At 51.3% G+C, this 118,540-nt stretch overlaps 2 protein-coding genes across 3 annotated transcripts; both read right to left on the reverse strand.

Moving 5' to 3' along the window:
* Nucleotides 1-44,479: 44,479 nt before the first annotated feature.
* SRL (sarcalumenin) lies at nucleotides 44,480-81,640 on the reverse strand. 2 transcript variants are annotated; one of them, XM_040255723.1, is made up of 7 exons: nucleotides 81,543-81,632; nucleotides 57,949-58,914; nucleotides 56,086-56,187; nucleotides 54,865-54,960; nucleotides 51,051-51,167; nucleotides 49,220-49,453; nucleotides 44,480-47,698 (listed from the first exon to the last, which is right to left on the reverse strand). In XM_040255723.1, the coding sequence occupies exons 1-7, from the start codon at nucleotides 81,601-81,603 to the stop codon at nucleotides 46,887-46,889; spliced, it is 2,388 nt and encodes a 795-aa protein (XP_040111657.1). In that variant the 5' UTR covers nucleotides 81,604-81,632; the 3' UTR covers nucleotides 44,480-46,886. The 2 variants fall into 2 exon arrangements, with proteins under 2 accessions (XP_040111657.1, XP_040111665.1); XM_040255731.1 differs by lacking the exon at nucleotides 57,949-58,914 and having other exon boundaries at nucleotides 81,543-81,640.
* An 11,451-nt stretch (nucleotides 81,641-93,091) lies between these two features.
* Nucleotides 93,092-105,315, reverse strand: TFAP4 (transcription factor AP-4). The gene is made up of 7 exons (XM_040255741.1): nucleotides 104,844-105,315; nucleotides 97,124-97,289; nucleotides 96,918-97,016; nucleotides 96,346-96,516; nucleotides 95,696-95,836; nucleotides 94,896-95,051; nucleotides 93,092-94,081 (listed from the first exon to the last, which is right to left on the reverse strand). The coding sequence occupies exons 1-7, from the start codon at nucleotides 104,930-104,932 to the stop codon at nucleotides 93,896-93,898; spliced, it is 1,008 nt and encodes a 335-aa protein (XP_040111675.1). The 5' UTR covers nucleotides 104,933-105,315; the 3' UTR covers nucleotides 93,092-93,895.
* Nucleotides 105,316-118,540: the final 13,225 nt, after the last annotated feature.

The following is a 118,540-nucleotide window of genomic DNA, read 5'->3' on the forward strand; positions in this document are numbered from 1 at the left end:
CGCGGCGGGCGCGGGCCCCTCAGCCGGCGGCCCGTGCGCGGCGCTGCCGCAGAGCCCGCTCCCGCGACGCCGACCCGGGACGCCCGCCCGCCGCCTGGGGCCGCCTCCTGAGCTAGAGATGCCGCCCCGGCCGCGGCCGCCGCCAAGCCGCGCGCTGCCGCTGCCTCATGTCGGAAGAGCCGCCGCCGCCGCCGCCGCCGCCGCCGCCACCATCTCCGGCCCCCTCCCCCTCCCGCTGTCACTGACAGACTCGCGCCCGCACCGCCCCTCGCCCTGCCGCAGCGCGCACGCGCGGCCCGCGCACGCCGCCGCCAGGTCCGGGGCAGGCGCTCGGTGCGCGCGCCGGGATGGCAGGGCTGCGGGACAGGGGCGGGCCGTGTGCTGAGGCTCCGCCCTCCGCCCTGCGCCCGGGGCCGCGCCGCGCCCTGGCCGCGGGCTGCGCGCGATGCGGGAACTGTGGACGCGGCTCAGAGACCGCCTTTCCTCGCAGGTCGGCTCCCAGACCCGCTCGGGGAAACCTGAGGGCATCTACTAGTTAAGGAGCTGCTGAGGTGCGACGTTTGGGACGTGGAAATGTTTGCCCTCCCGCTCAGCACACCTTGTTTATAAATGGAAGTTTGCAACTCTTGCCTGTGCCTAAAAGGAGGCTTCCCTTTCTTCATAAGCAATGAGCAAGTGTCACCCGGGACTCGAGACCCTCTCTGAGCGTGTTTGTGGCGACCATCGCGGTGCAGTCCGAGTCCCAGCCTCTGCTGGCCAGACAGACCCTCAGGAGGCCGTGGTTGACCCTGGAAAGCTGGTGCCACTGAGACGCAACTTCTGTGGCCCCAGGGAGGGTTTCCCTTCCCGTCCTTGGGTTGTCTCTCCCTCCTCCTGGACAACTGTTTTTCCGTTTCCACAGAGGAAGTTTTCAAAGCAACAGTGACCTGGTGAGCGCTGTCTGCAAGGTGAAATACAGCCCTCTGTTCCCCAGGGCACCAGTCCTGACTCTGTCCTCTACACACCTCACAGTACCTCCTGCCAGTCACCAGGGTCTGCGACCACCTTGCCTCACCAAGTTTCACTGCTAAATTAGAAAATAAAGTAAAATGCCGTTTGTCTGCATGGTGGAATATTATTTGGCCATGAAAAGGGAGTGGTGGGCTGATTCACTGCTGTAACCTGGGTAAATCTTGAAAACATGATGCTAAGTGAAAAAAGCCCATCAGGAAAGACTTCATATTGTACAATTCCAGTGTATGAGATGTTCAGAATAGGCAAATCCAAAGAGATAGAAAGCAGATTAGTGATTGCTGGAGACTGGTGGTGATGAGAATGTTCCGCAACTACATGGAGGTGGCAGTCACACAATACTGTGAAAGTACTCAGTGCCACTGAACTGTACACTTTGAAATGGTTCAAATGGTAGATTTTATCTTATGTGTATTTTATCACAATAAAGGAAAAATAAAAACAAAAAGTAACACAGTAACTTTGCTGTGGTATTTCTGCAAAGAGTGAGTAACCATCTAATCACGAGAAAAAATCAGACAAACCCCAACTGAGAAGTTTTTCTCCCAAGTTATTGACCAGTACACATAGAAAGAGTCAACATCATGAAACACCAAAATACACTGTCACAATTCACAGAAAACTAGGGGATACAACAACTCAATGGAATGTAGGATCCTGATTTGGAACCCAGAATAGAAAATGCTGTCTTAGGGAAACTTGAATAAGGTCTGTAGTTTGGTTAATGGCATTGAGTTGTGAGATGTTGATTTCCTGGTTTGGATCATTGTACTAATATGATTGCATGTGTGCGTGCTCAGTAGCTTCCAACTCTTTGCAATCCTAGACTGTAGCCCACCAGGCTCATCTGTCCATGGAACTCTCTGGGCAAGAATACTGGAGTGTGTTGCCACGCCCTCCTCCAGGGGATCTTCCCAACCCAGGGATTGAACCTGCGTCTCCTGAGTCTCCTGCATTGCAGGAGGATTCTTAACTGCTAAGCCACCAGGGAAGCCACTAATTTGATTAGGTACCATGGTAACATTAGGGGAAGCTTGGGTGTAGGGTATAGGAGAACTCTACTTTTTGCAACTTTAAAATTGTTTCAAAAATAAAAGTCATAAAAAGTTAAAAATAAAACCTTTATTGAGCTTCAATGATGTGCCAGGCACTCTCACATATTCCATTTTTTGCAGATAAAAAAATTGAAGTTCAGAAGAGCAGTCAGTGAAATAAGCGTAGGAAACTTACATTGAGCAAATGTGGCGTAAGTACCAGAAACCACTGGATGCTTTCACTTGTGACCTTTTTGGTCCTCACCACAACCCTCTGAGGTAGATATTATTGTCCCTATTTTAGAGATGTGAAAGTGGGAGCTGGAGAGTGACACTCTCAAAGTCAGACAATGGGCTAGGGACAGAGTTCAGATTGAAAACCAGATCAGAGTCTGGCGGCCAAGAAGCTCTGAGCAGCCAGGCACCACTCTCTGTGACCTTCCAGGTAGCCCTTTAACCACCCCGCTGCCTCCTCTGTTGACCGACCTAGCCAGACAGGAAGCCCTGGGAGACAGTGCTGTGTACTACCGCCCCCCGTTCAGTGCTATCCCATGCTCCTCATTTCTGATTTCCTTCAATAATCTGAAAGTTGGCCTGTCTGCACTTTTCCTCCTCTCTGCAAATCATTTCAGTCCACCCACTATTGCTGGTGACTTTGAAATTGTAAATCAGTTATGTCAGGTTTTTAGACATGGGAAATGGTCATATTCACCTTGTCTTTTGTTTGTCTTCTGGAAGCAGTTAGGCAACATTCCCTGCTGTTGAAACCTATAAACTGCTAGAGTATCCTCAATCTCCAGGTTAGGGCTTAAGTTATTCCATAAACCCTTGAGATTGGGAACAATGTGCCTGGCATTATGTGTTAGGTCCTGGGTGTATAATGATACCCATCTTCCCCCATGGCTGAGCTGGTAAAGAATCCACCTGCAGTGCAGGAAACAAAGGAGACGTGGGTTCGATCCCTGGGTTGGGAAGATCCCCTGGAGAAGGAAAAGGCAATCCACTCCAGTATTCTTGCCTGGACAATCCCATGGACAAAGGAGCCTGGCAAATTTCAATTCACGGGGTCACAAAAGAGTTGGACACAACTTAGTGACTAAAGAACAACAAGCAAGTTTCTTTAAGTACATTTTAAATACTGGAAACATTAAAAGCTTAGAAACCATCTTTTCCTCCTTACTTGAGTTACACGAAGGCATAAGGACATGAGGTATAAATGCATCAAGACACAGATAAACACCATGTGAATCATAATACAAACATCTTGGGTTCATGAAATGACTCTATGGTTAGCAAGAGGCTGGTGCCCAGGGCAGCAAGCGAACCCAGTATAGGGCTACACGGAGCAGAGATCACAGCTTCCTGAGATTCAGGGAGGTCAGGGACAGAATGCTAGTTCCCAAGGCCCAGGCAGCCTTGCCAGGACAGAATAAAACCTCATTCCTGGGCTGCTCAAGTATTCTGAGAAGGCGGAAGTCCTGTTATCGCCTGTGCTCCGGCTACAGGGCCCTGCAGGGAAGAGGGGCCAACCTCACTCGACTCAGCGGCTCAGAGCTGGTCTTCCTTCTGACACTTTATCAGCTCAGCCTGTGGTCACAGTGCCATTTGCAGGACTGTGGTCTGGCCTCTGCCCCACCAGGGACGGTGGCCATGCAGAAGTGCCCTGGCTGCTAAGACAGAGAGCCAGTAGGTCTCCTTCCTCCCTGGCTAAAAGTGGAGTCAGAGAGGCCTGGCCGCAGGCAGTTCTGAACTTTAGTACTTCAGAAACCTACTGCCTGCTCCCAACAAGTAGGGGAGTGGGGGAAGGCATGGGGGAGAAAGGGATATTCCTCAAGGACCAGCAAGTCCCAGTGGGGCTGAAGGAAGAGGCCGGAGTCTCTTGAGTATCCTGGGAGAGGCAGCAGGACGGTGTGAGGCCAAAGCAGTGGGCTCTGCAGTGGGACTGCCTGACTTCAAACCCCAGCTCCACAGTTTGCTGTGCAACCTTGGGCTAGTTACTTAACCTCTAGGAACCTAAGGGCCCTGCTCTATAAACTGAGGCTCAAAATAGAACATACTTCATACAGTTACTATGAGGATTAAATCATACGAGCCAAAGAAAGTGCTTTATGTAGCAACTGGTATGTCAGCCAGTTCGCACCAGCACCATCAGAGATGAGCCTTGCGGGAGGGTGTGAGGGTTAATTTCATGTGTCAACCTGTCTAGGTCATAGTGCTCAGTTATTGGTCAAACATCACTCTAGATGTTGCTGTGCAGGCATTTCTCAAACATGCTTAGTAACATTTAAATTCATAGCCTCTGAGCCAGACAGACCACCTCCCCTAATGTGGGTGGGCCTCACCCAATCAGTTGCCAGCCTTCAGAGAAGACACCAAGGTCCCGTGAGGGGGAGAGAATTCTGCCTTCAAACTGCAACGTCCGCCTATCTGATTTTCCAGTTGCTGCCTCCCCCATGGATTTCCAACTTTCCAGTCCCCACCACCTCCCTCTGTAAACACACATTCCACTGGCTGTTTCTCACAAGACCCCGACTGACACACCAACACTGAGTCTTCCAACCCGTATGCATGCCCATGGGACTGGGAAGCCTCCTTGTGCGGGAGGAGCCCTCACTCCATCACAGGAGAGAAAAGGACATCCTAGCCAAGGAGGTGCCCGCTCCACCGAGGGCTTCGAAGGATGGGAGGCGAATGTCACCACCTCACAGAGGAACCCGAAGCTCTGGGCTGAGGGACTTATTCAGGGTCATCAGCTAGGAACAGAGCTGCTGGGCTTGAGCCCGGATCTGCCCATCTCACAAACTGCGGGGCTTCTCCCATCAACCAAATGAATGGTATCCATTGGGGGAGGAGAGGAGTTAGCACGTCAGGGAAGGGGGTGGAGGGCAGGGTGGCGATGTGGGGAACAGACAGAGGGTCAGAGAAACCATAGGAACTCAAGCCAGGAAGACAGGGAGGGTGAGCCCAGTTCTGCTTAGAGGGCTGACTGCATTTGATTTAAAGATGCCTGTTTGGACTCAGTGTCCACTCTCCCCTGGGTCTCCAGCCTGCTGCCTGCCCTGCAGACTTCAGGTTTGCCAGCCCTTGCAATCATGTGAGCCAATTCCTTAGAATAAATCTCTGTGGATGGATGGACAGGTGGAGAAATAGTTAGATGGACTGAAGGGTGGACAGACCTAGATACACAGATATATGACTGAGCATAAGCACAGGAAGGATAGATAGATCTGGATCCGTCCATTTACCCTACCTATCTACATACCCATCTATTCATCCATCTGCTATATGCATGGTTCTGTTGGTTCTGTTTCTCTGGGGAACTCTGCCAGTGGGGTCAGCAGAACCAGGGCCCAGGAACCTTAAGGACAAATGTCCCAGAGAAAGGCCTGAGCAGGTGGTCTGCGCCCAGGAGGTTAAGCAGGCCCTCTGGGCAGGGCAGAGGGGGCGTGAGGCAATTAAGCAGGACAGCCAGGGTGGGGCCATGCTGAGGGGAGGCATGTGGGTGTGGGAGCAGTCCTGGCTGAAGCAGCCACACACAGAACCCATCAGCAGACACCCCCCCCTACCATATAGATCTGCTTTCACGGGTGGAGCCAGGGCGGCTGCAGAAAAGTGCTTGGGAAGAGAAAGGAGCCTACCTTTCCCATCCAATGATGTCACCATATAGATGATGGGACCAATGATGTCACCTATAGATGCAGACGCATCCCTGCCTGAGGGCATCAGGGCTCAAAGTCAGGAAGAGGCAGAACGGCTTGGGAGGCAAGTCTGGGAGGCTTTCTTTGGAATCAGGGCGCAGCTGCCAGGCATGGGATCGGCATCCAAGAAGGGACCGTCTGCACATTGTTGAAGCTCAGGCGATTCCGAAGGTAGGGGCTGGCATGAGAGAACAGCCTCCTGTAGACAGAGGCTCCAAAGGCCAGCAGTGGGAGCTGGTTTCACCCAGAGCCATGCTCACAGCCTGGGGCAGAGACACTATCCCCGCCAGATGCACTAAAAGCCGACCTTGGTTACACAGGGCAACTGGACAGACCTCACGGCCCGTTAATGAGAGAAAATGGTATGGTGGCAAAGTGGAGTCCGTCAGTGCCAGAAGCTCCTCTGATCTTTATTAAAAGGGTTCCTGTGGCTGGCTGCACTTCCCTGGTGGTCCAGCGGTTAAGAGTCCACCTGCCAATGCAGGGGACACAGGTTCGATCCCTGGTCCTGGAAGATCCCACATGCCTTGGAGCAACTAAGCCCATGTGCCACTATTGAGCCTTAGCTCTAGAGCCTGGGAGCTGCAATTACTGAGCCCTTGTGCAGCAACCAGTGAAGCCCAAGCACTCTAGAGTCTGTGCTCCACAGCAAGAGAAACCACCCCAATGAGAAGCCTGTGCACCGCCACTAGAGAGAACACCCCACTTTCTGAAACTAGGGAAAGCCCTCGCAGCCAAGACCCAGTGCAGCCAAAAATAAATGTTCAAAGGCATTCTGCTGGGAATGGATGCTCTGCCTGCCCTTTCCAATAACTGCTGTAATATCATATGCTTGCACCCAGTCTTTCTCCCAACAATATAAACGCCGAGAGAGGACAAGCACAGAGCAGCTCACCAAGCACAATGGTTTAGAATGTCAGGGCTCGCGTTTTGTTTCTACATGGAGGCCCAGCGACACTGCAAAAAATGCTCCTGCTCCAAACACCTAACAAGAAATATTTTTTTATTCCAGAAAGAAAAAACACACAAAACTTAACCATTTTAACCACTTTTCAGAGTACAATTCAGTGACATTAAGCACATCATATTATTGTGCAACCATGACCACCCTCCAGCTCCAGAATTTGCTCCTTTTCCCAGACTGAAACTCTGTCCCCATTAAACACTAAGCCCCAATTTCCTTCCTGTTCCCAGTCCCTGGTAACCTCTATCCTACTTTCTGTCTCAATGAATGTGACTGTTCTAGGTGCCCCATCTAAGAAGAATCATACAATAGTTTTTTTTTTTCATTTTGTGTCTGGCTTATTTCACTTGGTATAATGTCTTCAAGGTATACCTATGCTGTAGCACCTGTCAGAATTTCATTCCTTTTTAGGGCTGAATAACATTGCATTGTTTGTATGTACCACGTTAATTCAATGTACTGTACTTTGGAAATTAATTGCTTATTGTTTGCAAATATTTTCTCCCATTCCTTAGATTGTCTTTTCATTTTGCTTCCAGTTCTGTTTGCTGTGCTAAAGCTTTTTAAATGTCAATGTATTTTTCAAACTTTCAGCAAACTGGGAATGGAAAGAAACTTCCTTAACCCAATAAAAAGTACCTACAAAAAAAAAATCTATAGCAAACCTAATATATAACAGTAAAATGTTAAAAGTAGACCCTTTAAAAATCAGGAAGGACAAAAATCTTTCTCTGCTTCTTTTCAACTTTATTCAGTGTATTCCAGCCTGTGTAATAAAGCAGTTAGAAAAACAAAAGGTATAAGATTGAAAAGGAAGAAACAAGCCTGTCAATCAGTCATTCACAAATCTGTAGTCAGCACCTACTCTGTGCCACACACTGTTGTAGATGCTGGCAACTTAACAGTGGGGAAAAACAGACAAAATTCCTAACGTTGTGGAATGTATATTTAAGTCACAGGTGGGAAAAAGCCAGACAATGAGCAAGACAAAGAAAATTTTGTAGTCTTCTAAAAGGTGGTGAGTGTGCTGTGGAGAAAAATAAAAGTGGAAGTGGGCTGGCTGGGCTGTGAGTTGGACTAGCTCAGAGAACACAACTCACTTCCTCATCTGTGGGGAAGGCAACCCTGAGATTACACAGAAGGCGTGCTGGTAAAGGGATTATGGGATTGCTGCAATTTTTTAACAGGGTGACCAGGGTAGGTCTCACTGAGAGAGGCATGTTTGGGTAAAGATTTGAAGAATGTAAGGAGTGAATTGTGGGGCTTTCTGGGAAGCAGTGTCCTAGACAGAAGGACGAATTGGCGGTAGGAATTGCTGGAGATGGGAGCCCGTCTGGTGGGTTCTAGGGACAGAAAGGAGGCCCAAGGGAGTTAGCCAGGGAGACAGTCCCAGGAGGTGAACTCAGAAAGGTCACGGGCATTACAAGCCACAATAAGGACTTGAGGTTGTTCTCTGAGCAGGATGGAGATCTGGAGAATTTTGAAGAGAATTGAGAGGAGTTATGTAATTCGTCTTACATTTTTACAAAAGGATCCCTCTACTCATGTGTTGCGTGTGGATTATAAGAAAGGGCAGAGGCAGGAAACCCAACTAAGAGTCCCAGGTGTGAAATGACAGTCGTTCAGCCCAGTATAGTAGCGGTGGACAGAGTTAAAAGTGGTAAGGTTCAGGACTTCCCTGGTGGTCCAGTGGTTAAAACTTCGCCTTCCAATGCTGGGGGTTCAGATTCTATCCCTGGTCAGGGAGCTAAGATTCTACACGCCTGGTGCCCAAAAAACCAAAACATAAAAAAAATATTGTAACAAATTCAATAAAGACTTTAAGAAAAAAATGGTCCACATCAAAAAATCTTCAGAGAAAAAAAAAAAGTGGTGAGATTCTATATACATTCTTAAAGTATAGCCACCAGGACATGCTCATGGATCTGATAAGGAGTATGAAAGAAAAAGACATCAACCTAACTTCAAGGTTATCAGCCTGAGCAACTGATGGAAGGAGCTAACATTGTAACTCTGCAACCCTGTGGACTGTAGCCCACCAGGCTCCTCTGTCCATGGGATTCTCCCATGGAGTGGTTTGCCATTCCCTTCTCCAGGAGATCTTCCTGGGAATCGAACTCCAATATCCTGCACTGCAGGCAGATTCTTTACCATCTGAACCACAAGAGAAGCTCTGGTGATAGAGAAGACATTTCTGGAAAAGGGGGACTGGACCCTGGCTGCTTCCACTGTTCCCATGAAAGTGAGGAGCTGCAAACACTTAAAAACTATCTCAATATTTACACCCAGCGGTGATCTGCCGGCCACATGGCATTAAGTGCAGGTATAATGGACTCCCCAGGCAGCCCCTTGATTTGTGTTGATCAGAAGTTAACTGGCACCCAGCAGGGAGCCTGCTTGCTCAAGTCAGGAGCAAATCCCACTAGTAAGAGTGGAAAGAAGTGATTATCATGTGAGGTTTCCTTGGTGAAAGCAGATGTAATTTTGGGCTTTCTTCTCATTGGCAATTCTGCTTTGACAATGGTTTATTCTGAAAGATTATTGTGAGTCTTGGAATAACCACGGAATATGCAGGACACTTTTAAATTCTTGGTCTGATCGTCGTGTCAAAAAGCCCAGCGAGCAATTCCTCAGGTCAGCTTGACCCCCAGGGTTATTCAGGGAAAGTTTTACTGAGTCCCTACCATGTGCGTCCATATTTTGAACTGAGCTACAGCAGGTGGTGGAGAATTCATCACGATACCAATCCACTCACTTCCTTAACCTAACACAACATCAAAATATCACACTTTTACATTTAAATGATTCTATTTATAACCAAATGCTGCTGTCCACTGTGCTCATCTATTGGCTGTGGCCAGAGCCTTTCATGTCTACTGTGCTATATACATCAATGGGCACTTTTCTCAAAAACTCATAATCCAGGAACCGAGGTAGCAGCTTAGAGCCATGTTCATCATTACAGACACAGACTGTTAGAAGGTGAGTGAGCTACAAGACTTCCCTGATGGTCAGGTGGCTGAAACTCCGCACTCCCAATGCAAGAGGCTGGGGTTTGATCCTTGGTGAGGGAACTAGATCCCATGCCTCAACGAAGAGTGCGCATGACACAACTAAACATCCCACATGTGGCAATGAAGAGCCCGCGTGTGGCAGCTTAAGACAGAGCACAGCCAAATAAATATATTTGTTTAAGAAAATGAACCAGCTAGGGTTTTTTATTTTTTTGGCTAGTTTTTTAAAAAAACTATATTTGTCAATGCCAACAGAAAACTCACTTGGACCTTGATTCTCTCCCCTTTCTTTACCAGGTGATCAGTTTGGGTTGTCAAAAAGTGTCCACCCCTCTATTAGCTGTGTTCAAGGAGAGGAAGTCTCACCTTTCAGTCTAGAAAACTCCCATTCAGGCAGCTGGTCCCTGGCCGGAAGCAGGGCTAGAAAACGCACACACAGAAGGAGGGAAACTAATTGGTAGAGAAAACCAGGCAGCCCACCTCTGTGTGTGCAGTTTATTCCAAGACAAGGGGTTGGTTCAACACCTCAGAGTCCGGAACACACCTTCCCACTCCTGGGACGGGGATATCAGGACAGCCCCCCAAAGCTGGGCCTATGGAAAGCCGAAGCACATGAAGTCAGGCTGTCCCTTTTCTTTCTGTGTGCCTGTCTCCCTCAGTGAATGGACCCCACTTTGGCTAGACCCAGCCAGCAGACTCCACCAGAGTTGAGATGAAATCCCAGCTCTGAAAACTGCCACATGAGCCCTTGGGCAAGTCATTATTTATCTCTCTGAATCTCAAATTCCTCTTCTGTAAAATGAGGATAAGCTCTGCCTTGTCTTGCTCACAGAGTTTTATGTGACCCAAGAGGAAAAAGTAAATGAGAAAATGCTGTGTATACACTAATGAAAATAGACTGGGAAAAATGCAATGTTATTCTTGTTAGTCTCAGCTCTGCTCCTGACAGTGGACACTTGTCACTCTTGGACAAGTGACCTAAGATCTTTAAGTTTAAGTCTCACCTTTTTTTAAAAAAATATTTATTTATTTGTTTTATTGTTTGTTTGGCTGCTCCCTGTCTTCCTTGTGGCACAAAGGATCTTCTATCTCCACTGCGGCAAGTGGGATCTTTGGTTGAGACACGTGGGATCTAGTTCACCCACCAGGCATCGAACCCAGGCCCCCTGCATTGGGAGCACAGAGTCGCAGCCACTGGGCCACCAGGGAAGTTCCTAAGTCTCCTCATCTTTAAGGCGGGGAAAAGGTTACCTGCCTCAGACAGTTAAAATAGGGTATCAGATACATATATTCATAGGTGAGGAAAAACTATAATGTTACTGTTATAAAACAATAAAAGTTATCAAATTGTTTCTCACTGGAAAAGATCCTTTGGAGAATACTTCTGTTAAAAGTAAATGAAAGGGACTTCCCTGGTGGTCCAGTGGTTGAGACTCTGTTCCCAGTACAGTGGGTCCAGTTTCGATCCCTGATCAAGGAACTAGATCCCCCATGCTGCAACTAAGATCCAGAGCAGCCAAATAAATAAATAATTTTTTTTTAAAAGTAAATGAAGGACTTCCCCGGTGATGGAGTGGATAAGAATCCGCCTGCCAATGCAGGAGACGTGGGTTTGGTCCCTGGTCCAGGAAGATTTCACGTGCCATGGAGCAACTAAGCCTATGAGTCACAGCTACTAAGCCTGTGCTCTAGAGCCTGGGAGCTGCAACTACGGAGTCCACACACCACCGCTACTGAAGGCCGTGCACCCTAGAGCCTGTGCTCCACAAGAGAAACCGTCACAGTGAGAAGCCCGCGCACCACAGCAAGGAGTGGCCCCTGCTCGCCAAAACTAGAGAAAGCCCTCTCAAAGCAACAAAGACCCAGCATACCAAAAATAAAAAATAAATAAATAAAAGCCTTTAAAAAAAAAAAAAGGTAAATGAACATGACAGAAGCAGCACAGGCTTATAACGTAAAACTTAAAAAATATTACAAACCAAAAAGTAAACTGATAATACTGTGGCCCGCCGTCTATACTCATAATTAAAGGAAATGCTGAACATCCATTAGGAGTTAATAAAAATAGAGATGTAATTTTTTTCCATCCGAACAAAGCCCATAAAGATAGGTATAAAATGTGTGGTTCCTGGCATACAGTAGATGCTCAATAAGAGTTAGTTATTATAATTATTAATGGACTGCCCGGGAATGGGCTTCCCTGGTGGCTCAGATGGTCAAGAATCCACCTAGAATGCGGGAGACTTGGGTTGGGAAGATCCCCTGGAGGAGGGCATGGCAACCCAGTCCAGTTTTCTTGCCTGGAGAATCCCATGGACAGAGGAGCCTGGAGGGCTACAGTCCATGGGGTTGCCTAGAGTCTGACACAACTGAGTGTCTGAGCGCTGAGCACTCAGCCTTCCGACAGCCACAACTGATGACTACGCAAGATCTGAGAAACGGACTCAAGCAGAGTTATCAGCGGCTGATGAAGCCTCGTCCCTTCCCTTCCCTTCCCTTTCTGTCCTTGGGCTCTATCACACCTAAGTCATCCACACTTGCCAGCCATGAATGTGTGTGATACAACATGGACGAAATGTAATCTGATCTCTCAAACTCTCTCTCCAGGAAGTGGGAGGGATGGGTCTGAGCCAAGACAGTGCCGTCTCCATGGCAACAAAGCAAACTGGTTCATCCCAAGGGACTGGACTTCTGACCTGGACCCCAACACAGGAAGCAACAAAAAAGTCAGCTTTGGGCTCTCACAGCCTCGGCACCCACCCTCGCTGACACCCCAGGCTCCACCCAGATCCTCCGCCCTGGGTCCCACACTCCCAGCCACACTCAACAAAGAGGCTAGGCTGGGGAGACCTAGGGCGCCAGCCACACCCAGATGTTCTCACCACTCCCCGGAGCCAAGACACCCTGGCTGAGAAACAGAGAAGTGAAACCTATAAATAATCAGGGCTTGTTTCCAGGCCTCCAAGTTCTCCCACCTTGACCCATCCAGTGTGCATGTGTGTTTAGATAGAGGTCTGTAGATGACAGACACATGGACGACACAGGGAGAGCTCAATTAAATGCTTGACACACACTTTTTCATTAAATCCTGTTGAACTGGGCAGAAGTGTTTTACTGATGAGAAAACTGAGCTTTTACAGAGGCTTAGTTAACTCAGCTGAGGTCGCCAGCTGACAGGAGACTGAGGTGAAGCTGGCACCGGATTTGAAAACTCACCGGGCACTGAACACCCTACCTGAGCTCCATTGGGCTCCCCCACTGTTTCCCAGACTCACCAGACAACGTCAGGACCCCATGCCTGTGCCCAGCGCTGGCCCCCAGTGGCACAGCATCCCTGCCTTCCCGAGACCCTCCTTACACAACAGGCTAAAGCCAGATCACTGTTTCAAACACCAGGAGGAACTGGTCAGTTCTTCTTTGGTCTCCACCAGAGCGCAAGCTTTGCTCATGGCATCAGGGGTTCATGAGCCAAGTGTTCACCCTCAGAATGCAGGTCTGGAAGAGTAAGCCTGGATTGGGTCTCTGAATCCTCAAGCTTTGGTTAAGAGGCTCAGGTAGAGCTGCAGCTGAGGAAATATTGGTTGAATAATCGAGCAAAAGCAGCAGTGTGTTCATCTGCCAAATGTTAGCTCACAGTATTATGATCATGTGCTGTGCTTAGTTGCTCTGTTGTATCTGACTTTTTGCCACTCCATGGACTGCAGCCAGCTAGGCTCCTCCACAGTTTGAAAACTTAGGACACTGATCAGATTACATGCACACATAAATTTTTTACTCTGCTAAAATATATACAGTAAAATGTACCATTTCGATCATTTTTAAGTGCACAGCTCAGTGGTGTTAAGTGCACTCACATCATTGTGTACCCATCACCACCGTCCATCTCCAGAACAATTTCATTTTCCCCAACTGATACTGTATTCATTCAACAACCCCTCGTACCATATTCCCCCAGCCCTTGGCAACCACCATTCTACAGTCTATCTCTATGAATTGACTATTCTAGGTACCTTATATAGGTAGAATCATACTATTGTCTTTTGGTGTCTAGTTTATTTCACTTAGCATTCGTGACCTCAAGGTTCATCCATGTTGTAGCATGTGTCAGAATTATATAATTTTTAAAGGCCACTCAAATGTTGATGACCTCTTGCTGCAATCAGGGCCCATTCTCAATGCTCCTGATCAAGTCAGCCAATGAAATCAGGTTTAAAGGGTCCAGTGTGCTACTGAAGGAGAGACAGCCAACCTCCACCCTTGAAGATGGCCTTCCTCTCCACCCTTGACAATGGCTTTCTACACTTCAGCCTGTAGACTGTGGACTGAGTAACAAGTAACAGAGGGAGTCCACTACCTCCTCGGGTCATACTCTGGAGCAGCATAAAGTGGCCACTTTGTCTGCCCGTGGATCTTTCTGTAAGTTCCAAAGGGTGCCAAGCCTTCCCATGCAGTAAGATGACTCCTTCAGCACCACAACCGTCGGTATGCCTGCTGGGTGGCTGCAAGAAGGCCTTGGAATGAAGACAGAATGGGGATCAAATTCCAGGCAGCAGTAGGAAGAGCGAGGGAGGCAACATTCACTGAGCCTCTGCTCAGAGCAAGTACCACGCCAGATGTGTCCACACACAGCACCCCACTCAACAATCCCATCACCAGTCCAAGAGACACCATCACCTTCTGTTCATAGCTGCAGAAACTGAGCCTCAGATGAGTGGATAAACTACCAAAGGTCACAGAGCCAATTAGCCTTGGAATGCGAAAGCAAATTCAGGCTTGTTCAGACTCAAAGCTCCTTTCTTAAGCCTGTGATGCCTCACATCCCATGATGGGGAGTGGTGTGTTCCTCACCTCTCGCCCCCATGCTCTCCCCCACTTAAGACCCTGGGCCTGAGACACTTTAAAGGTGGGACCTGTGGAAATTGCAAGGAAAGGGTGTTATCTTCTCTCCCACACAGAGACCATGAAAGGGGTTCAGAGTCCCTCTAAAAAGGACATCTGGAAAGGACAAGTCTCCTACAAGACCTTACACGAGAAAGAGGCCAATGCCTACAGCATCGACAGCTTAAGCATGGGCAGGGCTGTTGGCTGAAGTGAAGGAGGCTCAGGCAGTCTAATTAATGATGGTTGCGTCATAAGAAGAAAGAAAAGTTGGCTCTGAGCTGATGCTGAAAGAAGGGTACCCTCTGTGAAGTGCTTGAGTAGACAATATTGCTGAGATGTCAATTCTCCCCAAATTGATCAATAGATTCTATATAAATCCAATCAAAATTCCAAAAGGCTTTTTTTTTAGAAGTTGACAAACAGATTCTAAAATTTAAGTGGAAACAGAAAGGACCTAGAATAGCCAAAATAACCTTAACAAAGTTGGAGGACTTACAGTAGCCGATTTTAAGACTTACTATAAACAACAGTAATCAAGACAGTATTAGAATTAGGATATACAAACAGATCGATGGACCAGGAAACAGAGTCCAGATATAGACCTACATATATATGACCAATTGACTTTCAGCAAAAGTACCAAGATAATTCAATGGAGAAAAAAAAATCTTTTTAACAAGTGGGCTAGAATAACTGTCTACCCAAAAGGAAAAAAAAAAAAGAAACAACTCATTATATTACACCAAAAAATTAGGCTTAGGGCTTCCCTGATGGTTCAGTGGTAAAGAATCCACCTGCCAATGCAAGAGACACCAGTTCAATCTCTGATCCAGGAAAATCCCACATGCTGTAAAGCAACTAACCCTGTGCCTCACAACTATTGACCTTGGGCTCTAGAGCCCATGCTCTGCAACAAGAAAAGCCAACACAATGAGCAGTCCATTAACCAAAACAAAGAGCACCCCCTGCTCACTGAAGCTAGAGAAAGCCCACGCCTAATAATGAAGACCCAGCATAACCATAAATAAAACAATTTTTAAAAATAAATAAATCCTAGACCTAAATGAAAAACTGAAACCATACAGCATCTAAAAGAAAACAAGAAAATATCTTTATGACCTTGGAATAGGCAAATATTTCTTAGGCAAAACACACACAAAAATTAGCCACCAAAAATATTAGTAAACTGGAATTAATAAAAATGTTAAATTTCCAACACACCAACCCAAAGTACTACAGTTAAACAGACTGACAGCACCAAATATCAGTGAGGATAAGTGAAAGTGAAAGTCACTCAGTTGTGTCTGACTCTTTGCAACCCCGTGGACTATACAGTCCATGGAATTCTCCAGACCAGAATACTGGAGTGGGTAGCCTTTCCCTTCTCCAGGGGATCTTCCCAACCCAGGGATCAAACCCAGGTCTCCCTCATTGCAGGCAGATTCTTTATCAGCTGAGCCACCAGAGAAGCCTGTCAGCAGGATATGGAGCAACCAAAACTCTTAAGTGTTGTTGATAGGAGTGTAAGTGGTAAAATCGCTTTGGAAAAAAGTCTTTCAGTTTCTTATAAAATGAAAAATAAAACCATAGACTTAGCAATTCCATTTCTAGGTATTTCCCTAAGAAAGAGGTAAACGTGTCCACGAGAAGACTTCTACAAGAATATCCATAGCAGTTTCATCTGTACTGTCCAAACTTGGAAATGTCCCAGATGTTCATCTATAAAAAAAACACAGCAAAGTCATACTACTCAGGAAAAAAAAAACAAAAAGCCACAATCTATAGTCACAACATGAACAAATCTCAAAAACATGATGGTGAAAGAGAGGATATACGAACTCAGTTATATGAAGTTCTAGAACAGACAACACTGTCATATCAATATGCAGAAAACAGCCACGTCCATACCATATATTAGTGCATATATGTGGAATCTAGAAAAAATGGTACAGATAAACTTATTTCCAAGGCAGGAATAGAGGTGCGGCTGCAGAGAATAGATACATGTGGACACAGGTACAGAAGAGGAGATTGGGATGAACTGGCAGATTAGTAATGCAGATAGCTAGGAGGAACCTGTTATAAAGCACAGGGAACTCAGCTCCACGCTCTGTGACAACCTAGATGGATTGGGATAGAGGGAAGAAGGGTCAAGAGAGAGGGCTTATATGAATGCATGTGATTGATTCACTTCTCTGTACAGCAGAAACCAACACAACATTGTAAAGCAATTATATTCCAATAAAAACTTTTTTTCTTAAAAAAAAGGCGACATCATTGAGACAGCATTGCGCTCGGGTGATGCTTGTCACAAGGATGAGAAAGTCTGGAGGTGAAAAGAAGACAAAGAAGAGAAGAAGGGAAAGAGAGAGCAGGAGGGAGGAGAAAAGAAAAGGAATCCCTTGGAGGGTTGTGGTTAGGACTCTGCAGCTTGGATTATAGACGGCACAGGTTCAATCTCTGGTTAGGGAACAAAGATCCCACAAGCAGGCAGAAACGGAGAGGAAAACGGGGAAGGAAAGAGAGAGAGAGCTGGAACCATGCAGGTCAGACTCCAGAGAACACGACCTGGGCCACTGCAGCTCAGAAGCCTGTGAGGCCAAGGGGATAGAATAGCCCTTGGTGGCCTGGGCATCTGACCCCTTGAAGCCACAGACCTTGTCCTGGATGCAAATCAAAAGAGGAGCACATGAGGGGGAGCTATAATAAACACCAAGGGGCAGATTTTGAAAATAATTGTTTTTACTGTCACTCCTTAAAGGGCCAAGATGCTGAAGTCTGAGAAGTAACATTTTATTCCCCCTAAGCCATCAGAAACAAGTACAAGGAGAACTCTCTGTACTTGGTAAATCCGCGTTGGTGTGGGCCCGCGGGCGGGTGGCAGAACACCGCGGAGGGGGTGGACACAAAGGTGCTGGGATCCTAGGCAGCGGAGCGGCACTTCCAGATGGCCCAGGCGTGGGGCTGAGGGGGCTGCCGCAGAGAAGGCAGAAGGCAAACCGGGAGTGGAGCTCGCTCCAAAGAAAGTGCGGGGAGGGGCGCACGTGCGCCTCCCGGGGCGGAGGCGGGTGGACAGGCTTCTGGAGAAGCTCTTCCTTAGCAGTGAACACCCGGGACACCAGAGGCTGTTGGGTGGGCTAGATCAGCAGTGTCGGGTCTGAGGGGAACCCGGAGCTGGGGGCCCTGGCTTAGCTGGGAACTGACCACCCTGGGCCAGGCATTTCCTCTCACAGGACCGCTTCCTCATTCTGAACTGCATGGTGGGAGGAGACGTGACAGGCTTCCCTGCTGATGTCCAAGACCAACAGGAGCATCACTGTTGCAAGATAGAGGCTCAGCGACCCTCTCCCTACCCCAGACTCCATCAGAATATATTTCTAGCACCTGCCTCCCTTCAGCTCTTTGTCATTTTCCTCCAGCTAGTTCTTAGTTCCTTCCCTTTCTTTCTGAGTCAGGAAGGCAGTTTGCAAAGGGGGCACCCTCCACATTTACCAAGGAACACCTGGGCAGAGTTGGATACATGCAGAGATGAGCTTGCAAAGCTCTTGGTACGCCTGCAGCTCTGTGACTTACACCCAAAGGCGCTCAGCCTGAGAAAGCCAACGTCTTGGTGGGCCTGGGGGCCGGCCTCAAGCCACGGTGACACACCCAGGGCTGCACTTCAGGTGACTTCTCCAATCACCCAGACTGTGACTCCTCCCCTCAAACCCTTGCTCCAGTTAGACTTGCAGGACAAATAAGACAAACCAGCAGTATGCATTCAGGACCCTGAAGATGTGGAGATTGCAAGAGTCCTTTTCCCCCAACCATGACATTTTCAGGGGCGGGGGTGAGACCCAGAGATACCTCAGGATGGCTGACTCCTCCCTAGTTCAGTCACTCAGTCGTGTCCAACTCTTTGCGACCCCATGAATCGCAGCACGCCAGGCCTCCCTGACCATCACCAGCTCCCGGAGTTCAATTAAACTCACGTCCATCGAGTCAGTGATGCCATCCAGTCATCTCATCCTCTGTTGTCCCCGTCTGTCTCCTCCTGCCCCCAATCCCTCCCAGCATCAGGGTCTTTTCCAATGAGTCAACTCTTCCCATGAGGTGGCCAAAGTATTGGAGTTTCAGCTTCAACATCAGTCCTTCCAATGAACACCCAGGACTGATCTCCTTTAGACTGGACTGGTTGGATCTCCTTGCAGTCCAAGGGACTCTCAGGAGTCTTCTCCAACACCACAGTTCAAAAGCATCAATTCTTCAGCGCTTAGCTTTCTTCACAGTCCAACTCTCACATCCATACATGACCACTGGAAAAACCATAGCCTTGACTAGACAGACCTTTGTTGGCAAAGTAACACCTCTGCTTTTTAATATGCTATCTAGGTTGGTCATAACTTTCCTTCCAAGGAGTAAGCATCTTTTAATTTCATGGCTGCAATCACCATCTGCAGTGATTTTGGAGCCCCCCAAAATAAAGTCTGACACTGTTTCCACTGTTTCCCCATCTATTTCCCATGAAGTGAAGGGACCAGATGCCATAGTCTTAGTTTTCTGAATGTTGAGCTTTAAGGCAACTTTTTCACTCTCCTCTTTCACTTTCATCAAGACTCCTCCCTAACTTTCTGCCAAATATGCAGACCTGCCTCTGCTGAAGAAATGAAGACATTTCCTGGATTATCGGGACTTCCCTGGTGGTCCAGTGATTAAGACTCCATGCTTCCAATTCAGGGGCCATGGGTTCAATCCCTGGTTGGGGAACTAAGATTCCACATGCTGTACAGCATGGCCTTTAAAAAAAAGAAATTTTCTTGGTTAGAAAAACCTAAGGAAGACAGAATCCAACCTAAGGAAGAGGAATTGATTTGGGACAATGGAGGAAGGGAGAGGGTGCCTGAAATTCTGGGTGGGAATGTAAATTCACCCAAAATGTGTAACATTCTCCTCTACTCAATAAAGTTGACTAATGAAGTAGTGACATTTGTTATTATCACTTTTACTTCTTTTTTTTTCCTTTAAATTGAAGTATAGTTGATTTTCAACGTTGTGTTAAATTCTGCTGAAAAGCAAAGTGATTCAATACACATACACATACATTCTTTTTTATATTCATTTCCATTGTGGTTTATCATAGGGAATTGAATATAGTTCCCTGTGCTATACAATAGGACCTTGTTGTTGATCCATACTAGTTTGTGTCTGCTAACCCCAAACTCACACTCCAACCTTCTCACATCCTCCCCCCTCACTGTTACTGTTTTGAAGTGAAGTAAGCTCAGTCGTGTCCGACTCCTTGCAACCCTGTGGACTGTAGCCTACCAGGCTCCTCCCTCCATGGGATTCTCCAGGCAAGAATACTGGAGTGGGTTCCCATTTCCTTCTCCAGGGGATCTTCCCGACCCAGGAATTGAACTCGGGTCTCCTGCATTGCAGGCAGATGCTTTAACCTCTGAGCCACCAGGGAAGTTACTGTTTTAGTTCTACTTTTACAAGGCAGCATTTTAAAAACAGCTTTATTGAGATATGCTATGTATGCACAAGATTCATCCATTAAATTGCATAATTCCATGGTTTTTAGTAAGTTCACAGAGTTGTGAAACCATCACCACTAATTTTAGAATATTTCATCACCCCAAAAAGAAACCCCATACTCATTGCTAATCACTCCCCATTCTGCCTCTCCCTATTTCCTAGCCACAGGAAACTACTAATACACTTTCTATCTCTGTAGATTTAAAAGACTGAATTTTGCTCCATAAGGTACTTTTCCTACAGTTAGGAGATGGCATACAACAGATGGCAGTGATGTCTTCAGGTCTTATGACTCATAAAAATGGCCAACAAAGAAAAGATGCTTAAAAATCACTGATCATGGGGAAATGCAAATCAAAACCATGATGAGATATTACCTCACACCCTTTAGAATCAGTCAGTTCAGTTCAGTCACTCAGTCATGTCTGACTCTTTGAGACCCCATGAACCACAGCACGCCAGGCCTCCCTGTCCATCACCAACTCCTGGAGTCTACCCAAACTCATGTCCATTGAGTTGGTGATGCCATCCAACCATCTCATCCTCTGTCATCCCCTTCTTCACCTGCCCTCAATCTTTCCCAGCATCAGGATCCTTTCAATGAGTCAGCTCTTTGAATCAGGTGGCCAAAGTATTAGAGTTTCAGCTTCAACATCAGTCCTTCCAATGAATATTCAGGACTGATCTCCTTTAGGATGGATTGGTAGAGTCCTTGTGGTCCAAGGGACTCTCAAGAGTCTTCTCCAACACCACAGTTCAAAAGCATCAATTCTTCAGCGCTCAGCTTTCTTTATAGTCCAACTCTCACATCCATACATGACCATTGGAAAAACCATAGCCTTGACTAGATGGACCTTTGTTGACAAAGTAATGTCTCTGCTTTTGAATATGCTGTCTAGGTTGGTCATAACTTTCCTGCCAAGCAGTAAGCATCTTTTAATTTCATAGCTGCAGTCACCATCTTCAGTGATTTTGGAGCCCCCCAAAATAAAATCTGATACTGTTTCTACTGTTTCCCCATCTATTTCCCATGAAGTGATGGGACTAGATGCCATGATCTTAGTTTTCTGAATGTTGAGCTTTAAGGCAATTCTTTCACTCTCCTCTTTCACTTTCATCAAGAGGCTTTTTAGCTCCTCTTCCCTTTCTGCCATAGGGTGGTGTCATCTGCATACCTGAGGTTATTGATATTTCTCCCAGCAATCTTGATTCCAGCTTGTGCTTCTTCCAGCCCAGCATTTCTCATGATGTACTCTGCATAGAAGTTAAATAAGCAGGGTGACAATATACAGCCTTGATGTACTCCTTTCCTTATTTGGAGCCAGTCTGTTGTTCCACATCCAGTTCTGACTGTTGCTCTCTGACCTGCATACAGGCTTCTCAAGAGGCAGGTCAGGTGGTCTGGTATTCCCATCTCTTTCAGAATTTTCCACAGTTTATTGTGATTCAGACAGTCAAAGGCTTTGGCATAGTCAATAAAGCAGAAATAGATGTTTTTCTGGAACTCTCTTGCTTTTTCAATGATCCAGCAGATGTTGGCAATTTGATCTCTGGTTCAGGTATGACCTAAATCAAATCCCTTATGATTATACAGTGGAAGTGAGAAATAGATTTAAGGGACTAGATCTGATAGGCAGAGTGCCTGATGAACTATGGACAGAGGTTCGTGACATTGTACAAGAGACAGGGAGCAAGATCATCCCCAAGAAAAAGAAATGCAAAAAAGCAAAATGGCTGTCTGAGAAGGCCTTACAAATAGCTGTGAAAAGAAGAGAAGCCAAAAGCAAAGGAGAAAAAGAAAGATATACCCATTTGAATGCAGAGTGCCAAAGAATAGCAAGAAGAGATAAGAAAGCCTTCCTCAGTGATCAGTGCAAAGAAATAGAGGAAAGCAATAGAATGGGAAACACTAGAGATCTCTTCAAGAAAATCAGAGATACCAAGGGAACATTTCATGCAAAGATGGGCTCAATAAAGGACAGAAATGGTATGGACCTAACAGAAGCAGAAGATATTAAGAAGAGGTGGCAAGAATACACAGAAGAACTGTATTAAAAAGATCTTCATGACCCAGATAATCACGATGGTGTGATCACTCACCTAGAGCCAGACATGCTAGAATGTGAAGTCAAGTGGGCCTTAGGAAGCATCACTATGAACAAAGCTAGTGGAGGTTATGGAATTCCAGTGGAACTATTTCAAATCCTAAAAGATGATGCTGTGAAAGTGCTGCACTCAATATGGCAGCAAATTTGGAAAACTCAGCAGTGGCCACAGGACTGGAAAAGGTCAGTTTTCACTCCAATCCCTAAGAAAGGCAATGTCAAAGAATGCTCAAACTGCTGCACAATTGCACTCATCTCGCATGCTAGTAAAGTAATGCTCAAAATTCTCCAAGCCAGGCTTCAGCAATACGTGAACCGTGAACTTCCAGATGTTCAAGCTGGTTTTAGAAAAGGCAGAGGAACCAGAGATCAAACTGCCAATATCCGCTGAATCATCAAAAAAGCAAGAGAGTTCCACAGTTTTGAACCATGGTGCTGGAGAAGACTCTTGAGAGTCCCTTGGACCACAAGGAGGTCCAACCAGTCCATCCTAAAGGATATCAGTCCTGAATATTCATTGGAAGGACTGATGTTGAAGCTGAAACTCCAATACTTTGGCCATCTGATTCGAAGAGCTGACTCATTTGAAAGGACCCTGATGCTGGGAAAGATTGAAGACAGGAAGAGAAGGGGACGACAGAGGATGAGATGGTTGGATGGCATCACCAACTCAATGGACATGAGTTTGGGTAAACTCCAGGAGTTGGTGATGGACAGGGAGGCCTGGTGTGCCGTGGTTCATGGGGTTGCAAAGAGTCGGACACGACTGAGCGACTGAACTGAACTGAACTGAATGGTCTAGTGGTTTTCCCCACTTTCTTCAATTTAAGTCTGAATTTGGCAATAAGGAGTTCATGATCTGAGCCACAGTCAGTTCTCAGTCTTGTTTTTGCTGACTATATAGAGTTTCTCCATCTTTGGCTACAAAGAATATAATCAATCTGATTTCGGTATTGACCATCTGGTGATGTCCAAGTGTAGAGTCTTCTCCTGTGTTATTGGAAGAGGGTGTTTGCTATGACCAGTGCATTCTCTTGGCAGAACTCTATTAGCCTTTGCCCTGCTTCATTCCGTACTCCAAGGCCAAATTTGCCTGTTATTCTAGGTGTTTCTTGACTTCCTAGTTTTGCATTCCAGTCCCCTATAATGAAAAGGACATCTTTTTGGGGTGTTAGTTCTAGAAGGTCTTATAAATCTTCATAGAACCATTCAACTTCAGCTTCTTCAGCATTACTGGTCTGGGCACAGACCATTCAATATCACAGTAATCCAAATCTATGCCCCGACCCTTTAGGATGGCTACTATCAAAAAAAAAAAAAAGGGAAAAGAAAATAGGGTCTTCCCTGGGGGTCAGTGGCTAAGACTCTGAGCTCCCAAAGCAGGGACCCCAGGTGTGATCGCTGGTCAGGGAACTAGATTCTACATGCTGAAACAAAGAGTTCATATGCAGCAACAAAGATCGAAGATCCTGTGTGCTGCAGCTAAGACCTGGTACAACCAAGTAAATAAATAAATAAAAATTACTATGAAAACAAAAAACAGAAAATAAGTGTTGATGAGGATGTAGAGAAATTGGAACTTCTGTGCATTGTTGGTGGGAATGTAAAATGGCACAGTCACTATGGAAAAACCATATGGCAGCTCCTCAGACATTTAAAAATAGAATTATCAATCACCACACTATCCAGAAATTTCACTTCTGGATATACCCTCAAAAAATTCAAAGTAGGGTCTTGGAGAGATATCTGCACACCCACGTCCATAGGAGCACTGTTCACAACAGCCAAGAGGTGGAGGCCACACAAGTGTCCATTGACAGATGAGTGAATAAGCAAAGTGTGGCACAGACATGCAATGGAATACTATTCACCTTGAAAAGAAAGGAAATTCTGACACACAGTACAACATGGATAAACCTTGAGGACATTATCTCAGTAAAACAAGCCACTCACAGAAAGACAAGTACATGGTGTGATTCCACTTATATGAGGTCCCCATGTATACCTTTGCTGCACTGGATCTCCCCTGTGGCGTGCGGGCTTCTCTAGTTGTGGCACTTGGACTTAGCTGCCCTGCGGATGTTGGGATCTTAGTTCCCCAACCAGGGATGGAACCCCTGCCCCCTGCATTGGAAGGTGGATTCTTAACCACTGGATCACCAGGGAAGCCCCTTTAGGCGCTGTTTTAAGTTGCTACATTTGTGGCTATTTGTTAGGCAGAAACAGAAAACCATACAGTCTCCTAATTGGGGACAAAAAAAGAGAGAAGATATTTGGTGGGGGAGAAATGAATCTCAGTGACTGACTTTGGCTTCTTCACATATTTCCACCTCCCCGAGTTTTTGAGTAACTGCCACTCTGCCCACCGGCCCACCATGCCCCTGGCCCTGGGCACACACTGCCCACCGGTGGGGAGCCTCCCCTCAAGCCACCACATCTTCTCAACTTTAGGCTGAATGCTTCCAGCAGAGAAGCCACAACCGGACCTTTTCCATATTTCCCAAAGCACCCGGGACAGGGCCAAGCACACAATAAACACTCAGAAATATTTTTGGCTTAAGACATTTTCTTTCAGCTCCAGTGACCAGCGAGGCCAATGAAGGAACCCGAAACCCAGCCGGCCACAGGAACTCAGAGAGCCCCTCCCAGGAGACTCTGGTCTCACAGCGTCCTGGGGTTAACGAAACGCCAGGAGACACAGGAGATGCGAGTTGATCCCTAGGTCGGGAAGATCCTTGGAGGAGGAAATGGCAACCTGCTCCAGGATGCTTGCCTGGGAAATCCCATGAACAGAGGATCCTGGCAGGCTGCAGTCCATGGGGTTGCAAAGATTCAGACATAACCAAATGCGCATGCACCACATGCAAGATGGGGATACCCATTTCTGCAGCCTGACCTTTCATTAACACTGGCCAGTCACATTTTCAAGCACAAGTGGGCTACCACTGCTCTCAATCACCACCAGTTGTGTTTTTTTATTTGAATGTTTACTTACACTTGGAATGTGCAAACAAAGGAAGTGAGACTAAAGAGGATGAGAGAGCTCACACAACATACTACCTGTATTTCATTCAACAACAGATTTATTCCGGATACCCACCATGTCCAGACACTGATCAAAGACCCTGGAGACAGGGAATCAGATCAGAGTGGCTCCAACCCTTGAACTTGAATCCAGGCCTCCCCTGAGCACAGAGGCTGTGGCAGTCTTTGACAGTTTAGAGACCAGGAGACTGAATTTTCTCAGGTTGTTAAAATGAGTGGGGGCAAACCCAAGCCTGCTCTGGGGAGGCAGTAGGTGGGGTCCCTTCTGAACCCACCCCTGGGATTCTGGCCTGCCTTCTGTGCCCCACCCTCGACTCCCATCACAGGCAGTGATGTCACTGTCTAAATAACTGTGCGACAGTCTTGGCAAATTTCATCCAGAGCCCTCAAGCACAGATTAAAAAGTAAGTCCATGGCATCTGAACAGACCTTTGGGATTCCCTGGTGGCTTGGATGGTAAAGAGTCTGCCTGCAGTGTGGGAGACCTGAGTTCGATCCCTGGGTCAGGAAGATCCCCTGGAGAAGAAAATGGCAACCCACTCCAGTATTCTTGCCTGGAAAATCCCGTGGACGGAGGAGGAGCCTGGTGGGCTACAGTCCATAGTATCACAAAGAGTCAGACACAACTGAGCGACTTCACTTTCACTTACAATTTACAAGGCACTGTCATGTTCATTGTCTCATCTGATCCTCCCAGGAGCCCTAGGAAGTGGGTAGGGTAAAGATTATTATCTCTACATTTTTTTTTTCTTTTTTACTCACTAAGTCCTTTTTCTCTTACCTTGGATGTGGGGTATCTCTTCATGGCTGCTCCAGCAAAGTGCAGCCACTGCTCCTTACCTTGGACGAGGGGTATCTCCTCACGGCCACCCCTCCTGACCTTGAATGTGGAGTAGCTCCTCTCGGCCCTCCTGCACCCACGTAACCACTGCTCCTTGGAGGTGAGGTTGCTCCTCTCTGCCGCCGTCCAAGGTAAGAGAAACCCAAATAAGATGGTAGGTGTTGCGAGAGGCATCAAAGGGCAGACACACTGAAACCATAATCACAGAAAACTAGTCAATCTAATCACACTAGGACCACAGCTTTGTGTAACTCAATGAAACTAAGCCATGCCGTGTGGGGCCACCCAAGATGGGCGGGTCATGGTGGAGAGGTCTGACAGAATGTGGTCCACTGGAGAAGGGAATGGCAAACCACTTCAGTATTCTTGCCTTGAGAACCCCATGAACAGTATGAAAAGGCAAAATGATAGGATACTGAAAGAGGAACTCCCCAGGTCGGTAGGTGCCCAATATGCTACTGGAGATTAGTAGAGAAATAACTCCAGAAAGAATAAAGGGATGGAGCCAAAGCAAAAACAATACCAAGTTGTGGATGTGATTGGTGATAGAAGCAAGGTCCGATGCTGTAAAGAGATATACTGCATAGGAACCTGGAATGTCAGGTCTGTGAATCAAGGCAAATTGGAAGTGGTCAAACAGGAGATGGCAAGAATGAACATCAACATTCTAGGAATCAGCGAACTAAAATGGACTGGAATGGGTGAATTTAACTCAGATGACCATTATATCTACTACTGCGGGCAGGAATCCCTTAGAAGAAATGGAGTAGCCATCATGGTCAACAAAAGAGTCCGAAATGCAGTACTTGGATGCAATCTCAAAAATGACAGAATGATCTCTGTTCGTTTCCAAGGCAAACCATTCAATATCACAGTGATCCAAGTCTATGCCCCAACCAGTAACGCTGAAGAAGCTGAACAGTTCTATGAAGAGCTACAAGACCTCTTAGAACTAACACCCCAAAAAGATGTCCTTTTCATTATAGGGACTGGAATGAAAAAGTAGGAAGTCAAGAAACACCTGGGGTAACAGGCAAATTTGGCCTTGGAGTATGGAATGAAGCAAGGCAAAGGCTAATAGAGTTGTGCCAAGAGAATGCACTGGTCATAGCAAACACCCTCTTCCAACAACACAAGAGAAGACTCTACACATGGACATCACCAGATGGTCAATACTGAAATCAGATTGATTATATTCTTTGCAGCCAAAGATGGAGAAGCTCTATACAGTTAGCAAAAACAAGACTGGGAGCTGACTGTGGCTCAGATCATGAACTCCTTATTGCCAAATTCAGACTTAAATTGAAGAAAGTGGGGAAAACCACTAGACCATTCAGGTATGACCTAAATCAAATCCCTTATGATTATACAGTGGAAGTGAGAAATAGATTTAAGGGACTAGATTTGATAGATAGAGTGCCTGATGAACTATGGACAGAGGTTAGTGACACTGTACAGGAGACAGGGATCAAGACCATCCCCATGGAAAAGAAATGCAAAAAAGCAAAATGGCTGTCTGGGAAGGCCTTACAAATAGCTGTGAAAAGAAGAGAAGCCAAAAGCAAAGGAGAAAAAGAAAGATATACCCATTTGAATGCAGAGTTCCAAAGAATAGCAAGGAGAGATAAGAAAGCCTTCCTCAGCGATCAATGCAAAGAAACAGAGAAAAAACAACAGAATGGGAAAGACTAGAGATCTCTTTAAGAAAACTAGAGATACCAAGGGAACATTTCATGCAAAGATGGGCTCAATAAAGGACAGAAATGGTATGGACCTAACAGAAGCAGAAGATATTAAGAAGAGGTGGCAAGAATACACAGAAGTAAAGTGAAAGTTGCTCAGTCATGTCCAACTCACTGTGATCCCATGGACTATACAGTCCATGGAATTCTCTAGGCCAGAATCCTAGAGTGGGTAGCCATTCCCCAATACACAGAAGAACTGTACAAAAAAGATGTTCACGACCAAGATAATCACGATGGTGTGATCACTCACCTAGAGCCAGACATCCTGGAATGTGAAGTCAAGTGAGCCTTAGGAAGCATCACTATGAACAAAACTAGTGGAGGTGATGGAATTCTAGTTGAGCTATTTCAAATCCTGGAAGATGATGCTGTGAAACTGCTGTGCTCAATATGCCAGCAAATTTGGAAAACTCAGCAGTGGCCACAGGACTGGAAAAGGTCAGTTTTCATTCCAATCCCAAAGAAAGGCAATGCCAAGGAATGCTCAAACTACCACACAATTGCACTCATCTCACATGCTAGGAAAGTAATGTTCAAAATTCTCCAAGCCAGGCTTCAGCAATACGTGAACCATGAACTTCCAGATGTTCAAGCTGGTTTTAGAAAAGGCAGAGGAACCAGAGATCAAATTGCCAACATCCGCTGGATCATCGAAAAAGCAAGAGAGTTCCAGAAAAATATCTATTTCTGCTTTATTGACTATGCCAAAGCCTTTGACTGTGTGGATCACAATAAACTGGAAAATTCTGAAAGAGATGGGAATACCAGTCCACCTGACCTGCCTCTTGAGAAACCTATATGCAGGTCAGGGAGCAACAGTTAGAACTGGACATGGAACAACAGACTGGTTTGAAACAGGAAAAGGAATACATCAAGGCTGCATATTGTCACCCTGCTTATTTAACTTCTATGCAGAGTACATCATGAGAAACACTGGGCTGGATGAAGCACAAGCTGGAATCAAGATTGCCGGGAGAAATATCAATAACCTCAGATATGCAGATGACACCACCATTATGGCAGAAAGTGAAGAGGAGCTAAAAAGCCTCTTGATGAAAGTGAAAGAGGAGAGTGAAAAAGTAGGCTTAAAGCTCAACATTCAGAAAACTAAGATCATGGCATCCAGTCCCATCACTTCATGGGAAATAGATGGGGAAACAGTGGAAACAGTGTCAGACTTTATTTTGGGGGGCTCCAAAATCACTGCAGATGGTGATTGCAGCCATGAAATTAAAAGATGCTTACTGATTGGCAGGAAAGTTATGACCAACCTAGATAGCATATTCAAAAGCAGAGACATTACTTTGCCAACAAAGGTCTGTTTAGTCAAGGCTATGGTTTTTCCAATGGTCATGTATGGATGTGAGAGCTGGACTGTGAAGAAAGCTGAGTGCCAAAGAATTGATGCTTTTGAACTGTGGTGCTGGAGAAGACCCTTGAGAGTCCCTTGAACTGCAAGGAGATCCAACCAGTCCATTCTAAAGGAGATCAGCCCTGGGTGTTCTTTGGAAGGACTGATGTTGAAGCTGAAACTCCAATACTTTGGCCACCTCATGGGAAGAGTTGACTCATTGGAAAAGACTCTGATGCTGGGAGGGATTAGGGGCAGGAAGAGAAGGGGAAGACAGAGGATGAGATGGCTGGATGGCATCACCGACTCGATGGACATGAGTTTGAGTGAACTCTGGGAGCTGGTGATGGACAGGGAGGCCTGGCGTGCTGCAATTCATGGGATCGCAAAGAGTCGGACACAACTGAGAGACTGAACTGAACTGAAGTCCTTTTTCAATCCCTTTAACTGTAGCCCACCAGACTCCTTTGTTCATGGGGTTTTTCAGGCACGAATACTGCACTGGGTTGCCGTTTCTTTCTCCAGGGGATCTTCCTGACCCAGGGATTAAACCTGGGTCTCCTGCATTGCAGGTGGATTCTTTACCAATGAACCACCATCTCCACTTCACAGATGAGGAAACCGAGGCTCCAAGAGTTGAGATGATTCACCCAGGGTCACCTAGTTTAGAAGCCAAAAATCCATGTTTCTTCCCTTTTTACCATCTTGTCTCTAGTCTTTGGGACTAAATGGGAACTCAAAGGGAGACTAGCTGAGCTCTTCTTAGCTGGCCTTAGTGGCTGCTCTTTTCAGAATTTTGTTATTGAAAGAATGAAAGAAAAGTAAGGATCAAGAGTAAGAGGAAGATACAAGGATGCCTGATAATCCAGTAACTATCAAAACTGTCCAAAACTTGAGAGCTTTCAAGGAACTCATATATTTATCTCATTTGGTTCAAAGAACAATCCCATAAGGTTAATAAAGCAAGTACAATGGTGGCTCAGACGGTAAAGAATCCTCAGACACGACTGAGAAACGAACACACTGATTGATTGTAAGAAGGCTGGCTCAGAATCAACCCCTAACTCTTCTGATTCACAAACTCTTTCCATAACCTAAGTGAGGGCATTCTTTGCACACATACCCTACTTCTGTCCCTTTGGTCCTGAGGGTCAGGAACAAGAGACAATTGGACACCCTTCTCTTGTGTGTCCATACAAGTCGAACTTATAGTGACCTTTCTTTTTTATTTGTATTTTTGGCTATGCCACATGGTTGCAGGATCTTAGTTCCAAATCGAGGACTAAGTGGAAGCATCGCATCCTAACCACTGTGACACCTTTCATTTCACTGTTCCTCTGCCAGAAGTTGCCCCAGAAGCAGGGATCTCCCCCTTCTGGTTTTAGGATTGTTGCTATTCTTCAGCCGCTAAGACAGGCCCAACACTGCGGCCCCATGGACTGCAGCATGCTAGGCTTCCCTGTCCTTCACTTATCTCCTTTGGTTTTAGGATTACTTTTACACAACTGATTTTATATAACTGATAAACCAGGGAGAATGTTATCTGTCAAGCTGCTGTTTGTCCATTTAACAGCTGTTTCTGAGCAGGGCTTCACTCTAGACTAGGCCCTGATGTTAGAGAAATGAACCAGACATATTCCCTGCTAACGAGATGCTCACAGTCTAGCGGAACTGAAGAAAACACAAATACCTGACAAGATACATGACATTCATGAATGCATAACGAGATGGAATAAATGTCACAACAGAGTTATAAGCAAAGGGCTGTGGAGAATCAGGGACAATTCCGACTGGTGGAAGAAAAGTGTATTCCTAAAAAGAAAGCAGCCTTTGGGCTGGACCTGATGGGTGAGTGGAGAATCTGGACTCACAGTGGAGATGCAGGCAGGTGGGTCACTGACTGGTGACGGAGTGCCACTCCACTGTGTTTATCGATAGACATCCCAACCAGCAGCGTGTTGTAGCCACTAGTGACCAAAGTGGGATGTTGAGTATCTCGGATGTTAGACAAGTGCAATGCCTGTGTCTCTACTGAAGGCTCAGGAAGCTGAGATGTGGGAAGTCCATCTTCACCCATCCAACTCAGATCATCTATTTACTTGGCCTGAAGATGGATCCCTCTAACACTGGAATGACTCCACAGATGTATTTGAGAAATCAAGTCTTTCACTGCAGAAGAAATAGCACTTTCCTGCTTGCAGCATTAGTAACGAAGCTAATGTTCACCAATCTCTTGTAAGTTCCTGGCTCAGCTCTGATCCTGCCAAAGATGGCACTTCAATCACAAGCTTGCTTTCCAACAAGGCTTTGTCTGTGAACAGTTTGGATGTTTAGGTCCTTGTTTTGTTTGTGGAACTGATGCAGAAGCAATTTATGTTACAACTTTTAAGACTTTTTTTTTTTTTTGGCTGCGTTGGGTCTTTGTTGCTGCACTCGAGCTTTCTTTAGTTTGGCGAGTGGGGGTTACTCTTCATTGTGGTGCTCAGGCTCTAGGCATGTGGGCTTCAGTAGTTGTGGCGCAGGTGGCTTAATTGCTCTGCAGCATGTGCAATCGGGATCGAACTGGTGTCCTTTGCATTGCAAGACAGATTCGTAACCACTGGACCACGAGGAAAAGCCCACTAGGCAACTTTTTTCAATGAAGATACTAAAAGATTTCAGGTAAGACATACAGTTATAGCAGAAAGAGTGTGAACATTTGGGAAACAGGGACGGAGCCCCAGATGAGAACAGCGTGAAGTCTGCTCAGCCCCCATGTCACCCTGAGCCTAGGGGCCGTCCAGCTCAGTCAGACCTCCAGCTAGATCTGGGCTGGATCTTGCCCCCAGCTTGAGGGAAGCCAAGAGACCCAGACCACCTGCTCCTCCTCTTCTCAGGTCCTAAGGTTTCTGTGTCATGTCCCACCTGATCTTAACTGCCCTCTTAACCACTCAACTTTTCTGTTCTCTATGTCTGGTTTGCTTTTCCAACTAGATTAAAACACCAGTCTCCTGATTCCTTGTGAACATGGCCACGGGGTGTCTGTATCCTATCCCTGCCATTGTGAAGCCGGGCACAGAGCAAGTAGGTACTGAAAACCTCTGTGTGGAAATCTTGTTGTTTAGTCGCTCAGTCATGTCCTCTTTTGTGACCACATAGACTGTAGCCCACCAGGCTCCTCTGTCCATGGGATTTCCCAGGCAAGAATATTGGAGTGGGTTCCCATTTCCTTCTCCAGGGGCTCTTCCTGACCCAGGGATCAAATCTGTTTTTCCTGCATTGGCAGGTGACTTCTTTACCATCTGAGCCACCAGGGAAGCCCCTGCTGAAGTCTACAGGCCCAAGAATCACAGGATGACAGTTTCAAAGATGAGGAGAGCATCCCTCATCTGGGACAACAGTGAAGGGATTAAGAGTAGACATGTACTTCTGGTTTTAGGTTTGCCTTTTATAGAACTGAACTATATTTAAATCAAGGGGTTTGGATCCTTCTGTGGGACAGACCTGCATTTCCAGTATTTCACCTTCTGCTCTCTCAGACCAAGGTCCCAAGGTTCCCCTAATCTGTTTTTCAAGTTCCTGCTTGTCAACATCTTCCAAGGAGACATGGGGTCTTCTCCTTCCTCTTGGGAAGAGTAATAGGAAGGATGGTAAGGTTGCCACTGCCAGTCTAGGGGCCCCAGGGTTCGAGGCCAGAGGGGAGAGCTGAATCGGGGCCCAATGGGGGTAGGGGTGGAAAGGACCTCAAAGCAGAATACAGCTTTCTATAAGGTGGTCTCATCTGAAGTGCTGGGTGGACAAGAATGACAGACAGGGACATCAGATAGGGTCAAAATTCAAACAAGTCCCCCTGGCAGGGAGATGGATCATGAGCTACTCCATCCCCCCAGGGAGATAAGTCATCAAGGGGACCAAATAGGAACAGGGTGGGGCACAAAAGGGGCAAAAGAGACCAAAGTCCTAGGTGGTTTAGGGATTATCTAGTCTGACCCCCTTCTCTGATTCCACAGTTGAGGTCCTCAAACATTCCTTCCTGTCAGAGTAGTAGCCACTTCCACTCAGCATCAATCTTCATCTTTGATGTTTCCAATCCATCCTCCAAGTTGTGGTCTTTCTGCAACAGTCCATTCAAGTTGCTCCTCAACCTTCAGGTTAGAGTCCAAAGTCCATATGGCCTAAAACAGTCCCTCTCTGTTAAACACAGGTAGTGCTAAGTTGCTTCAGTTGTTTCGACTCTTTGCGACCCCATGAACTGTAGCCCACCAGGCTCCTCTATCCATGGGATTTTCCAGGCAAGAATACTGGAGTGGGTTGCCATGCCCTCCTCCAAGGGATCTTCCCAATCCAGGTAGACCTTCACATACAATATTCTGTCTTTACCCTATGCCTTTCCACATCCCACTGACCTCATTCCACTGACAAAACACTGCACAGCATTCTCCAAAGATGCAATAAATTTACTCCCATCTGCCAGGAGAATTGAAATGTCAAGGTCCAGCCCAGGTGCTACCTCCTCAGTTAAATCCCCCCTCACTTTTCCAAGGAAGGATGAGTTAGTTGATCTTCTATGTTCCAAAAATACCTCTGCAGACTTCCCTGGTTGCCCAGTGGTTAAGAATCCATTTGCCAATGCAGGGGACACAGATTCAATCCCTGGTCTGGGGAGATCCCACATGCAGCAGGGCAACTAAGCCTGTGTACCACAGCTGAGCCTGAGTTTTAGGGCCCTGGAACCACAGCTACTGAAGCCCACGTACCCTCTAATCCATGCCCCACAATAAGAGAAGACACCACAGTAAGAGGCTCTCATACCACAACTAGAGAAAGCCTGCATGCAGCAATGAAGACCCAGTGCAGCCATAATTAATTAATTTTAAAAAATAAAATTGGGAAAAACATATATGTATGCATCTGCATAGCCTTTCTGACCCTGATTTGTACTGATTTACAGAGACTCAGACCATAGGGGTGGGGATGGGTTTTGACTTCTCACATCCCTGCTTGCTAGCTCACCAGTTGCTAGCCAGCGTCCTACTAACACTCCTGTTTTCTCCCCTAGTTCCGTCATCCTACCGAGTTTTGCATGGTTCTATATATTCTTTTCCGCTGAACAGGTACTCCTGTCTGGTCTCAGCTGGTGTTCTGCATGCACTTTTGTGTCTAAAGGTGTATTCCTGATGTATCTGTAGTAAGTGGTCAAAAAAAGTGTTCATTTATAAAGAATGAACCCCTTTCCTTTATAAACACAGAGTGAGCTCCTGGCAGAGCCCAGTTAAAAATCTAGATTGTCTGATGTCCAGATCAGGGGTCTTTTCCTAGGCTGCCTCTTCCATTTTCCGTGTCCATCCAGTTGGATGCTCCTCACTGATCTGGACTTAGAAACCCTGGGGCAGCAACCGACATTGGCAGAAGCAGGAGCCCAAGCTGCCATCTGTAAGGAGAGTCTCCATGCCCATCCTGAGGAACTGTCGTGCTGCCGAGGGGCTCTGAATCGAGCTGGAGGCGGTGGCAGAGCAGGCAAGTCATCACAGCCCACGCTCGTTCTCTGCTCAAAGGATCCAGCATCTGCCTGTCTTTGGTGATACAGGAAATGGGTGCTCTGAGCTGACTCTGAACCAAGGAGGGACGGCTGCCATCGTGGCCAAGGTTCCCCTACCCCTGATGATGAAAGCAGGAGTGATGGCCTCTACCCAAAGGAGCCGACCTAGAGGGACTCAGGGATGCAGGGGATGGGCTCAGAAAAGCTGCAGCCCCTGATAAAGGTCAAGGGACACAGGTCACGATCCATCGGGAGAGACAGATGTGGATGGCCTTTCACCTAAGCAGCCTGTCCTCCACTGCCTGCCCTCATTGGTGTGTCTTCATTTCCCCAAATTAATCCAAAGCTTCCCTAAGGGACTTCCCTGGCAGTCCAATGGTTAAGAATCTGCACTTATACCACTTCCCTTGTGGCTCAGCTGGTAAAGAATCCGCCTGCAAAGTGGGAGACCTGGGTTCGATCCCTGGGTTGGGCACATCCCCTGGAGAAGGGAAAGGCTACCCACTCCAGTATTCTGGCCTGAAGAATTCTATGGAATGTATAGTCCATGAGGTCGCAAAGAGTCAGACATGACTGAGCGACTTTCACTTTGCGTAACCTACAGGGCACAGGGCACGGGTTCGATCCCTGGTTGGAGAATTAAGATCCTTGAGAAAAACATCCTCCACCACCCGGCCCTCAAACGCAACCAGGATGTTTGTTTTACAGCTGAATCTTGTTTCGAGCAAAGTGAGCATGTAAAGTTGAGAGATGACGCTTCACTTAACTCTTTTCACCACAAAAAGCTCCCCAGAGGTGGACTTCCCCGGCAGTCCAGTGGTTAAGACTCTGTACTTCCAATGCAGGGGGTTCAGGTGGAAGAACTAAGATTTCACATGCCCCTCATGGTAAAGGAGGAAGAAGAGCTCCCCAGATGCACTCGTTCACTGCTGGCTTACTGCGTATAAGGTCCTCCATTAGGAACTGAAAATTCAAATCCTACTGCAATATAATCCCTGTCCCCAGCAAAGAAAGTAAGTTGCATCTTCACATTCATGCACAGACAGGAAAAATGTGATGTCTTCCAGGGGAGGCTCACCAAGGTGAGTTTGGGAATCTGGAGGTGAGTTTGAAGGGAGTGGTGCCTGAGCTGGGCTCTAGAGAACAGGGAACTTGCCACTCAGAAGTTGGAGTGCCCGCCACATGGAGCAGACATCAGCAGCACAGGACCAGGGGAAGATCCATGGACCATGCATACATGTGTGCTAAGTCGCTTCAGTCGTGTCCGACTCTTTGCAAGCCTATGGACTGTAGCTACCAAGTTCCTCTGCCTTAACAGCTGTATGGTCCTATGTATGTGTGCGTAATCGGCCACTTCAGCTGTGTCTTTCTGTGACCCCCACAGACTGTAGCCTGCCAGGCTCCTGTCCATGGGGATTCTCCAAGCAAGGATACTGGAGCGGGTTGCTGTGTCCTCCTTCAGGGCATCCTCCCCACTTAAAGATCGAACCAGCAACTATGTTCCTGCATTGGCAGGTGAGTTCTTAACCACTAGCGCCACCTGGGAAACCCCCTCCTATGTATTGTTGTTCTGTCCCTAAATTGTGTCTGACTCTTTGCAACCTCAGGGACTGCAGCACGCCAGGCTTCCCTGTCCTTCACTCTCCTGGAGTTTGTTCAAATTCATGTCCTTTGAGTCAGTGATGCCATCCAATCATCTCATCCTGTGTCACCCACTTCTCCTTTTGTCCTCAATCTTTCCCAGCATCAGGGTCTTTTGTATAACTAATGAGAACCTATTGTATAGCATACAGAGTAAAAAAAAAAAAATGGTATAACATGCTTGTAGAACATACTAAGTTAACCTTTAAAATGTATTCCAATATACAGCAGACAACTACCGCTTATTTCACTTGTACGAGATACATAGAATAGTCAAATTCAGAGTCAGAAAGTACACCAGTAGATGCCATGCCCAGGAGCGACAGTAGGGGATGGAGAGTTAGTGTTTAATGGGGACAGAGTTTCAGTTTAGGAAGGTGAAAACTTCGGGAGAGGGCTGATGGTAAGAGCTGCACAACAATGTGAATATAGTTATGTCATTGAACTGTACAGTTAAATATGGTTAAAAGTGTTTTATGTGACTTTTACCACAATAAAAAAACCTTAAAAAAAAAGAGCTGTGTGATCTTGAACACATTACCTAACCAGAATCTTGCTTTTCTGCAAAGTCCCTCCCTGATACTTTCTACTAAGTGGATCACTAAGAAATGAAATGAGATTGTGGCTAGGAGCATCTGGCAGCATCAGGCACATGGCATGTGATCACTGAATGTCAGGTTCCATCTCCACGTCTGAGGTGCTAGGACAATGAACAACAACTTTGGGGGACCCTTGAGGAAGGAAGAGGCCAATAAAAGAGGATTCTGAAGTGGGGGGGGGGGGATGGTGAAGGAAGAGGTTCCCAGAGGAAAGAACCCAAAGCTTCTGAGTTGAGGTTCTGCTCCATGGCAGGCCACTTTAGGGATGCTGGAAAAATACTCCCCATCACACTGGTCTTTGGTTTGTCCCCCAACAACACTGTGTTCCAGGAGTGGCACAGCGATGCAATTAGCAGAATCGAGCTTGTGGGTGGAGTGTAGGAGTTGAGCAGGGATGAGAGGCAGCACCTGGGCTCCTGCCCAGACTGTGGGGGGAACCAGAAATCAGGGGACAGGGAACGATGGCTGCAGAACGAGAAATGCTTTTAACTCCAACACTATCCTCTACAGGAAAGGCAAAATGTCCAAGGTTTTTTTGTTTTTTCAGATCTATATACCTACTCTTTAAACATGAATAACCTGGCTTATCACAAAGCGGCAGGAGAGACACTGACACCAATCCCCCTGTCCTGCAGAGAAGAGGCACAGCTATGGATCCTCAGGGCAATTCTTCAAAGAATCTGGCCTCTTATGTGCTCCTCTTTCCTTCTTTCACCCCACAAACATCCACAGATGTGGAAGATCCCAGAGAGGCAAATGTCAGCTCAGTTGTCCATACCTCCATTCCTCTTGCTGATTCATTAGTCAGTTTCCTTATCTGTCAAATGGAGAAAATGGGCTCACAGGATGATGCAATGGGATAGTGAACATACTTGGCATAGAATAAGTGCTCCAGAAATGCAAACTATTGTTATACTGGTAGAAGCAAGACTGCATGTTATGCTGGCTATCTTTCTTTCGCCCCTCCCACCTCCCAGATATACTCCACACCCTTTTCCACCCTGTGCAGTGCCCTAGAATGGACTAGTCAAGACTCTTGCCCCTTGACTTCTCACTGGGTTTGGTCCATGGGGAGCAAGATTAAGGGAGGGAGAAATTGAAGACAAGGCTTTTATTTCCCCAGCTCCCTTCCTGAATCCCTTGACACAAAGTCTCAGCTCTAGGAAAATGACCTTACAGCCTCCTTACCTCTGGGCGCAGAGGTGGTTACAATCCCACTGTGACTAGCCTCAGAATATTTCACACTCCACAGCTGTTTCCCTATACCTTGTGTGAAATTACCCAGCTGATATGTGCCATCTGTTTTCGGGGACCCCTGACATCCAAGGTGCAGGAGAACACAGGAAAAGGCCTGGGGATCAAGAGACCTGGGTTTGAGTCTCATGTCTCCTCCTCGCTGGCTCTGTGACCCTGAGCCAGGCTCTCCTTTCCAAGGCCTTAGCTTCCACATCTGTAAAAAGAACAGCTCTTTTGTCCTACAACCCCACCCCCCCCCACACACATACAAACACACACAGGGGGTTCTATAACTTAAGCCCAGGACAGGGATGCATACAAAGGAGAGCTGCCTCAGTCAGAGGGCAGGTGAGGTTGCCAGGCCTACACCATCGCATCCTTCCCCAGGAATTGCCTCACTCCTTTTTATTTTATTATTATTACTTTTTTTTTTTTTTGGCCTCACTCCTTTTAAGGACGTTCTGTGTCCTTGTTCTCTCAGGCCACCAGATTACCAGATGCCCAGAGGATCTCCCCCACCCCCAAAGCAATTGCCAAGAAAACTCAGGGAATTAAAATAAATTCCTTTATCTTTCAATAGCCAGCCGCCAACCCTGCTTTAGCCACCAAGGCCCCTTCCCAAGTTCTAATGGCCCAGGGGTCCAAGCAGGAAAGCCTGGTCAGTTGATGCCCCACTCCCTGGAGCTGCAGCAGGGTAGGGGGGCATCTCACAGTTGGCATCTAAGACAGAGGAATCTAAACCATCACCCTATTGGGAGACGCCTGTGGTGGGACATGTTTCAAGTAGAAGCTAAAGACCCCTTAGGTGCTTATTACAGAATCTCTGAAGTCCTTTTAGCTCCTAAAATTAGTGACCCAGAGGAATCCAGGAGCCACAAGAAATATGTTCTAATAATATCACTCCCCATGCCCACACCCTCGCCACCCCCTCCCCCTCCGCCCGCCGCAACCGAATCTGAAGTTTCATTTGTTCTAAGAGCTTTCCCGCCCTCGGTCATCCGGAAGCGGGGTAAAGTGAGCCAGATAAGGCTGGTTTCTGTCCTAAAGACAAGAGGAGAGGGCAGCGTGGACTCCAGCTTTTCTGAATTTCTGGAGGGGTGAGGGAGGTGCGATAAACTCCTAAAATTATCAGTTCCTGCTTTACCTGAGGGCTGACCGCAGGTGAAAAACCACAACACAGTAACTGCCAGCACCAATTTGTCTCTGACGTTCTTCACGTTCCCCAAATGCCTCCAGAAAGCTGTGGCTTCACCCCACAACTCTGAGCAAGTTCAAGACCTTTCCCCGCCCCAAATGAAAAACTTCCGAGCTCCCTCAGGGCTTCCAACGGACAGACAGCGCACGGGGTCGGCTGAGGCGGCAAGCCTGCACCGTAGCCAGGCCCCGGGGCGGCCTTAACTTTGGGGGCGGCAAGGGCCGAGAAGGTGAAGCTCTTCGACCTCGCGGGGAGGGGACCCGCCGCCCTCCTCTCCTCAGGCGCTGAGTCACCGCCGCCCGGGATCCGCCGAGCCCGCGTTCCCAGGAAGCGCCGCCGCGCGCCTGCGCATGCGCGGTCCCGGGCGCGTGTCTCGGGAGCGCGCGGCCCCGGGGGAGGCGGGGCAGGGCCGCGGGCACGAGCGGAGGCGCATGCGCGGGGCGGGATCGCACAGGCGAGGCTCCGACGGGTCCCGGTGCCGCGGCCTCCCGCCATACCTCTCAGAGTCGGGGTGACGAGCCTCTCGGGGATAGCTATTTACGCGTTAAGAGCCGACCTTGAGGGACCAGGCCAAGTTCCACCAGGCACCCGTTCCCGTACCCTCATGACCCCGGTCCAGAATTGCTCTGCCCGGGCGCTGGTTTCCCCTGAAAGGTGGCGGGGAGCGGGGGAGGCTGAGGGAAGGGAATGGGGAATGAACCAACCAAAGCTGACGCTGACCTCGGACCGCACCTGACCGGTATGAGGATTCGGGCCGCAGACCCTGAGGTCCCCAGACGCGGAGGTCGCTGGTCCGGGAGACCCGTCTCCGCACCAGAAGTGGCCCCCGACCCCACCAGGAGCCCACCTCACTGAATGATCTGAGACCCCGGGGCCAGGAGCACCCTATGTCCTCGTCCTGCCCCGTCATGCAGGCCTTCCTGTCCTCTTGTCCGCTGGCCCTGGTCAACTGGGCTGGAGTGACCAAAACGTCACAGGGGGGCCAGAGAAGGGACACAGATTTGGGTGTAGGCACTAGTAGGGGTCCAGGGGCCCACGGGCGTTCCTGAGTAGGGCAGGACTGATGAGGTGGGCCTCTTCCTGACGCCTCCTTACCAGACTCCAGCACCTGGTTCTGAGCTCCTAGGGGTGGGGCAGGGACAGGGAGGACAGAGACCCAGTATCCCCCACCCATCAGGCTATGAATCACTGGGGGAAGAGGGCATTACCCAAGGGATACTGGGTAGCCAAAGCAGGCTCCTGGATGCTAAGTGCTCACCTCTCCAGGCAGTGCCCGTTTGCTGCCTGCAGGAACTTCCTTCTTCTTCATGGCCTTCAATATTCAGAAATGGAGTGACCTCAAACCCTGGTTCCTTGGGCTTCCGTTTAATTGCCTTGTTGTTGTTGATAAGTGAAGTCCAACTCGGGGACCCCGTGGACGGCAGCACACCAGGTTCCTCTGTCCTTCACTATCTCCCAGAGTTTGCTCAAACTCATGTCCATAGAGTCAGTGATGCTATCTAGCCATGTCATCCTCTGTTGCCCCCGTTCTTGTCCTGCCCTTCATCTTTCCCAGCATCGTGGTCTTTTCCAATGAGTCAGCTCTTCGTATCAGGTGGCCAAAGTATTGGAGCTTCAGCTTCCACATCGGTCCTTCCAATGAATATTCAGGGTTGATTTCCTTTAGCATTGACTGTTTTGATCTCCTTGCTTGTCCAAGGGACTCTCAAGAATCTTCTCCAGCACCACAGTTTGAAAGTATCAGTTCTTCAGTGCTCAGCCAACTCTCATATCTGCACATGAGTACTGAAAAACCGTAACTTTGACTATATGGACCTTTGTCAGCAAAGTGCTGGTTTCCCCTAAATCACCTCATCTCACCTTGATTCCTCGCTGGACACACAGATGTCTTCCTTTCTGAGTCTGGGCCTTTGATCTCCCGGCAGGATCCATCCCCTTGGTCTTTGACCTTCCAATCCTACCCATCCCTCAACGTGTACCTAGAATTCCCTTCCCAAGCTCGATAACCCCCTGGCTGTCTCAGTATTCTCAGGAGAGTCCTGATATGATGTAAACAGATTCTCAACAAAGGGAATCTATTAAATGCTGAAATAAATTTCACAGTCAATTTGCATTGGTCAGACTTTTCAAATAATTACATTTTCAAATGAAAAAAAAAAATCCTCTGCCAGACCACGTGTCCTCATGGTTTAGAAAATGTGGTCACTTCATCCCAGAGGACTTCTGTGGTCACTCGGGTCCCATGACTCTTTCCCTAATTGGCCTGTTGGCTCCCCCAGGGCAGAGAATATGCCTGAATCAATATGTGAGAATTCCAAGGGTTTTGAAGTTGTGGTGGGAGAAAAATCCAGAAGTTTGGAGAAAATGAAAATAGAACCAACAAATTTTTTTTGCAGTCTTCAGTGTATCAGAAAAATGTACTATCACAATTTGGCCTAGGCTCCAGATTAGCACAAGTCAGTATGATAGAATATAGTTGAAAGAATAGTGGGATGGATAGAAAATTGCCTTTTAGTTTGGTTTGTCAGGTTTTAATGGGGTGAATTTGGACCTAACTTCTCTGGATATGCAGTTTCCTCAGCCTGGATTTGAATTTAAGGTTAGTAAATATACCTGCCCAGTCTATTAATACTTTACGAGATGATCATGGTAGAGATCAAACTGAAATGGAATTAAGGGTGTGATTTGTTTTCTTATAATATTTTTGTTGTTGTTCAGGAAATAATCCTCAATAATCTTTCTAATGATAGGTTTTATTACTTACAAGCTTCAAGGTACTGACCAAACATTTTAGACAGTTTATGAAGAGGAGGGAAAGGGATCAGAAAGAACAGTGTCACCAAATGTGACCCCTGGGCAAGTAACCGAGCATGACCTGTAGGGTGAATCAGACTTCAGAAGAATTCCGACCTCCCAAATACACATGCCATCATCCCAATCACTCTGACCATCAGTTTCCTCCTCAGTAAAGTATGATTAATAATAGTAATAACATGTACTGAATACTTTCTCTGGGCTCTGTATTATTTCAAGCATGTTGCATTAAGTCATTTAATCCTCTCAACAACCCCATGAGAGAAGAACAATTAACATCTCCATTTTATGGGTAAGGAAACTGAAGCACAAAGTTAAGACATTTGCCTACGGGTGCTCAGTTAGTACGCAGCGGAGCCCAGGATGGATCCCAAGTGCTGACTCCAGAGCCTGTGCTCTTGTCCATGCCGGATGGCTCCTTCCCCGTGGGGTTATTTTGAAGATTACATGAAATGAAGCAGGGATTTCCCTGGCGATCCAGTGCTTAGGACTCAGTGCTTTCACTGCCATGGCTTGGGTTGGGAACCAAGATCCCTCAAGCCACACAATGCAGGCCCCCCCCCCGCCCAGAAAAAAAAGAAAAGGGAAAAAAAGGAAAATAAATAAAGCACATAAAGCACTCACTGTGGCTTGGCACACAGCCGTTAAAATTAAGGCATTAAGAGTGGTAATGTCTGTAGGTCTATAGCCCGGTTCCAGGCACAACGAGTGCTCTAGAAGTTGTTTCCCTTCCCCAGTGACATTACGGTAAACCAGAGAAAGGTTCTGCAGTGTTGGCAGACACAGAATATGCTCATTTATGTGTGTCATTTTTGTATGCTTCAGATAAGAAGTTGGCGCAAGGGATTCCTTCAGAACCTGTTCAATCCCCCTTTGCTGCATTGCTCTACTCTCATTTTTCTGTTTCTCTTAAGCTTCTTTTTTATTGTTTTTATGATCTTCTAAATAAAAATTCAAGTTTCTCTGGGCTAGGAAAGCTTGAGCTTATGTCACAGAAAGAGGAATTGGCTTTTTAAAAAAAGAGAGAGAGAGAGAAAAAGAAGTTGGCTTGAAATGTTGTCTCAAGGCTCAGACTTTGGGATACACATGTAAAGCTTGAGGACAGTTGCGATGTCCTCCTTGGGCCAGATCTCCCTGGTTCTCCATCCTGGGTTGGGCACCCAGTTCACCCCCACCCCCACCCAACACATCTGCCTGCACACATGCTCCCATGATCTGAAATCCTCACACTGTTCATACAATTACTACTTCACCACCCCAGACCCACATGTGCATCTGCTGAGCCGCTACACCCACACAAAGACTACACACAAGTGTTTGCGTGTCCCTTATACATACAGCTACCTGTAACCCCCAAATATTCAGGGGAGGCATACACACCGCTGTAGACACCCCCTCCATTCACGGTGTCCCTCATGTCATCAGGCTGTGTTTAGAATGATCCTTGATTTTGCTTTCTGTATTTCACCCTTCTGATTTTCCTATCATCCTGACTGCAGACTTAAAGATGGTCTTAGCTCCACCTTGGATATCAGTACAGTCCCATGGTTATCCCAAATTTATTCAGTACTTTTTCCTAAACATGACCATGAAGTTGCTCTGGCTAATCCTTATAAAAGGGACTTCAGTGTCCATTTGCTTGCCCCATAAGCAGATTCAGAGCTGGGTGACTATGATGTGTCAATGAGAATCATCAGTTTTAACAAATGTACTGTTGAGGGGGGCGTAGATAATGGGCAAGCCTTGTCGGGGGGCATGTGGGAAACCTCTGCCTTCTTCTCAGTTTTGCTATGAACCGGAAAATGCTCTTAAAAAAGATTTGTCTTCCTTAAAATCAGTATGTGCATGCATGCTTGCTAAGTTGCTTCCATTGTGTCCCACTCTGCAACCCCATGGACTGTAGCCCACCAGCCTCCTCCATCCATGGGGATTCTCCAGGCAAGACTACTGGAGTGGATTGCCATGCCCTTCTCCAAGGGATCTTCCTGACCCTGAGATCCAACCTAGTTCTCTTATGTCTCCTGCTTTGGCAGGCAGGTTCTTTACCACTAGACCACCTGGGAATCCCTTCTACTGGATAAAAGGAAGAAAGAGTTTACACTGGGGATGGACCAGTGGTTAAGAGCCTGCCTTCCAATGCAGAGGGTGTGTGTTTGATCCCTGATCAGGGAACTAATAACTCACATGCCACAGGGTACAGCCAAAAGTCTTTAAAAATTGTAAAAAAGAGAGAGAGAAATTACACAGGTTGGAGGCACCGAGGCAGTACGAGGTGTTAAAGAGAGATGGGAACTTTATTGAGAGTTTCTCCCTGGTGAACTCAACGGAAAGAGCATTGGAAAGATTCCGCTTTGGAGAGAAACAGCAACTGTTCAGGCACAAACATTCACAGATACTCCTCCTAGGGGATTCCTGACTCCCCACCCAGTTCCCCACGATCCCCCACCCCCACCCAAAGAGTCAGAATTCTGCTCGAAATCAGCCTCCACAGAGCAGGGCACCAAATAGTGCTCAAAGCCCCGGCTGGCAGACAAGCCTGCGGGAAGTTAGAGAGAAGGGAAGTCAAGGGGTGAACAGCAGAACAGAAGGAGTAAGAAAAGGAAGCTGAATGGAGAAAAGAAAAGGGGGGGAAAGATCACTGATGATGTCATACACACCCCCAGAAATATAAATACCGTATGAATGTGTTCATCTCATTCCAGCTGCTGCTCCCAAAGCAGTGCTGACCTCGGCAGCTACGACGATGCCCAGTTCTGCACTTTTTCTTCCCCTTCTGCACTGGGAAAACAGAAATGCCCAAAGTAGCCGAGGGGGCGAAGGGGCATTAAGGAGCAAGGTGGGAGGGCAGCCCCTTGAGAGCGTAAAGGATGGAGAGATGAAGCCAGGGCTGGTTTTGAACGAGAAGGAAGCAGCTCCCCGGGTGCTGGTCACCAGGGTCCCTGCAGACTTGTCTTCTCTGGTTGACTGTCCTTAGAAACATCTCCTGGAGGTGGTGGGGCCTCTGCTCTTCTTGTGGGAGGTTCTAGATCCTCCAAAGGAGCCAGAAGAAGCAGCCTCTGAGGCAGCACGTGCCAGACTGCTGATCATTCCAAGAAACCCAAGGAATTCCCGACTGCAGATCTCTGTGTGAGCCTAACGTGGCCACCACTGTGCCCATTTGCTTCCTCTGCCTGACCCTCAGGCCACTTCTCCCTCTGCCTTTGTCTTGGCTTTTCCTTGGGTCTGGGGGACTCTCTGGTGCCGGTGGGGCCTCTTGGGGAAGTCCCCCAAGACAGCTCACTCCCAGGACAGGCAGAAGGAGGCCCCAGGTTAGGGGGGAAGGGGCAGCCAGGCCAGGTCCCCTAGACTTAGACTCATCACCAACCCGTCTTCCATCAAAAGGCTTGTCCCCTCCATGCCCCGTCCCTCTGTCCGCTCCTGCCCTCTGAGGGGGCGCGCCAGGCAGGCAAGACTCTCACCGCTTGCTCCCCCTCTGTGCCCTCAGGCATCTGTCATCTCCCTAATCTCTCTTGGACAATGTAACACACACACATTCACACTCATTGGTACTGGAAGGCCAGGCACCCCTGCTATGCACTCGGTGGGCATCAGCATCAAGTTCAGGTGGGAAACTGACAGTCAGGCCTGGGTTGCCAGCGGCACCGAGTGGCTGGTGCTGCTTCTGACTCCCCAGAAATTACTCCGAGTCTCGAGTGTTGACGCATCAGGGAATGGAGAAGCGAAAGGAAAAGGCGTGTGATGAAAACCAGGAAGGAACGACTCCTGTGCCGAGTGTCTCCACGGAGAAGCTGTGGCAACAGCAGGAGCAAGCTCTCCACTGTCCCCTCTGAAACCCAAAGCCTTTGGGGTCTGAGTTTTCCAAGACATGCAATAGACAAAGACACACTGCAAACCGATTAACCCTCTGAGCCCTGCCGGGACTCTCACTGAAGTCACTTCCAACAAGGAAATGACTGGAACACATGGAACAGTCACCCTCCTCCTGGGGCCGAGAAAGGGACCGGGCTTCCGGCTGGCTTAGAAGGTGCCAGAGAACTGGCCTGGGGAGCGCTTGTTCTCTCTCAGCGTCCTGGTATTCCAAACCGTTCCCTGCCCCTTGCAGAAACAGGGGAGAGGACCCAGGGGTAGGCTCAACACCCAGGTTGATTCAGACCCAAGAGATTGTCTCCTGTGAAGCCAACCCAAGCTCAGGAGGCAGATGAGGGCTGGGGACAGACAGAAGACTGTGTAGGAGGTAGCTGCGTGCACGGAGCAGACAGCCCTGCAGAACTCAAGTCTTCTCTAGCCTCTCAGCTGATCGGGGGAAAAAGGAACTTCAGCTGCTTTTAGCCTGTGTGACGCTCATTAATTCAGTTTACACTAGAGTTTAGCTGCTCTCTGTCCCCCCCGCCGCCCCACTGCAGAGAGAGGACCCAGGAAAAGCAGGTGTGGCCTGACATGCCTCAGTCAGGCCCCTACTTGAAGCAACAAGACAAGCAGGCCCTAATTCACAGTTTCCACTCCCCCCCTCGGCCCACCCCTTCCCCCACCACTGGCCTCAATTAACTCCCGTCCCCAATAAACAATGGTTCCTGCCAGTGTGGCTCAAAGGGTTACTAAACCAGGACTTCTCGGACAGTCAGGACACAAGCTCATTCACCAGCGACGACGGGAGCCCGAGAATGGCAACGCGGCCACCTAGGGTTTCTTATAACGGTTCTTTGGGGTCTCGCCACACCCTGTCTTGTCACAGTTGAGAGCACCTGGGTTCTTCCCCAGCCCGAGGCTGCCCAGCAGGCTGGGGAGCTCCTGGGTGATGGCCCGCTCGATTTTATCCAGAAAACAGCCTCCCATATAGGAGCACTGCTGGGACAGGAGCTTGAAGCTGGAGATGGGGTTGATCCCAAAGAAGTCCTTGTAGGCCTCGCGGTGGGGAAGGTCAAACTTGCTGACATTGGTCTTGGCCAGGATGGTCTTGAAGATGTAGAATTTATCAGGGTCTTCCACGATGTCTTTAAAGACCAGCTCCCCGTCACTGAAGAAGGTCATCTTCTCCTTGTATGTCTGCAGGTAGCGGTCCACCAGGAGGGCGTGAATGCGGACCCGGATGGCGTGCTGGCGGATGAAGGCGATCTTGTTCTCCAGCCTGTTCTCGATCACCTGGTTCAGGTCCTCCAGGAGGGAGATCTCTTCCCTGAGAAACAGGTCCCGGTGGGTGTCAGGCTTGTAGTCGTAGGGCCAGAAGGAGCTGACGTACACCCGCGGAGGCTCTGTGACGTTGATGAGCGGGGCCAGGCTCCAGAAGAGGGCCCCATAGACCCTCATGAGCATCTGCGTGGCCAGGTTGTCAGCCTTGTTCAGGATGATCCTTATCTGGGACTCGCGCCCCTTCAGCTGGCGAAAGAGCATCTCCAGCTCCAGACCCACGTCCAGCTTGGTGGGGTCAAAGACGACGAAGATGAGGTCTGCTCTGTCGATGAACCACTGGCACACGTCATTGAAGGGGTAGCCTTGGGAAGAGGGAGCGAGAAGTCAGGCTGGGCAGACCCCACACACCCCCAGACCCCCTGCCCCTCCTTTCGGAACCAGACCATTCTGTGGCTTTGAAGGGACTAAGAACGTCAGGGATTTTCTGGGTTTCTGAAGACTTTTAAAGAATTCATTACACATCTCCTGCTCCTTGTCAACTCTCAATCAAGAATGGCCTGGGGAAAAGTCCTGGCGGTCCAGTGGTTAGGACTCCACACTTTCACTGCTGAGGCCTCAGGTTCAATCCCTGGTTGGGGAACTAAGATCCTGCAAGCTGCGTGGTACAGCCAAAAAACAAAAAAAAAAAAAAAAAAAACGGCCTGATTCTTGTTTTAATCCACAGTGGAATTCAAGGCTCCAGGAAAACAAAACATTTCTGCCAAATGGAGATTTTCCCACTGCTTGAAAAGATCTGGGGCAGTGGCAAAGATGTTAAAGGAAATAAGTCAGGGAATTAGAAGGAATAAAAGAGAGGGGGCATCACTCAGGGGAAATAAATGTGGACCTACCATCGAGACCTGGACTAGAATTTGGGTTCCGTCACTGACCAACTGAAAATTATATGCTTCTAAGCCTTACCATTTTAGTTGAAAAATGACAAGAAGAACAATACCACCTAAGGTGATATAAAGATTACAATGTTGCTAGAAACACAGGAAAGCACTGAACTAAAACTGCCATCCAGTCACAGGGTAGGTGCTCAATACATCCTAACTCCTTTAATTTATTTCCAAAATAGGAAGAGTAGGGATACTTCTCTTGAAAATGTTTCTACAATGATCAACCAATAACACATGGAAATTATCCAGTGTGTTAGAAGAGTGCAATAAAGGTTAGTTTATTACTATAATTATTAGCAACAATATTATTATTAGCTATAAAACAGGATCTGGTTATAACAAAATGAGAGTTATAACCATAAACTGAGATCCACCATCTGTTCATATATTCTGACAAATGCCCTATCATGACTCATCTCTGCAGATGGTGCTGCGTCACAGTGACATTCAATGGAACTCCCCTGCCACCTGAAGGCAAGCGGGGCTTTGGAAAGTCTGAGACAGGATTGTGTTGAAGCAGGTCTGGCAAAGCAGATATTGGGACCAGGACGAGTTGAAGGTCAAGTTTAACCCAGACTCAGGTTAGCCAGAGGTCAAGTGCACCTGGACAGGGATTCAATCAGTCCAGGCCCTTGATCACCTGGACAGCATGTAAATCTCAAAGACACAGCAGGGACCCGGAGGAGCTCCTGGCAAGAAAGCCAGCCCTCCCCCTGGGAAGATGCTGACGGCCTCCAAACCAGACCATTTCTCAGGGAAGTAAAAGGATGAGGTACTCACACCTAGGAGGCACCACAGTGATGACAAAGAAAGGGCTGGAAGCAAAGAATGCATCCCAGAGTCTTGGACAATATTGGTCTCCTCTGGTCTGCCTACCATCCTCTGCCTCAAACAGTTTCCTAAGACAAAGCTCATGCTGTTCAGAAATGAGTGTTGAATTACCTCTTTCTTGCTGCTTGCGGTTCTCAATGATGCCTGGTGTATCCACAAATGTGACCCGCTCCAGAAGTTTGTGGGGAACCTCAATGCCGATCAGCTTCTCCAGGAAATTCTGGCCAAACTTCTCCAGGGGTGAGAAGGACCGGGCGCTGTCAGCAGCCATGACAATACCCTCGATGGTCTTCAGCTTGGGCCCGTGCATGAGGACCGTGAACTCCGAGGTGGTGGGCTCGGCACCTGCACACATGGGTTAGAAAGAACACAGTCACCTCACATCACAATACAAAAGGAGGCACAGGACAGATTACTGGGAGTGGAGGAATGGAAGTTAGTGTTTATTTATTTTTATTTTTTGGCCATGGTGCCTGGCTTTCAGGATCTTAGTTCCCCAGCAGGAAAAGTGCCGAGTCTTAACCACTTGACCACCAGGGAATTCCCTCTCCTGCACTTTCTGTCTCTATGAATCTGATGACTCTAGGGACCTCATATAAGTGAAATCATATGATATTTGTCATTTTATGTCTAGCTTATTTCACTTAGCATAATGTCTTCAAGATTCAGCCATGTTGTGGCATGTATCAGAAACTAATTCCTTTTCAAGGCTGAATAATATTCCCTTGTGTAGATGGAATGAACACATGTCTTTTATCCATCATCAATTGATGGACATGTGGGTTGTTTCTACCTCTCAGCCATAGCAAATAATGCTGCTGTGAATACGGGTATAACTGCTGGTTTCTTGCACATAATTTTCATTACTATATTGAAGATGTGTATGAATATTTTCATTTTTCTTTTTTAATCTGTCAGATCCTATTTTTTAAATTGAAGTATAAATGATTTACGATATCATGTTAGATTCGGGTATACAACAGTGTGGTTCAATATTTTCATACATTAAGAAATGATCTCTACAGTAAGTCCAGTTACCATCTGTCACCATCCAAAGTTACTAGTGTTGTTTTCTATATTGCCTGTGCCATACACTGGGCTTCTCTGATAGCTCAGTTGGTAAGGAATCTGCCTGCAATGCAGGAGACCCTGGTTCAATTCCTGGGTTGGGAAGATCTGCTGAAGAGGGAATAGGTTTCCCACTCCAGTACTCTTGGGCTTCCCTGGGTCAGCTGGTAAATAATTTTCCTGCAATGCGGGAGACTTGGGTTCAATTCCTGGGGTGGGAAAATCCCCTGGAGAAGGGAGGGGCTACTCAGTGCATTATTCTGGCCTGGAGAATTCCATGGACTGTTTAGTGCTCGGACACAACTGAGTGACTTTCACTTTCATTTATGCCGTGCACTTGTTGCTGTTCAGTCACTAAGTCATGTCCAACTCTGCAACGCCACGGACTGTAGCTGACCAGGATCCTCTGTCCATGGGGTTCTCCAGGCAAGAAAACTGGAGTGGCTTGTGGTTTTTTTTCTCCAAAGGCTTTTTCTAGACCAGGGATTGAACCTGAATCTCCTGCATTGGCAAGCAGATTCTTTACCACTGAGCCACCAGGGAAACCCTATATTAATGCTATACCATAATTTAAAAAAATAAAATTTCCTGTGTAGTCAAATATCCTTTTAACTTACTTCTGATTTTACATATATATATATATCTTTTTAAACAAATGTAACCCCTTTAAATCTTTGCATATTGAATCACAGATCTCTCATTGATCTCCAAGTTTTTCCCCATGGCATTACAGCTTAAGTTTAGTGGGTACAGGATCTCTTTGCTGGTACTTTGTGCCATATACTATAGCCCATAAGTGTTTAATTTTTTTCACAATGCTTTTTACATGTGACGTTGAAATGCCAACAGGCACACAAGAAAGTCACACTGTTACCTGTATAGAGCTGGTAGCGAGTGTTTTCCAAGCCAAGCAGGTAGTTGATCATGGTGGATTTGCCAACGCTCCACGGTCCCAGGAACAAGACCATCGGCTTGGACGTGATCTCCCCATCTGTGGGCAGCAGGGACAAGACATGGAGATGAACTCAAACCTCCTCACTGTGGAGGGACAGGGTTCTTCACGTTGTGCCCAGAGAGTCGATCAGGAGCTGTGGGTTTCTACCCTGGACCACAGAGCTTGGTATGGTCTGGAGCACGTCTTGTTCTGTGTTAGTGTGATGACCCAGTTAGCACCCACGAGAAGATAGCATTTGGACTGTGGCACACCAGAATTTGGACCATGCACAGACGCACAGCACATTGGCCCCCAAGAGGGAAGGATCCACTGAGGTCAACAAACAATGACTCAGAGCTCACACTGGGGGAGACCTCCAGGCTCAGATCTGGGAGCGCAGCATTCATAAGAGGGGGCAGGAGAAAGCAGCCACTGAGGAGAGGCTAAAACACTGCTACCTGGATTGGTTACAGAAAAACAGTCATGGAAGAGGTTTATATACTCTGGGATGGTCTGGACCCGGGCGCTGCCTGCTCCCTGCCTCCCTCTGCTTAGCTGCACCTCCCAACACCCCTCCTCAGGCTCAGCCTAAGCCGGCCAACAGAGCTAGTCTCAAATGTCAGCCTCCAAAGTCCAAGACACGTTTGCCAGTGTTCAAGACCAAGCACTGACTTGGCAATTCTCGGGTTCTCGTCTCATGTTGGGGTGAACACCCTGCCTGGGGCTCTCCAGTGCAGGTCCCTGAGTAGAAAAAACAGAATTTTCCAGTGCTTTCAAAAACCAGGGATGGGGAGGGGACAGTGAGAGGCTTTCCACATGGGAGATTCACAATCTCCTGTTGCAGACTTCCAGCCCTTAGGGCACATAGGGTCGGCCAAGCAGTTTTTTTTTTGTTTTTTGTTTTTTTGTCCCTGCAGCAAGGCATGTGGGATCTTAGTCTCCAGATGAGGGCTCAAACTTGCACCTGCTGCATTGGAATCATGGAGTCTTAACCACTGGACCACCAGGCAAGTCCCCAGCCCTGTACAGCTTAGTACCTAAAGTTCGCCAGACATCTTAGCCCCACGGAGCCTGGCAGGCAAGGCCTCAACACAGGATGCATTGTGGTGGTTTTTTTTTTTTTTTTCTTTCTCTCTTTCAGTTATTTTTTAAATTTTTAATTGATTTCATTTCTTGATTCAAAAATCAGAAGTATAAAAAGGAATACAGAGGAAAGTCTCCCCTCCATGTCCTCAAGCTGCTTAGGCTATGTGTCCTTTCAGATATTTGAATGAGTGTGTGAGACCACGTCTAGTATTCCCATCTCTTTAAGAATTTCCCAAAGTTCGTTGTGAGATCAAACCAGTCAATCCTAAAGGAAATCAATGATGAATATTCATTGGAAGAACTGATGTTGAAGCTGAAACTCCCTCCAGTACTCTGGCCACCTGATGCAAAGAGCTGACTCATTGGAAAAGACCTTGATGCTGGGAAAGATTGAGGGCAGGAGGAGAAGGGATGGGTGAGGATGAGATGGTTGGGTGGCATCACCAACTCAATGGACATGAGTTTGAGCAAACTCTGGGAGATGGTGAAGGACAAGGAAGCCTGGCGTGCAGCAGTCCATGGAGTCAAAAAGAGTCAGACATGATTCAATGACTGAAGAACAACCCCTGGCTGGGGAGCAGGAAGGAACAGGAGGGTTGGGGGTGGGGTGGCAGGAATCCCCAGTCACAGCCACAGAGATCCTACAAGGAGCGTCTTTTTCCCCAGCCCAGGCCCCAAGGGGAACCTGGCCTTCCGGCTCCCCTGCGAGACCACCTCTCCAGTTTTCCCAGCTGCTGTTCCTGCTCCCTGCAGTAGGGGGCGGCACTGGAACACGTAAGAGGCTACAGGTGTGGCACCCAGGAGGGAGGTCACAGGAGGATGACCCTGGGCTCAGAGGAGCCCAGACACTGGCAAGAGAAGAGGGGAGGGGAGGGGCGCCTGGATGAATAGATCAGGCCCCGGGGACACCCTCTCTGCAGAGTGCCATGCCCACAGGCCACCTGCCTGCCGTCTCTGGCCTACACATTCTGAGAAGCCTGCAAGGGAATGGTGACACAAGGAGGAGACAAAAAGTTACCCTTCCTAATTCCAGCCATGTGGCCTGGGCAGCCCAGCATCTCTCTGAGCCTCTGGTCTGCCTTCTGTAAAGCAGGAATGAGGGAGGCCATACAACACCCCCTCCCGGCCCAGCCCTCAGAGCATCACAGGAGACATGCAGGAACAGCCAAGTAACATAGGGAGGGACGTGCAATTTCACTCCCCATTCAAACGCTAATTAGACGAATTAGATTCTCGTCTCAGGCTGGGTCGTATCAATTAGATTCTCGTCTCAGGCTGGGTCGTATCAGGAGACTGAGATTGGCAGATATACACTACTGAAGTGTGCGTGTGTGCATGTAGGCACAGTTCCTCAGTCCTGTCCAACTCTTTGTGACCCCATGGACTGTAGCCCACCAGGCTCCTCTGTCCATGGTATTCTCCAAGCAAGAATACTGGAATGGGCTACCATTTTCTCCTCTAGGGGATCTTTCTGACCCAAGAATCAAACCCATGTCTCCTGCATCCCCGACATAGCCAGGCGGATTCTTTACCACTGCGCCACCTGGGAAGCCTATTAACTATGTTAAAATAGATAACTAATGAGAACCTACTGTATAGTATAGAGACCTCTACTCAGTGCTCTGTGGTGACCTAAATGGGAACGAAATCCAAAAAAGAGGGAATCTATGTGTATGTATAGATGATTCACTTTGCTGTACAGTAGAAATTAATACAGCATTGTAAAGCAATTATATTCCAATAAAACATTTTTAATTAAATTAATTTTTTAAAAGGTGATCAAAGGTGAAAGAGGAATTTTTCTGGTGCCCCTTTAAAAAACAACAACTAGAACAATAATAGCAATTAGATGTCATTGTCAACAGGTTTCCAAGACAAGTGACACTTTAATTAAAATGGCCTTGCTGTGAGGCAACAAGAACTGTATCCTGTTGCTGTGGTACACAGAGGACAACCTAAGGCAACTGGGCGACAACTATCAAAATGCTGAATTCCAGCATTTAAAAATATATATATCCTACAAATAAACTTGTGTGAAATATGGAACAACTACAGTAGTGTCTGTAACACTAAAAAGGGAATGAGGCAAATGCCCAGTGGTTCATCAACAGGGTACGCTCTCTAAGGTGGTGGGTTCACAAAGACCAGAAAGAGCAATTGTGTGCTGTGATCCCATCTTTGTCAAACAAAGGAAAAGACACCCTTGAGCATGGAAGCAGAGTGCTGTCTGGAAGCCCTGATGAGAAACCTTAGCCACGTGCATCTCTGAGAGTGGAGTGAGAGAGCCTGGAAATCAAGACAGGGAGTTTTTTTTATTTTTCAACTTATACTATTTTGCACAGAAATTTTTTCGGTTGCCAGTTTATCTTATTTTTTTAAAATTATTTTGAAAATCAATTTTTAAAATAATCCAAACCCATGGGAAGTGGACAGGGGACAGAAGACACTATCTGTAAGTGAATGAGGAGCCCTGTGGGGGCTGGAATGCAGCAGTCAGGGAAGTTGGCATCTTTTGGAAACCCAAACTGCACTCATGGATCTCACAGAGGAGGAAACATAAATCCCTTTGTAGATCAAGGGGCACATCTGCTGGGAAAGACTGGCCCTTGTCACTGAGGTCTCCGCCCCTCCCTGCCTCAAAGGCTCAGGGGAGAGACGTGGCCGGTACCTGTGATCTCGTGCTGCCGAAGCTCGTTGTATTTGTAAGACTGCTCCAGGGGCTTGATGGACGAGTGGTAGATCTTTCGAAGCCTCTGCAGTACCACTGGGAGCAGAGAAGGGTGAAGGGTTAAGGGTCAGGCAGGGGCTTCGCAGCTGTGGCACCGTCTAGAAGGCATTCCCCCTACACACACCCCTGAAAGTCACCACAGCATTTTTGTTTTTTAACTTAGCCCTCTGGTCCTTCCCCTCAACAGTTCACAGCACCACCTCAGCCTGCAGCTACCTCGAGATACTGGAAACTCCAGCTCCTTCTCTCTGCCCCCTAGTGCTACCTGCCTTAGGATGAAAGGCAAGCAGGCATGGCCACCCCAGCCCTGCACCCGTCACTGCATCCCTGGTGCCCCTGGGAGGATTCAGACATCCCAAGTGTCTTCTTGGGAAGAATGTGGCTCCAGGGAGAAGGGGCTCGTGGGGTGAGGTGCAGGGAGGGACGAACTTGGAGCCGCAAGGGTCAGGCTCTCCAGCTGCCCATCAGCGGCCCATCTCCTGCTGTTGCCAGAGCAGACCTCGGCCTCACTCTGAGCTCCCACTGGCTCATCGATTAGGAGACAGAAAGCCCTGCTGACAGCCTTGGGTTATTATGAGGGTGAAATGGAATACCGGACACGAAAGGGCTTTATAAACTGTAAAAATTGAAGCCAGTGTGATGAACAACGTCCCCCCGGCCACAACTCGGATGCTGGCACCGTCAAAATGACCCTGATGCTGGGAAAGATTGAGGGCAGGAGGAGAAGGGGGTGACAGAGGGTGAGGTGGTTGGATGGCATCCCCGACTCAATCAACACGAACTTGAGCAAACTCCGGGAGGGACAGGGGACCCTGGAGTGCTGCAGTCCAGGGGGTCCCCAAGAGTGGGACATGACTGAGCAATTGAACAACAACAACCGTCCCCAGGTCGCAGCTCTGCCATGTGCTTCCCCAACCAGTCCCTCTGTTCGGATCGCCTTTCCTCCTTCCCGCCAACCCAGAGCCCTCCACCTTGGACTTGGACGCTGTTCACAGAGCCTCCTCCACAAAGAGAAGCGCTCCCATCCCTTCAACTCCAGGGCACTCCTCCTCCCCTGGGGTGTCTGCCGGCCTCAGCTACAGACTCAGGGCTCTGCCTGGCCACTGGCCCCGGAGCTCTCCCAGCCCTACCCGGCCCCACCCAACTCCTGCCTCTGGTTACCAGAGAAGTCATCAGCTGGCTTGTCCTCATTCAGCATCAGAGTTTTCTCGATGTGGGAGCGGTCCCTCAGCGGGGCTTCCTCACTCACATCCTCCGCCTCTTCTGGAGAAAGAAGCAGAGATGGGGGGTTAGGGCAGAGCGAGGAGCCATTGGCTCTGGGGCTCCCTCCAGTCAGGCAAGCTGGGGAGTGGGCAGGGTGGGGCAGGATCGCAAGCAAGTGCTGACCGGAGCCGGTAGAGGTTCAACTGCTCGGAGCTCTGTCTCTAGGAGGGACTTTGAAAATCCAAACTCAACATCTGTGAAGCTCCACAATCCATTCTAGGGGTTCAGCAAATGTTGACTGAGCACCTACTATACACACGCCAAGCACAGAGGCTTGCACTGTGAATGCCGTGGTGCCCCAAACCGACCCAGCTCTGCCCAGGTGGAGTTTTCCACAGTCTGCGGGGAGAGGGGGAGAAGTAACCTGGAAAGCAATACAATTACAGGCATCGATGTGGCTTCGGGAGGAAAGAGTCCGGAAGCTGGGAGGGCCTAAGACGTGTGCTTCTGACATCTCAGGTGGGGAAGTTGGAAAATTTCCTGAGGGTTGCCTGTGAGCTGAGATCCATGACAGGAGAAGGAGTGGTTTATAGGAGACTGCCTTTCAGGTTCTAGGTTGACCACTGGCTTGGTCAAGTGAGCATTTCATCAGGAAGAGCTGCTACAGGCAGTCTTGGGGAGCGGAGGGGGAGTAGGGACGGGGGAAGGGAGTGAGGGTACACTGTTGCTTCTGACCCAGCAAGAGGTGCCCGTGACCACCTGAGGCTCCCAGGGAGGGGTGCTCATATTCCCAGGACTCTTAACATCACAGCCATTTTTTTTTTTAAAATCCTTGGCTAAATTGCACAAAGAATTTTAGGTGATGGAAGGAGGATGGACCTGGCCTGTGGGAACAAGGGGAGACCAGTTCCAGCAGGGATGGGAGCAGAGAATAATCAATGTGTCTCAACAGAGTGATCCTTTCTGCGATCAGACCCAGATCTGGGAGGCCAGGGGAAGAGTCCCCCATTGCAAGTCCCCAACCAGTGTGGAAATGAAGTTCTTGGAAGGAAACCTGAAGATTGGAAACTGAAGATTGACTCCAGTGCCTCCATCCTACAAGCCAATTCTGGGTCCAGGTCAGTGTACTCAGTGGATGAGGCCTTGGCCAGTGCTGGACACACCTCTAATGCTGCCCAATAGCTTAGGTCCTGCCCACTTCCATCCCCCCACCCTGTCCCCTTGGCCCTGAGTGGCTGCTCCAGCCACTCGTCTGCGGCACAGACATCTGCTGGACGTTAGGGTCTCAGCCAGCCCAGTGTTTAAGGATCCTGACATGACCTAGTCTTCAAAGGAAGGTCCCAGGAGCTAGCCGACCAGCGCGGTCCCCTAATGCCCCTCAAACCCACCAGCCTGCCTCCCGGCCTCAAATTCTGCCGGTGTCTCTTGTCCTTTGGGTTTAGGCACAGGTCTGTTTAGGCACTGGTCTGTGTTAAAGGAGGAACTCTAACGGACGTTTCCGATGGCCTAACTCAGACGTAACCAGGTTCCTCTGGGCCCTCCAGGGTGCAGGCTCTCAGTGGGTCTCTCTGAAGTGGGGATAAGTGAGGTAAGGAACAGCCTGGAGGCCCCCAGAGGGATAGGAACCCCCATGGGGCCTCTGCCCTACAACCCCCGCGGTTGGCTAGGGGCTCCCCCGCCCTCCCTGCAGGTGCCTGTCTTCCTCTACAGACAAAACCTCCGGGAAGACTGCAGCCACCAGAATGCCCGAAGCAGCCCCCTCCGACGAGGTGCCTGCCGGGAGGGGGTGGGGGGGTGGCCAGCCCTGGGACGCCCCCCTACCCTGTGGCCCCTCCTCCTTGGGCTCCTGCGCTTCAGCACCCTCGGGCGATTCCTCCGGGGACCCCTCCTCCCCGAGGCTCGCGCTTCCCGCTGCCGCGTGGGCTCCTTCCCCAGCTTCTTTCTCGGCTGCCTCCTCCTCCGAGGCGCCCCCGGATTCTTCCGAACTAGCCCCGTCGCCACTGTCCTCTTCGTCGCCGCTCTCCTCTTCGGATTCTTCACCCTCCTCTTCTTCAGAGGAGGCCTCGTCGGGCTGCTCCGCGGGCATCCCCTCCTCGGGGCGGTGCTCCCGGGAGCGCCCCTCCTCTTCGCGCGCGGCACCGTCTTCCGCGCCCGCGGCCGAGATGGAGTTGGGTTCCTCCTGGTCCTCCGTCCTCTGCGCGGCTTCTGCGTCCACATCCGCAGCTCCATCAGGCACTTTTGGCTCCTGACCGGGCCCTGGGCTGCCCTCCCCTCCTGTCTCGACCTCCTGACTGGGAGAGTCCCCTGCGTCCTCAGGCTCTGGGGACCCCGCCGCTGCTTCCCCTAGCGCCTCCGCAGCTTCTTCGGGGACCTCGCCGCTCCCAGCCGGTCCCTCCGCCTCCTGTCCTGGGCCCTCTCCGGAGCTGAGTTCCCGCGCCCCTTCCTCCTCCCAGGGTTCACCCTCCCCTCCTGGGGGAAGGGCACTCGCTGCTCCCGGCGGGCCCGCATCTTCCGCCCCGGGCCCCGCAGGTTCCCCGGGGGCAGCAGACTCGGAGGGCGAGGCGTTGGAGAGGCTGGCTTCGGGATCGGGATCGGAGCCCAGGCCGTCGGCGGCTGTCTTCTCCGAGCTCCCATCCTCCCCGCCTTTCTGAAGGTGTGTCTCTCCAGGGGCCGCCTCTGCCCGAAGCGCCCTTTCTTTCTCCTCTAGACTTGCGTCTCCGGCAGAGAAATGATTCTCCAACAAATTGCCAACATCTTCCGTGCCACCCGAAGCGGAAACTTGCAGTTCTAGATGATCAGAACACGAGGGGTCAGTATCAAGGGGTTGGCACGCGCTTTGCTTCTCACAAGTCTAAAAACAGCCTGTCTCCCAGAGGCAGAGCTGTGCGGACCTGCGGGGACGGTGGGGCTCCTCCCTCCCTCGTCTTCGGAACCGCCCCGAGTGGCCGGCAGGGCGGGCGTGCCCCTTCCTGACCCGAGCCTGGGCTCTGAGAGAGCAGCTGATCCGCCCCAGCCCCGCCCCGGCATCCCGGGGGGATGGAAGCTCGGCGCCGCCCTTCCAGTCTTTCCTCAACCGTGCGGGGCGGGCACGTGCAGCCTGGCTCGCCCGGCAGATCTTTCCAAGACAGGGCCGATGGGAACTGCCACCCCTGGTCAGTTCCTAGAGTCATTAAGCAGCGTGCTTTTTATATTGCTATCGGCAAAGGAGTGAAAACAGGTGCGTGCGGGCCAGGTCCTCTTGGGTTACGGGGCACAGCACTCCGGGGATTACTTATGGCTCTCAACCTTATTAAGTCACACATCCAACTCTGTCCTCTTAAGGGCAAGCATCTGCTGGCCTCTCTACCTTAGATTAGAGGGGACGTGTGGCAGGAGGAGATACCCACGGTGGCAGGCCTGGGCTTCCCAATGGCCTTCCCCTTCTAAGGGCCGAGGGCTTAAAGGGGAGAGTCAGGGGCACTGGGAGGGCAAAGCAGAGGGCAGGTAGGGGCCCAGAATGTGCCAGGAGCCTCTGTCAAGGGATGAGTGTGATGCATTTGGGCAGTGGGGTCAGAAGAGAGGGTGGGGTCTAGTCCTTCCAACCCTTCCCCGCCCAGGTGGGGACGTGTTTAAGGAGGAGCCCTGCAGAGAGGGTCATTGCAGGCACATGGGGATGAGGGCAAAGTGGGGGCCCTGCCTCAGGGTCGCTGAGACGCTCCTGGGTCTCACAGGACTCTTTCTGAGGAAGGAGCATCCTGCCTCAGTGCTGGCCCAGCTCTGCCTCCCACAAAGAAAAGCCACTTCTTGGGAGTACCCACCCCCTTGTTCCCTGAAAGTTGGGGAAGCCTCTTAAGGGCCAGGCACAAATATTTTCTCATTAATCCCCACAGACATAATCTGCTATCAAATTCAGAAGGATGGGAAGTTTGGGTGCCTTTCATTATAAAGGAGCCTGTATGTTGATGTAACACTCCCCTCACTCATGTTTGTGACCCCATTCACCTCCTTTATTACTATCAGCCAGATTTCAGAGCTGAAGGTCCAGAGAGAGTGTTTGATTTGCCCAAAACACCAGGTAGCTAGTGAGCAAGTGGAACCCAGAACTGCCCACTCCTCCTCGTCCAGGCCTTCCATGCCATGCTGTGTTGAGGGGAGCACATGGGAGCCCCTTCTGACTGGTACCTCTGCCCTCCCTGGATGCACCTGCTCTGGCTCCTGGATTGCAGGCTGGAACCCTGCCTGACCTACCCCATTCCCCCAGGAAAGTGCTGTGAAGAGGTCCATGGGGAGATTTGGGTACATTCAGAATTCCTGGTCCCGTAGTTGGGGAGCTAACTCATTAAAATTTTCTTTCATTACCACCTGAATACCTGTAAGTCCTCATTCCTCTGCCTGAATCTCTATCTGCCCTGCCCCCAACCTCTGGGGAAATAAAAATCTATGGCAGGAATTTGGTTTAACCCAAGAGATTGACATGGAGAAGGCAATGGCAACCCATTCCAGCACTCTTGCCTGGAGGATCCCATGGACAGAGGAGCCTGGTGGGCTGCAGTCCATGGGGTCTGGAAGAGTCGGACACAACTGAGTGACTTCACTTTCACTTTTCACTTTCATGCATTGGAGAAGGAAATGGCAACCCACTCCAGTGTTCTTGCCTGGAGAATCCTACGGACAGGGGAGCCTGGTGGGCCGCTGTCTATGGGGTTGCAGAGAGTCGGACACAACTGAAGCGACTTAGCAGCAAGAGATTGACAGGCCTTTGAGCAGCAAGATAGATATATAGATATCATATGAGATACATTTGGACAATTATTCAGTGTGCCAGGCAGTGCTTGAGCACTGGATGTATAAAACATGAACTTGATCTTACTCTATTTGCTTGCTTCTGTGAAACAAGTCTTACTCACCCCTATTTTACAGATGCGAGGGCTGGAATCAGAGGCACTGAATGTCTTGCCCCCAACATCACACAGCTAGCAACCAGCTGAGGCCATTTAACTTCGGAACTGCAAAGGAGATTGTCTGATTCTGCAGGGGGGTTCTCCCCCGCCCCCTACCCCACCCTGCACCCCTCCCAACACTCCTCAGCCTGTGATCCAGGCACCTGCAGCATCAGCATCACCTGAGAGAATCAGTAGAGATGCCAACTCTCAGGCCCCAGCCCAGAGCCACTGACTCAGGATCTGCATTTGAACCACTCACTGGCTGCACATTACAGTTCAAGAAGCACTAGTCAACCTGAGCCTATAAAACTGCCTCTAAACCAGTGGTTCTCACCACTGTCTGTACGTGGAAACACCTGGTTCTTGATCCCACTCCTCTCCTCCTCCTTGAAGGTTCTCATTGAATTAATTAGCCCAGGGTGTAGCCCCAGCATCAGGACTGTAACCCCCTCCAAAAAATTAGGGGGGAAGCCCTGATAACTCAGTGGGTAAAGAATCGGCCTGCAATGCAGGAGACGCTGGTTCAATTTCTGGGTCGGGAAGATTGGCTAGAGAATGGATAGGCTACCCACTCCAGTATTCTTGGGCTTCCCCTGTGGCTCAGCTGGTAAAGAATCTGCCTGCAACGTGGGAGACCTGAGTTTGATCCCTGGGTTGGAAAGATCCTCTGGAGAAGGGAAATGCTACCCAGCCAAATAACCCTGACCCCAAGGCTTCTGCTCCTGGCCTCTCTCCACTCATGTGCCCACTGGAGGCTTCCAAATTAGATGGGTCACTAGGGTTTGGCAAATGACCTTGGCATAGCAGTGATCAGAGCTTCTCCTCTGGGGAGTCCAGCCTCTTTCAACAGGCCCTGTCACCCTCTACTGTTAATGCTGTTGATGCTGGTGGTGCTGATAATGAAGATGATGATGATGGCGATGTTGCTAGTAATGGTGAAGCTGGTGGTGATGTTGATAATGGTGATGGTGATGGTCAAAGTGATGGTGATGACGGTGATGATGATGGTGGTACTGAGGATGATGATGGTGACTGTTGTCATGCAGTTGCTAAGTCGTGCCTGACTCTTTGAGACCCCGTGGACTCATGCCAGGCTTCCCTGTCCTTCACTGTCTCCCTGAGTTTGCTCAAATTCATGTCCGTTGAGTCGGTGATGGCATCCAACCATCTCATCCTCTGTCGTCCCCTTCTCCTCCTGCCCTCAGTCTTTCCCAGCATCAGGGTCTTTTCCAATGAGTCTGCTCTTCGCATCAAGTGGCCAAAGTACTGGTGACAGTGATAGTGATGGTGATGTGGTAGTGTCGATGGTGGTGATGATGGCAGGCTGAGCGGACTCTGGGTTTGACTACCTGCAGCATTTCTGCTAGTCTCAGAACACCCTCTGGCCCAGTGGAGGTGGCAGGGCTGCATCATCTGAAGGGAGACAAGGACCCCAGACTCTGGGGATACACATGACCTTCGCACTCCTGTGTATTTCCACACCTGGGCCCTAGACAGGAACTCAGGTGTGTGCTTGTGTGTTTACTTATTTATAGTCACACTCTTCCCTGGCTTTTATGACTTAGTGCCAAGCTTCTCCTGCCCTTCCAGTGACAAAGAGCGAGGGTGATGACTTCATGCCCCCTGATCTTCCTTCCTAGGCTAAAAATAACTTCTCTGAGAGAAAGTCTCTCAATGAAACAAGCTGTGCCATTGGGTCTCCAGAGCTCAAAGCCCAGGAAGCAGCTGTGCCATTGGGTCCAAGCTCTCCTCCTGGAAGCAGCTCAGAGGCTTAAAGAGCCTCTGGTTAAACTTAGTTCAATTCTGTGACATCAAACCAGGGTGGTCTTACCACCCACCCTGACTTCCTTAACTTCTTGCGGAAGCCCCCCAGCGGCCCCGGAGGAGGGGGGTGGTGCACAGAGGACCCAGGACACCCTCACCAGGTTGAGAGCCTGGTAAGATCGGTGTCAGTCTCTCCCAGGACAGGCAGTACTGCACTGTATGTGCTGCTGCCAAGGCAGCTGCCCAGGCCCCAGGCAAGCCTGGGTGCTAACGTCAGCATATGCAGATAGCAAGCCCCCGGCTCAACCCTGGAGATCAAGGAAGGCCCCTGAGCCGGACAGGTGCCCCGGGATAGAGCACTGCATAAACTGGCTCCGTTTTCTCTCCTGACACCCTCTCTGTCATCAGCCTTTCTCTGCGGGGGTCAGCTTCTCAGCTGTTCCCCCCCTCCTCCATAGCCTCAGTGGGGGCCCCAGGCTCAGTTCCTCTCTCCACCCTCCACTGCCAAACACCAGATTTTTTTTCCAGCTCCTAACTGTTCCCAAATGCTTTCACAGGGACTCAGATTACTGTGGAGTTGCCCACAGTAATTATTGGGGCCTTGGTGAGTCCATTACAGAGGAGGAAGCTCTGGCCAGGGAGCTTTAGAGACTTGCTCAAGGTGAGGAGTAGGGTTGGGACAGAGCCCAAGGTCATGGCCCTCAGTCTAGAGTTCTTTCTGCTCCCAAAGACCATGTCCCATGAGGTGCTAGGGTTCCATGGAAGGGTCTAGGGGGTGAGGGGAGATGAAGGAGCTAGGGTTCAGCCACCCCCTTGCTACTTCCTGCCCAGCCAGCTCTCCTTGGGTCTGTCTGCCCTACTATTCTGCCTCTGCTGCCTTTTCCCTGAGAATTCCTCCTCTTGCTCATTTCCTCCAACAGCCCAAGAAGCCTCCCCAAAAGCATCTTTTCACTTTGCTGATCAACATGCGCCCGGCAGGGAGCTAGAGGCCATCTGACCTTCACGCTGAATTTCACGCTTCCCCTCAAATGACTCTGTGCTCTTCTCCACCCCACAGTGGTCCTCTGAAGCAGGGAAAGCAAGGATTATTAACTGATTATTCACTTCTCCGGAAAGGAGGAAGCAGACACAGAAAAGTCCAGTGTGGCCTTGACAGGCCATCCAGGGATGGGCTAGCATTCTCACCAAGAAACAACGCCCGAGATCTCTTGCCTGTGGCAAGTGGTATCCAAGCCCTGCAGGGCTTTCCCAACAAAGATGCCTTGTGTCCAGGGTTGGGTCAGTGTGAATCTGGGTGTTTCACAGGGTGATTCTAACAAACACCTGCATGTGAGAAGCCCTGCTCCGGGCCACCCCCAAGTGTCAGAGAATCTGTCCTGAGGTTGGGACTGGACCTCAGGAGAAAAGAGATCATCACAGGTAAGATATACCATTACTCATACACGAGGATGCACATATGGTTAAAAAAAAAAAAAAGTCCCCGGGGGCACAATCCCTTTCCACTTCTACCCCCAGACACGTCTGCCCCTGGGAGCCAGGAATACTGGTCAGGGTGCCCAGGGAGTCCCCCGTCTTTCACCAGGCACTTGGACATCTCACCAGCGGTGCCTCGGGTACAGCAGAGAGCACTTCGGAGTTCACGTTCACGTGGCCGGGGCAGCAGACTGACCCCTCTGCATCCCTATGCACTCCTGGACTGAGCAGATTGCAGCAGCCCCTCCGGCATCACATTTTTTCTTGACCTTATTTTACGGAGTAAATATTCACCGCTCAAGGCCCCTTGTTCCTTCGCTTCACAAATGAGACTTTAGATGGTTTCCCACTCGGGACCCTAAAGCCCTCTCCCTTGCCATTCTGTGGACAGTCCCCTCAAGGGGACCGGCAGGCAGCCGTTCTCAGAAGGTTCTTTGGCTTCCTGGCCAAGCTCCTAAAGTCAAGGCTAATCCCACCACGACAGCTTGTCCCAGGCTGGACTCTAGCCCCAAGATGATTCACCCAGGGCATGGAGCAGGATGACAAGGGCAGCGGCCAGTGGGAACCATGGGATTGGGGGTCAGAGGGGACCTCCTCACAGACCAACTGGTTTGATTTCACTGGTCAGGATCCTAGAACTCTGATAAACGATTATCCCAAGACCACAGGGCTACTTAGGCTAGTCAGCAGCGGGCTGGTTCTGGGACCCAGCTCTGTACCAACTTCAAGTCTCATGTGCTGTCTCCGTGCCTGGTCGCTGCCCCCCAACCTCGGAATGAGACGGGGTGAGTCAACCTCAGAAGGACAGCGACTTCTCAGCCTGCCCTCTTCTTCCTCGCTTTGAAAACTATGCTCAAGACTTCAACACAATTGTTCTTAACCCATAAAGTCCAGAGACTGACAGAATAACTCCATCCCCATTCCCCACCCCTAATTCCCAGGAATTCTTAGCTCAGGAGCTACACTGGGAAATTCACTCAGGATTCCACAGCTGTGGTGTATACACTGATGCCCAGAGGATTCGTGGATAACGATAAGCACTCACTCTCAAAAGGCAAGTACCTTTGGAAGAAGTAGGACATTAAGCCTTAAGCCCTGGGGGGCAACTGGACACTCTATGGAGCACACAGCTTTCCCTGCCTCGAGGGAGCACAGATCCTCGCAGGAGTCGTTGGCAATGCTTCCTCCGTTCAGAGGGCCCTAGCTGGGCGGGAGGGGAAAGGCAGGGGGTAGGGACACAGGCTGGGTTCTGAGATGGGCTGAGGTATGAAGGTAGCCTCCCCCACCATGACCTCCCCACCCAAAGAAACAACCTTCCTGGGAGCGTGAGGACCACCTCTGGGAGACTGATGGTCTAACTCTGGGGCACCAGACAAGGGGCGACCCGCGGGGGGCCAGAGGAGAGTAGCTCCCGGAGGCCCCTGTCAGATGGACGCCTTGTGTTCAGCTCAGAGCCGTCGTCGTGGGCTTGGAAGGTGGGGGAGCAAGGACACAGACCCACCTCCTCCCCAGGCTGGGGAAGTAGGGGGAAGTCAGCTTGGTTCTTGAGCTAAGGAACTTGATCTGACACCTTCCCAGGCCAGGCCCTCATCTCAGGGCTTTCCTTTGCCACGCAACCCAGAGCCAGACTGATACTTCTGGACTCAGTCAGAAGCCAGGAGAGCTGGGCTCTGCTCCTTGATGTCTTCCTCACCGCCCATGCGGTTAGTATATAGGCTGCCCCTCACTGACTTGCACCCAGCTTCTTCCCCCCATAAAACGCAGCAGGGAACAATACCTGCTCTGCCAACCTCTTTAGAGTATTTTAAACATCAGGTGATGTTTAAAACACTCTACAGGGAATTCTTCAGCAGCCCAGTGGTTAGAACTTGGCACTTTCACTGCCAAGGGCCCAGGTTCAGGGAATTAAAGGCCCGAAAGTTGGTGCAGAACCAAAAAAAAAAAAAAGCATTCTATAAATGTCAAGTATAATAATAATAATTTCCTAGAAGAGCAAAGATGCCAGGTTGAATCCCAAGTTCACTGGGTGAGGCAAAACAGAACTGGCTTCGGACGGGAGCCACCCTGGCTCACTTGCCCCCTACTCCTCTCAACCTCGTTTCTAAGTGGTCCATCCGTGAGCCAAGTGAGGTCTTTCTGCCCAGGGTCTTTCTCCCCCTTCTCCAGCTGGAAGCAGCTCAGAGAGGAGCTGTGGGTGTCCCTGCTCTCTGCGGTTCCCGCTGGTCTGGGACAGGAACGAGGGTGAGCTGCTGGCACGCCTGTACCTGGACTTTGTCCTGCCAAGCCCCAGGACAACTCCTGTGGTCACTGACTCCCACTTCCACGCAGCCCCGACTTACTCAGAAACTTCCACGACCATGCACAGCTCCCCCCTCTGTCCTCTGCCTCCCGGGCCCCTCCTGTCACTCCGAGGTGGTCCTGCGTTGCACCCCAGCGCAAAGGTGCGTGAGGGGTCACGTCAGCATGAGGATGGGCGAAGGCCTTTCCCTGCTCTGGGAAATGGCAGCACAGTGGGAGACAGGCCACTCGGGGGGCCTGAGGAGCCTCGCCACCATCCCTCTGACCAGTGAGCACAGGGAGCATCAAGCCCTTCAGGAGCAACTCGGGCCTCGAGACACAGCTCTGGCTGCTCGAGCTGATTGAGGGCGGCTCCAGCTCCCGCTCAGCAGCACTTGGCTCGTCCTATAATCAGAGCTCGGGTGTGAGGTGGGGGGTACCTCGCACACGGCTCTGCCCAACCACGCCCGCCAGCAGCCCCGCCCCCTCAGCACCCCCAGGCCCTCTCCCGCCTGCTCTCGGGAGTGAGGCGTCTTCCTTAGCAGACCCCACCCCCAGGGGCCCCCCCAGCTCTAGGTCCACTCAGAGGAGACTGCAGAGGAAGGTCAAGCCAATGGGAGAATCTGGGGCAGCAGCAACACAGGGGATACTCCACCCTGTGGACCCTTCCAGAACAACCGCTGCCCACAGCCACGATGCCAGATCCTCTTGCCTTCTCCCAAAGGGCTTCCCCAAATTCAAGATTGCCCTTAGGTTCATGGCCTCTGAGCTCATCTCATTGTTCAGCCTTAGGGTGGTTTTCCTATTACAGCCTTGTTGAACTAAAAGGAAACTTAGGAATTCACTAACCCAGCTCTTTCATTTCACAGATGAGGAGACTGAGGCCCAGAGACCAAAAAGAACCTGCCTGTATGTTGCCAAGCCCCTGGGGGCAAAGCCAGATGTAAAGGGCTGGCTCCTAGGCTTCTAGCTCTGGCCTTTCAGGAAGGCTCCAAATGGTAATGGTGTCCTTGTCAACCTGATCTTTCCAACCCCTTACACCCAAGTCTCACCCCATCCCTGGGGCCCAGTGTTCCTGGGATCACCCATCCATTCCCCTGTAAAGTGCAGCCTCCCTGAAAGGGCCAGGGGAGGGCGCTGATATCAGGCTGTGCCCCCAAGTACGAATCTGGACAGATACTTGGAGAAGGCCTGGGGTCACAGAGGAAGGGCAGAAGACCACCGCCCACTCGCTGCTCCGTGAACTTCACCAACCCCCAAAGCCTCCAGAGCGTTGATCATCTGGTAATGGATGGTCACCAGAGCAGGCAACCATCCGTTACCCTCATTCACAGCTCCAGAGCTTGGACTCCATAGACAAAGATGTCTGGAACACCCAGGCTGCTCTCTGGTGGAACGTTCTGGAAATCCACATCTCCTCTGGAAGCAGACTTGTTTCCCATTTGTAGCCTCAGACACGTGGGCCACACTTTCCCAGGAAGCTAGGGTCTGGCTCCCTCTCAGGACCTCCCCACTCCGGGGAGGAATCATGAAGGCAGTTATACCTAAGAGCAGCTTCCTTCTCGCGTGAACCCAGTGTCACCGAGAACCCGGGTACTCCTTCTCGTCTCTTCAAACACTAAAACCCCAGACGGGGCTCTGACCGCACAGGAACCTCTTCCTCCTCTGGTACCTGGTGGCCATGCAGAGGGCCAGGGCCGGTCACTGATTCCTTAGTTCTCGGGTCTCCCCTGGGGAGGGGAAGGTTAAGGCCAAGGGCAGGACGGAGGGCGGGGCAAGAGCGAGTGGACATTCCGCACACACTGTCCCCAGGGTGACCCTTCCTGGTCATTGCTGCCAGCCAGACTCCACCAGACTGCACTTGAGGATCCAGCAGGCCGCCTGCCCAGGGGGCCGCCCACCCCCGCCAGACAAGACTTCCAAGTCCCTGCACAAAACCTGAACTTGGTCTTGTATTTCTTTCCTGAAGCTACTGTAACAAAGTCCTGCAACCTGGTGGCTTAAAGCAACAGAAACGTATTCCCTCACAGTTCTGGGGCCAGAAGTCCAATATCAAGGGGCCCTATTTCCCCAAGGTTCTAGGAGTGGTGCCTTCCTGTCCTCCAGCTTGGACGGCTCTCAACAGCCCTTGGCTCATCAATGGGCATCTCCAGTCTCGCCCAGTCTCACCCTGTGTCAATCGTGGCCTGTTCCCCGTGCCTCTATTCTTTGTCTCTCCTCCTCTTCCTCTCAGGATACCAGTCATACGAGCTAACTACATCTCCAACAAGCCAATTTCCAAAAGTGGCCACCCTCTGAGATGCTGAGGTTAGGATTTCGGCATATCTTTTTAGGAGACACGACCTAACCTGTGATCGGTCTGCTGACAGCCAGGCTACCATGCGCCTGGAACACTTTCTGCTTCCCGCAAATCTGGCTACGAGATTTCGGGTCAGCCTCCCCAACACCAGTCAGTTCCTCTCTCCCTGCTCCCCAGTGCTGCCTGGCTAATTCCAGCTCCCGCTTCAGACCTCAGCTTTGAGGCCGAACCCCTGGGATGCATCCCTGGACTTGGTACTGAGGGGCTTCTGCTCTGTGTCCCCACAGCACCTGTCAGCCAATGTGACAGCCTTTTTTTCTTTTCTTTTTTTTTGACTATACCAGGTGTTAACTGCAGCATAAGGCATCTTTTGTTGAAGCATGTGAATCCTTAGGTGTGGCTTGCGGGATCTAGTTCCCTGACCAGGGATCAAACCAACACACCCTGCATAGGAAGAGGGAAGTCTCGACCTCTGGACTAGCAGTGAAGTCCAGAGTCTGCTTTTTTAACGAGCACCCAGGTGATTCTCACACATGCTAGAATCTGAGAACCACTGTCCTTGGGCCTTGACCTTGGCAGTCAACCTATACCCCTCTTCCCGGGAACCTACTGGGTGCAAAGTGTGGACCAGACCTGCCCCTTGTTCTGCTCCCAGCCAACAGCCCTTCTAAAATGATGCTGATTGTTGCCCATTTCTGTGAATACACTAAAAACTATTGATTTGTGCACTTAATTGGGCAAATTTTTTACACGTGAATTATTATATCTCAAGAAAGCTGTTTAAAAAAATAAAGCATCTACAATTCTTTTCTTTCTCCAAAACTTTAGTTGAACCTGTGGTCTACCTTCAAAATCTCTCAGTCTGTTTCCCTCCCACCAGCCCTGACCCCCTGCCCCACCCCACCAGCAGCGCTGCCAGCCCAGGACCCAGGTAGGCAGGCACTGTCATCTCTCACCTGGATTATGGAACAGCCCCTCCCTGAGCCTCATGCCCTCCTCTGCACACACCCTCTGAGCCCTGTTCCCCATCACCCATTTCTGTCTCTTTGCTTTGCTCTTCTGGGAGCGCCAGGCCCCCCCTGCCTCCCTATGCTGTGCTTTCAGCTGGGGAATGCTCCGCTCACTGCCTGGCTATCTCCCCTCCTCCCCTGAGTCCTGGCTCCCTGTCACCTTCTCTGTGAGGTCTCCCTGGCCCCCTGCTGAGGCTGCCTCCCAACCCTCTGTCCCTTCTTTCCATCCTAGTCTCTCCTTCTCCACTGTGCCTATAGAAGTCTGAGAGACTAGATAACTTGCGTATCTGACTGCCCGTCTAGCAGAGATTGTATGTCCTGGCATCTGGAACAGCCATTGGATGGATGGATGGATGGATGGACAGACAGATGAATGGATGGATGCATGCATGCATGGATGGGTGGATGGGAGGAGAGGATAGGTGAATGGTGGCAAAATGTAAGGCCTTCCCACAAATCAGAAAGTTCAAAGTTCCAGAAGAGAGGAATTCAGAACCAGGATTCAGAACCAGAGAAGCACCCATGGGTGGAGGCACTTAACTGGCCTATTATTTTGTGATCAAAGGGTCCTAGGAGTGGCTGCCGATCTGGATTCCTGAATATAAAGATCCTCCCCTCAAAGACAGAGCAGGTAATTGGAGGGAGTGGCAGGCAGGGAGAGAGAAATTTCATCCTGGCAGTGGAGTCTCAGCACCAGACAGGGATGTGGACCCCAGGAGCTCATTGCAGGAGCTCTGGGGTAGGGGTAGGGAATTTGGGTGTAAACTGGATTCACTGGTGAGCATTTCTGGAAAGGGGAGGGGACCCTGGTGACTTGCCCCCCACCTCATCGTCCCTCCAGAGCCAGGACAAACCACAGAGCTACAGCCACCAGCTTCCAGAGCTGGCTGCCACCCCAGTCTCTGGGTTGGGGACCCCTAACTCCACCCTGAGGAGACCCAGATACATTGCAGCTGGGGGCTCCTTCCGGTGAGGGGAGCATAGGAGGCTGAGAAGTGAACCCCTCATGGATGGCGGTGGAGGGTCACCCAGATGTTCCTTCTGCATGTGACGTCTGCTGAGTATTAGGAGGGCCCCCCATCCTGCTCCTCTCTGGCCACCCTCCACCCCTCGCAGAAGGCAGTGCAGAGCTGGGCGCAGGCACTCCCAGGGGAGTCTGCTGGTTCTCAGTTCTCGCTGCCTCTCTCCATCACACGACGGGCCGCCAGGAACCAGACCCCTGCCCTCCAGATGTGCCAATTCCAACTCACTCTGTACTTGGGCACACGTGACCGAGCACAGGGAGCTGGAAAATCCTCCCCACAATCCTCCCCAGGACCACCGCTAGGCGAGACACTGCTCCTGAAATTCCCTATCCCCGGCCAGCTGCCCATCCATTCATTTGACACACTCACCCTGGGAGTGTCTGCAGAGCTCCATATTAGCCTTTGGGAACAACTGTGTGGGCCGTGGGGCTGGAGAGGGGACCAAGGAAACAGGTGTGACAACCTGGGAGACAGACAGGAACTATTCAGAGCCAGCAACGAGGGAACTTCTGGTGGTCCAATGGGTAAGACTCTGTGCTCCCAACGCAGGGGGGCCTGGGCTCAATCCTTGGTCAGGAAAAAACAAGATCCTGAATGCCGCAACTAAGAGTTCCCATGCCACAATCAAAGATCCTGCGTGCTGCAGTGAAGACTGAAGACCCTGTGTGACCCAGCTAAGACCTGGTGCAGCTATTAATAAACAAATAAATAAATAAATATCAAAAAGAGCGTTCTGTCTAGAATCTCAGGATGTGACATTATTTGGAAATAAGGTCTGTGCAGAGGTGATTAGTCAAGATAAGTTCATATGGGATCAGAGTGGACCCTGAGTCCAAGACTTCTGTCCTTATAAGAGGGGGAGGAGACACACAAAGAAGAGGCCATGTGAGGACACAGGCAGAGATCAGGGAGACGCACCCAGTAGCCAAGGAAGGCCTAGGCCTGCTGGATGCGCCAGAAGCTGGAAGAGGCAGGAAGGAATCTCGCCTGGAGCCTCAGGGGGAGTGTGCCCTGCCCACCCCTCGACTTCAGACTTCCAGCTTGCCGACTGGGAGAAAATGAATTTCTGTTTTTTGATGTACACTACCATGTGTGGAGGGGCTTCTCCGGTGGCAGCAGTAAAGAATCCACCTGCAATGCAGGAGATTCAGGAGACACGGGTTCGATCCCTGGGCGGGTTTGATCCCTGGGCATGACTACCCATTCCAGTATTCTTGCCTGGAGAATCTCATGAACAGAGGAGCCTGGCGGGCTACAGTCCATAGGGTCACAAAGAGTTGGACAGGACTGAAGCAACTTAGCGCACACATGCACCATGTGTGAAATGGATAGCCGGTGGGAATTTGTGGTATGACTCAGGAAACTCAAACCAGGACTCTGTCGCAACCTGGAGGGCTGGGATGACGTGGGAGGTGGGAGGGAGGCTCAGAAGGGAGGGGACATATGTATACCTGTGGCTGATTCATGTTGATGTATGGCAGAAACCAGCACAATACTGCAAAGCAATTATCCTTCAATTAAAACAAATTCTCTCTTGTTTGAAGTCACTTAGTTTGAGGTCATTTGTTACAGCAACAGCAGCCCAGGAAAATAATATAGGACCAACACCCTAGCTGGCCCTACGAAAGCCTTCGAGCCCCTCTGAGGCTATGCTGGCCGTGCTCCCCAGCCCTGGGGGCCTGTCCCTGCTCCCACTTACTCTGCAAGCTCTGGCCATTTATTTTTAGCCCCAATTACACCTGCTTTATATGGCTCCCTGCTCCTATCACCAACAGGGATGGTCTGCCCTCCCGGTTTGTAAGCTCGTTGAGGACAGAATCGGAGGATATCTGCAGTGCCGAGAAGGGGCAGCTGTGCTGATGATGAGATCCTTGGAGTCGCTCGCGTTTCATGATATTCGAGGGAACCAGAGGCAGGTGTCAAACTACAGGAATACTGTCCACAGTGAGAGCCTGTAATCGCTGTCACAGCCCTTCTAACCTTAAGTATCTGAGATCGAAAAACATCCTAAGCATCCGATAGCCGCTTTCTTATTTTAGTCGCGAAACAACCCCATGCTGTAAATAGGGCGAGTATTATTCCATTCTACGGGCAGAGCCAACAGGTGCCGAGGTGGTAAGGGGCTCACTGGTGAACTGTGATGATGCCAGGGTTTGCTCTGTCCTCGAGTCTCAGAGTGCATGCCGCCCCGCCCCCAGGTACCCTCGTGGGCAGCCTCAGGGGAGGGAGGTCTGGGTGGAGAGGATACTGGCCTAACTATCTACTTTGAAATGGAACTGAGGCAGGAAGAGACAGGAGAAAGAGGTGGATTGGCCGTCGGCCTTCTGTTCCTGGGACCCCTGGGACCCAGGCTTCATCTTCTGGGAGCCTGAGGCCAGGATGGGCTCCCCCAGGCCACTGCGAGAGCTGTGACCCCTCCCCGATGTTTCCAGACCCCTCCCTAGGTTCCAGGGAGTGTTCCTGGTGTCTTCAACCTCCTGGGATAAGCTAGAGAAATAAATGGTCTTCTACTGCCTGACCCTTGATTAATAAAGCATAGGAGGAAGTTCGGGAAAAAGCAAGTAACCAGGAAGTGTCTCGGGAGGGTGTGGGGGGTGCGGTGCGGGTATACAGGGCAGGCACCCGTGGAATCAGAGGCACTTTGGGGACCTAAAGATCAAGGCAATGGCTTTGTGTTAACCTATTGCCATCTAGGGAAAACTCTATGGGAGGCAACTGCGCTGGCCGAGGTCCTAACTGAATGGCCACTTGGAGGAGAACCAGGGGCTGCAGGTTTGGCAGTGGCCTGGGCCGGGGGGGAGGGTGGGGGCTCCCACACCCCAGGGCTCCCCCCCCCCCGCCTGGTTCTGGGCGGGGCTCTCGGTGCAACCCACTTCCTGTGGGCCCCAAACTCCAGGCCAGACTTTGCCTGCACCTGTTTGAGCTCAGAATGCAGTCCCTGCTCTAGAAGGATCCAAAAATATCTGAGAGGGAAGGGAAGGGGAGGAGCTTACTGGAAAGGGAGGGGCTAGAGCATGCTGAGAGCTTAGGGAGACAGCGGCTTGGCTCAGCATTCAAGGTCCTTTCCAGTGGGCTCCAGCCCATCAGGGTGGTCTAGTCTCCCTCAACAGGAGCCCCATGTTCGAGCCATAGCTGTTCTCATCCCGTTTCTGCCAGCACCACTGTTTGAGCTTTCCCGCTCCCGGCTCTGATCCCCAGCTCCAGATGCTCCTCCACCCCGCCCCGTCTCTGCCTACACGAGTCATCTTTCATCATTCATCAGACATTGCTAAGCACCTCCAGTGAGCCAAGCGCTGTGCTATGCGTCAACAATGGAGCAGTGAGCAAGTTAAACAAATGCACAGCCCTGTCCTCTTGGAGCTGACAGCCCAGGGATCAACCCCTTCTTCCCAGTGCAGCTGAAACCTTGCCCTTCTGTGAGGCCAGACCTCCAGCCCTCCTCTGAACTCCAAACAGAGCTGCCTGGAGTGTTAGTTACATCTTTTTTTCAGTGCGTGTCATCTCCCCAAATAGAAGGCAGCGCCTCAGGGCAGGGGCATAACCCGTTCCTGCCAGCACAGTGCGGCCAGCCTGGACGTCACAGTGGGCACGGCCTGGCCTCTGGGCTAGAGAGCTGGGCCTTTCCGAGAGGGACCCTGCCTGCCTAATCGGTCCTGCCTCGCTCCTTGAGCCCCCACCCTGTGTGATTACCCAGCCCCGCCCTTCCTTCCCTCTTCCTGCCGTGTCTGAATCCATGTTGCACCCTCATGCCTCTTGATGATCACATACTGCCCATCACCCCAAATCGTGTCCATCCTGATTCTCAACCCAGGGCAGCATTGCCAGTTTCTTCAGGGGGCTGTGCTGAACCCTCCTCCCCAGGGTTGGCCACACAGTCTGCACTCATCCTTTGCCCTTGAGTACTCTGAGCTGACAGAGGATTAGAGGTCAAGGGCCCTCAAGGTTGTGGAAGACAAGGACCCCAAGGGCCAGAGGGGAAAAGCCTCTTCTCATCATTTAACAGCCTTGCCATGAACATGGGGAGCCTGCCCCACTGGGCCAATGTCCCACCCAAAATCCTTCTGGGTCCTGGCTTAGGAACTGGAAAGAGCAACAGCGACTGTGCTTTCCTATGGTCCCGACGACGTGGTCCCAGGAAGGACAGGCTCCTGGGACGGCACCAGGCAGGAGCTGCCCGCCAGCCCCACGGTACCGTGGGCTTCAGAACTGGGCACACCCACCACCAGCCTTAGGCTTCCCAGGCAGCTCAGCAGTAAAGAATCTGCCGGCCAGTGCAGGAGACCCAGGAGACATGGGTTCAATCCCTGAGTCTGGAAGATATCCTAGAGGAGGAAATGGAAGCTCACTCCAGTATGCTTGCCTGCAAGATCCCATGGACAGAGGAACCGGACAGAGGAGACTGGTGGGCTACAGTCCCTGGGGTTGCAAAGAGTCGGACACGACTCAGTGACTAAACAACAATGACACCAGTCTTCCTCCACACCAGCCGAGGAAGAGCGGGAGGGCGGAAGAAGCAGATGCTGTAGGCCCTGCCAGGGGTGTGAACGGCGGTCCTAACAGTTCAGGCATTTTAAGAACAGACTCCACCACCCCAGCCCCTCACCCTGAGGACGGGCAGCTCAGGAAAGGCTGACCTGACCCCTCCCTGATGGACCCACCCCTGGAGGGGTGCCTGGGACCTCGACTCTGAACAAATCCATCTTCATGGCTGTAGAGGGATGAGGCTGAAACCAAATGGGATGGGATGTCCCTGAGCCCCAAGAAAGATACATCCCAGGTGACACAGACCAGGAAACAGATGTCTCCAGAAACTCAGCGCAGATGAAAACTGACCCATCCCATTGCCGAATTACGCCACCCCCTTTACCGCCTGCTGACGACAGCAAGGCTGTGGGTGAGCGTCGGGTGGGTTTTTAACCACCGAGCACGTCCTACAGCTGTGGCCACCATGGCCCCAGTCCGCTCCCTGTCTCCTCTCCTTCAGGGTCAGGTAGAGGAAGCCCTGCTCTATGCTCAGGACTGGGGAACTATCTATTGCCTCAACGCCGTGACTAGGGACTTAGGGTAAGACCTTCCCCACCAAAGCAATGAGAAATTCCATGTTAGAGATGCATTCCTTGAGCTAAAATCTTCTGACTCCTTTCAAACGAAAAGTGACTTGGGAAAGTGACAGTTTAAGTGTTGAGCCGTTAGCTCTTGCTGGAATGAGTTTCAGGGCACACCTCATGAGGACAAAGCAGGGCCAGTGTCTGGGGAGAGAAGGGAACCTCCAAGGAAAGAAGGAAACGGACAGGGCAGAGACAGGCGCCTGAAGCCACATGTCTGAATCTAGAAGGCCCCTGAGAAGGCAAGTGAGGAAGGTGGGGGGGGTCTCTGAGGGCCCTGGCCTCCCGGAGCAGATTCTGAATTCCCTCAGCCTGAAAAGAGTCTTGCCGATGGGCCAGGGAGCTGCGGAGGGAGGCCTTGCAGCCACCTGGAAAACACCCAGAGGAAACCTGAGCCTGGCTGCCTCTGGGCCCGGTGCCCTGCACCGTGCCCTGCGCCAGCTTCCACCAAAGTAACGGTCCCTGCAGAGCCGAACACAGCGCTTCCCAGGAGCAGGTGGGTGCGTGTATGCAGAATGAACACCTTGGGACAGAGCTTGGGGTCAGGTTTTGCCCCCTTCTCTGCAGCATCTGAAGGCTCTAGAGGGCTGGTTCACCAACAGGGAGAGACCAACATTTGCTGTGATGAAAATGCTGATTCACTGGCCACCTCCTGGCCTCATCTCAGCTGGACTGGAGACCAGGTTCTGGTCTGGGCTCTGCTGTTTGATCCCACGCATCTCAGGACAACCGGCCTCCTTTTCTACTTCAAGGGGTTCTTGGTCAGCTCTGGCTGATTCTTCCCCTCCATGGCCTTCTCTCTGCTCTGTAGCAATCCCCTGTTGTAGACCAGGATCCTCACTTCCTCGTTGAGCTCCCTGGTGGGCACAGGCACTGCTGAGTGAACCTTGAGTGCATGGGGGCTCCCTCTGAGATCCCCCCTCAAACCCCCTCGGACCTGTCCACCTCGCTCTCAAACTCTGACGCCCACCCCATGCCCCACAATCATCAGCCCTTCCTGCTCCTCTGCATCCTCCCCATCAGCCCAGGAACACACCGCCTCCTCTGCAGACTCAGCCGCCCCACCTCTTCTCACCGTCCTCTAGCTCTCGTAGACTTAATGTTGAAAGTCTGTCCCAGTGAACGTGCCTCCGTGTCCTCACTGAGTGACCAGTCCGCAGCCTCCTGGTGTCCAAGCCAACGCCTCACCTTCCCTGGCCTCTCTGCAGGACTCACAGCCTCTGCAGGAAGCACCCTGTCCTCCACTGCCAGGTCACGCCTCTGCCTGGATCTCATCCCATCTTCCTGAAATCCATTTATCTTCTTCCTCTTCCCATTCCCCGGGGACTGGTCCTGGACTCGTCTTTTTCTCTCTCTGCAGCAGCATCCTCGGGGATCTCACAGCCTCGCCCTCATCTTTACCCAAACGAGCCTCATTTCTGGATCCCCAGACCCGACTTGCCTCCTAAGCTAACCACCTGCATCCAGGCGTTCCTCCAGGACCCAGAATTCATGATGATTTCAGATGACCTTTTAAAATCAGTTCTTTTACGATCCTGGTCTTATTTTTCTGCTGCCTGTTGTGGCCTACATGAAACCCTCAGGGGCTCCCTCCCACCCAGCTCGCCGGGCCAAGGAGTCCAGCAGATTATTCCCCAGCATCTGTGGGGCCTGCCCTCCGGTCCATCCCTCTCCCTTGCCAGAGTACACATCATCCCAGCTCGGTCTACTCCTCCCTACAAACAACTGCCAGACACACTTTTCCAAACCACCCCCCCACCCCATGGTTACCTGCCACCCACAGAGCAAAGCCCCCTCCTCAGCCCAGCACCGTTCACACTCTGGCCCCAACCTTGCCTCCCAGACTCGCCACAAACCCCACCTCACCCTTCCTCCCCGTGACCCTCCTGGGTCTCACCTGAGCCCCACCTTCCCTGCTGCATGAATGTGCTCATCCCTGCTTTTCCTCAGCATTCTCTTCTGAACCCTATGCTTCTCAAGGCCTGTCTCAGACACTCCCTCACCTGGAAGACGTTTCCTGATCCATTCAGATTTACTTCCGTCCATCCCCCCCCCCATTTACCTGGACCTCCCTGAGGACACGCGTGTGTCTTCTTTGTGTGTGCACAGCCACAAGGGGGACACCCTATCTCCCCCAGCCCCGGACTGTAAGCATGCCAAGGACAGAATGCCTATCCGCGTTCCCTTGGCCCCACACCTGCGAAACGGCAGGCACACACTAGATCCGGGATGAATTAAGGAAGGTGTCTGAGTGAAAGCACTTTGCATCCTCGAGCAGTATTTAAACGGAAGGGATGGTGAGTCTGGCTTTAGATTGGATTTGGAGTAGAGGGGCGCACCCCATAGTGGCAGACCCTATCCACGCCCTCCTCTTCCAGCCACACCCCTCCTTCCAGGCCAGAAGGCATCGTACCTATGCCTTGTCCTGATCCCTCAGGCCAGATCAACGGAGGAACAGTCATTTTCCTCCTGAGTCGTCTTCCTCCTTCCAGGAGTCCTGATTAGGCTCCTTCCTGGCCACCACACCTGAGCGAGCATCCAAAGGCCAGGTGGATGCAGCCAGCCTCACCGGACCCCTCTCTGGTCCAAGATTCCAGCTCTGGCCCTTGAGCTAGCTGTGTGAGCTTCACCGCCACACCCACGTGGGAGGCAAAGCCCGCATTTCCCAAACCACAGTTCCACAGGCCACCAGGCTCGGTGCCCACATCGGGGGGCTGCATCCACTGAGCAGATCCAGACTAGCGCCTCATGTACCCGAGGTGGGAAGTGGACCACCTGCTCCCCACAACTCGTCTGGCAGCACCAAGCCAGGAGCTGGGGACCTCACTGGGGACACAGCTTGTGGTGGAGGGGGAACATGCTGCAAAGGCTTCTGGGGTCTAATTCCTCCCCAGGATCCCCTAGCTCATGACCTTCTCTCTGAGCCCTCTCCACAATTGGATCATGGCACCTGGGCTACCCTGCTTGAGGGGCTGTGAAAACCACTTCCTTCTGGGTGGGAGAGGAAATGTCACGAAGGGGTTCCTAAGAGACCCCCATTGCTCTTGGAGGGCCTTGGGAGCCCCAGCACGCACCAATCTCTCACCATTGGGATGGCAGGGTGGGGCCAGAGCAGACGGGTGAGTTTGCAAACCAGGGCTGGGCTGGAGGAAGCAGAGGAGCAGACAGACCTCCTGTCGTCCCTCAATCTCTGCCTCAAGCAGGTAACAGAAAGCAAGGCTGAATTCAGCCTAACAAACACCAGCAGTTTAAGCCCAAAGAAATGTTTTCCCAGCACCCCGATTACCACATGCTCTCTGGGGAGTCAAAGTTCAAAGGCATTGGTCTTGCCCTGTATCCCAAGGCAGCCATGCATGGCCCTATACCCACAGGCAGAGGAACTGGGGTGTCCAAGGAGGACTGGGGTGTCCAAGAAGGACTGCAGAGAGAAGGGCCAAAGGAGGCCAGGAACTCCCGGGTGGGCTGAGACTGGCCCTGGCCCGGCGTGCCTGCCGCAGACTCGCTGTCTGACCTTGACCACAGTTCTTTCCTCTGGTTTTTGCTCCCTCACCTGGACCATGAGCAGACTGAGTAAACCCTTTCGGGGCTGTTTTCCTCTGTCCTTGAGCAGGCTTGACCCCAGGCCAGGTCCCCAAGACAAAAAGAAGGACGCTGGCGGTTACAAAGGACTGGGGCAGATTGGGGGTCAGGGAGGCTGTGGAGCCCATCACCCTGGTGCAGAGGACCACGGAAGCAAGGAGGGCAAACAAGAAGGAAGGGTGGCTCTGCAGGGTCCCCCCAGGAAGCGGGAAGGCGGCCTGCCACTAGGGAGGGGTGAGTGACATGGGGCTGGAAATGAGGATTCAGCACAGGGGTAGGAAGTTCAGGAGCAAAGCTGTGTCTGTGGGCATGGTGGCATTTACTGGTAGCATATTCTACAGGCAAGTCAACCGGTAGAAAGGATTGTCACTATGGGGTGGGGGAAGCCACTCATGGAATCCCCTACCCCGGATCACAGGAGGAAACCATCTGGGGTTTACAATCTGCAACTGGGGGTTAGAAAGCCCACCACTGTGAAGAACACACAGCACAAGCCGTGAGCAGTGGGGAGGAGGGCGGGGATCCCGCACACGAGTGGCCAGGCCAGGGCCAGTTGGGGGGCACACTGCAGAGTCCAGGAAGGAAAGGACTGCAAAGAAAGGATCTTTGCAGAAAGTACCTGCCTGCCTCCTTTCCCAATGGCGAGGTCCCCCAACAGGACCTGTGGGACATTCCAGATGTCCAGTTCCCTTGGTGGGAGGAAACATAAAGGATGTCCCTAAAAGGCTAAAAGTTCCTGGGGCGATGGCGTGGAAGCTGCGGAGCTGGCAGCTGGGGCTGGGCGGTGCAGGGGAGAGGTCGGCAGTGGCTCCCGGGCTCAGGCTCCGATTACACGGCTGTTTCCATACTTAGCCGCCTGACAGCCGCTTGGAATCCTTGCCGCCCCGGCCACTGCAGCCCCATGGAGCCCAAATTTAACTCAAGGGCAGACAAGGGCAGGGCCCAGTGGCACAGGCGAGGCCGGAGCCCCCCACCTCAGTCTCCAGCCCTCGAGGGACTGGCTTCTGCTCCTGCCTGACATGGGACCTGCCTTAGACTCCCTGTCTGGGTCTAAGACCTCAAGAAAGAGAACCCCCAAGGCCCCATGGTTCCCAGCGCAGATGAAGCCTACAGTCGTCATGAAAAGGCGAAGAGGGACTCCTGGACTCCTGCGGGGTTCCCAGGGCACCCCTGAAGCATCTTGGAGGGGCATTCAGCCCCAGGAGTCTTGGGAACAAAGGTGGCAAAATGCTCTAGTACCCCCTCCACACCTATAAATAGCCCCCACGCTGTAACCAGAGCCACCGCCTCTGCCACACAAAGTGCTGAGATGTCACAGGAAAACTACGGCACGCGGGCCCCAGCCCCTTTCCAGTGAAGCCCCCGGCCTAGCCCAGCTCCACTCCAGACTGGGTCCTGGCCCTCCTCTGAACTGCCCAGTTTGGTTTCCAGCTCTTTGCTCCAATCCCGCCCCAAACTGAGCCCTGCTCTGTCCCATCATTCCCAAGCTGTGCCCCCCTACCCACCCTCACTCATGCAAAGCCAGGCACCACTCCATCTCCACCAGGTGGGAGGGTCAACTCAGTGACCTCCAGAGGTTCCCTCCACCTCCAAGAACAGGGTCCTCTGTCTGCCTAGGAGGCTCCAGTCTTGACTCCTGGGGTCTTCTTCCCCTACCATCTACCGGCCGGCCCTTCTCCCCAGCCCCCTGCTCAGGCCTTGCACCTGCCTGCACCTCTCAGGTCACGGCTTCCGCTCCCTCTGGCCTCCTCCCCACGAGCCCCCTGACTGCTCTCAGGTCTCTGCACCCAGTGCCTTCTCAGTGAGACCAGCCGGGAGGCAAAGGGCTGCCATCAGCTCCAGGAGCCACAGAGGCCTCATCCTCCGTCCACCGCGCAAGCCTCCCACCCCACGGTAAACAGAAAACCTCAGGGGCGCGTGGGGTCACAGGCTGGCCTGGCCAACCGGCCTGAGGGTCGTACCTGCTTGTCCTGGGAGCAGGAGTGAGGCCACGAAGCAGCAGAGCAGGACCAGCGCCCTCATGGTGACTGCCAAGAGAGCCCAGCTGCTCCAGGCCTCTATTTATAGGGCGGGCGGCAGCGGGGGCGGGCGGCAGGGTCACACAGTCACCAGGGCAACTGGGCAGACGTGATGGGCCAGCGGCGCAGACCCCGGAGGCCGTGGAGGCTGCTCTGCGCCTGCGGCGCCAGCTGCCACGGGGAAGGCAGGGCCTGGCTGACTCCTCTTCCGCAACAGCCCCAGGGTCACATGACAGGGGTCGCAGGGTGGGCAGGGGTGGGGGCTGTACAGCAGAGAAAAAGTGGGGTGTCCTTTTGGGTCTGGTCTGGGAGTCAGGGATCAAGTCTTCTCAGCACCTGCAGTCATGTGAGCTGAAGTCCATGCGAGCAGTCCCTTTCACACGCCTCGGCTTTGTGGACCAAGGGCCTATTAGACGACAGGCACTGACACACATTTGAGGCCCTCTCCAAAGGTCAAGAGGGTAGAGCCCTGATGGTCAGTTGAGGAAAGCCCGTGACATCTGACCTTTGAGGTCGATGGCGAGGAGCCTTGGCTTCCCTCTGCCCTGGAAGAGACAGAATGCTAACGGGAGGGAAATGGTACATCGGATGCTGTATGGTCGGGCAGAGCCTAGACGGACCAGTGCCTGTCCAGCAGCGCTTCTGCAACACGCTACTTGATGCACTCTTCCTGGGGGCACATGACGGCCCCCTGAAAGCCAGCTCTAGAAGGGCTGGCGTCGGCTGGTCCTGCTGGGGACGGCGTCCCTGTGGGGGTGACCGTTGGCCATGGGGGACAGGACAAAAGTCTGGTTGGCATCTTTCATGCACTTCCCATTTAAAACGGTTTTATGAGACACCATGGCCACACAGCAAACAACGTATTCAAAGTGTACAATTCGATATATCTTCACACACGTACACAACCACAATCAAAATGACAAACGGATTCCCCATGCTCAAATTGTCCTCACGTTCATTACAGTCCCTCCCTCTTATCCCCTCTTACCCCTTCCCAGGGCTTCCCAGGTGACGCTAGTGGTAAAGAACACGCCTGCCAGTGCAGGAGACGTAAGGGACGCAGTTTCAATCCCTGGGTAGGGAAGATCCCCTGGAAGAGGGCACGGCAACCCACTCCAGTATTCTTGCCTGAAGAATCCTACAGGACAGAGGATCCTCGTGGGCTACAGTCCACTGGGTCGCAAAGAGTCGGACATGACTGAAGCGATTTAGCATGCATGCATGCCTACCCCCTTCCCAGGCAACCACTGATCTGCTTCCTGCCACTATACATTAGTTTGCATTTCCTAGATTTTGATATAAATGGAATCATCCCATCTGCGTTCTTTTTTATCTGGCTTCTTTCACATAGTATAATGATAGAGACATTTTCACATTGTAGCACATAGGAATAGTTGACTCCTTTTGATTCTGAGTTGTATTTCATGGCCTGGATAGACCCCAGTTTGTTATCCATCACCTGTTGAGAGACTTTCAGTTTTTAAAGCTGCTATAAACATCTATATACAATTCATTACAACATACACTTTCATTTCTCTTGGGTAAATACCTAGGAGTTGTGCTTTGCTGGCAGTCCAGTGATTAAGACTCCAGGCTTCTACCTCAGGGGTCACGGGTTCGATCCCCAGTCAGGGAACTAAGATCCCACATGCCGCACAGTGGCAAAAAAAATTTTTTTTAATTCTTTTCCCTTATATGTTATTACAAGATATTGAGCACAGTTCCCTGTGCTATATAGTAGGTCCTTGGTGGTTATCTATTTTATATATAGTAGTGCATGTATGTTCATCTCAAACTCTTAATTCACTCCTCTTAGTCTTTTTTCTAAGATGATCATACGGTTTTATAATCCCAACACCAGTTACTCCACATCCTTACCAACATTAAGTATGGCCTGTTTTTCAAATTTTAGTGATTCTTATAGGTGTGTAGTGATATCACACTGTAGTTTAAATTTGCACCTTCCTAACAACTAATGATATTAAGCATGTTCTTGTGTATGTATCTGTCATCCACTTCTTTGGTGCATCTTTGATGAAGTGCCTATTCAAATATTTCCCCATTTTTTTTATGTCTTCTGGAGACAATCCTTTATCAGATACATCATTAGTAAATATTCCCTATCCAGTCTGCGGCTTATCTTCTCAAATGAGAATATAAATTATGTGTATTTCAAAGAGCAGAAACAGTTAATTTTTATAAAGTCCAATTGATCAATGTGTTATTTTATGAATTATACCTTTGGTGTCATACCTGAGAACACTTTGCCTAACCCAAGGTCATAAAGATTTTTTCCTGTTTTCTCCAGAAGTACAGTAGTTTCAGGTTTTACATTTAGATCTATAATCCATTTTCTGCTTTTTTAAAAAAATATGTTGCAAGACTGGACCAAAATTTAGATTTTAACAAATGTATATCCAGTTGTTCCAGCACTGTTTATTAAAAGGACTTTCCTAAAGTGTAAAAGTGTTAGTGCTTACTCGTGTCCAACTCTTTGCAACCTCATGGACTGTAGCCTGCCAAGCTCCTCTGTCCATGGGATTCTCCAGGCAAGAATGGGAGTGGTTTGGCATTCACTTCTCCAGGGAATCTTCCCGACCCAGGGTTCAAACTCAGGTCTCCCATACTGCAGGCAGATTCTTTACTGTCTTATCGACCCTGAATTGCCTTTGCATCTTTTTTTAAAAAAAATCAACTGACTATATATGTGGACACCTTGGTGGTCCAGTAGTTAGAACTCTACACTTTCTTTATTCCCCCACACTTCCATTTCGAGGGGCACAAGTTCCATCCCTGGTAAGGGAACTAGGATCTCACATGCCAAACAACTTGGACCAAAAAAAGGTTTTTATTTTAATAATTGACCATATATGTGAGAATCTATTTCTGGACTACGTCCTGTTCCATTCCATATGTCACATATATCACATTCCATATGTGTCTGTCCCTTCACTAATCAAGACTGTCGGGAGAAATATCAATAACCTCAGACATGCAGATGACACCACCCTTATGGCAGAAAGTGAAGAGGAGCTAAAAAGCCTCTTGATGAAAGTGAAAGAGGAGAGTGAAAAAATTGCCTTAAAGCTCAACATTCAGAAAATTAAGATTATGGCATCTGGTCCCATCACTTCATGGGAAATAGATGGGGAAACAGTGGAAATAGTGGCTGACTTTATTTTTCTGGGCTCCAAAATCACTGCAGATGGTGACTGCAGCCATGAAATTAAAAGATGCTTACTCCTTGGAAAGAAAGTTATGACCAACCTAGATAGCATATTGAAAAGCAGAGATATTACTTTGTCAACAAAGGTCCATCTAGTCAAGGCTATGGTTTTTCCAGTGGTCATGTATGGTTGTGAGAGTTGGACTGTGAAGAAAGCTGAGCACAGAAGAATTGTTGCTTTTGAACTGTGGTGTTGGAGAGGACTCTTGAGAGTCCCTTGGACTGCAAGGAGATCCAACCAGTCCATCCTAAAGGAGATCAGTCCTGGGTGTTCATTGGAAGGAATGATGCTGAAGCTGAAACTCCAGTACTTTGGCCACCTCATGCGAAGAGCTGACTGATTGGAAAAGACCCTGATGCTGGGAGGGATTGGGGGCAGGAGGAGAGTGGACGAGAGAGGATGAGACGGCTGGATGGCATCAGCGACTCAATGGACATGAGTTTGCGTGAACTCCGGGAGTTGGTGATGGACAGGGAGGCCTGGCGTGCTATGATTCATGGGGTCAAAGGGAGTTGAACACGACTGAGTGACTGAACTGAACTGAACGAATACCTCACTATCTTCATCACCGTGGCTTCCTAATAAATCTTGAAAATAGGTAGTATGAATCCTCCAACTTTGATATTCTTTTATATCATTTTAACTGTTCTACATGAATTTAGGGATCAGTCTATCAATTGTTTTTTAAAAGTCTTCTTGGAGTTTAATTGAATTTTGACGAATCTGTAGATCAGTTCGAAGAGAATTGATGAGGTATCAGCTGCAACGGGTGTGTCAACCTGGCTAGATCATGACACCCAATTGCTGGTCAAACAACAGTGTAGATATTGCTGTGCAAGTGTTTTTCAGATGTGCATAACATTTAAATCTGCAGTCTTGGACTTCCCACTTCCCTGGTGGTCCAATGGTTAAGAATCCGCCTGTCAAGGCAGGGGACATGGGTTCGATCCCCAGTCTGGGGAACATTCCACATGCCAAGGGGCAACTAAGCCCATGCCCCACAACTACTGAGCCCGCATGCCCTAGAACCTGTGTTCCGCAACTAGAGAAGCCACCTCAATGAGAAGCCCGCTCACTGCAACTAGAGTTTCCCCCACTCACTACAAGTAGAGAAAGCCCGCACACAGCAATGAACACCCAACACAGCCAAAAATAAATAAATAATTTTAAAATAAATAAAAATAATTAAACCCCAGCCTGAGTCAAGCAGATCACCCTCTCTAATGTGGGTGGGTTTAACCCAATCAGTTGATGGCTTTAAGCAGCAAGACTGAGGTCCCACAATGGGGAGGGTTCTGCCTTCAGACTGCAATTGCCCACGCACCTGACTTCCAGCTGCTTCCTCCCCCTTGGATTTCTGACTTTCAGGCCCCCTCTGTAAACACAGATCCCATTGGCTGTTTCTCAGGAGACCCCGACTGACACACCAACATAAGTCTTCCAACCCGTGTTCATGGCTGGGGAGCTGGGGCCAGGCGGGGGGTGGGGGGCCCTCCTTGTGAGGGAGGGGCTTCATTCGGTCACGGGAGAGAAAAGGACATCTGAACCAAGGAGGTGCCCGCTCCGCCCGGGGCTTCGAGGGATGGGAGGCGAACGTCACTACCTCACAGAGAAGCCCGAGGCTCTGGGCTGAAGGGATTTGTTCAGGGTCGCCAACTAGGAACAGAGCTGCTGGGCTTGAGTCCGGATCTGCCTGCCTCACAAACCTGGTGCTTCTCCCATCAACCAACTGAATAGCATCCATGGTAGGGGGAAAGGAGTTAGCACATCAGGGAAGGGGGTGGAGGGTAGGGCAGGGATGTGGGGAACAGACAGAGGGTCAGAGAAACCACAGGAACCCAAACCAGGAAGACAGGGAGGGTGAGCCCAGCTCCGCTTAAAGGGTTGACTGCGTCTGATTTAAAGATGCCCTGTTTGCGGTCAAACAGGTCCTTGTACACCCAGCAAATGACTCGCCACAGCCAAAAGGTGAAAAAAGCCCAAGTATCCCTCAGCAGATGAATGAATAAACTGAATGTGGTCCAGCCATACAATGGGATATTATTCAGTCATTAAAAAAATAAGAAGAAATACTAAGGTATGCTACAACATGTGGCTAAACCTTGAAAATGCTATGAAAAGTGAAACAAAAGTCACAAAAGGACAGCATGTTACTTTGCTAGAATTGCCATAACAAAACACCACAGACTGGGGGCTTAAACGACAGTTTATTTTCTCACGGTTCTGGGGGCTGGAAGTCCAAGATCAAGGTGTCAGCAGATTTCATTTCTCATCAAGAGGACCTTCCCATTTACCTCAGGAGTTAGAGACTGTCTTCCTTGGAAGGACCCAAATTCCCACCATCCTCCCTACAATAACCCTCACAGAGACCCCTGCTTGAATACCTCCAATGACAGAGTACTACCACAGAGTACTGCCTCTGCTGTTCTGCATGCCAGTTGAGGCCCACAGCCAGCCACAGGCTCCAGACCTCCTCCCCACTGCCATCCCACCTTCTTGCAGGAAGCCAGGGACATGCACCATGAGGTCCCCCGGAGAGTGGAGATCGCCCTTCTCCTGATCTCAAACAAGCAGACCCCACTGATTGTCAGTGCCCGTCCAAACCAGACAATTCCTTCTCCCTACAAGAGAACAGGCTGTCGTCAATTCTCTTTCCCCGTTTTCAGAGCATCCTCTCTATCTGCCTCAGATAGGCGAGAGGCGACGTGAGAGGGACGACTAATCTCTGGAATGTGTGCAGCACTCGCACGCAGGCTTCTCCAATCGCTGTGCGGTTTCCTCTTGAACTTGATCCTGAGGCTGCCATGGAGACAGGCCGCACCCGCGGGAACTTGTGACCTGGGCCCCCTAATTCAGGAAACCCTGCAGCTGTCACTCCTAGCTCCTTTTCAACACCAGGGGTGTGGTGGGGGGGACAGCCGGTTCGGGGAGCTCATTCCTTCCTACGGATTCAGGGCCCATCCTGCCCCCCAGCCCCCAGTCCTACCCCCCCTCCTCTCAGCCAGCATGCGCTCGCGTCAATCAACACCGAAACCTGCAACTCAGCAGGGCAAGAGGAGAGAGGGGATCAAGGCAGGGGATGGCACTGACCCCACGCCCCAGCCCAGGACTTGTAGGGCAAGGAAGGGCATGCGGAACTCCAGACGGAGGGGGAAAGACAAAGGCCACAAGGACAGCAGCCTGCAGGAGAGCACAGAGAGGCAGCTGGATGAAGAAGGGATTGCGGAATGGGTCCAGGAGGGGCAGGGGCAGGCAGGGGAGAGCCAGAGACAAATCTGGGGCTAAGGACAACTTGGCCGACCAGCCCCAAGAGGTGGCTGGAGGATTTGCATGGGCTTTATGTACTGGTCTGAGGCCAGTTAACCAACCGCTAAGGAGGCCAAGGTCACAGGGAGTCCCTCCCTCTTTCTGCTAGATAGCCCTTCAACATCTCACAGAACTAGGGTGGGGGGCGAATGTTCTGCTGCCAGACACCCCCAAATCAGGGCACAAGCAGCGTTTATCATAACCCACCCTGTGCCAGAAAAGCATACAAATGGGTCCCAAATAGCCATAAAGTACACCAAGAAAACAAGAATGGGAAGTAACAGGAGATGAAAACCACACAAAGACAGGCACACGAAATGGAGCCATGTGTAAGGCTGATACAAAAGCAAGTGGCAGTGCATACGTTTCCCTCACGTGTGTGTAACTTGATCACTTGCCAATTCAGTATCCTTAAAATAAGAACAAACCAACTGTTCCAGAGAAGTGAAATTATTTCTGCTGCTGAGACTCGACAGGAATTTCTTCTGAGGATCTTCACAAAGAGGACATGGTGCAACGTCACAATCCTTGAGATCAGAGCAGACATACATTTCCCATAAGATTTAATCCCTAACAAAGACCTTAAAATAGGGTGGGGGAGGCCACTAGGAACCAAGAACACCTAGTCCCCTCCCAAAGAAACCACCACAAAAGAGGGTCCACGGCACAGGCTTCGATGCCCCTTCACCGTCACTCTGGTGACAGAATCCATAGGCTGGCACAATCTATTTGGGGGACAGTCTCTACTAGAATATATTCACAATGGTCATAAGTTGGAAACACCCTGGGTGTCCATTGTTAAATGACTGGCTAAACAAATTGTGGTATACTCATACAATGCAGTATTCTTAGAAATAAAAAAGAACAAACTGCTAATATATACAAAATCAATTATGAATCTCAGAGAATTATATTGAGAAGCCAGACAAAAAGAGTATATATACTGTACGATTTGTATGACAATATAAAATAAGCAAAACTAGGGACTTCCCTGATGGTCTAGTGATCAAAAATCCATGCTTCCCTTGCAAGGGGCCAGGGTTCGATCCCTGGTCAAGAAGCTAAGATGCCGCATGCCTCAAGGTGTGGCCGAAAAGATATAAATAGAAATGTGGTGAGATTCTACTCTACACCTACCAAATTGGTTTGAAAAAAACACTGAAAAATAGAGTGATCTGACAACATAATATCAAGTACTGGTGAGGATGCAGAGCAACTCCAGTTCTCAAAATCGCTGTTGCAAAATGGTACAGAGCAACTGTAGACACAGGTACAGAAGTGAACCCATGCAGAACTGTAAACTCTAAATAAGTCCTGTGGCCTGCACCAAAAACACTCACCTGGTTTCCATGGGGTACATTAGGTAGGCAAGATGTAAGCACTGGGGGAGGCAGGGTGAAGGCTGCGGGTGGCCTCCTGTACATTCCTGTAATTACTTCCAACAATTTTTTGTTTAAGAAACAAACCACTTGAAGGCTTGGTAAGATGATGGCTATATGGGTGTACATTCAGTCTGTGAAAATTCATGGAGCTAAACGCTTCATTATGAGCCCTCTGCTGCTGCTGCTGCTAAGTTGCTTCAGTCGTGTCCGACTCTGTGCGACCCCATAGACGGCAGCCCACCAGTCTCCTCCATCCCTGGGATTCTCCAGGCAAGAACACTGGAGTGGGTTGCCATTTCCTTCTCCAATGCACGAAAGTGAAAAGTGAAAGTGAAGTTGCTCAGTCGTGTCTGACTCTTAGCGATCCCATGGACTGCAGCCTACCAGGCTCCTCCGTCCACGGGATTTTCCAGGCAAGAGTACTGGAGTGGGGTGCCATTGCCTTCTCTAAGTGTACGTAATACAGTACTTCAATACAAAAGTTTATAAGAAAGGTTTTGTTGAACTTTGCATTGGTCATGTCTCTCCTAGACTCCTTCCCTTCACAAAAAATACAGTCCAAGCTTTGTAGCATGACTTGAAAGTCCTCTACAATCTGGTTCCCACATTATCTCCACTTCTTCCTCCTCCCAGGCCAGTGTCTGCTGTGCCCATTGGACACCGTGCCCTTTCTGAATCCTAGGCCTGGCTCCCAAGTGCCCAGATCCAAGGCCTTCCCTACAAAGGTGTAGCCAGAGCAAGATGCACACAGTTTAGTTCAGTTCAGTCACTCAGTCGTGTCTGACTCTTCGCAACCCCATGGACTGCAGCACACCAGGCCTCCCTGTCCATCACCAACTCCCAGAATTTACTCAAACTCATGTCTGTTGAGTCAGTGATGCCATCCAACGATCTCATCCTCTGTTGTCCCCTTCAATCTTTCCCAGCATCGGGGTCTTTTCAAATGAGTCAGTTCTTCGCATCAGGTGGCCAAAGTATTGCACACAGGGCTCCCAGATTTGGCAGGAAGAATGAGCTATTTCATGTGTAGTTTGTAAACAAGAGGAAGGGGGTAGGGCACAACCTTTGAAAGAATGATGAAGCCCAAGGACACAAGGTAAACTGATTAGAACTAAATGGGTCGAAGATGGCAGACAAGTCAACTTCAACTAGAACTTCATCCTCAGTAACAGCTCAGCAAGCTAAGTGACTCACCAGAGGCGCCATGACAGTTCCACGAACATCAAAGACCAAAAAGTGGGTGGTGGTCCAATTCCTGGAAATCTCCAACTCTTCCCCAAAATTGTTGGAATAACCGTCTCACTCATTAGCCTATGAATTACCCAGTCCATAAGAGCTAACTACCACATTTCGAGGCTGCACTTGCGTTCCTCCATGGTCCACTCTATGGCACTGAAATGGCCTACATACTGTGGAGCATTTCTTTCTAAATTAATCTACTTCTTACCTACCACTCTGTCTCTCACTGAATTCTTTCTGTGATGAGACATCAAGAGCTTGAGCTTCATTAGGTCCTGAAATCAGATGTATGACCTCACAAGACAGTGAGTTTTGGCCACCTTCGAGTCCCAGCCATTTGGGTTTAAGTTCCAAGCTGGGCTTTGGCAGTGTCCAAGTTTCCGCACATGGGTTCAAGTCCCAATTTGAGGCGAATGGTTTCAGTTTCTTACATTGGCTACCTGTGAGGAAATAACATCTCAAACATTGTGGGTTAAAAGGAAACAAGTTATTAACACTAAGGTCATTCCCTTCTGACTGTGACATCGTTAAGTCACTGGAACGGCGGGGGCTCCAAACTTCTGCAGCGAAGGAGCCACCACACGACCCAGCGGGCACAGCGGAAAGCCTGCGAGCGCCTCCGTGCGGAGTACACGCGGGAAATGCACGTTTGCCGCCTCTGCGTGCGGAGCGTGCGTGGGAGGGCGCGGGGCGGGGTCGGGCCAGGGCCGGAGAAGCGTGCTCTCGGGAGCGCTCTAGATGGCCTGAGGCACCAAGGAGCATGCGCATCGAGGGGCGGGGAGGGGCGGGGCGAGTCCGGGAAGGGGCGGGGCCGCGGCCGCGCCCCCGATTCCCGCCTCCTGCTGGTGAGACCGCCTACGGTCGCTGGGCTCCAAAGGACAAGTCTTCGGTATTCCCTTGACCCCGCCCCCGAGCCCCGCCTCTGGCCTATAGGAACTGAGTAGTCCAGCAGACACCGGAAGGAGGCGGAGCCTCTGCCCCTGCTGCCAGACATCCTGGTTCCACAGCGCCCTCTATTGACCCTTTTAGGCGCTGCCTGCAACCCGTAGGATGCGTCTTGCTGCTGCTGCTGCTGCTAAGTCGCTTCAGTCGTGTTCGACTCTATGCGACCCCATAGACGGCAGCCCACCAGGCTCCCCGTCCCTGGGATTCTCCAGGCAAGAACACTGGAGTGGCGCGTCTTACACCTGGCTAAAAGAAGACTCTTGAGAGTCCCTTGGACTGCAAGGAGATCCAACCAGTCTATTCTAAAGGAGGTCAGTCCTGGGTGTTCTTTGGAAGGAATGATGCTAAAGCTGAAACTCCAGTACTTTGGCTACCTCATGCGAAGAGCTGACTCATTGGAAAAGACCCTGATGCTGGGAAAGATTGAGGGCAGGAGAAGAGGGTAACAGGATGGGATGGTTGGATGGCCTCACTGACTCAATGGACAGGAGTTGGAGCAAACTCCAGGAGATAGTGAAGGACAGTGAGGCCTGGAGTGCTGCAGTTCATGGGATCACAAAGAGGCAGACATGACTTAGTGACTGAACAACAAAATGCTATTGAACTGTTTACTTTTAAATGCTTAATTTTAAATTCTGTTAATTTCACTTAAAAAAAAGTATTAAAAGTTAAAAAAAAATACAGGCCCCTGCCTTCCTTTCTATCCAACAAATTCATGTCTTGAACCATTCAATGTGGGGTGAGGTGTGAATCAACTATTCTGCTCTGACCTCAGTCTGAACGTACCTGTCACATACCTGAGGGAAAGCAGGTCAAGAGCGAGATGTTATTAAGCCATCTCTGATCATACGGGATTAAGAAATTAACCTTGAGCCCTTATGATTCCCAACTTTCAGAAGAGAAAACTGAGTCTCAAAGATCAAGAGATGTGCCCAAGGTGAAACTGATCAACAGCAGACCGACTCCAGGACCTGAGCTCTTAAACACTGCACCTTAAGGCAGTGCTCCCTTCCCTTCTGTAGATGAGGATCCTGTGGTTCAGAGAAGTTACACAAGCCGGGGAAGTGGCAATCAATCGGGAGCCCTGAACATCCTGTGTCCTTTCTCTAGCAGATAGGAACTATTGGTTTAGCTGTTCATTCTCTCCTGTCTCCCACCCAGAAGAAATTGGGAACCGCTCACCTCAATCCCAACACCATCTCCCATCTTTGCAGAATCCCCAGAGTAAACCCAGGCAATCTCAGGACCCTGATTTCTCTTCATAACACCACAATAATAAGCTGGGGGAGTCATCACGCTCACCCACATCCAGTCCCCTTCCAGCAGGCCCAAACAGTACCCCAGGGAGCTTTCGCCAGCCCCTCAGGACACAGCCCCCAGGAGACACAGAATCTAAAAAACAAAGTACAAACTTTATTTTGTTTCTTTATAAAGGCACAGTGGCCTCTTGGTTCCCCCCGCCCACTTTTTTAACAAAATATAATAGCTTCTCCTTGAACACAAAGACCTCAAAATTGTAAAAAAAAAAAACAAAAACCAAAACCAAAAAAGAACCAACAACAAACAAAACAAAGAGAGAGACAAAGACTTTTTGGGGGTGCAGGATGGGAAACCTGGAGGGAGAGGTGGGGGCCGGGTGGCGAGGGAGGGGAGGGGAGAAGGGCAGCAGCAAACCCCAACCGAGAAGCAGTGGAGACCCCCGGACCCCCAGAGCCCCGACCCAGCCAGACCCCCAACCCATGTAAGTGCTTAAAGGAGAAAGAACACCAAAAAAAGAGGAGGGAAGGGGTAATTAAAAACTGACGGTCGTCGGGCTGGCTCCGGAGAGGGCAGAAATACCTTGGGGTTTTGTTTTGAATTTTTTCCCTGTTCTTAAAAACATGTTTCATTGAAAAAACGCTTTTTTGGCGGAGAGAGGCCAGGCACCTCCACGTCCGCTTCCCCAGCCTCCGGGGCCGAGGCCCAGCCTCACTTGCCCGGGTGCTGCCAGGCGCTCCTGCCGCCCCAGCCCCGGACTTCGGGTAGAGCGGCTTCACTCAAAGGACGATTTACAGTATTGAAAAAAGAGGTCATAAAAGAGACCCAAATGACGCCGTAAATTTTGTAAAAATTTCTCACTCGTTCACCCTCGTCTCTCTCCCAGTTGCTGCCCCGCCCCCTCCAGCCCCCAGAAGGGAGAGGAGGGCTGGGGGGCTGGTCAGGGAAGCCCCCCGTTCCCTGCCGGCTCCTCCCGGCCCTGGTCCATGGCGTCGCTGTCTGAGGCCTCCGAATCGGAGGCGGTGTCCGAGGCGTGGGCCTCGGGGCAACCGCGGACCGGCTTCACGATGACGGCTCGCCGCTGCTCCTCCTCCTGGCCCTGGGTGCCCTCGATGTGCTGGATCGCCTGGGATTGGGCGGGGGAGGCTGCCGTGAGGATGCCGGGTCCATGTGGACCGCCAGCGTCTCCAGCAGTGTCTCCCCCACCACCCACACACCCCCCAGAAAGAACCAGAAGGAAGCCTGGCAAAAGGGGCAGCCCGTTCAGAGTCAGGGGGAAAACAAACTTTAGAAGCTCTCTCATGAGCTGAATCTGGCTTGGAAGAGGGACAGTGCAGGCCTGCCTGAAGTCATAAGCCTCTCTCCCTCATTTATGTATTTCAAAAGCCTGCCTGTTGGCTTTATGGAAGGTCTCTGTTATTAATTTTATTATTCAGTTTGCCGGGTGCAACTCAAGTTCCTGGGACTTCAATGGACTTTTTTTTTTCCGTTTGGGCCTTTGGGTTGTTTCTTTCTTTGTAATGTTGTTGGGCCTCCCAAAGGGGGTCTCTGCACGAGGCTGGGCATAGCAGGGACTTCAGGCTCAACCTTCAGAGTTGAGCATCTCATTTCTTCCTCCTCCACCTCCACCCCCATCCCAAAACCCAAGAGACAGATGCAAGAACTCTGAAAGCAGGAGGCTCCGGGAACAAAGGACAGCCCCAGCAAACCCCCACGAGGGAAGGAATGGGGTCTTCCTGGCCATCCGGTCCCTCCCTCTCTGCCCCTCACCCAGGATGCAGAGATGGAAACCCATCTGGTTTCCAGACCTCCTCCCCCGACTCAATGCTCAATATCCCTGTCTCTATCCCCTCCACTCCCCCACTTTCTAATCTCCCCCCAAAGGGCCTGTTCCCAGGGGGCAGCCCGTAAGCACTGCCCTCTCCCCAGGGCCCAGGTACCTGCACGATGGTGTCCAGATTTTGCCGGGACGTTGAAACAGAGTTGATGACCGAGGAGGGGCCCATGGTGACAACGTTGATGTGGTGGGAGGGAGGGGGTGCCGGTGCCGGCACTATCACCGTGGGGTGGTGGGTGGGGGCTGGAGTGGGCAGGAGCTGCAAGACAGGGGCCCTCAGTGTCTCTGCAAAGGTTCTAGGAGCAGCCCCTTCCCTTCCGTCCATCACAGAGGGTGTGGGACAGTCCTCCAAACCATCTCCCTCTGCCCACCACCTGGGGAACCTCCACCAAACACCCCAGCAGCCCATCAACCTCCTTTACTCACAGTTCGGGGCCACCCAAATCGTGACCCCTCCCACCCCTCTTATTTTAAGAAACGAAGGCAAGGTGGTCTGGAGAGGGACTTCTGACCATCTGAGACTGCACAGGCCTTCCCTCTCCAGAGCCATGCCAGCATTTCACATTTAATAAATACAGTGGTGGTTAGGAGTTCAGACTGAATCTAGATGGCCAGGGTTCAAATCCCTACCCCACTTCACTGAGCAATCTTGGGCGTGTTAGTGAACCTTTCTGTGCCTCCAATTCCTCATCAGTAAAACAGGAGCAATAACAGCTCAGGCCTCAAAGTGCTGCTATAAGGAGTCAACATAATCATGTATGCAAGACACCTGGGAGCCAGAAACATCTACACTACTGTGACTGAGGCCCTGGGTCCGCCCCGCTGGATACCCGGCAGCACTGACGTTGGGTCTGTGAGCCCCGGCCCAGGTGCGGGCTGCCCCTGCAGGCCCCTCCCGCTCACCTGGGTCCGCAGGTGCTGCTGTTCCCGCTCTAGCTTCTCCTGGTGCAGCAGCCGGACCTGCTCCTGCTGCTGCTGCAGCTGCACCTGCTGTGCGATCACCTTGAGCTTTTCCGGGTACATGTGGGCCTCCAGGGAGCGGACCTGGGAGTGGAGCAGTGGGGCTCAGGGGCGGAGCCCTCCACAACATCTTCAGGGTTGAGACCAAAGTCCTGCACCGCAGCCCGCCAGGCCCACACTGACTCCTCTCCCTCCCGCAGGCTGTGCTCCCTCCCTGCCTACCTCCAGCCCCAGGCCTTTGCCCATGCGGTTCCCTCTGCCTGGAGTACCCTTCTCCCCTCTCTGCTCCTCCCACCCTCACAAGGAAGCTATGGGGTGGAACCAGCCCAGATCTCCCCCTCACTGATGCCCACCGATCCGATGTGGCCTTTAACACGGATGCGTGTTTACAGTGTGAGTGCCTCTGACTCATCTCCCCAGGCCCGGACAGTGACCACCACCACCACCACCACCGCCCCCCGCCCAGGGCAGGAACTTGTCTGTGTTTGCTCGCCACTGATCACCCCACCGGACACCTGACACCCAGCCCCGGCACAAATCAGGAGCTCCGAGCCGACAGCATCGCCTCCCCTGCCTCACCCCGCCCGCCTCACCTGCTCCTCCAGCATCATGCGCACCGAGCGCTCCTTGTCCAGTTGCTGCCGCAGCTCGATCATCTCCCGCCGCAGATCCTCCGCCTTCTCGTCCTCCCAGATGTCCGGCGAGCCAATGCCCTCATCTTTGTCCTCCGCCCGCCTCCGCTTGGGGGATGAGCCGCTCAGCTCCTGGGGAACCCCCAGGGGCTGATGAGTGTGTGGTGACACTGCATATACCACCAGCACCACCACCAGGGCAGTGCGGAGCTCCATTCCAGCCCCCCAAAGCTGACACACCCAGATGCACGTGCACGAGGGAGCCCCCCTGTGCAAATCCACCAAGCCAAGGCTGGAAAGGGAGGCAGAAGGGACCTGCTTTCCCAAAGTCACCCAGTTGCTTCCAGAGCCTGCCCCACTGTACTGCACTTGCCCATGGCTAAGTCAGAACCCCAGGCAGGAAGCCAAGTGCCAGAAGTAGGCAGGTCAATAGGGAAGAAGGGATCCGCAGCCACATCACAGTCTCAAGCCAGTGGTTGGGCCTAGACATGCCCACGCCAGGGAGAGGGCACAGGAGGAGGGCAGAGCGCTACCTGGATGAAGCGCTTGAGCTGTGTGTTCTGCTGCAGGAGCCGGGTCTTCTCCTGCTCCAGGGAGAAGATGTACTCTGCTGTCTGCTGGAGAATGGCTGCCTGAGGGCAGGAGGGATGAGTCAGGGACCCCAACTGTTGATGTCTCGCGAGTCTCCCCCTCCAGCCCACCTCCTCCTCCAGGAAGTCCTCCTGGCACACTCGCCCACCTTACTGAGCTTCTCTCCATCTGTGTGGGGGATGAGGGTCTTGAGGGACTGGAAGCCCGCGTTGATGCTCTGCATGCGCCTCCGCTCGTTGCTGTTGGCGATCTCCCGCCGAATCCGCCGCTCCTGGTCCCGCTGAGTCTCAGGGGTCAGTGGAATGTTGGCCAGGCTACGGGAGAACAGGGATGGGCTCAGGCTGGGTGCCCTCCATGCCTGGTTCCCAGTGGGCCCCTGTCTTCATCTCCAGAGGGTCCAAGTGTAACAGGCAAGCCGCCCCTACAGAATATACCGGCTCTGTCTGATGCCTACACCCTGCAGCATACCAGGGGGCTGATGCAGTAGCATGTTCCGAAATGCCTGGGTGTCAACGTCAGTGTGTGGACCCCAAGTCTTAACCCCATTGTCTGGCCAACAGGCCTGAGTGGGACCCGGAAACCCACATGGCTAAGAATCCCTGTGATTGGATGCGAGTGGCCTCAGGTGATAATCAGAGACATCTGCTCTTGACACCTATGAGCTCCTCACTGTGCCCCCAGGGCCCCCTCTTTCAGGGTCGCAGGCTTGAGGATGGAGGAAGATGTCCCTCCTCCCTTCCCATCTCCACAGCCACATACGCTCCTACATATGCCCCCAGCCCAGCCCAAGATGCTGTGCTAAGACTGCCAAGACAAGCCGGGTACCAGTCGCTCCAGGAAGAGGACCCAGCCAGGCCCCTCTACAGACAGTTTGTCCCCAAGCCCATCCACCTTGAAAGGCAGGCCCACCCTGGGCCAGAGAAGCGAGGCTCCCAGCACACAGCAGGCGATGTTATTGCATATTATGTGATTGCATCTCGCAGGAGAGGCAGCCAGTGGAAGGGGACGAGGCTGCAGGCTGAGAGGCGTTGGCGGGAGACAGAGCCAGCAGCAGGGCTCTGGGCCCAACGCCACTGCTCCCGAGGGGTGGGCCTGTGTGTGGCCTGAAAGAGGCAGGCTCCCCTCCCAGGCCCTCTCCTGCAACTCCCCCACCCCTGGCCTGATGGCTTCCAGATGCCAGGCTCCCAGAAGAGGCCACTGGCCCCACCCAAAGCCACAGCCCCGGCTGCCTCCTGAGGGGCCCTCCTGGGATGACCTGGTCCAGGCCCAGGCCAAGACAGCTCACACCCCCGGATCTGGGGGAACGAGGGGAGATGGTTCTGAGCAGCTTTTTTCCATCGATGGCGGAGCAGCCTGTGCTCAGAGGCAGGTGCCCGGCCCCCTCTGACCATCCCCAGGAAAAAAGGAGTTTGCTGGGAAACCGAGGAGGGTAGCGTGTCTCCCACAGCTAGAGACAGCCAAGATCTTCCTGGCCCCCCACCCACCCCACCTGTCCCACCTCATTCCCCTGAGCGACCCCCTGAACTTGCCCTTGCCCCTTCCTGAGTCTCTGCCTCCTCTCCCCACATGAGGATGGTCAGCTGGGGGTGAGCTGGGAGCAAGCTTCACATCAGCTGGTGCTAGGGGTCCACAGACCAGTCCTGTCCTCCACCAGCAGCCCCAGCATCTCCCTGGGAGCCCCCCACCTCCCCTGCCAAGATACAGTTCCCTCACAGGGGCCCATGACCCCCCATTTACAAATGGGACTGAGGGCTCAGAATGGGAGGGACGCAGTTTCCTGCTCAGACAGCCAGGCACCTGGCTCCCCGACTTCCAGACCAGGGGCACCTCACTTCTCTGTTTCCCTAACCCGACAGTGGGAAGCTTCCCAGGTGGCACTAGTGGTAAAGAAACCACCTGCCAACGCAGGAGACATAAGAGACGCGGTTCGATCCCTGGGTGGGGAAGATCCCCTGCAGGAGGAAATGGCAACCCACTCCAGGATTCTTGCCTGGAGAATCCCATGGACAGAGGAGCCTGGCGGGCTATATAGTCCATAGGGTCGCAAAGAGTAGGACATGACTGAAGTGACTTAGCATGCACCCACACAGTGGGGGTGATGGAGAAAAAGAGAAAATGAAGGTCAGAGACCGGATGCGCAGCAGCTTGCCTGCCCTTTGCCGGTGGGGGGAGAAGGGAGATCAGAACTGAGTCTGGGCTCCCAGGCCTGCCAGCGCCCTCCAGACCCTCTGCGGCAGGTGGATGGGGAGAGATGGGGCGAGATGTCCCCAGAAAGCCAACGCACCAGGTGACTCACATCCATCTGGGAGTTTCCTATTCCCCCACCCGGAGAGATACAGGGAGAGACGCCCCCACTCACCCATTCCCTGGGTTCCCTCCTGGTGATGCCCATGCATCACCAGAGATGGAGACCAGAGCTGACCAGAGCATTAAAGGGTCAAAAAGGAGCCCCACCTGCACCCCTGGGCCACTCTTGAGTGCTGCCCCTTCCAGAAGGCCCACCTGTAGAGCCTAGCCACAGAGTTACTGTTTTCTAAAAGTCTTGAGAATTAGGACTGGTGCTTTCACTGCTGGGGGCCCGGGTTTAACCCACCCCTGGTTGGGGAACTAAGATCCTGCAAGCCACTTGGTGTGGCCAAAAAAATTAAAAAATAAAAAAGTCTTAAGTTCTTAACATAATGTGCTAAAGACTCACTTTGCTGGAATTATCTCATTGAACCATCTCAACCTTCCTCTGAGTCAAGTGGCCTGATGGGATGAGGACACTGAGGCTTGGGAAGGGAACAGCTTTGGTACGTGCTGAGGCTGGGACTTGAACCCCAATCCCAGCGCCACAGGTCCAATGCCCTGACAGACAGTGACAGTCACCGCGTAGAGAGGCTATGAACAGGTGTGCACGGTCAACGGGTCAGCTCTTACTGCCATTCACAGGACTTTTTGTATTTTTCCCTGACCCCCAAGGACACCTAGTGGCTGAGCTGCAGTGAGGAATCCAGGGTTCTGGGAGGGGAACTGGCATGCCCAAGGTCCGGCAGCCACACCAGGATACCACAGGCACCTGCAGGAGCCAAAATGCATCTCCTTCTCCCCTGCCTGTGGGCGGCACCCTCTACTGAGGGCTCACATACAGCCCTGTAGCCCCCCTGCCTCCCAGCTGAGACTCACCAACTCTCCAGGCTGAAGCCAGAACTCAACAACCCACCCCCTACCCCGCCAGCCCACTCATCTGCTCAGGAAACCTCAGCCCTGGGGAGCCAACCTCTGGCCCCTCCCTTCTCCCCAGGATGCCCACGAGGTAGGGAGACACCAAAGGAGACCACAGGACCCCAGGCCTGAAAGCCCCAGTCCAGACGAAGGGGGCCTGGCTCTTCTGAATGGTCCATGCTGTCCCCTTCAGCACCAAGTCCCTCAGCCCAGCCTCCTGGTTCAGGAACTAACTAGCTGCTGGTTAAGCTCGTGCAGACTTAAAAGCTCAAAAAACAGACTTCACCCCAAAGCCACAGTTCCTCATAGGGATTTGGGCTGCCACCAAGACCAACTCACCTAAATAGCCCTGGAAGTTTCTTTAATAGAATGCAGACTAACCCAAAGTTCTGATGAGTGGAATCATGACTAACCAGGGGTTCTGAGTGCTCGCCTGCCAGGGGTTCCTATAAAGGATGGCTAATTAGCATTTCCAGCTGCTACTGTACTAGATAAAGTGGGTTTTTCTGCAAACGCCTGGAAGTTTCTTACATTTCTTTTTGAGTTTTGCAGAAGTATACCCGATTTACAGTAATTGTAAGGTCCTTCCACTCATTCACATCAACTTCAGAACCCCCAGGTCAGCAGTGAGGCCTGGTCCACAGACACTGTCTCTCTCTCCCTCCCTGACAGCCCTCAGCCAGCCGGTCTCCTGGGGTTGGGCAGCTGGTGGCAGAGCCTCCAGTGCCAAGACCAGAGCTGCCGCTTCCACTCTCAGGGTACCCCCAAGACAACCCCTCCCCTCCCTCCCCCCAGAATAACCCTGGCATCCCAACCAGAGGCTCAAGGGCAGGAAGCAGGCTCTTCAAGTCTAGATCCCAACCTATACCCGTCCCTTCTACCCAGCCCAAGTGCAAATGGGTATCCCCCATTCCCCACACCCGCCCCCCAATACCCACCCATCTCCAGCCTCAAATTAGCCATTGAGAGCTCTCATTTCACACTGCCCCAAAGTCATTCACAAACCTACCACTCAATGTCTGTGCAGAGGTGGGAAAGCCCACTTGGAGTTTTTCCTATACCCCAAAAAGGAGGACAGAAGGAAGATGACCCTCTCACTAAGGACGCCCAAGGCCCCCATCCTTCTCCTGCAGCAGCTACTGCAGCAGCCTGAGGCCCTGGCCCATGCCCATTGCTTCTATCCATACACCCTGCCTACGGTCCCAGAACAAACCATGTCCGGACTGTCCCCATCAGAAACACCCCTCCCCCCAGTTTCTCCAGCCTCTCAGAGGGAGGCCTGCATTGGGTTCTAGTGGAAACTCCAGTCCTGCCACTTACTAGCTGTGGAATCCCAAGCTTAGGCACTTTGCCTCTTGAAGCCTCAGTTTCCCCATTCAAAAAATGGGGACATATTGCCTCACTTCACAGGGCCAGAGCGAAGTTTAAAAGAGATGGAGGAGGAGGACTTCCCCGGTGGTCCAGCAGCTAAAACTCCGAGCTCCCAGTGCAGGCGGGCCTGGGTTTGATCCCTGGTCAGGAAACTAGATTCCACATGTTGCAGCTCAGTGTTCTCATGTCACAACTAAAGATCCCTCATGGTTCAATGAAGATCAAAGATCCCACATGCCACAACTAAGACCCAGCGCAGACAAGTAAACAGAAAAGTAAATAAATAAAAGAGAGAGAGATCGAGGGTAACAAGATGCTTTGCTTTTCCAGAGTCTGTACCCCAGATTCCAGAATTCATGCATCTAAGGAAACTGACAAGACTCTGTAGCACCATGAGACTTCCATATCCTAGGAGAGGGGCAACTTCTAGTTCATTGTGGTGTCTTCAATCCCAGCACATGGTGTGTGTATGCTTAGTCACTTAGCCATGTCTGACTCTTTGGGACCCCATGGACTGTAGCCCACCCGGCTCCTCTGTTCATGGGATTCTCCAGGCAAGAATACTAGAGTGGGTTGCCATGCCCTCCTCCAGGGGATCTTCCCCACCCAGGAATCGAACCTGTGTCTCTTATGTCTCCTGCACTAGCAGGTGGAGTCTTTACCACTAGCACCAACTGGGAAGCCCCAGCACAAAGTAAGTGTCTCGTAAGTACCAGACCAGGGACCCAACACACACTCCAAAGCCCCTAATTGTTCTGTAGCTCCCTGAGGGGAGCTGGCCTCTTTCTCCCTGGCAGCGGGCAGCTAAACTCTTTAAGACCACCATGCTCCTGATTCTAAGAATCCGAGCGCCACTTAACAGCTACCGGGCACTTTCCACACGCATAGCCAAGCTTCACAGGTGCTTCATTTTACAGACGCTGAGAGCAGTTAGGCAACGGGTCCAAGACCACACAGTGTGTGAGGGCGCCGCTGTCAGGTCCGCCCATTCCAGCCACCCCCACCCCCACCCACGGTCCACTGCCATTCGCTCCAGTAGAAGAGAAGCAGGGAGCCGGGCTAGTCAACAAGGGATGGAGCAAAGTCCACCAGCCTGAGAAGCCAGTATATCTGGCCAGAAGGTCCTGCCCAACCCACATGCAATCCTACCTCATCCGGCAGATCCGTCTGAAAATGAATAAACCCAGAGGCCCCAACTCCACACCCAGCACATAGGCTGACAACTGCCTCACAGCTGGGCAAGCCGGGCAGTCCCCATGCCCAAGCCTGGGGCACTTGGTCCCTAAGGAACCGCTGGATTCCTCCGAAGGGGGGCTTGGAACAGAAGCAGGTCAAGCAGGAGTCCTAGGGGCCCAGAGAGGACTGAGTCAAGGCTCAGGCTTTGTGGCCAGAGGGTCCTATGTTGCCACACCTGCCTGAGGTCAGGCCCAGGATGTCCGCTCCAGCATCTGGGGCAGCTCAACCCACCTCCTCACTGCCCAGCCCTTCCCTTCCCGGAGCAACCAGCAGTTCAGGGTAACAGCAGGGATCAGAGTTCAAGTCCCAGCCCCACCACTTGCCCTACCTGTTCCTTCGAAAACCTGGGTCCTCCACCCACACAGAAATCATAAAGCCACTTAATTAGCAGAGGAAGACTGTTAACAATTCGATGAGAGAAGTCTTGCAAAACGAGACCCTACAAGGTATTACAAGCTCCAGAATTGTTTTCTTTTTGTTTTCACTTATTACAGCTAAGCCCTCCAGGTGGAGGGACCTTGGGGAAGGGCCAACACTCAGGACTGCTGACTGCCCACCACCTTGAACTTGAGAGTAGTTAAGGCAGGAGCCCTGTGTGGGGAGAGGGGGCGGGAACGATGTATACGTGTGCAGCAACCTCCACCTAGCCTGGTTTCTGCAGCCCATGGTGTCCACCAGCCTTGGCCACACCGCCTGCGACTCCTCCTCCCTCAATCTCCGCCTTGACTGCCCGGGGCGGCAGAGCACGTGGCCCCAGCCCTGGGGAGCCATTTCTCTCCGAAAGCGGCACGGGAGGAAAGGAGCCACAGGTCCCAAACTTGGACCCGCAGAGAACAACCCACGCGGTATCGCAGTCCCGCAGAGTGTTCAGTATGCTGATACACAGGCCCTTCTAGCGATCAGAATTGCGGGCGTGTGCATTTTAACAAGTGTCCAGGGCGATTCCCCTAACCCATTCTCTTCGGCAAAGGATAGATCCCGGAGCAACCCGGGCCAAATTTAAGCAGCTCCTGGGGAGGGCTACGGATCTTGGACCACCCACCCACCCAGCCTGCTGGGCAACTGGATGCTTTCGGTTTATGACTCGGGGAGGGGCGTGAGACGCGAAAGTTTGCAGCCGAGGCCCACGTGCGGCAGGCAGAGATCCGGCGAGGCTAGGGGCGGCCTACGGTGCCCACTTCCCAAAAAGCCCCCTACCCAGCCTGCCTCTCCCATCCCGCCCGCGGGGGCCGAGCTTTGTGCGGGTAAAGCATGGCCTGGGCGCGCCTACAACTCCCACAATGCCGCACCGACGCGGCGCAGAGAACTACAGCTCCCGCGAGGCGGCGCGCGGAGGTCCGCCTACTCCAAGAGGGCTGCAGAGTCACGTCCAGGCCTCGCTAGTAAACAGCGCCGGGGCGCGGGCGGCAAGCTAGCAGGCGGCCGCCAACGTGCCCGGGTCCGCGGCGCTCCCGGCGGGCCGCGCTGGCCCCCCGGGTCCCGCCCACTCCCTCACCCCCTCTCCAGCACGCCCTCCGACCCCGCTGCAGCCCCCGTCCCAGCAAACACTCACAACCACCCGGCTCCCCGCACCCCCCTCCCCGCGCTCGGAGCCGCGGCGTGGCTGCATTGTAGCCCCTGGCCCCGCGGCCCCACGCGCGACACGGGCCCCCCAGTCCCCCTTGGAGTGGGGGGGCCCAGAGAGAGCGATGAGGAGGGAGAGGAAGGAAGCCGCCGCGGGAGGGGGAGGAGGAAGCGCGGGGGGGAAGCCACCAGCACCAAGCATGGCCGGGACTGCTGCAGAACCACGTGGGTCTGTTTGCAATTTACAAACGTCGCGACTCGCCCGCCTGCAGCGGACAAAAGTGACCGGAGCCGCTCGGGGCCCCCACGTTTCGAGGGAGGAAGGTCCCCAGACGGCCCAAGCCTGGCGCGCGGGGCTGCAGCCGCCTCGGCGGATAAGAAAGGCGAGAGGGTCCGCGGCGCGGGCCATGCGTGCGCACACGCGCGCCCGCCTGGGCGGACTGGCCGGGGGCTGCAATCGTGGGAAGGGGGTGAGGGGGAGGAGGAGTACACACCTACAGAGCCCTCCTATCACTTCTTTCTCTGTTTTCCTGAAATGTTGCAAAGAGGGCACCTTCTGAGTGGGCACCATGAAATACTCCATAGCGATCGGCCCCCCTCCTCTGCACGAGCCAGGTCCCGCGGTCCGCCGGAGAATGCAAGATGGAAATCCGAATCAAAGGGCAGCGCCGGACGGAGGTGCAGAATCGGCCGGTCCCAGATGCTGGCTGCGGCGGCGGCGAGGGGAGGGAGGCGGGCGGGAGGGGCGGGAGGGAGGTCTCTCCGGCCTGCCTCCCCGGGCGTGTGTATGTGTGTGTGTGTGTCTGTGTGTGTGTGTGTGTTTGCAGCTGATCAGATGTCTGTTTCAAGGCGGGAAACAGCTGGTGAAAACTCAGCACTCCCCTGGCCTCCTTCCGCGGAGTAAGGAATTGCATGTAAACAAAGGACTATTTGCAGCGCCCCCCGGGCGGCGCGAGGCCGGGGCGAGAGGGGCGCGGGCCCCCGGGGGTGGGTGGTGGCCCCGGTCTGCGGGCCACCCCCCACCCCAGCTCCGGGTGCGGGGGCCGCGGGCGGCCTTGGGGGCGCGGCTTGAATGGAGCGAGCTGCGGCCGAGCTACATGCGCCACTATGGGTGATGAGGTCCATCAGCTGACAGGTTGGCAAGCGTAGCAGAAAAAAAAGAAACGGCCAGCCACAGCGAGGGAGCCCAGCGTGTGCGCCCGGGGTCCGACGGGGACTGCCCGGTACAGGGTCTGCGCCCTCGAAGACCCTCGGGGGGCGGGAGCGCGCTGCTGGGCCCGGCGAAGGCGAAGGCGGCCTGGGGTGCTGCTCGGGGCTTTTTTTTTTTTTTTTTTACGGTTGCAACTGCTCGGAGAGGAGCCGCTCTGGCGCGCTCCCTCCAAGCCCAGGGCCCCCTGGAAACTTGCGTCACAGCCACCGCTTCCCACATATAACTTGGGGCCGACTTCAGAGGCCGAGCGGCCCCCTCCCTCACTCCCTCCCTGCCAGCTGCCCGCTGCTGGCCGGTCGGCCTGGGCTCCGGAACCTGGGAATCCCGGAGCCGGGGAGGGGAGGGCAAAGCGGGGGGCGGCGCGCCGGGCGCCTCAGATCCTGGGGCTGCCTTAGGCAGCAGGGGCCCGGGCGGGGAGGGAAGGGTGGAGGCAGGCCAGGACAGCAGCAGCCCCGGAGGCCGGCTGGCGGCGCGGCCCGAAGGTCCGGTGGCTGCTGCGGGTCTCCTCCTGTCCTCTTCTCTTTAGCCCTCCGCTGGGAGGCTGGACAGCGAGAGGCCCGCCGAAGCTTGGCCTGGGCTGGCGGAAGGCTGCAGCTGCCCATTCGTGGCGAAGCTAGGGCGAGACTTGCTCCCCCGGCAGGGTGCGCTCTCTACCAAGGGTGAAGGCCTGGGACGGAGGAGGAAAGGACTCCTGGCCAGGGAGCTTCCGTCCCCTCCTTCCCGCGTCCCCTCCCCCGGCTCCTAGAGGTTGGCCCCTGGTTCAGGAAGACCGCGCCTGCCTTGGAATGTCCTTTCTCCTGCCCACCGCCTTTCCCAATCCCATCCGCCTTCCAGGTTCCCGCCCAGATCGCGCCTCCTGATTGAAACCCTCTTAATAACAAGGATTACTGTTATTATTAGGAAATGTTATTGTTTTTAGATATTCGGAGCCCCTTGTAGAGGCCTGGCAGTTTTGCCTGAATGCTTTGCAGTCCTTCAAGTCAGCTGTTGGGTAATATCTGGGGTCCCTGGGAGGCTTCACTGCGGGAGCAAGAAGGATGACCTCGGGGGACAATAGAGGATACAGGGCCACTTAACTGTGTACACTGAGCAGCGTCCACAGTGCCTGGAGAATGAATGAAGGAGAGCTGGGGGAAGTGCATCCACCCCTCGCTCCATCTTCCTCAAAAATCCCTTGACCCAGCCGGAGCCTGGTTCCCTGGGCACACTGTCACTCCAACTGGCTTCCCCATTTCTGCCAAAGGGATCTTCTCTTCTAGGGCCCTGTCTTGTCTCCGATGCACAAAACCACACCCCCTGGCACAAACCCAGACCCTTGGCTCAGCTGCCCCAACACCTGAAATACCACTGCTCCCACCAGCCACCCAACTCTTTCCTGTCACCTGTTTCATGACAGTAGCATGAGAAGTCCGCAGACTCCGGGCTGTTTTTTTTTCTTTTTGGGTGTGTTGGGTCTTTGTCGCAGCCAGTGGACTTCTCCAGTTGTGGTACCTCGGCTTAGTTGCCTGACCAAGGGTCAAACCTGTGTCCCTTGCCTTGAAAGGCAAATTCTTTACCACTGGACCACCAAAGAAGTTCCTCCAGGCTATTTTTCATTCCCTGGAGGCTCTGTAGACCCCCTTCATCTGACCCGTTCTTACTTCCTTCCCGGCTCCTAAATTCAGGCCACTGTGCCCTCTAGAGTTCTCAGAGGCTGTTCCCCAAAATCACTTTGATCCTTGGACCGTCCCCCTCCCCTTCTTACTCTAAATTAGGCATCAGCAAACTTTCTTTAAAGGGAATGTAAAAGTTATTTGCACGTGGAACCTAAAATATGACACAAATGACCATATCTAAGAAACAGAAACACACAGACAGAACAGACTCACAGCTGCCAAAGCCAAGAGGGAGGAGGAATGGAGTGGGAGTTTGGGGTTAACAGATGAAAACTATTACATATAGGATGGATAAACAACAAGGTTCTAGTGTACAGCACAGTATTCAATATCCTGTGATAAACCATAATGGAAAAGAATATAAATATATATATTATATATATATATAGTAAAAACTCAATCACTTCACTGTACAGCAAAAATTAATACAACGTTTTAAATCAACTACACTTCAACAAAAAAAATTTTTTTAAATATTTGTATTAGCTTCCTATTGCTACTATAACAAATTACCACAAACTTAGTGACTTAAAACAGCACAAGGGAATTATCTGCTGGTCCAGTGGTTAGGAATCTGCACTTTCACGGCCATGGCCCGAGTTCAATCCCGGGTTCCTGGTCAGGGGAACTGAGATCCCACAAGCTGCATGGTGCGGCCAATTTAAAAATATATGTATTTATATATACTTTCTGGAGGTCAGACATCCAAATGGGTTGTATTTAGCTAAAACCAAGGTGTCAACAGGGCTGCATTCCTTCTGAAGGCTGTAGGGTAGGAAGGGGAATCCATTTCCTTACCATTTCCAGCTTCTAGTGGTTGCCTGCCCCTTCTTGGCTCCCAGCCCCTTCTATCTTCAGAATGCGTCACTCCAGCTTCTTCAGTCATCATATCTCCTTATGCGACTCTGACTGCCCCCCCCCCACCACTCCCTTATTGATGACCTTGGGCCCAAGCAGATAATCAAGAATAATTTCCCCATTTCAAGATCCTTAACTCACTTATATCTTCAAAGTCCCTTTTGCCATAGAAGGTAACTTATCCACAGGTTCTACAGGTTAGGACATGAACATCTTGGGGAGGTCATTTTTCCATCTACCGTACAATCTCAGTTCATACAAAAGCTGGCAGAGGTTACAGTATGCTCCATCAATTTCACTCCTAGGTACACATCCCCCCAAAAATGAAACCAGGGACTCAAACACATGATCATATACCAGTATTCACAGAAGCATTATTCACAACAGCCAAAAGGTGAAAACCATCAACGGATCAATGGATAAACTCTGATCTATTCAAACAACTGCATATTATTCAGCCTTAAAAATGAATGAAGTTCTGATATATGCTACAGCCTGGCTGAACCTTGAAAACACAATGCTAAGTGGAAGTCAGATACAAAAAGTCACACATCGAATGACTCCACTTCTATGAATGATCTACAATAGGCAAACGCATTGAGACAGAAAGTAGATTAGACGTTACCAAGGGTGGGGGAGGGGGAGAGGAGATGGGGAATTATTGCTTAATAAGGGGTATGGGGTTTCTGTTTCGGGTGATGGAAACTTTTGGAAATAGTGGTGGTGTTTGCGCAACATCATAAATGTAATTAATGGGACTGAATCGTGCAATTTAAAACAGCAAAGTTACCATTCAGGTGAACACACAAAATTTTTTAAATGGTAAATTTTATGTTATATGTATTTTACCACAGTTTTTTAAAAAGTTAACAAAAAAAATAAAAAAGGTCAGTGGTCTGGATTTGACTCGTGGGCTATAGTTTGCCTGACTCCATAGATGAAGGGAGGGGGGTTGCCGCAAGCCCCTTGTCTTCTCCCTTTGCTCCTTCTCCAGTTTAGGTTTCACAGCCCAGCAATCTAATCATCTTGCATGCATGTTCCCTTCTGAGTCCAGCCCTTCACCTGTCCTGCCCCTGCCCCCACCCCTGGATCTGAACAGCACTGGGAAAAGGAAATCCCACCATCTTACTTTTAAATGCTGGACCAAGATCCTCAAGTGTGGCTGGCCATCCCCTCCTATGGCCCTGGTCCCTCCTCTCTCCCTTCCCAAGGCTCCTCTGCCTCCCCCCGGTACCTGAAATCTGCTATCCAGCCAGCACCTAGATGTGAGTCCATGTTCTGTCAGTACCTGGAGAACCCCTCCACGTGTATTCTTCAAAGATGTCTCTCCAGCAACTGTCCCCCACTCCTGCATCCTTCCCTTCTGCCCGCTACTGGCTCATTCCCACGTGGAAAACAAGCCATCTTTATTCCCATTTTAAAATGGCAGAGTCCCTGGTGGTCCAGTGGTTAAGACTCCGTGCTTTCACTGCCCTGGGGCTGGGTTCCCTAATCAGGGAACTAAGATCCCATCAGCACCGTAGCTCGGCCAAAAAGAAAATCAGACAATCATACATTCCCTTCCCAAGCTACACTCTTGACTGCAAAACTCCCTGAAGTGGCTGTCTATGCTCACTTTCTCATCCTGCTCACTCCATCCGGAGCCAGAACTCCATGAAAACTGCTCTCACTGGTGACTCCAAGGAGCTCTGTTTCATGTCTTCACTGTATCTGACTTTTTTTTTTTTTCAGTTGCCCTGTTCAGGGATCGAACCCGGGCCCCCTGCAATGGAAGCAAGGAATCCTAACCATTGAACCACCAGGGAAGTCCCTAAATGACCTTCTTGAAGTTCTTTTCTGCTTGGCATCTGAGATATCCCGGGACCATAGTCTTCAGACCTCATCTCTGTCTACACATACTCCCCACTCTTTGGACCACAGAGTTTCCAGAAAGGACTCGAGGCCATGCAGTGTGATTCAGAATCCAGGAGGTTCTGCCCCAACCCCAGCTCCTGGTGTTATCAGGGTGACCGCAGTCAAGTTTCTTAACCTAAATCAGCTTCCTGGTCTGTAAAACAGAGGCCATATAGTACCTAGCTTGCAGGCTGACTGTCACAAGAAGTCACCGGCACACCTGGCTTGTCATAGCATTAATAAGTGGTATTTCCTGGTATCACTGGGTTGCCATGGGTGACAGCGGCCAGAGGTAGCTTAGCTGGCCCAGGAGAACAGGGGAGGGACAGAGGAGGGGCCCAGCTTTCCCCTTCCCCTGCTCAAACTTGTCATGGTGATGAAACTTCCCTGGCTGTTCAGTGGTTAAAACTCTGCACTTTCAGTGTAGGGGGTACAGACTCAATCCCTGGTTGGGGAACTAAGACCCCATATGCTTCGTGGCACAGCAAAAAAAAAAATTGTCACAGTGAAAGGAAGCAAGCATGTTGCAGGTTTCTTTTCTGCTGAATGTGGTGCTCACCTGCTTTATAGTAAAGACACTCACAGGTAGGATCTGGTGTGAAAACTGGCCTGCAGACAGTTTGCCCTTTAAAAAGGAAGTCTCTGTGAAGACTGTCATCAAGTCTCTGTGAAGACTGCCAGTGGACAATCGGTGTTAGAAATGCAGATGATCAGAAATGCAGATTACAGAGCTGACAGACAGCCGGCCCACCTGCAGCAGGGTTCTGGAGCTGGAGACCCGGGACAGACAATGCTTTGGAGAACAGGTGAAGGGAGCAGACTGACTCAGCCCAGGGGAAAGAGCCAGGGGCCACAGTGTGGCCTGGGACACCGCCCTCCTTTCTCTATGTTGTCAAACTCAAGCCCAATCAGCCCACTTCCCCCCATTCCCCTTTGCTGCCTTTCCCTCAGCCCCACCCCCAGATTCCTGGTGGGAAGAGTGATGAGCAACAGGCTCTATTGATGACTGGATACAGAAGCCATGGTCTATTACCTAATGAAGAACTGCTCAGCATGTAAAGGGATGAAGTACTGATACATGGCACAAAGTGGATGAACGTTGACAATGTGACGATCAGTGAGAGAAGCCAGACATAAAAGGCCGCATAATGTATGATTCCATTTCTATCAAGTGTCCAGAATAAGCACATCCACAGAGGTAGAAAGTGGATTAGTGGTTGCCAGGGAATGAGGCAGAGACATTACTTTGCCAACAAAGATCTGTGTAGTCAAGGCTATGGTTTTTCTGGTAGTCATGTATGGATGTGAGAGTTGGACTATAAAGAAAGCTGAGTGCCAAAGAATTGATGTTTTTGAACGGTGGTGTTGGAGAAGACTCTTGACGGTCCCTTGGACTGCAAGGAGATCCAACCAGTCCATCCTAAAGGAAATCAGTCCTGAATATCCATAGGAAGGACTGATGTTGAAGCTAAAACTCCCAAACTTTGGCCACCTGATGTGAAGAACTGACTCATTTGAAAAGACCCTGATGATGGGAAAGATTGAAGGCGAGAGGGAAGGGGATGACAGAGGATGAGATGGGTTCGATGGTATCACCGACTCAAACATGAATCTGAATAAACTCTGAGAGTTGGTGATGGACAGGGCGGCCTGGTGTGCTGCAGTCCACGGGTCGCAAAGAGTCAGACATGACTGAGCAACTGAACTGAGCTGAAGGGAATGAGGGGGAGTCGGGGAAATGGAGAGTGAATGCTAGTGGGTACAGAGTTTCTTTGGGGGGAGTGATAAAATCTTCTCAGTTGATTCTGGTGATGGTTATGAAACTGGTTGTATATAAAAAAAACCACTTAATTGTACACTTTAGATGGTTGAATTATATATAATAAAGCTATTATATTAAACAGCTTTATTTCTTTTAAAAAATAGCTTTGTTGACCCTGAAGATTTCCAGAAGTCCCAGGAGCCCCAGAAACCTCAAGGATCCCCTAAAGCAAAGGGTTCCAGAGCATCTTTCTTTAGCCAAAGTGGGATCTGGCTGCCCTCAAAGTGCCATCAGTGCTACCCTTCTCAGAACACACTTGCCCTCCTCTGAGGGTGGTTGGAAGCTCAGGTGAGAGATGTGAGCCCTAAGACCACGGATTTAACCTGCAGCCGGGAGGGCGGGAGGGGGGACCATCAGCACAGAGGCTGCGGCAGGTTTCCACTCTACACAGCGCCCAAGGGGCAAGGGATGGGTTTTTCTCAGTTTTAAACTTTTATCCTACCTGTGCATTTAGAATATTGTTCTTCTCTTTGGAATGACGATGTACTTATTCCCTGTTGCCGCATAACAGATTTCCATCAATGTATTGGCTTGAAACGGAGAAGGCAATGGCAACCCACTCTAGTACTCTTGCCTGGAAAATCCCATGGATGGAGGAGCCTGGTAGGCTGCAGTCCATGGGGCCTCGAAGAGTCGGACATGACTGAGCGACTTCACTTTCAGTTTTCACTTTCATGCATTGGAGAAGGAAATGGCAACCCACGCCAGTGTTCTTGCCTGGAGAATCCCAGGAACGGAGGAGCCTGGTGGGCTGCTGTCTACGGGGTTGCACATAGTTGGACACAACTGAAGCAACTTAGCAGCAGCAGCAGCAGCAGCAGCAGCAGCATTGGCTTGAAACAGTACCATTTATCATCGCCAGACGTGGCATGGCCGGGCTCTCAGCTCAAAGTCCTGCTGGGTGAAACTGAAGTGTTGGTGGGGCTGCAAACTCACTGGTTGTCAGCAGGATTCAATTCCTGCAGCTGTAGGACTGAGGTCCCGTCGTCTTGTGGGTTGTCGGCTCCTGTAGACCATCCTCAGGCCCTTATCCTGTGGCCCCTCCTTCTGAGGAACAGAGAGCGTCCCACACATCGATTCCCTCTCTGGCTTTGAATCTCTCTAATCTCATCTTCCACAAGCAGCTGGAGAAAACTATTTTTTTTAATGGCTTTGAGTGATTAGGTCAGGCCCACTTGGATAACCTATCTCTTAGGCAACTTATAACCTAATCACGGGAGTGATGCCAGGGTCACAGGTTCCACCCACACCCAATGTAGGGAGTTCACGAGAGCAAAGGTCACTGGGGGGTCATAGGAGAATTCTGCTGTCACAGAAGGGAGACCATGAAGGAGGTACAGAGAAAGTTAAGGAACTTCCCTCAGGAAGTACGGAGAATTGGAGATGGAGCCTGAAGCAGAAACGGGGGCCCCAACCCTAATCTGAAGCTTTATCCTCTACACAAACGTGACAGGAGCAGCAGGTGGATGGACAAGATGACCTTTCAGGCTCCGGCTGACATTTCAGGCCCCAGCATGCTCACGTGCACACAGGGAATCCCGGCCTTCTTGGGGTTGAGGGGTGTGGATACCAGCTATAGGAGCAGGGATGAGGCCCCATAGAAGCATAAAGCCCTTGCCTGGGAGATGATCATAAATGCACCCAGGAAGGCAGAACGGGGGTCAGACGCCTCTGTTGGGGTTTGGAGCAAACTGCAATACCCGCCAATGCCCTGGTCCCCTTTCCTACCCTATCCACAGGGAGTTCTGGGCCAACAAGACTGGGGTTCCCCAACCACTAGGGGGCGACCAGCACATACAATGTTTTTTGTCCAGGCTCCCCCTGAGCACATCTGGGAAACCCAACTGCACATACTAGGGTAGAAGCTCTGACCACTCAGCTTCCCACAACCCCAGGGCCCCAAATCCCCAGCCACCAGGCCCCGATCACCAGATGCCCGCTTCCTTCTAACAGGCTGATCTGATTCACTTTGCTCACAAGTGAGCCCTTGACAAGGGAGCCCACCTGTGACGTGTCCCCTGTCCCCTCTCTCTGGTCTCACCCTCCCACTCCGTGTTTCCAGGCCTGACACTGTAGCCCATGGTGGGGAGCCTCCTGCCTTCTCTTCTCTTCCTCGACCAACTCGCCCTGTCCAGGCCCCCCATACCCCCCAACCCTGGGAAATGTTCCTCTGCTGCTTTGCAACATGTCAACTAGGAGGAGCCAGGTCATCTGCTTTGATTGGGTGCATCCCCATTATAAAAACTCAGTGAATGGCCATTCTGGCTGGACTTTCCATTTTAGACAGCAATGGCTGGCTGACTACTTCCTCAGTTGGTTGTAAGCTGTCAGGGCAGCTACAACAATCCTACCAGGAGCCTGGGTCTCAGCATAGCAGGAAAGGGGGACCAGGGGTGCAGGGGAGGGAAGGATGGGGCCTCTGGGCCTCTGGTCAATATAAAGGAGGCTGAGTCGGTCAAGGCACCAAGGGAACCGTGGCCGGAGGGGACAAAGGGTCAGCAGAGGTGCCACAGGAAACCGCGAGGGAGCATTTGGGGTTCAGAAGGAAAGCAGGAAGCAGGAGAATCAGGGAGGATGACTAGAGGGGTGCTGCTGAGCTCAAGAGGCTATCCAGTCTCCCTCTGGACTGCAGGCTCTCCTCTGAAGGAGACAGGGATGGGGAGAGAAGGCAGGACGTCCAACCCTATCTGAGGATGGGACCGGCCAGGCCAGGGGAGGGACGGACGCCTGCTCTGATGAGAAAGCAGACCTGGGTGGGCCTCGAGGTGGGAAGCTGATGGGAAATGGGAGGAGCTCTCCCTGGGGAGCGGGGCTCGGCATGCCAGGAGGCCCCTGTGTATATGGGCATGAGAAGTCTGGGCCGCGCATGTGCCTGACACCTGCTGCTCTGGTGGCTTTACCTGCATCCCCCGTTTCATCCTCACTATGGACCCCCAATCCTGTTATTCCCCGGGAACTTGCCAGGGTCACTCGGCCAGTCTGCACCAGTGCCTGGCTCCCTTCAGGCTCCTCTCAATGACCTTGCTGTGATCGTCCCCAGAACAGCCTTCAGGCTGAGAACTCACTCACCTGGTCCCAGGGTTCCGGACCTGCCCAGGCAAGGCCAGGTGCAAGAGGGGAGCTGAGGGATGTGGAGGGCGAGAACCCCATCTGCTAAAACGACAAGGCCAGGTTCACGGTGATACAGAACCCACGTGCTGTGGATGAGAGTCAGGGCCCAGACAGCCAAGGGAAGGAGCAACTCCTAAGGGTCAGGGAGGGCTTTGGCTTCAAGTCTGGGCGGACAGGGAGAAAGAGAGCGAGCAAGCTCCCTGGAGGGGAAGCTGGCTGGAGCGAAGGAAGGCTTCCGGGTGGCGGTCTCCTCCCTCGGCCTCTCCGGACCTGCGCCCACATGCAGCCACGTTGCTCCCGCCAGCACACTGGGGGTTAATGTCTGTCTGGTGCAGTGACCACAGCGGCAGGCTGTGATGCCAGTAATGCAGAAGCTGAAATTTGAGAAGCAGAGGGGAGAGGGGCAGGGCTGGGAAAGGCTCGGCGGCAGAGAGGCGAGAGGGTTTCCCTGGCAGGAGCTGCAGCTCCGCTCCAGCGGCCAGAAAAGACCCTCCCTCCGCCTCCATCCCCTCTCTGCATCACCGCCCCTCTGCCTTAGGCTGCGGGCTGTGGCGCCAGCTCAAGGTGATCCACGATGGGCCAGTGTCTGAGCCCTTGGGCCACGGAGCTGCGGATCTGGGGAAGGATGGAGGGCGTGCCCAGGCGGCCAGCGGAGAATGCCTGAGGCCCTGCCCGGCGCTGCCGGAAGCGCTGGGTGGGGAGCAGGCCGAGGGCAGAGTGGGGAGGAGGAGGACGGGAGGTCCCTAGGCGCCGGACCTCAGAGGCCTGGCCTTGACTCCCCGCTCCTTGCACAGGACTGAGTCATGGGAGACACATGAAGCTCCCCGCCCCCTCCCTGGCCCACTGCCAGCCTGCCTCTGCCCTGAGGACCGACCTCGAGTTCTTCCCAAGTATGTGTGAGGTGCTGGGCACAGCGTGAGCTGCTCATCTCCCTGCTCTTAGTCAGTCCCACAGAGTTTCAGCGGGTCTATTATTGTGACCCCCGTCACAGAGGAGCAGATGGAAGCTCAGAGAAGCTCAGGAGCGTGCCCAAAGCCACATAGCCAGAGTAGCAGAGCTGACTCGAACCTGGGCTATCTGACAGCAGATATGCCATGCCATGCTCCTGGCAAGGAGAAAGGAACAAAGTCCACCAGAAGGTGACCCAGGGCTGCATGGCAAATCCAAGAAAGCAAGAGATGTAAGGCAGCCCAGGAACCCCAGCGAAGAGGCTGCAAGTGAATGAAAGGGGCAGCAATGTTTGGGGCTTATACTCCACGAGGTGGTGCAGACGGCATCTGGAGGGAGCAGGGCCGGGTCTGGTCCAGCCTGGATCCATGGGTGACGAGGCCAAAGGGACCTCCTGTAACCCCCTAAAGCCCGTCCCTTGGAGCCACTGGATTATCACCGAGCAGGTGACCCATTCAGCTTGACAGATCACAGAGGACTTCTGGGACTGCAGGTGTGCATGGCCCTTGTTTGAAGAGTCAGCAACATCTACTGTGCAGTAACAGTGGGCAAAGCTCTGCTAAATACAGGCAGAAACACCAGGGTCTGTTGACCAGGAGGCAGGAGGGTCCTTGCTCCATAGCTTCCAGCTGTGACGTGACCTTGGCTCACCTCTCTGAGCCTTGGCTTCCTCACCTGCAGGAGGGGGATCGTGTCAGCACTGAAACAGAGGGCTGCTTTGAGGATTAAATGAGGTGTTTGTCAAAAAAAAAAAAACACTTAGACTGGAAAAACTTCATCTTTACAAATACTTGTACATGCATGTTCCTAGCAGCATTATTTACAAAAAGTGGAAACAACTTGAATGTCCTCTGATGGATAGAGGGATAAACCAATGCTGATCCATTCAGACAGTGGAATATTAGTCACCCATAAAAAAGGACTGAGGTGGATGAACCTTGAAAACATGGTGCTCAGTGAAAGAAGCTAGATACAAAGGACCACATATTATAGGACTCTGCTTATATGAAATGTCCAAAACAGGCAAATCTGTAGAGTCAGAAAGCAGACTAATGATTGCCAGTGGTTGGGGGTGGGGAAGGAGAGGAATGGGGAGTGACTGCTAATGCATTCAGGGTTCTGTTTTGTTTTAAATCAATGTAGGGGCGGGTTGTGCCATGCAGCTAGCAGGATTTTAGTTCCCAAACCAGAGACTGACCCCAGGCTCTGTGCAGGGAAAGCACAGAGCCCCAGTCATTGGACCACGAGAAAATTCCCAAAATCAATTTTAAAAAACAAAAAAACTAGTTTTAAGTTCACAGCCGTATTGAGCCAAGATTCAGAGACTTTCCACCTACCCCCTGCCCCGACATGTGTACAGCCTCCCCCATGATCAATCCCCACACGAATGGTACATATCTTACAGTTGATGAATCTGCTGGGCTTCCTTTGGGGGGATGATAAAAATGTTCTGGAATTAGATGCTGAAGATGGGTACACAACTCTGTGAATACATTAAAATCCACTGGATTGTAAATATTTTTACGTGTACAATCTGCTTTATTTGTTTATTTTTGGCTGTGCTGGGTTTTGTTGCTGTGCAGGCTTTTCCGTAGTTACAGGGGGTGGGCTACTCTCTGACTGCAGCGTGCGGGCTTCTCATGGCAGTGGCTTCTCTAGTTGCGGAGCACAGGCTCTAGGTGCACACGGGCTCAGTAGCTGCAACTTGCTGGCTCTTAGGGAACGAGGGCTTCAGTAGTTGAGGTCCAGGGGCCCAGTTGCTCCATGGCATGTGGAATCTGTGTCCCCCACATTAGCAGCTGGACTCTTTATCCACCATGCCACCAGGGAAGTCCTGGATTGTCCATCTTAAAGGGGTGACTTTTAAGGTATGTGAATTATACCTCAGTTTTTTAAAAAGCACTTAGTAAGAGCTCAGAAAATGTAGCTCTCGTTATACGTCCTTCAACTTCAGAGAGTCCGTTGTCTAATGAAAGACACAGATGAACACATTGAAAAATCTTAGAGAAGAGAGCCAGGCAGCCTGGTCCCAGCAGTCTGGGTCGCCTATCCTAGAGTCAGGCTCAGGGCACGTAGGACATGGACAAGGGACAGATGCAGGAGCCCCTCCACGGCCGAGGGGGCTGATGTGGTGATGAGCTCCACACAGGAGTACCAAGCCCACAATGTCCAGAGGAGAATAACCGTGAGTGCGGGAGGCTGGCAGGGATCTGAGGAGGTAGCATTTGGACTCAAGTCCTTAAGTGTGAGGATGTGGGTGGTTTGGTGGGGATGAGCAGATGCCCAGATGTGTTGCGTCCGAGAGGGATGCTGGGAGGCAGGGCTGGCAGGAGTGGAGGGTGCTGAACCCAGGGTGGGGTGGGGTGGAGGCATACTCTGTGGAGCATGTATTGTGCCCCAGCAGATTCTGGGAGGGGCTGCACTTCACAAATAGCTGCAAAAAGCTTACAGGAGGCCGGCCCTCTGCCCTCCCAGAACCTCCAAGTTTCTCTTGAAGGCTCCAAGAGGTTCCGACCACTCTGGGCACCGGGTTTCCTCTTCTGAGGAGCCCCGGGCCTGGGTTCCCTTTCTGAGCCACCCCCCGCTACAGGTCCCCAGGATCCAGGAGAGACAGGATAGGAGACGGGTGAGCCTGGGTCCCGCCCTTCACACACACACACACACACACACACACACACACACACACACACACAC

This window comes from Oryx dammah, unplaced genomic scaffold, assembly GCF_014754425.2.
Source record: "Oryx dammah isolate SB20612 unplaced genomic scaffold, SCBI_Odam_1.1 HiC_scaffold_2, whole genome shotgun sequence".
In the NCBI taxonomy this organism is placed as follows: Eukaryota; Metazoa; Chordata; class Mammalia; order Artiodactyla; family Bovidae; genus Oryx; species Oryx dammah.

Bases quoted from the DNA above. Each gene is read 5' to 3' on its own strand.
- SRL (XM_040255723.1), bottom strand. From the start codon at position 81,603: ATGAGGGCGCTGGTCCTGCTCTGCTGCTTCGTGGCCTCACTCCTGCTC. The intron at 49,454-51,050 runs GTAACAGTGTGA...CCATGTGTGCAG, and splicing joins TCGCTACCAGCTCTATACAG to GTGCCGAGCCCACCACCTCG. The intron at 47,699-49,219 runs GTAATTCAACAC...CCTCTTCCCAAG, and splicing joins CCGCAAGCAGCAAGAAAGAG to GCTACCCCTTCAATGACGTG.
- TFAP4 (XM_040255741.1), bottom strand. From the start codon at position 104,932: ATGGAGTATTTCATGGTGCCCACTCAGAAGGTGCCCTCTTTGCAACAT. The intron at 97,290-104,843 runs GTGTGTACTCCT...GTTCTCCCGTAG, and splicing joins GTGATAGGAGGGCTCTGTAG to CCTGGCCAACATTCCACTGA. The intron at 95,837-96,345 runs GTGAGGCGGGCG...CTCCACTCCCAG, and splicing joins GCATGATGCTGGAGGAGCAG to GTCCGCTCCCTGGAGGCCCA.